The sequence below is a fragment of the Trichoplusia ni genome, chromosome 8 (assembly GCF_003590095.1).
Source record: "Trichoplusia ni isolate ovarian cell line Hi5 chromosome 8, tn1, whole genome shotgun sequence".
NCBI classification, from domain to species: domain Eukaryota; kingdom Metazoa; phylum Arthropoda; class Insecta; order Lepidoptera; family Noctuidae; genus Trichoplusia; species Trichoplusia ni.
This window is the reverse complement of record NC_039485.1, coordinates 11,539,099-11,663,713: the sequence shown is the minus strand read 5'-3', so window position 1 is coordinate 11,663,713 and position 124,615 is coordinate 11,539,099. Positions and strand designations below refer to the sequence as shown.

Genomic DNA, 124,615 nt, shown 5'->3' with positions numbered 1-124,615 from the left:
CAACAGTATCAACCTCGGACCTTCATAATTCTTGTTTTCAAATCATCAAAGAATAATTTTCAATTGAAACAACATTTCTCAAATCGTTATCAGATAGTTTTTCCACATTATATCATGAGCAGGGCGTGGCGCTTGTTCGTTTGATCGTGTCCTATTTTTAACTGCCCCACTTTCAGCACTTGGACAGGTGACCTTTATATGAGTGGAAAACCTAGGAAATTATACCGGTACCATTCTTAGCATGGGACGAATTTTATTTTTCTATTTACCTGTAGGTACTTTGAGTAGTATCTTATACAATAAATTGAAGTAAAATAAATCTTTGAAAAGGAGTATACTCAAAAGTAGTTTATACTCCTTTTTATAGGTAGCAATTTATCAATAAAATCAAACAATCAAACATCTCTATAGCATTTAACATATTCTGTACAATTTTAACTCCCCTTTGTTTAGATGTTAAAAATTAAAAACCATTCAAGTTAGACTTCAAGTTACTTTTTCTAGAATCTTTGTATTGGAGATACTAAATATGATTTTATAGGGAAACTTGAGTCCAGAAAAACGCTTTAATTAAGACTGTCCTACTGATTCCCACATTTAAATTTCTCCCAGCAAAACATCTGACAAAACACAACACCTCAAGGCATAAGGGTGAATTAAAGGAAGATCCCTTAATTGCCAAATATCGTCTCGCAAAAGGGATCCGTCTTCACTAAACCGTTAAAAGGATACTAAGTGGTTATCGGGGGTTCGATTCCCCGTTTTGTAATTCGATTCGTGCCAATTAGGAGTTTAGTTGTCGTCGGTCGGACTACGTCTTAAAGGTAAGACGGTATTTAGATGTATCGTCCATTTGGCCCTTTCATATAAAGGGTGTCTGGCCGGCTGATAGCATCAATTATATTATTAAGGGTTAGGGTTTCTTAAATTATATGAATTCGAGATGGTTAACTTAAGGGTGGAATATTAAGACTAGTCAAAACCCCTCGATTAGGAGTTGATATACTGTATGGTTAGCAAGAAGTATGAAAATTAATCGTACTGCTTTGGTGTACGGTTTAATATCGAAGTTTACACCTTTATCACCTATGCTCCAGTCATAGAAAGCTTGGTTTGATAATCTATTCATGGATCCATGACTGTAGCCCCTACATATTGTAACGTAAATTAATGTTCTTTATTCTCTATCTGTCGCAACTTTACTTTCTTTAGGTGACAGAGACAGCGTAAGAAATGAAACGGCTTGACCAACAACTGTTTTAAATTCATCTACTAATGTTCCTCATCGGTAAATTAAAATCTTATAGAGATAATTGTTTAAGTTTTCGTTCTCTGCTATTAATACAAATAACTTTTAATATTAAAAAAAAAGTAAAAATCTCTTCGCTGTACTATTAGAGCAAGAGCCCGTGAACCCCAGACCTTCGTTATTTTATAAAAGCTGAAAGTTTGTCAGCGCATACTCCCAACCCAGGTAAGAACGATGGACCATTATGAAGTTTGGGTTATAGTGGCTTAGGCAGGTAAACGGTACTAAAGGTCTGAAAATACCGATCTAAATTCGTCAAATAATAAAGTGCGATTTTTTGATATTATCTTCAGAATATTATAAAAAAACCCCCTTTTTCATTGCCAGACACTTCACATCGTGGCAACCCCTTGCCAGACACCCTTAATGTTCATGAAATTATAGTTTAACTTACGTTATAGTATAAAAGCTGATTTTTATATATAATACTTGGGTAATAAGTAGATGATGTTTCGTCATTAGCCAGACATTTTTTATAGTTCCAACCCCTTGCCAGACAAGCATGTAGGGTAGCTGTAGGAGCGAGCGCGAGGCAGTATGTATATGAGTGAGTGCGAGTGAGATGGCGAGTTAAGTCTACCGCGATACCTCACTGCGCAGTTGTTATTTCTACTTTTTTTTTATTTATTTATTCAGTTAACACAGGTACACGTTATACTTATGACATAGTACAGTGTCTCACAAAACAGTACACACTGTTTGTCTGCGAGATCAAAAGTATATAAACTTATAAAAAAAACTTAAATTATACGTATTATTAGATAAACTTATAAAAAAACTTAAATTATACATATTATTATATAAACTTATACTGCGCATGTATTGTTTAGTACTCAGTACATGTTTACATCAGCTAAAATAATATAATATAGTATGATACGTAGATTATATGTTTACAATTTGTTTATGTGACTTTTTAAATAAAAGTGATTTTGTATTAAAAATAAGTCATGGGTGATACATTAATTTGTGTTATTTGCAACAAAAGTAGTGGCAAAATAACATTATTTTCTGACGAGACATTTAAAAAATGTGAATTAATTTTAAAATTGCGAAAAAAACATAACCTTAAGTACAATGACATCATTTTTCCACGTGAATACACAGAGGGTGGCTATCACAGGGAATGTTACAAATCATTCACAGGGCTAATGAAAAAATATTTTACCTCAGAACCAAAAAATTCTCAAATTTTTAACAATTTAAGGTAATTGTAGCATCGAATGTCTTTCCTTAAGATGTTTTTAAAATTTACATAGATTATTAGTTAAATAAATCTGCGCCAAAAAGTTTATTTGCATGAGTCATTCTAATCACAAATCTCTTCTTAAGACATACAATGTTTGTCTGGCAAGGGGTTAGAACTATAAAAAATGTCTGGCTAATAAGGAAACATCATCTAATTATTACCCAAATATTATATATAGAAATCAGCTATTACACTTTAACGTAAGTAATGATATAATTAATATCATTCTTATAATTTATAACGAATATTTAATTAATAATAATTGAAGATAGCACATATTATTGTTTTAGTTGATGTAAGCATGTATTAAATACTAAACAATACAAACGCATCTCACTCGCACCCACTTATATACATACTGCCTCGCGCTCGCTCCTACAGCTACCCTACATGCTTGTCTGGCAAGGGGTTGGAACTATAAAAAATGTCTGGCTAATGACGAAACATCATCTACTTATTACCCAAGTATTATATATAAAAATCAGCTTTTATACTATAACGTAAGTTAAACTATAATTTCATGAACATTAAGGGTGTCTGGCAAGGGGTTGCCACGATGTGAAGTGTCTGGCAATGAAAAAGGGGGTTTTTTTATAATATTCTGAAGATAATATCAAAAAATCGCACTTTATTATTTGACGAATTTAGATCGGTATTTTCAGACCTTTAGTACCGTTTACCTGCCTAAGCCACTATAACCCAAACTTCATAATGGTCCATCGTTCTTACCTGGGTTGGGAGTATGCGCTGACAAACTTTCAGCTTTTATAAAATAACGAAGGTCTGGGGTTCACGGGCTCTTAGACCATATATACTATATACCATAAAATATATTTAAAAATGAAATAGCAAAATCTCTTCACGAAGATTTCAAAAAGGAATCAACAACCTATGTTCTTTCGTTGGTTTTTCAACGAAAACTCCTTAGGTAAGAACTAAAAATAATTTCATAATATTCAGAGAGCAGTGCATAGGTTTCTTCTTCAGCGAAAATAAGTTCGTTTTGTGTTTTTGAAGAGTATACACATCTTAAACAGGATCTGGGGGCCTACCACTCTCTCGTACATCGAGACTGATTCAATCGTGGGAAAGAGACAAAGTATTACAAGGCGTACAGCGCCATCTCTCTTTGACACGTGCAAAGCCTTACTTAGAAAGGTGATGATGGCTGGTATGATAATGATTCTTGGAACTACGATACCCTCCTTGTCTAGTTATGAAGCTAATTAATTAATTAATTTCACTAAGAACTTTTTCTTGTGATCTCTTTAATGATGCCGTTCTGTTAAGCATTTGCTTTTAGATTTTTAAGATATATTTAAGATATACATAAGTTTCTCATTAATATTAAAAACATGTAGATAACTAGATTCCATCGCTTTCATGCCGTCTTTGGTCATTTTAAGGGATTTTATAATAGGGAGATAGATATTTAAAAAATCAATTGCATTCACGCATTTAAGGTCCCATAGCTATGGATAATCCTACATTGGTATTATCCCTAAAATAAAGGACGAAGACAGGTATATTAAAACAGAGGTATCACGTTTATTCCCGCAAATCTAACCCGTTGGGCGGCGCGAGGCGTGGCTCTCGCGGTTATCCCGGCATCCGTATATCCGCGCACAGCTATATCCGCGCATATCCGGAGGGCGGATCAGCCGGATCAGCAACAGGTGGGGGATGAGCCGCGGATGTAACCGCCCACTCAAACCACGTGCTACTGCACTTTGGCTTTCGTGCTTACGACTGAACTTATTGTACTAGCTTTGTTGTTTACATGTTGGTTTCATTTGGGCTTGGATTAGTGGCCAGTTGGGGTTTTTTTCATCATTACATTTATATTATTGAACATTGTGTTGCACCTTGTTGCACTTAAAAGAATTAGAAAGCTTCTTTGTAACTGTGCCGTGGTACGTAATATAATAATCTTTTAGTTGGTCGAGAACGGAATTAAGTATTTTAATGGCTCATGATAGGCCAAGGACGTGTTATAATTAATTTAAAAGGTTTATTTAATACTTTTGCTCATGTGTCTAGACGAAAGCCTGAGCCCTGGATTATTCTTTAACAAAATCTAATTTCTCACCTAAAAATGAACTTAATTCGTATTACATGTTAATATTCCTCCACCGTCTAACATTTGTCTGTAAGTATGTCCACTTAATCTTGTTTGACATCACGGGCTGCGGTGTTTATGGCAATATTCGGGCGTGGAGAGCTCGTTATCGTGACTTATGGGCAACGACCATTCCTGGCGGTCATTTAATGCTACTGATACGATATTAACAGCCAATAATATCAACTGTTAGATATAAATGTGGAGAGGGATTGGGTGAAGTGTTAATGGTTAGCGAATGTGTTTTGTATCTTTATAATATTAATTGTAGTTTGTCAGGTTCGTTCGCTGTTGAAGATTCTAGAACGGGAATGTTTAGGTTAATTTTGATATTGAATTGTTTTTTGGAAGCCTAGATAATAAGCCGAAATATTTTATGTACGTTTGGTACCTATTTTTGATTGACAACAATACATTTATTCTGTATGTAGAATATCCCATCACTTTTGAGCTCGCAAGTGTCGACACTATGTATCTGATTACCCTGAGAAGAAATGTCGGAACAAACCCAGAAGTCGCTATGGCTTTTAGAGTTCAGATCATAGGACCAAAAACAATCATTTTCTAAACAACAGCAGCCTGAATTGATCAATACTTTTGCTTTATTTGAATGCTTTTGAAATCTGGTTTCTGAATTCTGATTTCAAATCTTGAATTCTAATTTCTAATAGTGTTGTTTGACGATAATATAAAAAGTAAAGATATTCAAGTTTGGAATTTATATTATTTCCAGCCAGCTACAACCCCCTTTCATACGAAATGCCACCACGACAATTTATTAAATGTATAACTACTTAAATGGTAGAACAATTGTCATTCGAAATAATTCCAAAAGATAAAGCGAATAAAACCTGCATGGCAATTGTTTTCGCTGACTTTTAATAATCCAATTATGCAGTGCGATGCTTCGTATTAATTAATGCGTTAACTTTTTATGAATAATGGGCTTTGTGAAGGAGTATTTTTGAGGTTAAAAGTCGAAAGTGTTTCAGGAGTAATAGTGTTTTTCGAATGTGAAGTGATTTTGTTTATACGGTCTAGGGTTTAATGCTCTTACGGGTAGATGGTAAACTAGAATGGATTTTGGTTTGTATGAATTTAATCTGAATTAGTAGTAATAAAGCATGTTTTTTTTAAATCAAGATCATTTTTTTTTATTTTTATATAATACATTTAATAAATGTTTGAAATTGTCTCGTTACCCTTTTCAGCGAGAATAAAGTTACCTAACATGCCGTCTAATAACTCTTTCGAAACAATAACACAGTCATCAAGCAACTTTAAACAGCCCATAAATAAAAAAGGGGTTTTCCTTCAGAACAATTAAAATAAATCTAGAAATGTTTTAATATTGCTAAGTTGTGAGCCAAATAATCACCGGGACGCAATTTATTGTAGCATTTTAGTATTTAATGCGTAAAATTGACGAAAGCAGTCGTTTTCGATGCGAAAACTTTGGTCGAAAGTCATTATTGTCGAATCAATCAGACCGTAATGGCGCTCTCAATACGCTAGGGATGGGAAACGGTAGCTTGTGTCGCTCTACTTATTTATGGTAATCACTAGTGTTGTGAGGGTTGTTTAAGCCTCGCTCGGTCAATTTATTTTTAGGATTGATGGTTATTGCTGATTGTTTGTAGGTGTGATGTTGTTGTTACTTGAAAGTATCGTTAATGTTTAAAAAATCATTTCTAAGTTGTTGAGTGGAATTATATCAAAAAAATACTCTATTATTTTTCAAATTTTATAGGTAGAGTGTAGAGAAAAGATTAGCATAAAGAAAAGGAATATAAATAAAAACTAATCTAACGTCGCTTAAAATTTTCAAACACATCTTCGTCCATAGTACATAGTCTTGAAAAAAAAAACAACTTTCAAAGTTATAACTTCGTCATTTCCAGCAAAATTAATATGAGCACACACGTATCCATATTTGTCGGCGTTCGTCCGTTAAGTCCCAAATTAATAGTCTAAACTTGTATGTATCCGCACGCGCGCCACCGTCTTACTCACAACTTGGGCTTACATAAACGAGGCGAGAAACACCCCGCGAGTTGCCATACATTGCGTAGTCAGACAGATATAGTATTGTTTGAAGTAATACATCGCCAGCAATGTATTACAAATCGAACGATATTTCTTGCGTCGTCTAAATTCCTTTAGTCTCCAATTAATTTATTGCGCTAACTTTACTTTCCATTCTTTGCCTTACCACTTATACATCTGCGGCGTGGGTTAGCGTGTTGCCAGCTTATTGTGATTTATTTGCAGTTTTGCGGTAATTTTAATGCTTTATGGGGAAATTTAATTAAGATGTTGTTTTTAATTTTGTTAAAGCTTGTAGATTATAATGTCAAATGTAAATCTTTAATTAAAATATTTTTTATGATCTAATGACATTATTATTTTGTGTTTGTATTTAATGATGATGCCTGAATCAAATGACGTACGAAAATTAAAATTGCAGAATTTATACACGAAAACATGTTGGGTTCCTAAATCGTAGCTCATCCAGCAGCCAGTTAATAACCTACATACACACTACACAGATTTATTTATCCCCACACAATTGATTAACAATTAATTACCCTAAATCATGACATTGATAATTATCTGGCAACCCGACCGATACGTCGCGCCTACGCTACGATAACCGCGCGCACGAGATTTATTTCGCGAACTTGTTAAAACTTCATAATTTTGCCCGGTATTATCGGCATACAGTATGTGCCTTTATCAGATGCCTCTTGTGTTGTTCTTTTGTAACTTTTGTTAATTATAGGCGCGGGATTTTGTTACAGGCGCTGTTTACTTACGTATTATAAAGGCTGTTAGGTAATAGCTATGACGACTAAATTTTCTGCTGCGATGCACGCGGTCTTTATAGTCCAGTGAAATTATAAGCCAACGGGAAAGTTGAGAATAACACATACTTTTTGGTTGTTTTATTTTATTGTAAGTGCGTTTCTTTTGTTAATTATGTAATATATTGCCATATTATTATGTCATAAACGTGAGTTATTTTTTTTAAGAATAAAAATGCTTTCATAAGTTTTACATTTACTTAAGCCTTCGAACACGACAATGGTCACCTATTATCCCCCAAGCAGAGACTCTTCTTAGTCTTAGCATTCACACAACTCTCTTTAACAGTGACGCTACACACAAAATAAATGAATTTCAAAAATAATCTATAACATTAATAGCCGTCATAACTCACAGCGCTAATGATAAACAGAGCCCTATTAATTGTGAACACGACGTAAATAAATTCGGCCTACACAGTATTGAGCTAACTACGTTAACAAAATCTAAGTGTATACTGTATTCGTGTAACAATTCTAATTAGCCCCTCCTTATTTATGATTCATAAGCCGAAGTACAATAAATTCTGGTGAATCTTTCCGTCCCACATGTGTAAGTAAGCCAGGCTTTAGCGAATGTTGAATGTAAGGTTCTCGCCTAATAAGAGGCGGGATGTAAGGAATCGCACTGATTACTATATTATTTATTACGCTACGTGCCGCCCGTGTAAACGCTTCCTAATACTCCTATCTACGCGAGCGTCTTACAACCTTGTCGAAGTACCAAGTACCACAGTCTCTTTGAGCGTTGCATGCGAATGTTGGTAGCGTTTATTGCGAGAAGGTTGCAACTCGGTGGGAGGTATAAGACCATCTATCAAATGGGGTAACGATTAAGTGAGTTGCAGCGAGCGGCACCTATGAGATTTTTAATTATTGCCTGTATTAAATCGTGATTAATGTGAACCATGCTTTATGGCCACGGTTTTAAGAGGTTTATGACAATTACTTAGAAATGTAGCTGTTTACAAGATTGCGTTGCAATTCCGAGGAATTTGTGTTTGGTATGAACTCATATTTTGGGTTTAGGAAGCAAATAATTTTAGTATTTATTGATATAGTATGTAGTTTGGTTAACACTTTCTAAGGACTGGTTTTGTTCTTAAAACTGCCAAAAACATCAAGTTGTTTAATAATATAGTGCTACCAATCAAAAACCTCATAATAAATAAATTAATACCCCAACCAGTCTATCAATTCAAAAACAAAAAGTAAATAGAACCGAAAACTTCATTCACACCTTTCAAGCATCAAAAAAGATCAGATTATCATCACACCTTCATTACATTACGGCGACGTGTTATTTTCATGCGAGGAGAACCAGCAAAAATGATCACATCGCATAACCCAGGTAATATGAATTTATCAAGTGCATGTTGACAAAGCGCGTTGAATAATGACTATCATATTTCGCCGTATCTCCTCTTTCTTGATTGCCAAAGGGGATAAAGAATAGAAAATTTACCCTGCATGCCATAGCTTACGTATTCGGGAAACCGCTTCGCGATATTGAGATAATTTTAATGAATATTTATAAGTTTATAACGGTGAGATAGATTCGCAGTGTGGTTATATGCGTGGCTCTTCAATACTTGGTTTAGAAGTTTTAAATATATCTTGCACAACTTATTTTGAGATCAATTCTATCTAGAGAAGAAGCTGGTTTTCTTAAAAGAACTCAAACAATATTTTTTTAAATTTTAAAATAAAAGGAATGAAAAAAAAAATGGGCAATTTTGCACTTTGAGTGATGATGAAATCGTTATACCAAAACCTAAAATATAGAGCAATCAATTTAATTAAAAACACCACTGATTCGACTCAAGAAAAAGCTAAACCCAAATCACTAGAAAACGCGCGAATTTTAAAACAACCCCCCCCCCCCCACAAGTGAAACAATCACGCTACGCAACTCAAGACGACTCCATACATCAACCTAACAGTAATCTACGACGCTCCGAATTATTATTTATAAGGTAATTACAAAAACACTCTCACGGTATCTCACCCACCGCTAATGTTATTTATGTGGGGATAAACGTCTTGGTATGACTATAAGGCATTTTTGCATATCGCGCCCCCCTACCACGGTAAATTGAATGATAACCGCGAGATTGATATTTTTAAATCAGAGGCATTAGACAATGTTGCATGGCATTGTTATGGAAAACAAGAAAACTTCAAATGTGCAGTGACACTTTTTTTACGTGACACGAGAAAAAATGTGGGTCATGTCACGTGACTTTGGCTTGTCACTTCAGGCTCTTTAGCCAAGTCACTTTGTTGAGTATATTAAAACGTGGGAAAAAATAAAGTCTCAAAGTATATTTTTTTAAACAAGAAAATCAGCGCTTTTTTAAAAGGATACGTCACATGCACAAAGACGACCAGACAAGTATTCCTGGATCATACAAATGCTGTCCTACGACCTCAACCACTCGAAAAGATTGATTGAATAGTGCTATGACACTACAGAAACTTAATTATTGTGTGATTTTCATGATTTTCCATAAACAATGAAAACAAAATACGAAATGCTCGAACATGCACGAGATTTCTTAAGAACTTTTTCATCAATATTTCAGTGTATGACACCTTAGGCGCCGGAGCCCAGAACTTTATTATCGGTTTCCTAACCGATGTATCCCAAACTTATTTTGCATGTTAGCTGAGATACGGGGTGCACTCGCGAAAGAAACTTATGAATTATGGCGCACCCCGCATGTGTGTGTGACATCCACATGCATGTGTGTAAGATGATTATCTGGTAATTGAATGGTAATTTATCACAAGTTTTGTCTGAGTAATTATGTAAATCATGCAAGACATTTTTAAATTTTGATTGAAAATGAATTTTTATAAGCATGAAACTAGGAAAACCGAAGATTTTTTGGACTATTCGGTAGATTTAAGATTATTTTTATCTTTCTGGGTCTAACAATTGGGCTGGAAACCATCGCACATTATACTATATCTGATTTTCAGTAAAAATATCAGAGAAAAACATACCTGTGACTCCTGTGAACTCTTGCATATCCAGACAAGAGTTAAAAGAACGAATAATTTGCCATCAATCCTCATAATATCAATACCAGGTATATGAATACTAAGTAGATATTATAGTTACCCGAATACCCGTTATAACTCCTGCTATCGCAACAGCAGTTTGACACTAAACGTCTCTTAGGGAGTATCCAGTTCTTAAAGAAAATCATATTCATAGAGACTATAAATTCACTGGCAACACTCGCACACCTCTTTAACCATATCTGTATTATTTTAATATACATAAACCGAGGAGTATATCCGTCTCTTTCATGCATAGTTATGTTGGTATAGTTTTATCTCGCTCTGTTTTCGGAGGATATCTTAATAAGATTCATGAAAGGCCGCCATATTTTATATCTGAGTCTGTCCTCTATCTTCTTATATTATCCGGTGGAAGAGAGGTTTTGAAATATGTGCCTGCTTGGGAATTTCCAATCTTTCAATTACAGCTTTGTGGAAGTTCGGGTGTTTTGGAACTTAAGAGATAAAGGCTTTGTGCAGTTTAAGTTGACGTTTTAATTACATGTTTCTTTTGATAGTTGGGTGTTTTAGTTGAGGTAGCATTGTGTATGAAGACGTTTGTGAATTAATTGTTTAGTATGAAATGTTTTAACGGATTTATACTGAATGGTAAATCGTACAAATATTTATTTCGTTATTGGTCATAACTTGGAAAATATTTGTAGACATCAGTCACAGCAGTGGTTGATTGACTAACCTAGAGTTCAAAAAAAAGTTTTGACAACATCAAACTAGTCTTGTTTAACCGTGAAATACCTACATGGAGGTTTTGTCAATATTTAAATTAAAAAAAAAAACAATTGGTCCATTTACAAAAATTCCAAAAAAAAAAACTTACTTTGTCTCACCCCTTTCAACGATCGTAGAAACAAATTTCATACAAAAAAACTTCACGAAATAATACGTAAGCAATATACAAGTAGTTTATGTAGCTTAAAAGTTTTTGTGAGGGGGTTGCGGCGAGCGGGGCGAGGAAAGGGAGCTGCGTGTAACACCAAGATATTAAATAAAGTTAAAGCCATAAATATTTCTTCAGCTAACTCTGTTACAAGGTAAAAAGCATCGTAATGGCGGATGGATTTAATAAATAGAAGCTTACATTAATAATTTTGTATTCACTACGTCAAGGCGTATGTGTGCTTCGTTATGTGTTCTGGTTGATGTGTCGGTTAGTTTGAGTCAAAAAAGTTTGCGTTTGCTTTCTTATATAAAGTTTGCAGCTTTCGTTTATGGATAACTGTCGTAGTGTGGGTTTTATTTAGATGTTCAATGACAATTTTGGAAATGATTATGTTGGTCAAACTGTGAATTTTAATTAATAGCTTTGAACTCGTGTTGAAAAACTTATCCGTTACTTATCCTTGCGTGTAAAAATGTGCGTATTTTGTTTAAGATATCTTTTCTTATTTCCTAATAGGTACCTGCTGGTCATAAGAAAGACAGTTAAGTTAATTTCTAAAATTAATTACGACCTGAATTAAAAAGAAGAATATTTGCTTGCAATTTTGTTATTCACAGATAAATTGAGCTCGGAGAGTGCAGAAGAGAGCATGAACCTCGAGACCAGAAGAAATCACACTGCTTATAAATTACTTGTGCTCATTATTTCGTCTACGGTAAACACAAAAAAAATAAACAGACTTATAAACAAAAACAAGAACACCCTTTACATACATTTTTACGGTAGCTCAAAACACTAGGCTTGGCATGCAAACTTTTTTCATAGACACAAACGTAAGCTTATTTCTTGGGTACGGCAATATAATACCTTTGCTCGTAAATCTTAACTTTAAGTGAAGCTGCGAGGGGGATTAAAGATCAGTAATCTTAGGTTCGGATGAGTTATGGGCACAACGATCCTCTTTATTGTGACTTTAAGAAACTAAGAGGAGATTTTGTTAAACGTTCGAAATTAATTTAGATAATGATTAATGGGAGAGTCCCTTGGGGTGTGTATTTGCATAATTGAACGGTTGCTAGTTGCGTTAGTTTTGTAACGAGGTTGTTGTATTGTCGTTTGGTTGTGCTTTGTTTTATTTGTTGATAAATGAATGTTACTTATGTATGGTCAAACTGGTTTTCGTTTAATGGAGCTTTAAATTTTTGTAGTTTAGTTTAGTGTTTTTATAAAATGGCAAGATACTTTTAGAAAAAACTAAATCAAAATGAAAAAATAAATAAACGGTAATAGAAGTTTTACTTGTGTCGCCGGGGATTCCGCAAACATTCATTCAAATTCTCTGATTATACAAATGCTTGTGCTACGCGGGGATCGAACTACGCGCAATGGGTTAGGCATGGTGACCTCTACAAATCAAGTTATCCGTATAATCATACTTGAAATTATTCCAAACTAACTATAAATTACTGACAATATATAGAAACATAGAATCAGCAATCATGAATTGAATAATTTCCATCATAATCTTCAGCGAACCACAAAATCAGGCATCCCTTTATCAGGGCCAATCAGCGTAAAGACAAACGGGGCTTATTCATAAATCTCGCAGCGTATTATTCGCGGGAAGGTGAAACAACAAACATTACGGACATAAATCTGCAACGTATCTCGGTTGCGAGTTATAACTGTGCAACACGGGGCGGAAGGATAGCGAGCGAATCGTGCAACTTGGCAGATCAAATGAAGCTGAATTCGTAAACTGATTCTCGCGTTGTACAGTGGAATATCCTACTAATATGATAAAGGCGAAAATTTGGATGTTTTTATTGATTGCTATGAATGTTTGTACACGCAAAAACCACTGGACTTATTTAGTCGAAACTGGGTCATAACAGCTTTTATCCCGATTTTATGCTTCGGTGGGGTCATTTTCGATTTGACACAATGGCCAGGAGTCGCAATTTCTTGTAATATCAATTGCAAATATTATCCACCTCGAGGCACGAGGACTATCTGATATATTGAACAGAACTAACAATCATTACAATAATAAAGTCATTTAAAAAAACAAACATAAATCATTTTATTTGAGCTAAACAAATATAATTTTATCTTACGAAGCAATAGAAATTAATCTTAAACATCTTCATCAACTCATGAAGTTGTTGACATAATTTGGATTTCATCCCATTATGTTCAACGAAATGATGTTCAATTCGTGTTTGATTGGTCGTCATAACACAAAACAATCAAATTCAAAATATTAGGATAAAACAAAACACCATCATCACATATCAAAGATATTCAAAAACTCGCCACACTTTTGAACCGTATTCCCCCACTGTTATCTTCAAACGTCGCGCCGTAAGACAATAGTAACGCAATAATAAAAATGTTGAATAGCCCCCGTAATGATATTGTTACTGCCCATAATGCATTGTACCGCGATAACGGATAAACTGTACCCTGTAGACGAATATACGAAAAGCAACGTGAATTATTACTGAACGGGAGTTTATGTAACTCTTACTGTGGGATGGAGGTGTTATAAATAGGGCAATTGGATTTACAAAGTTTATTTAATTGTTTTTATACGCACAAACAGTAACAAAATATGTAACATAAAAAAGTACAAGAAATTATTTATTTAACTTTGTGTAATAAGCAAAGCTGCCTGCCTAGTGCTCAGAATACACAATAATACATGTACATTCTTAAACACATGTATTTCCAATACTATAAGCGATAAATATAGTTAGAAACATGGCAAATGATCATGCTCATCACTTAAATACTTTTGCGTGGGAATCGAACACACGACTTCGCCCTTGAACAACAGGCCAGTCATGGAGTAGAGGTATTAGTAAGAAGTTATCTGGCAGATAGGTCAACCTTCCATTGGTACCTGAATTAGGAAACTTAAGTTCTTAAATGACGCATATGCATGGTGCCACGCTTGTATAAGAAAAACAGCATAAAGGGTTCCCTCCCACTGAACACGTTACACGTGGAAACCTGTTCTACCTATATTTATGATTCCCCACCAGCCCACATTTTCCTTTTCAATTTGCCGCAATATCCGAACAACCGAAACAATATAAAAAGCGCACAACAAACTTTTAACCATGCCAGCTTATTTACGGCAACATCAAGATTTTCTTTCAAATTTCCACGAAGTAAACACGTATATTTTCTCGGTTTATTATCCGAGTCGACCTCCTTACTTATCTTCGCAAGTATATTGTTAAAAACATGATGACTTAGGAACTGAAAGTCCCATTAAGTAGCGTCTCTATTCATGTGGTAACACGGGCGCGGAAGGGGGTGTCAGCGGGGCGGAGGCGGTGCGGGGGTTTGGAATAAATACAAATAAAGAAGTGAGTTGTTTAAAAAGCGGGTATTCCGCGCGAGATAAGGGTGCGTTTCCGTCGTCTCCCCCGGCGGCCGCTCTCTGGAATTATTTCAGCGGTTCGACGAAACCCGATGTCGTGTCGCTGTCGCATTCAACACTCTATCTTTAAAAATGTTTAGGGTTGTGCCCTTGGTGTCAACTGTCGATTGTTTTGTTAGGAATCTTGTAACTGATTACGGAATGAAAGTAGTTTGTTGCGTATTCATTTTTGCAAAAATCATACCCTTCAAAGAAAAAGCTGATTTTTTACATCGAAACAGATGTATAAGTTGCTAGGCAAAGACCACCAAATCTTCGACGATTCTCTATCCTGGGTCATATGGAACCAGCCCACGCGGTAAGGGAGATCGTCCTGCCACCGGCACTATTAATATATCTACATATATTGTGGACCAAAGCATACAACATGTGTAATAAAACCTCCGCACTTTAAAGTCCACGTTTCTTACTCTTAATCACTCCACAATTCGTACCTCCTTAAAAAACAACCAGAAAATATATCGACAATTTCAAATCATTGACAACTCATTTAATTTGTGACTCACCATCTCTACTGACAGATCTGGAAAGAGCCACCGTGTCAGATGGCCGCGCTGTTTCTTAATTTCCTCTCGCCAAGATAAGATTGGCTTTTAGCTTTTTATTGAATTTTCTATGTTAGACGTAGCACTTTACAACTTGCTCTTATTTGTAGATAATAAAGAAGCTGATATAAATTTAATTACGACGTTGAACGATACTTTGTTTTATAGTAATTGGTTTGTTCCAAAGGAGATGTTTTAAGTTATGTTCTAGAGATAATTAATGTTGTTTTTTTTAATTGTTTGGCGTTTGTTTTCAGGGGTTTAATATGTTAATGATTTAATTTTGGATGTCCGTTTTTTTCAGCAGAAATCTAGGGATGATAAATATCACTTTAATATTAAATAAAAAGACCCTTCGAATTACAGTATTTAAACTGTAATATGATTTGGCAAACCTCAGCTGAGAATAACCTTAAGTTTAATTAAATAAAATTGGGTAGTATTAAATAGCAACAAAAAATGTCGTCGAAAATACTTTTCGATACATTATTTTACAAAACACTTAAAAGAATATCCCAAAAACATAACAAATACAATTCGTTTGATCTCACTCAAGACAAGAAGATGATTCCATTCCATTTTACGCTCCCATATAAAGATACTGCATACATTTCGTGCAAGTCTTATCTGGCGCATAAACCGCGCATTAGCCGACGCTGCACATTTCCGTTTTACGCATCTGTGTATTTTATTCTTTCTTCAATGTTATAAAAGTGAATTTTGAAGGGAGATAACGGTGTTTGTAATGATGCTGTAATGTTAAATTGTTGATGACTGTTTGTTTGTCTGTAAGTTTGGAGATTTAAGGAATATATTGACTGATACGCATCACTTATTTCTAAGCCATACTTCAAGGTTTAAATGAAATCGTTGAATTGTTTTAAATTATTGATTGTTTGTAGAAACATTCAATCTTTGAAAAACGAAGTAAATCACAGTGAAAGGTTTACGTAGATTATCGAAAACTAGGCACTACCTATCGTGAATCGTTAAATCCGATGAAAAAAACCGGTCAGGTCCGAGTCGAACTTGCGAAACTGAGGGTTTTGTACAAATTGGGTAAAGAAGTTAATTTGTGTGTTGGTATCCAGAAATTTATTCGTCACCAATTTATTCATAACCGTCCCAAACGTTGCTTGTCCTAGGTTTTATTTTCATTTTTTTTTTGACGACCAAAGCACATCATGTGTGATAATTTCAAATGTCTTCCTATTACGGTGACTATAATCGGACAGACGAGACGGATAGTAAGCGGGACCTTAGTAATAGGGATGGAAAACCAAATTAATTTTATAATTACCTTAAATCACAGATTTCTTTGCTCAGTCAGCAGCATATAAAAGAAAGGTAAGTTTAGTAGCAAAACAATCATAATACCTACTTAATTTAACTTTTCTTCCCCTCACCAAACAGTATCTAAAATCTTAAAAAACAAAGAATGGCTCCATAATGGAGTGCAGCGGAAACATCACTCCGTTAAGTTTAAACAATAAGGTATATAATTATGAAAAACTCTCAAAAATATTATCTGTGCAATAGTCTGCGCGTCGGAAGACAGATTCTTGAATAAAATACAGTAATCATGAAAACAAAAGGTTTTATATTTTTCTCGTATTTGTTCATTATCTGTATTGATGTAAGGTTTGTTATTAGAACAAGATTATATAATAAATAATCTGATTTTGGTTTCTGATCGGCCGTCAGTAGACGTCTTTTCCGTAATATGCATTTATTTATAGATGTATGTATAACTTCGTAGTTTCAAAAAAGCAAGCGGTGTTTGTATACGCGTTTTTACAGTATACATAGTTATGTCAAAAGAAAAGATCTAAAATTAAACAAATAATTTTCTTAAAGATAATATTGCCGTCATGATTTGATATTAAAAAAATCGTCGCGATATTAAAAAAGAATTACTATTACTTTAGAATGAACAATTAATGTTAATTCAAATATATACACACTGAAACAACAAACCTTAAAAAAATCTATTGTGTCACCATAGCGGTTGCCTCAACCTTTAAGATCTTCATTCTTTTAAACAATCACTTCATATTACCGTCAACGTACTTAAGAGAGCTGTATTTTTTAATGTAATTTCCCGATTCTCCCGCTACATAGAAGGGGCGCCACTGTCTTCGTTTTTATTGTAGTAGTTACGGTTTTCTCAAACGGTTGATTAGGTCGGCCGTTTCACGCTTAGCCATCCCTCAGGGATGTAATTAAACAATTTTGATGAGTGCTCGTTAAAAATTAACTTGTTTTGTCTCTGCTAGGGAGCGGAATCGAGATAGGTGTTGTTTTAAGGAAACAGATATATCTTCTATAATTGTTATGGCTTAATAATTAAAACATGAACATGTTCTACTGAGCTTACTGTTATAAAAGATGTAGTCAAATGAAGTATGTCATCAAACGGAGGAGAATTTTAAAATGCGCGAAAGGCTTGGATATAACGTTCAATACAATACAATTTGAAATAAACAATTTAATGCAAAGCTGGTGAAGATTAGTGCTTTCAATAAAATTGATCTCTAAGACCGTAACTTTACTCTTAGGTGTCATCTCTGTCTCTCCTACAACCGGAGTACCAGACGCTTACACATTTGCCACCGACCACGAACCCCGGACCTATCTTATGCTTACAAAAACCACAGAGGGGTAACATTGATCCCTCGATTTCATCCATTGTGATGGTGTTAGGGCTTGCCATGGTAAACAGTTAAACTAGACGCAGACGTAGCGTGGGATCTTTTCACCTGAGGACGCGGTAAACGTTGCGCGGGCGAAATTAACTGTATGTTCCGAGAGTGGGTGATACCACCAGTAAACACCCTAGCCTTTGTCCAAAAATACGTTAGAGATGGCTGAAAGCCGGCAAGCGCGGCTATTTATTCGTATTTTGCAAGGAGCAACTATTAATTGATTTACCCAATTACCCGGGTCTTTAAAAATTAAATAATACATTGGCAATAAAATCACGATAGCAATTGAAAACGGTACTCCTTTGTTGAATATTTTTTCTACAGCGATATTGGATTCGGACTTAGTACTTATTATTCGGTTCTAGGTGAATAACAATGCATCAAATATCTTTCAAAATATTATTAACAGCCAAGGACTTTTATATTAAAACAATATGACAGCTCTAAATATTAATATTTGTCTGACAATTGCTGTCACTTTCTGTGTAAGGTAACATGTCTACCAATCACTTCACAATTGCGTTAAAATAACATTATCTAAAAAAAACATAAGTGTATTAACAGCTCTATATGAATCACAGGTGTTGCGCTGCATAAGTGCGATTTAGCTAGATGTCAGGGCGGGCGGCGTTACTCATGCGTTAATTTTGGGCGACAAATTAATTCGAGCACAGATTTGTACAGAATAAAATGTTGCCAACATGTTGGGAGTATAGGTGAGTATGTGTGTGTGTTGTCTGTGTATGGAAATGTATGAACGTCAATTTTATTATTATACAGATTGTTGTAATTGTCTACAACATTCTTTGTATTTATTTTAAGTTTTGATGGTTGGACTTTATTAATCTTTAATTGCCTACGTTTTAGTAGTTTAAAAGATTAGAAAAACCTTAAGTTAATTTGAAATTTGACTAATAGTTTAGTTTTTACGTGCTACGTAATTAATACAAGTAAAGTTAAAAAGAAGGTTTGTTTTACACGTGTTCAATTTTAAAACACACGTGACCATAATGGTCAATTTTCTTGATTTTTTTTCTTATCATTCTTTAATTACTATTGAAATCGATCACTAGTACATTTCTGAATATCGGATGTAATATAGGTGGATTTAATAGGTAAACTCTCTCCACTTGTCATTACATTAAAGTTTGTTGATAAGAGTTGGGTCATAGTAATTATCGCTGACATACCGTATTACACACATTATAGTATATAACAGATTAGCGGACACATAAAATTAACGAAGCGTAGATCGTCTACGACGTAGGCGGCGTAGCTGCGTAGGTGGCGTTTTCCAAGTTTATTCCGAATTAAGTTTTCTTTTACTTTTGAAAGATTTGCTACGAGAGTGAATACTATAAAATGTAATCTCAGTTAAATATGGTATAGTCTTGCTTTTGTCATACGATTTTAATTAAACTGGCTAAGACAAGATGAAGAACAAGATGCACTAAGTCTGAGTGAAGCCATTTAAAATATTTAAATAATCTCTTGACTAGAAATTAAGTCAAAACAGAAACATATTTTGATTCACCCAAACAGAAAAATCTCGATTAAAAATCATGAAATATTTAAACGTGCCTAACAAAGCGACTGTCAACCTGATTACACCTCAATCTAACTCAACAGCGAATGAATTGGGATGAATATCCACCCCAATGAATAAAAAATAAGCCACGGCTCATCACAAAAAGAGAGGGAGTAAAAAAATAATATTATCCTGTGGAAATGAATTAAGCAACTCACAGATACTGCGGTTCAGGATATCTACTGGAGCGGATTGTGGGATAGGGTGGAAGTGGCTTCTGTTACATAAATGAAGGATAGGTTATTGGACTTGGTGATTTCTTTGCCAATTGACACATTTTTTAAGTGTTATTATGTGATTTAGATATCTCATTAAAGGATAAGGTGGAATAGTTGTATGTATTGTAGAGTTGAACGATACTTTAGAAAATATTTTTTTGCGGTTAGCCCTTTAATAGCTGGTCAATGGTAGAGACTGCCAAAGAATTGTTGTCTAGCAGGTATCGAATTGATATATTTGCTCTACGCGACTCTTCAAAATACTTTACAATTTGATCTGAGTTTAAAATAAATTAAAACAAAAAACTTAAAATAATAACCATTTCAAAAATTGGGTCTTAATTCGTTCCATATACATATGTTGACGTTGTACATTCAGCAAAAGACCTCCACAGGCTAAAATATTGAATAATGTAGTATTGTAAAAAAATCACAATCATAAATTAAACCAATAACAAGGAAGCCACCTCCTTACAACAGAACGTTTGTCTCCGATCCTTGGGGTAAGTAGGGAATAAAATTAACCGAGGATGATCGCTAATGAAAATAAATTGGTGGCGGGAGATTTGAGATTACACCGACCGCGGCGCGGTAGCCTCCACGAAAAAAATAAGACGCGTACCGACTACGGCGACCTTTACCTTATTTGCTTTAGAAGATTATTGAGGACCTTTAGGTATATCATCAATCATGTTTGCTTAAGAATGGTAGGCAGAGGAGGTATTTAATTAGTGGGATACTGATAAGTACGGAGTTCGCATCGCATATGAGACTAGGTTTTTCGATTGATGTTCAGTATTGAATCAGTCGGTACGTTTAGAGTGGCTATCTATGTCATAATAAGTTCCACCGAGTTTTGATAGCAACGCTCAATTGTAACAGCTGTTATTTGTACTTCTTTCAGTCGTTACGGATAGTTAGAAGCTAGAAAGCCCAAGTAAATGGGTTAAAGGTTAGATAGGAAGTAGCTTCTTGTAAAACACTGGTACTTAGCTGCATGCAGTTAGACTAAAAGCCGACCCCAAAATACTTGGTAAAAGGCTGATTAAACAACTGTTTCTAAAGCATCTCAAGATAATATAAAAAGATAGGTAACTAATATCGCAAAATGTTACTTATACGAAATACAATCAATCGAAGGGGCGGGCGTCACGAAGACAAACAACACGAGTCAGCTAAGAAGAATTCACTTCACCTTCTTTATACTTATAACATAGAATTAAACTTAACCAGTCATATAAAAATCTCAGCTATTCAATATGAGTTACAATACCACTATAGCGAAATCTGTACTTACATATATACTATAGAGCGGTTACCACGAAAATGGCAGCACATCCTGGCTCAGTTCATCTTAAGACGACATAAGATCAACTCTGAGTTACTGCGCCGTCAAACGGGATAGTTATTAAAGAAATTGCCATTACTTCTTTCATTAAAGTAAGAAGATTAACTAAATATATTGTCGTGTTTACGTTGAAGTAATTAAGCTGGATCGTGTTTTGTTTTAAACGGCAGTGATCAGTGTTCTTTTTTTTAAGGTGGTTTAAAAATATTGGCTTTGATTACCTAATCTATTATTTTTTGAGGTTTGGATTATTTTGGTTATAATTAATTTTGTTAATAATGCTTTAAATTATTTTATTGCCTATTAAATATATTATAGTTAACATACACGTTTTGATTCGTGTGTATAAGTCATAGCATTGCAATCACGTATTTTGTACTAAGTTCCATATAAGATTTATATGATTTTCTTGATAGTTGCTTTTAATTTAGTTTATTACTATATTATATCTGTATTTTTGCACAATTTCATTAACAGAGGCATAACGTGCTTTAAAGGAGGCTAGAATCTCAACCAAACTTAGACTTAAAACAGTATAATGCAAATAAACTACTTCAACTTAAAAACAAAACACTATACAAGACCAAAAACCTCTCCATCACGTATCCTTACCTCAATCCAACATAATATCTTAAGATTGTTCACAAAAAATGTCACATCAATTAATAAGTCGGAGTAAGCCGGGGCTTAGCCTCTGCTTGTTATATCATAACTAAGCCAGGGGGTCGCTGCCCAGACAGCCTGTTTAACTTTACCGAGATTGGATGCTGTGTTTACAATATGTCCAGGACTTTGTATTTGTTTTGACTGGTTTAGGTTGTTTTTTAATCGGGGATAAAGTAGCTTTTTTGTATTCCTCTTTGTCTGAGTAAAACGTAGGAGCCGAAGATAGATCTCGATGGCGCGGGCGTGTATTTGGGGAGGCCTATGTCCAGCGATAAACGGATATGGGCTGATTATGATGATAATTAATAAAACGTTGGTGTTTCAGTAGTTCAGCAGTAGTCAATAGCTAGTCTTGTCTAAATTAATTAAATGTTTAAGTGCCAGTCAGACTAGCAGTCGACGTCGCCCTTTTAAACGGGGCTGGTTCTATTATTATTTGTTTGCGTTACTTAAAAATAGCAGAATAATTATCAAAAGCAGTGGTCATTTTTTTGTTGCAAGTCTTGAAATTGAATTTTTATTTTGTCCCGCAAACATACATGCGGCACGTCACTTTTTCGTAAAAATTTCGTTACGTCACAAGTAAGCTAAGCACTTTTCTTCCGTCTGAAAACATCGATCATTCTTGACAAAATTAAAACTATAACTGTAAGAAATAAATAACAGAATACATGGTCTATTTGTTATTAATCCCAACGTGTGAAAGTGGAGTACAGACTGGCATATTACAAAGTATAAAGTTGCTCTAGTAAATGTTTCTAGTACGATGGGCTTACGAGTTTTACTGTCTTGCAGCGAGATGTCGGCTGGTATGCACTGGCCTTAAGAACAAAGCTTTATATAGACAGGAAAGAAGTTGTAATTATGTTTTAATTCTTCTTGGTAAAGTGACTTGACGTAACTATGGCAAATGTTGTGTATTTCCTACAGCCTATAGCCTAATAATAAAAATAGAATATATTATGGTTCATGAGATATACTATTTTTAATTTAAATGACGTAACGGTTACTTTTTTTCATGAATGATTTATGCAGCGTAACCGCATGTTACTCATTGTTCTATACAACCGAATAAATCAATCTGTGAAATGTATGTAACCATATTCATAGGGAGAAAATTGAAATTTATTGCTTATGATGAGGTACCGCTGTTTGTGAAAGCGTCACTTCATTTCACGATCGCCGCAAATTTAAACTACATGACGATACAGCTTGATAAGAGACAGACAGACATTACAGACAAATTTAGTAATATAAATGTTTCAGTTTTCACCCATAAGAAACGCAACCCTAAAAGGCCCACCAAAAAACAAATCTTTCAAGGCCATCTTACTACACATCTTCAGCCTCTATCATGCCAAGTAGACAAGTACTAACTGCATAATAAATAGCCTTATTAAAACGAGCGTCATAATCCATGGTTAACTAACATAAATGCGCGGCTCCGCTCGCCGCCGACGGCAGTTTGTTTAGATTAAAACTTAATGCTCAACTGTTATTAACATGACAACAAACGATTTTTTTTTACTGTTTAGAAAAGTGTAGGAGGAAAGTAGGTTAGTGTTTGCTTGGTGGGTTTGTTTGACGAAAGGTTTTGAATTGAGAAAATCGTATAATACTTACACTGGTTTTTTCTTGTAAGTTTCGCCCTAGGAAGTAGATTTAGCAATATATTTTTTTTATTCTCAAATATTTATTTGAGTATATATTTATTTGAGTTTCCTTACAGAGTACCTATGTACTTCACCCTGGTAATTGCAATGTTCATTTATTACTTGTAAATGAAAATAAAACTTGTGTGAAACGTAAAACTACTGTTAAGTGACGTCACGAAAATTATCTGATGAAAAAATTAGTCAAATATACAATTTTGTAACTAGAAACATATTTTTGTTTCACTAAATGCAGTTTTGATCTAGCTGTGTCCTAAAGGACAATCTTAAATTCCGCTCAAATTGATTATGTCTTTGAAACGCTGGAACTGTTAAAATAGAAGTCGTTTATTCATTACGAAAGTCATAAATAGCTTATTTTGGACCTCAATTAAAAACCAATATGAGGTTTCAGTAAAAATATTAAAGCTGACTTTTCAGTACAAAGCTTGACAGGCTTGGATTAATATTAAACTTTATATCAGCCATCAGCGCATATTGATCAAATGAACTTAATTTCTGGTATTGAAAGTCGAGGATCATTTCATATTTTTTCAATGTATTCATTATATGAGTGAATATCAAGCCGATTGTTCGATGAGGTACCTACGTAGTAGTTTTCTTTTAATCAGCATCACACTCTTACCTTATCCGTACTTCCATATCTACGTGTACATACATTACCACATATCTACATAATATAGTTACTAAAATAATATCATAGTCAGACAAATATCACTATAACTTTGAGCCCATACTGATTCGTCAAAAAAATTTACTAACGCCTGACTGAATTGCTATAGCAAATATTCTAAACGTCAAAATAAATTATTTGTTTTATACAGTCATCATTAAAAAGTAACAATAAATGAGTGCTCAAGTAAACACTGATCATTTAAGACTACTTTACAAACTCGAAAATTTTCTTAATGAGTTCTTAATAATTAAGATGGCACTCAAAAGCGAATACACTAAGAATGGATAAGAATGTTGGAGGAGTGTGCACGATCAAAGAATGATTCCGCGAACGACCCTTAAATCTCTCTAATTGGTATAATCCGTTTCACCCTATGTTCGAACGTTCTAGCCCACTCTTGCACTCAAGACGTTCATATCAACGCGAGAAGTAAGCTTTATTTTCTCAAGTATTTTATCGACGCAAATAAAATGTATATACTTCATAGGTACTGACGTAGTTCTCGAAGTAGTTTGCTATTTTGAAGCGCCTGGTAGAAAAATCATAGCAACTGAACACGTGTATAAGTTTTATACCTTGTATTTACGTAGGACTTTAAGTATTTATACATTTTGCTTTATATTATTTGATTATTATAGCACCTATAAGATTAAAGTCTTTGTCAGATACGCTACCTTATTAACTGAATTTTCCCAGAATTGGATAAAAACAAGCCAACACTTACTATCGTCACCAGAATACTATTATAAGTCATATCAGTTTATATATCCTAATTATCTATGCTTATGGTTTTCCCCGCGTACTTTCCATTATTACTAGAAAAAATAGCTATTGAATTAGCTATTTTTTATTACGGCATAAGTGTAACATTTTTTAAATACTTGCAAAGCTAAGGCCGAATAACATAGGTACCTACATATCCATCCAGTTTTTATTGTAAGTACTAATTTGACGTACTCCATACACAGTTTTATGTAAATTGATTTAACGTTTTGCCTTTGACAGCGTACAAAAAAACAGAAACAGTTTTCCCGCATTTATTATTTACTTACCTATAAATTTGGAAATGGATATAACTGGAAGCTTTATCTTTTTCTCCAGTTTTTCACACGATTTGCGAACGAAAATCACAATGAAACTCCTTTCAAAATTTAGGGCCGACGAAGCTTTAATAAGAGCAAATACTTACCATCCACTAAACTAAGAAACTTGCTCGTACAGAGTCAAAAGTTTGGAACTAGCTCCAACTTGCCGTTGAATCTCAATTGTACTTAGTGTAGACCTAATGTTGTGTTAAACCTCCAAAACGGCTACAGGAGCGAATCGAAGTGTTGACAAAGACGTCTGCTGATAGTCGCGATTACACCAAGACTTGTAAGTTTGACAGATGATTTGGGTCCCGCCGAGACGACCGCTTCCGACCAAGCCAGATAACTATTGACACATGTTCCTAGCACAATGGTTTAGCGAACTATGCGATTGGCTGTCCGATACCGGCCCGACACCGATCGGAAAATCACGACTTTTTAAATAACTGATATCCTCATTGTTTTATTTTCAACGTTCACATTTGTTTTGTTACCACAAAACGACCTGCTATCGTTCATCGTATGCCTATTTATGTTATCTAAATGAGGTTTTTATAAATGATTGCATTAAACCTTTGTTTAACTGAGTAAAAAAGTTGTTATGCGAGTATATTTTTATGTGGTCTGCGGCTAATTTTGTAGGTAAGGTTAAAAGTAATTATGATTATGAATGTGTACAGATTGACTTAATAGTTTTTAATAATGCACGCGACTATTGAATGTTAACTAATAATTCAGTATTGTAAGTATGTACAGTTTTACATTAGCACGAGAGATCGGAATTCGATTAAAATTAACATTCTAAGCTGGATGTTTCGTAAAACATGAGTATTGTTTCACTGGCGTGGTTAAGGTTATATTTATGAGTGCAGGGAGATAAATAAAAGAAACATCATCATTTCATATTATATTCAATTAAATTTCGTTTATATAATTGAATCGAATAAACATTTAGCCAATATTTTCGTTACCTAAGCAGTAATGCTTCAATTATTCGTGTGAGCCTAGTGACGTAGGTAGTTTTTAATAAAACTTATTTTTAACATTAATAAAATATTTACAATATTTGGAAATTTCATCACAGCTTCACGAAAACAAGCATAACATTGGAATAACAAAACAAACTATTGTATTACATCTATAATGTGTCTAAAACTATAAAACAAGAGTGCGACGATACAGCCTCAATCGATAAATGCGTAAATACTGTAACACAAACTGTTTGGTTGAAACCGATTTACTGGACAATGAGGAAATATGAAACAATTATAATACCCCGTACATAAACTATAGAAATACACCGCCCAATAGCCCCGACATCAGCACCGCTTTGATTAGTACCACGAACAGTACAATCACTTGCAAAACAATACGCACAGCCGCCCAGCGAGAGCGCGTTGCCCAGTAAAACGGGAGATTGACAGCAGCCATGCCAGACCACTACACGACACCAATCTTTGGGTTGAGGAAGCTTTAACATCTATAACAAAGGAGTACAAGTGTGCGTCGCCGACCGCCCCGACATCGATACAATATCAGAAATATCGATCCCCATATACTATGTGCAATATTATATCGATTACTATGACTCAATACTAATTATACAAATAATGTACATAATTAGAATAACATTGAATACCATTCTATACGTCGACCTCGCTATAATTTAAGTGGAACTTTTAATGAGAGTATCCATTAATTACATTCTAACAACTGTTTTTATACAACTACTGTAAAATTTAATAAATAAAACCGAGTTTTGAGTTTCTTATGTACACACACGCTATCTACTAGAAATATTGAGATTCCTTCACAACTGACATGTCCTTTGATAGTAATTTTGTACCTACAACTATGTACACAATAAACAATACGATGTGATCGCTTGTCAGATAACTTGATACTTGATTCTACTTTAAACTTATAATGATATCGCATTGAAATATGTCTACCTTAAGCAAAACTATGATCATTAGTAATCTAAACAGTTATTAATAAAGTCCTCTGAATAATACGAACTGTTTAAAGTTAGGATGACGCGTTTGCCGCCATTATAATACTAACATGGCACTGTACACCATTAAACGATTCGATATCAGTCTTTCGTGTTATCATGCTGCTACGACACAAACACTAACATCTGTCACTCCACTTTGCGGGATGGTTAGCTCACACCAGCTTCCTCTCGGCGATGGCGTGCGGGTGTCCGGGGTGGGCGTAGTGCCCGGGCGACGACGGCTCGTACAGAGACATCTTCAGTCTCTTGCACTTAGCTCGTCGGTTCTTGAACCAGAATTGCACGTTCTTCGACTCCAGCCGCGGAAATTTCTGCCTGTACGGCATCCTGTTCAACTCCTCCGTGTATTTCAGTATCAAGTTGTGAGAGGGGTGAGTGTTCATGGAGAACCATTGCTCAAGTACGGGCACTTCTGACACCGGGTCGATGAAAGTCCGGTTGCGTTTGCGTCGTTCATCGGAAGCTCCAGCTAGGGCCAGGTTAAGGCCGCTGGCTCCTTCCCCGGGGACCGCGCCCACGCCAGGGAAGCCGCTCATGTACTGGCTCATGTACATAATGCCGTGACCGAACATGGGGTGGTTAGGTACCATCGGGAAGGGCAGGCGGTCGAGGTGTGGCGACGAGGGCCTGTAGTGCCGTTCCTGGATGACGTCTTCATCAGATCCTTCATGGTCATCACCGATGCCGTTCTCATCTTCATTGTTGTTGTTATTGCTGTTGTTGTTGTGCGAGCTATCGCTGTTCTTAGCCGGAGAGCGCTGCGGTGAGTGAGCGTTGTCAGGTTTGCTCAGATCCCTTGGCTCTTGTTTGATGTCATGTACCTGTGACAATAAAACGAGTTTTATTAGAAATCCTATTTAACTTCTCAAATGAATATCTATTCATGGTCACGTCTTACATGATTAGCGAAAATGAAACTTTTGGTAAAACTCACCTTTATTATGTCGGGTGGTTTTGGTGACTCCTGGGGTCTTTCATCATTGTCATTGTCGTTGTTTTTCTTAGTAGTTATCAACGACAGAGGAGCATCTGGGCTTTCAGCCCTGTCATCTGGATTTAAATCTCCGCCTTCATCTTCCATATCGGAACCTCCGTTAGACAGATTATCTTCAGACATTACTGACATGGGGTATCGGCCCGGACTGCCAGATAGGATGGGGCTTTTCATTGAGTTGTGGTCTTGGGAGCCATAAGTGTCGCTGCCCGCCATCAAAGATCCATTTGTTGGGCTATGGCTTCGACTATTGAATCCGTTCACACCCAGGTGGCAGCTTAACCCGCCGATATTGCGAAGCTCAGCGCGTTTCTGCGCAGCACGCGCGTTCTTAAACCAGTAAACAACGTTATTGACATCGAGGGGCTTACGACCGCGCCTCGATTCCAAATTGTTTAATTCCCGGACATACTGTTGTATTTGTTGTCTGCTTGGGTGTTGGTTCTCAGAGAACCAGCGCTGAAGTTTCGGCAGTTCTAGCTCAGGATCAAAGCTTGTGCGCATCCTAGTTTTCTGAGTAGGATATTGACTCTGAACAGTCTGCAATGCGGGATGTAAGTGATCTGGGATTGTGTTCAGGGTTGGCGATCGGTTCTTGGGGCCCGGCGACGGGTATCGACGAGGACTGAAGGGTGGTGGTCGAGGAGATACTTGAGCGCTCCACCAAGATTCAAATTTCCGCCGCATTTCCTCAGAAGGCTCGTGAAAGTTGTGCGGCCCGGGTGTGCGGTCCTGGCCACGGCAAATCTGAGCCAGTGTTACCTACGACAAAGAAAACATATGTTAAAATGACATCCACAAAAGGTAGAACAGTAGGTAAGTAACACAACAAGTAACAGCAAACAGTTTTAGACGATTTTAAAGAGGTCAGTCTAACCAGCAACAGCTACAGAGATAATTGTTAGAATAAACACGAAGCATTGTTTCACAGAACATCGCCATTAGATTATGAAAATATTAGGTCGGCCGTTAATGCATGTGTCATGCGCGAGCGGTCGGCGCGGTTCAGACGCGCGGAGGTGTTTACACGGTGGTTAGTGAGCATCACTCCGCGCGCCGCCGAACTTCAATCATGGTCTGCTCTAAAACAATGAGCGGGAAGGGCGTCTTGACAATTAGCATCCACCCACTACGCCCTCAACTAGGCGCCGGCACAGGCCGCGATCTAAGTGCTTCCATAGCAACGTTACCGCATCAACTTGACTAAACAAAACATTCTAAACGGTTACCGCAGGCTTCGAGCCGATCCTACGCCGCTGTTTGAGCATCAAACAAACCGTGTGACTTGGAATGATTCCAATGCGATGTTTAAATTTCACAATTATTTATTCAACACGATAACATTAGTGCATGTTTGGAGAGGTATTAATCGCACAGCAAGTAGTCAATCATAAAGAACCTGTCAGATTATAGCTCCGCGCGGAGTTTACCCAGGCTGACAGTTATGCAAGTGAGATCTGCCCGTATCGCTAGATTACATAGAACAATGCCAGTGATTACGACGTCAACCGAGTTGTCAGGCTAGGCCGTCTGCTCTGCTGTTGCTAAATCAGACGTTAAATGAGCAGTAAGTATTACACATCGAGATTGTAGCAGTATATCTATAAATCATGTCAGAGGTATTAGCGCCGCGCTCGAGTGATACGTTAATCCGCTTCTTTGTTTTATATTTTTAAATAGTGAGGCCATATTTGCTTTCAGATATTGTCTGTTTCAGCTTCATGGAAGATTTACGAGAGCTGGCGCCTGCGCGTGATAACTCGCGTCACGTGTAATCCGCCTAAGTACGTAATTCGGTGTGTGATTGCGAACATTTCTTGATATACTTGTAGTTAAAAGGACAACTTTGAACACAATAGGCTTAGTGTTATCTTATATTATTTTCGTTGTGTGTACATACGCTACTTACGCATGCTTGAAGGAGTGATTAAAATGTAACCCGTCGTAAAGAACCTTGAATTTTCAAAGAGATTTCTAAATTAAGCAAGAAAGTAGTCTTAAAGAGGATTTATGGTTTAATATTGATCCAGAATCGAGGTGGCATTTGGAAAACCCCTTCGATAAAATATTCCTCGGGCGTCTAAAAGTTTGCTCGGAGTTAAAATCGAAGTAGCGCAAATTGGCGTGAGATAAATTACCATAATATCATAGAGCTGAGTTCATCTGGCGTTTAGCTACAACTTCGCTGAAGATGTTTGATTATCTTGGCCGGTCGGGAGTTCCTTTGGTTCATTTGCACCAACTTTGACATGACTTTATAACTCCAATTTGTTACCAACTAACTGTTACACCTTAAACTTTCGTTTGTAATAAATCACCTTTAAAACATTGTACTAACGAGGTAACTATACGTATCATAACTGGGCCACTACATTATGTCACTGAAACGTCAAATTGAAATACAGAATCGTGAGCTGGTTAGTTCGGAGGGCGCGCGTGGAGCGCTAACCTCGCGTTTAATAAGATTATAAAGCATTATTTTATGGTATTAATAAGATCAAAAGCGTTCGTACATCTAAAACTCCTTTTAACCCTCTTTCGGTGTGGCTCAAGTTAGCAAGACGAGGGCAACCCCCGCCCGCCGCCCTAACCCGTTCGCAACAAGGTGGATATTTAGAAAATATAATAAGGCGTTGGGAGGCGCGGATGAGACGCAGATTCAATTAAATTTATTATGTATGGAGATCTCGCGTATGAGACAGGTGCTCATCGTGTCGACAAATTGGTCTCTATTGCAAGCAAGCGCCTTAAATCTCTTTATAGCTAACGACATTGTCGAGAATTTTGTTACACAAAGTTGTGCTAAATAACAATGTGTATGCCGTTCTAGGTACTCATTTTAAAGTCTTACCTACCGAAACAAATGAAGAGCTACGCTTACCTACATAAGCTACTAACCCGAAGGACAAAAACCAAGAAAACAAAAGCTAGAGTAAACACATGAAAATATTCAAATCATGATTTGAAAATTTCTATTAACAGTGTTTTCATTGTTAAGACGAAGAGCCGCGAACATGAAAACAAATGCTTCCTTAATTCTTCCCCTGAACGATGATCCCTATTAGCAGGGTCTTAGCAGTCACCTCGCAATTATAAAGACCAAATTGTAGAACGCTCTCGTACTTAGTCGAGAGTTTGATAATCTGTCTTCGTCTTTCATCCTGATGAGTTCACTCTTGTTAATTTTGTCGATAATAATCGCGGGTGCCAATGTTAAGGAATATTTGGCACGTAAAACCTATTTGGCAGTTGAAACTGCTCAGATATAAAACCTATTTTTTGTATTATTTTTACTCATTGCGTTTGAAAACGTTGCTTGTATCTAAAACTTTAGACCATTATTGGACTACGCTGTCTTTAAATTTATATAAAGATTTTAATAAGTAAATACGTCTTAACTTCTAATAAATTTTGCTACGCTTATAACAAAGCAACTCTTAGACAATTCAACAATATCATCTAAAGCTTATACAAAATAATACTCCTATACAAGGCAAGCCACACAACGGCATTCCGAAAACAAAATCACGGATCTTAAACACTCAATCTTTAATTAAATCGTTAAAACAGACAATAAACAAATGCCTACTAGGATAAATGTTTTCGATTGAAAGCGTACCTCACAAAGCGAGCTTAAAATATAGAAAACAACGAGTTTCCACGTTAATAAGGGGTAAAGGGGGTAAAGGTTTAGTTGGGGGCATTGTGTGCCCCGGCCGGGTAACCGAGGACATAACGGCATCATTGAATGTTGGTTTAACTCAGTCTACCGTACACTTATTGTCGCCTATCAGCATGATTTTAACGCCCCAATCGGTTGATGTTATTTGATTTGACAGATGTTTCTGGAAGCTGATGTTCGCGGTGGAGAGATTATGACGGATGTGTTCGTGTTTTAATCTTGTATGACAGCAAAACAATGGAGGGATTTGTGTTCGATTTTTAAATTTAGAATAACAACTACGGATCTTAGAAGCTTTGCACTTGGATTTAAGGCTCATATCGATAGGCAATTGTTTTTTAGTTCCAAATAAACGTCAATTATGAGACTCTTACCTCATCTAAAGGGCATCCAGTCGACATCAGCAATGGTCGGCTCTGGACCAGCAGGAGTCTAAGAAGCTTGTCCTTGATGTCCTGAAGAGGAGTGGGACGTGGCCGAAGCAGCTGGATGCGCAGAGTGGCCACAGTTGTCAACTCTCCCAGTACCTCGCCGACAGTGGCCAGTGGCCCGTCGGAGATCCTCTCGAATGGCAGCGGCTTCCAGTTGTTGATGACCACCGAACCTATGACAAAAAATAAATGTGTTAAGAAATATGAGATTTTTAAATCTTACACAGAAGAAAGCAAAAAAAAAATACGGGACCACTTCTTAGGAGTATAATTGTAGAATCACGGGCTTATAATAAGGATTCCGAATATTGTGAAGTCTTAAACACTTTAGAGCAATGTGTTACACAGGTTTATTATCAAAGGGTCTAATCAGACTCAAATTCAACAGAAAATAAAATATTACCAGACCATAAAATAATTTTACCTTTGGCCGAAGCTGCCAACTCATGAGGGTATCCAAGTCTCATCATGGCAGCTGGCACCAGCTCGTGGAAGGCGGTGGCTGCCGGGATGATGACGTAGCTGTCGGTCTCCACAACAGCACGTCGTCGCCATGTACCTTCTTCGAGCGAAGACACTGCCTCCACCACGCAATGGACCGGCAGGGTTTTGCCTATGACAATACAAAATATGAGGTTAATATCGGATATATTCTCCGCTAAACTCTAGACGTGAGCTGTCTACAAATATTCAATATCAAAACCAGTCAAAGGACTTATAAAAGACATAAAATAAAATTAATACTATAAACATAATCTAACTGAACGGCCAAACTAAATCATTCAAGCAAAAAATTTAATGGAAAAATCTTTTCCGAGTCGCTCTAAAAAATCAGCTACTTAGTGCCTTGGACGTCGAAACGCTGTCGCTAAGAAGGCGTCTTAATTATTTAGCAACTTTTCAAGCGAGAAAGCAATGCTTTTGACTTGCTCGCGGACGCGGCAAAAAACCTACTGAAATGTTAAAATAATAATTAATCCTCATGGAAGGAACGGCCGCCGCCGCGCCGCCGCGCCGCCGACGGACGCGCGCCGAACGCTTTGTACTGCTTTGTTGCTTTGCTACGATATTAAATAGTTTTTGCTGCTTCAATGCGCTTTTTTATCGCCGTTTAATAGCTCTTAGGGTGTTTTAATGGAAATCTGTCTCTTCCTTTTATAAGAAGATATTTTCGTCTGCTCTTTATTGGCAGAAATATTTTTACGTTTAAGTTGAGACGGTAAATTACTTGCTGTTAAATAAAAAGGGCGCAGGCAAACACACGTAACCTATAATATTCCCGTTCAATACAATTATGGTGAACAAGCTGATTTAGAGTATCAGTTGAAAACAATAGCTATCTTTGAGCCAGCGAGCAGTTATTGAATTTACATAATACTATTCGGGTATTTGGTTCACCAAAACATAGTGGGTACATTGAAATTGTAAATTTCCCGCCGCAATAATCTTTTAATAACAGGGCGGAGGTGCGTTAAGCTGTGTTAGTCTTTGGGTTACGTACTTTCGAATAGGATTTTCAGTTTTGGTAATCGCCGAAACTAACTTTCGATAGTTTTCGGCAGAAGTTCGGTAATGCGTAGTTAAACGAGATATTATTCGTTGGGTTTAGGGGTGGTATAAAACTTAACTTTGAACATACTCATGAGTATCAAAAACAGCATTTATATGTTCAAAAAAAATCATCAAGATTTGAACCCTGCTACAATTTCGTTTCCGACACACTTTATTAAAATGAATATTTATTATAATGTAACACATTCTCGACAACCCTGCCTCAACGGAAGGTAGTTGCAGGTTAGCACCTAGCAGGTATTTAATACGATGCTTGGATTAGTTGAGGTTTAGTTGCGGGCCGTCCGCCGCCCGAGACAGTCCTTTGGTCAGTTAAACCCTTGCTTTATGAAACTATACACGTGGAATTGAATATTAATTAAATGCGATAGGTGGGATATTTAAGGTTTGTTTGTTTATTTCGTCGGATGTAGTTTTAGGGGATTAGTTGGTTTAACCACCTTTTGAGAACAGTTAATTAAACGTCTAGTATCGTAACATTCAGTAATAGCGTATAAAATTTGTAAAGTGATATAATTTGACGAAATCATTGTGACGTCACTGATGACTTGTTGGATGATACAAGGAATCGTTGCTTACGTGTTATCGCGTTCCGGTGCAAAATCAAATCGCGTTAGCGAAAAGCCCGAGTTGCGGTGACGGTGCGATATTTTTACAGACCAAGCATTTATTGTTAATACTAAGTTTTTACGTAGAGATCCCTTGTAACGATTTTCAAAAAAGATTTCTGTGCGCATTACACGGAATTAAGAAAATACTATAATTTGAGAACATTCACTGCGGTTTTTTTTCAATCACTGTTTTAAGTTAAGGTACTTTGATAAAAAGACGAATATTACGTTAACCTTGCGTCCTTATTTGGAAGGGCGACCCCGATAAATAAGCGAGTGAAAACCGTTCTTAAAAAAATCTAAAACCCATTTTCAGTACATATTCTCTACCATTCCCCGAATGCTTTATCCATTAATTCACTAATCTTCGCACATTGCACAAATCAGGGCAAAGTTAGATACAGCGTTCATTAGTTCACTACATAAAATAGCAATTAGATAGACAGAGGAACAGTTACGGCTCTGAGGGAAACTCTCGACTTTGTCACGTAAATGCAACTAGCAACTGGTTGTGCGACTGATTTACTGGGTTGTTGGATTTCCACTGGACTACTTTGATTTTTTTTAAGAGAAATTGTATTCTTTTTTAATTATTTACAAAATCATTTGTTTAAACCCAAGGAATATCAGAAAAAACAAGTCTAGATTCTGAAAGTTTTCTTTCCACGACAGTTGAACTTAGCTACTTACTGAGATAATGTTTTCCTTAATTCAAATACTAAGAAAATCTTTTTTTTAGGACAAATATTTAAATGTGAAACGTATTCCCATCCTTTTTGTCATTTTTTGCCAATTGAAAACAATTTTTCTCCTTCTAACCTACACAAACACACAACTGTTCTATAGTTCACAAAATTGTAGTTGCTTGTTATATAATAAGCTCACAGCAAAGCTTAGCCGATCCAAGACCACTTGAAAAGAGTTCTGTGTTCAGGGCGGGATGTCGGGCGGCAGTTAAGTACTGAATTAAAACTTTGTACTAACAGGAATTAGCTGACGTTCCGCAGTCTTTGCTTCAAACTCTTCGATAGTTTAAGCAGTTCACATGTCGACTTGATGCTGTTTTGTTTTTTGATGTTTTATACCGAAGAGGTTGGTTTAGCGACGAAAATTGAAAGAGGTTTTAATCGGTGATAACCTTTTTAGATACAAGATTGTTTTTTGTGTTACAGTTAAATATGTTTACGTATTGATTCATGTTTTTTTGATAAAATATTGTAGTAACTAAAATTATTTGCCATTTTGTAGCTTAGTTTGAGATGCTGGATCACTTTGATTCGTTTGATGCAAGTTAAATCAGAGGCGCGATTGACTAGAATATTCTTCCATTCAATTAACAAAAGAGTGTATCAATGTATTATTAATAAATACATGTTTACCTAAAGTACAAAATTTCAAAACATAAGTACGAGACATTACAAATAAATCTATCCCTACTTCAGCTAATCTACTAAACGACATATGACGTCACTAATGTGTAACTGTTCGCACCCGTCAGTCTGGATGTCGACACATAAACAGATATGTTCGGAATCAAATTCTGTAGCTCTCGGCTCTCTCCTCACCCCTAATTTGAAAACACAGATGTAGATTCAATGGATAAGATGAGCGTAGTATTTAGAGACTTCAAAGCGTACTTGGTTGTTAAATTTTAGTTTTTAATAATCAAATATTAAGGTCTAGTTTTGGTAAAATATATGCCTAATAATATATGATCATTAAAAATTTATGTCATCATTTAATTATGAAAAAATTTAACACGAAAAGTTTTTGTCATTAATTCAGTTATCATCCTATTAACGACGTGATTATAATGCTAATTGCTCGGAATTTTGGTGTAATCTACAAATTATTGCTATTCCGGAAAATATGTTTTAATTATCCATTTTATTAGACTAGGCTCGTTAAAATTAATCGCTATATTATTTTAACTATTCAAGCGAAACCTTTTCAAACGCAAATACAAGCAACCAATGTTTCAACTGTATATATCCAGGATTGATTTTGAAAAAGTATTTTTTTAATGAAAAAAAAAAACATCTGAATAGAAACAGACTAATTGCAAGTAATTACTTATTCAAGTAAAACTAACATGGTCTAGTCTAGTGGCTTACTATTAAACCGCTGAGCTAATATAAGGGATGTTCAAAATTTGTCATTTCAATGAGTAGTGAGTCGAATTTTGCGCCGATTCATATTCAGGGCGGCATCACGGGCAAAAACGAAATAATATAATATTAAACGATTTTCTAAAAAAAAAGTTGAAAACGAGAAGGTCTTATTATAGTATAGAAATAGGAAAAGGTATAGAATTTTACAAAAAAAAAAAATATGCTGTTTAATATACTAGCTCATCCAGCAACTCTACAAGAGTCACTTGGCATTAACAATGAACTGTGAGAGACGTGTGTACTTACCTCGGAGTTAGCATAAGTATTTCGCTAAAAGTCTCATCCAAACCCGCCCCTTAAGAACAGGGGCTTAATTGAGTCTACCCCTTAAACGGGAAACTCTGTAATGCCTTTGTTTTGAACATTTTTTTTTGTATGTTACGGTGATTTATTTTGTTCTAGAATTTATTTAATGGCGGAAGATGTCATGTTATGTGTAAAACCTTCTTTTTGGAGTCGGTTACAGCGAAGTGACAATTTTCTTTTAAACTTATGAAAATAAACCACAGATTGGCCAATGCCTTTTCTCATCTGGAGACAGATTCGGAATTGCGAATCACATTTTATTTTTCTGAATGATATAAATAGTATTTTTTCTGTGTAAAAATATCATTCAGGTTTATTTGGAACTTAATTATCATTTCCGGAAATGGGTGTGTTGAATATTTGTAGCTTTACGATGTATGAGTTATGTGGGTGTAACGTAAACAACCTACTCATAGGGCGCGAATTTATTATGAAGTACACGTGTAAAAATCGTTTATTATGTTGATACTTTTTTTTAAATACTTTGTCTAATATTTGACAGTCACGGTTAAAATACTCATATAAAAATCTTATTACCTCACTTACAAAGTCGCAGGCTAGTTAAATTGAATACAAGTACCCATACAAGTTACCATAACCTCCGAAACAGCTCGAACGATTTCTATAAAATTTGATATTTATAGAAATCGTTCATATTTAGTAGGTTTGAGAATCGACTACTATCTATTTATCATATTGAAAAAGATGGTCAACCCTATGTATTTTTTTTCATAGACGGGAGAATTTTCCTAGTCCTACCTAATTTATATGACAAAAGAAGGTATGTTAGGCCAACTAGTATAATATATTATAATATAATGAGTGTCGACTATTGGATTTGCGTGTTGATCGAAGTGCTGCCGTGAGCGATGATCTATTTAGATTGGATAAGTCAGTGCGTGCCGGATGCTGAAACCTAGCAAATACCATGTCATGCTATCAGCACTGCTTTGTCTAGCTCATTTACAACGTAATTACTTGTCGTGTTACGAGAGAGTATCATTATTTATTGTAATAATATTTCATTGGAATTATTTTTTCTATTGTAATGTTTATTTTTATTACATGTTTTTGTCTTTATATTTTCATTGTTGTCACGGGTGTTTTTGAAGCTTGTTAAACGGTTTTATGAGATCGTATAAGATCGTGGTTAAGCAAAACACTAATTATTAAGAGCTGTTAATATTATTCAATTTTTACTTTAGAAAATCGTTGGTATTCAAATCATTATCTTCCTTCCAAAAAGGAATTTATTTCAATTAGAACTTTTCCTATCACTTTTGGATCGCCGATATTGAATGACCTTCTTACATCTTATAGTATTACCAATACTGGTATAAAATAGTCAAAACAATATATAATCTGTTTAATCAGTATTATTTAGTGAGGCAGTACTCTAACCTACGTGCAAATGCTAATCCCTTTACGACGGACCCCCAAACTTTCACCTGACCACGCCAGACGGTCTGACGCTAGATACGATGCAAATACAACATCCCCGTCTAGAATAAGTAGATATAGATATAAATGTACAGTCAATGGCTAAAGTCTATGGACAATGTGAGATTTCTAAAACATATTATAAGTATTCGAATTCGGGAAACAAGTGCTGCTATATCTCTTTCAAAACTTGCTATTCGTTATAAAAGTCGATGAAGAATTATTGCTGTTTTTTTATCTGACCCTACCCCGTATTGAGTAAATATAGTATAAATACATTGGTAAAACCCATTTTTTGGAGTTTTGTATCAAAACCAGAAAATTTCACTAAACTGTCTTTCGCAAATCGTGATAGCAAGGCATTTGCAATTTTTACTACAAACTTGTACTTCTTTCCTTCTGTAACCACAAGTTAATTATAAGCTACGACTGCTTTTTGTTTTGATAATTAACTAGTTTTCATAAAGAAAACAATTAATTTTCAAGAACGCTTTGAAATATAAACGGTTTGCTTAAAAACGTGCATTTAAATGTTTTCCGCACTTTTCCACTTACCTTAGCAAAGAATATTTCAAGTATTAGAAAAGAAACAAACTGGTGTCGGTAAATAAATGCAAATTGCATGAATATCTTATGAAGGATGATTCGATGAGAAATGTACGTTTAACTTGTAATACTTTTGGCTTTTATAATGTTATTTATTTGAAGGCTAGACGACGCATTAGTATTGAAAGTGGTTACCATTAAGAAAGAAAAAAATACAACCAATATACATACGTACTTATAAGCGACAGCTAATACGTCAAAGATTTTCATATTTGTGAAATTCAAGTTTTTCGATGTTCTCGCACAAAGGAGAATAGTTCAATTCTTCCGCTTCATATCAATAAAAAAAACTAGGACCCCATAAACCAAAGCGTTCACTTCATCTCTAACATATTCCTAAAGCTGATAATAAAAACAAATGACTATCAAATTCGAATACAAGCTAACCTTAAAATTCACAACAAAAGGAACAATACAAAATTCCCTTCAACACCATAATCTAAGTCTCTAAGTATGTGATAACACAACCGCGGAATATCTATCTTCGTACGTACCCCTCTCTACGCAAGTTAAGCGGCGTATCAACTGACCGCCCTGTCTAAGGTAACACGACCTAGGTCTCAGACTGTACGGCTTACGTCTAAGCCCTGCAGCCTTTATTATGCTCTACTTTAATACTCAGATTTAACTTTACTACAAGTTCCAGTTAACTGTACTTAGGGAATTATATAGAACGATCTAGAAAAACGTTTAAGGTAAAACGTGTGTAGTATTTATTATTGTGTCAAGAGATTTAATATGAGAATAATTTAATCTTCAAGAATCTTATAAATGTTCAAAAATTTGGAGAAAAAATCATAGGCTAACTTAGGGAAGCACGGTGGATAGATAGCTGCTCTGCAGGTAAAAATACGATATTTTCTGACGAAAAATGACAGCGATTGCTTCACAAGTTCCACTCCCTGTGGTTGATAGGTCGTTTTTCTATATCTATTAATAGTTATACTGCGAGATAAAGGTTTATTATATCCCTCTTTTAAAACCAGAGCTACAATATTTCTAAAAAGACTATCAAATTGTCGACCTAAGAAACGGTCAAAAAGCGTGACACTTTATTACATCCAATTTCTTACATTATAATTGAATACATGTCTCTAACCCACCAATTGTTTACATCCAAACTTTCCACATACAAAATTTAATCCCTTATTGTAAACAGGTAGGAACATGAAGGCAATGCTTACAAGTTGACAATGACAGTAGATAACGCTACAGACAATTGTGAAGGCGTAACAACTGTCAGTTCGTTTGTTTAATTAAGAAACTTGGTTCATCCCCCTCAAAGATCAGTTTGACACCATTTTCATAATTCATTGGGCGTTAAATTAAGTGGTCTGCGTAAGTGTTAAAAGATAAAAGATAAAAGATAATTTATTTTGTGAAAACACGGGTATATGTTTACAAAAAAAAAAACAGGTATTTTTGTTACATAAGGTGGTAAAATAAAATCAGACCCATACATGTTTTGCCAGCAATTTGCGTACAAAATTTTTACAAATATTTAAAGTGAAACGTCACAATATAGGTAGTAAAAGTGTTAGGCATCATTTAAATATTCATTAAGAGTATAAAAACTTTTCGCTACAAGATATTCTTTGAATTTTAATTTAAACTTATTTAAGGGTAGGGACTTAATCAATTTTGGCACTTTGTTATAAATGATAGGCGCTAGACAAAATACGCTTTTATGCATTAGCGCAGTGTTGCATGGCACAATGCATAGTCTGTCATTATCCCTACGACTACGACTGCTTACATCAGCAAGGCGACTAAATAATTTTGGGTTACTTTTTACAAAAGTAGCAACTTCATATATATACAAGGAAGGTAAAGTTAATATTTTAAATCTATTGAAAAACTGTTTGCAACTATCAGTATTTTGAAGACCAAACATTGCCCTAATGCATCTTTTTTGAGATTTGAAAACTGTTTCTCTGTTGGCCGAGTTTCCCCAGAATATTATTCCAAATCTCAGGATGGAGTGAACTATGCCATGGTATGCTGTAATTAGAGCACCAGTGTCTACAATAGCTGACAGTTTGTACAGAGCATATGCGGAAGAGCTAACTCTTTTTGTGAGTTCCTCTGTGTGTGACTTCCAGTTTAAGTTCCTATCAATGATAATGCCTAGAAATTTCGTTGTAGTAACTGTACTGAGTGATGTGCCTTGGTAGTTGATTTCAAAATTTGGAGTAGCTATACGTTGACTAAAATACATTATTTTTGTTTTGTCTAAATTAATCTTGAGGTTATTATTATTCATCCATTCTATTAGAGATTGGATGGTAGTATTAATTTCGTTTTCGTGTGTGTTGGCTAAGACATGTCTTTACAAGAAAAAATCCTTATAATGTTTTAAGTAAGGTATTGTTCTTGTAAAGTGGATTATTTTTCGAAGGTCGATAGGTACACGTAAGTAACTTAGCGTTATTTTTTTATACTAAACTCAAAGTAGATACCAAACTCTTTACAGTTCTTAAGAATTTTGAAGATAAGTACCCATATTTTCTTTAAAATAGTGTCTGCAAATATACAAATAGATATCTTGTTAGGTAACTCGATACCAAAACATAACGTATCAACAAAACAAGTGAATTCTATAAGACCGATACGATTTAACGAAGTCCCCAGCGGGGTAATTAATTCAATCGCGTGTAAGGGTGAGTCTGAAGGAAACGTCATCATTATCTTAGCCGTTGTTGCGGCAACGCGGCGTGAATGCCGTGCCGTGTGTCTCTCGCGCCTTTGTCCCGCCCCTCGTCAATCGGTAACACATTTACCCACTTACGACTGGGTGAAAACTTGCAAAACGAACACCATTGTGAAGAACGCTACAGTCACAATGGCCCGTCGCTGCGGTGCGCTTATCGACTGGCGCGCGTCAAAGAAATCAAAAGCTCGGTTTAGACGTTCGCTATCGCTGTGTCGTTTGTCAGTTTACGCCGGCAGCCATGATTGTCTCCACGTTACAAATGGCGTTTTTGGGGGCGACATTTGTTACCGTTTTAATTGACACCGCGAAAGCATCTTCCTTGAGAAATGCGGTATCTCAATGTGTGTGAAGACACCCCGGCGTTCGAGTTTCATTTCTCATTGTTCGTCATTGCGCTGAAACATGAGTAACAAATGTACCCTACATTCATACCCTGTTATAAAGTACTCACTCTTAAATTATATTATAAGTAGCAAAGAAACGTTATACGCTACGCCACTCAAGAGATTGACTTTCTTAAAATCGCGCGCTACGAGCATGTAGCAAGTAACAACGTCTACGGCTTTACGTAACAATGTGCGTTTAAGTATTAATCTCATTTGTGTAATAAAATCTGAGCCTTAGCCGAGCCGATGGCAAGGCGTGATCCGGCCGTGAAATGCTTGCCTCCGCACGATAATCCTGTTAGGTTAAGAAGGTTTCTACATATTACGTGCTTTGCTACGCCTTAAGGATTAAAACGACGTGTACGCATAACTCGATACGTATTGTTAGGAAAGACGCCCTCCCTGTATCGATTTTCCATCAGCTATATCATAGTAATGTCCCCGCTGTGTAGTTCATAGTTTTCGTCTACGAATTTATAGGTATTCATTTAGCGGTGCGGTGCCTAGTCCAGGCGGGCTTAAGCGATTACGCCACGGCAAAGATGCAACGTAGATTTAGAGTAAAGCTTGCCATGACAAGGTGGTCATCGCAAGCCCCCAGATCTTTATGCCGGACAATGAAGACAAAGGACCTTTAAATTATTCAGTCGTTGGAAAAGCGACCTTAAAGTTTCGCCGGTAAATGCCATTTGTAAATATTTAAGTTTGCGCGTCAATTTTGCGTTAAGACGAATAGTTTGCATGAGAGAGGAATCGGAGAGCGTCTGGGAGGCTAAAGCTACCCTCCGGGCAGTAGGGGGCCGTCCATAAATAATTAATCTGCTGCGATGTGCGTCCGACGGTTAACTAAATCCTGCGGCGCTTTACGAAGCTGGCCGCCGGGGATACCTCAAGAACCAAACATTGTTTCTTGTTCCAATCCTATTGTCAGATAGACTAGATGTTACGTTTAATCCCTATATTTGGGTATACACAGGGTATTAGTGCGGACGCCTTATCCTCTACGTAGGTAAACGTTGACGATAAATTTCTGTCGTTCTGCAGCTGGACTGTTAAAAATCAGAATCTAAGGTGTATTTTAAAAGTAAAGAACAAAATCTTAAAGTTATGTTATAGCATTTATTGGACTGTTGATCGCACATTGTGATCGGTAGACTGCACGGTTGAGGTCACAACGGAAAACGCACTGAGCAAGCATTTGTGTGATCCTCGAATGCTTGTCCTAGTGTCTTTGAGGATGTGACTTGAATGTTTGTGAAACCCGACACAAGGATTAAAATCCTAACTTCCGTTTACTTAGTCGTCTTTTTAATAGCTCATCAGCAAGTACAATCTTTATATAGACACAGACACAATTACAATAATAATATGCTTAAAACAATCACTAACTTCAATGCCACCTCGTACCACGTTGTTTTTTTACGTTAAAAATAATTTGCCAACAGGTTTATTAATGACAGTAAGGTGTATATAGGTAGGTAGGCAGGGAAGCCCCACTGGTGAGCAACAAGCGTCGTCTTGCGGCGTGCGGATGGTCCACGGATTAGCCCAGCTTTGCCACAAGACATGCCTCCAATCACGTTATCATTCTACTAAGATTGTTTAACGTTCATTTGTTTTGATTTTGTCGACAGTTTGGGTTTTAATTATGTGTGTTCTTTGAATTGATATTTTAGAAACGAAGTGTACGACAAATTACTGTTCAATATTTTTGATAGTGGCTGAATTATTAAACCTTTTTGTTGTTTCATGGTAGTTTTTCAATTTTTTGTATAATTATTTCTTTCAATTATAATTCTTTCTTTACATTAAGAAAATAAATTGCTGAAGAGATTAAGAATAAGTAACGAAAAGAATTGAATTGATAAATTCAGTATTAATTAATAGGATACCTATCCAATGATTTCTTAACCTAGCCTTACACATTCAAAGCAACATATCTTAATAAATACAAAAAGAATTATCAAAAACCAACACCTAAATACCGTAAAGCGATTCGGAAGCCCCGTCGCAAACACACGCAGCTATAACTTTTAAGCTTAATTTCATTTGAATTGGGAGCAAAAAGTTAGGTTTAACTAATCAAGGCTGTTTGAAACTCACTCCGCTGTCTGCCGGCTCGCCCTGGATATTGGATTATAAACAATTTTCACTCTAACCTTACACTGCGACAACAATTAAATGGTTTCCGTAGTTAACAACAAATGATGTAAAAGGTACTTTGTTTTTAATGATTTTTTAGAGAAACTTTCGGATTAATTGTTCTTTTCAGCGTCTAATTATAAGGTAAGCTTTAACATCTTAACGTAAACCTAATATCATCAAAACTCTTTAGATCAAAAAAAAAACATAACTACAAAACATAACCTCATTAACCAAAACAAGCCCACACTAAAAACTTAATCCCCATGAACTTCCTAAAAACACACCACAAACACTATTAACGCAAACATTGTAAACACGAAAACGCAAAACATTTCAGCTAAAAGGTTAATAATACATTATCAGCATTTAAATAAATTAAACAGCTAAAACTGTATTAACGCGCTCGCTAATGCTCAATTCTCAATCAATAGCTGTGGAAATAACGCCGAAATAATCGCAATGCAGTTAATGAAAGCGTTTGAAAAGTTAAAAGCCTGTTTAGTTTTGGGCGGCCGGCGGCTAATTAACGTCGCGCGGTAATTTCGCGGCTCGCGGCTAGTGTGAACGGGACTTAGCGGCATTATCGTCTAAATTGTACTAATGTTTAGTTGGGCTCAACGGTTATTATGATTTGAGACACATATTGGTTATATTTTGTACGTTTGTGTTGTTACGGAAATTTTGGGTATTGACTTTTGTGATGCGGTAATAAATCTTTTGTCGATTGTTTCGGATCATGAAAAGTGGTCAAAATTTTTAAAGAACATTGACAGTATTAGTAGTCGGCAAACAGGATTTCGTTCATTTCTTAAATTATTTCTATCAAACAAATTCAAGCAACGGTATTTTCACAAACTAAACTGTGAACTAAGTTAAATTAAAGCGACAACTTACATTTCCGCACGTTCACTAATTTCTATGCAGCAATAGAAACATAATTATGACTAGACAATTAAAAATGTCAGTCAACGTGGGATTACTGAAATTGTATGCGCGGTAGGCTTTGAAACGAATCGTACGTATTTAGAGCCCGCAGACAGACTCGATTTAGTAATTAATTTTACCGCGCGAAGTGCACTAAATGCACTAGAAACTATAATCCTCATTAAAATGGGAAATAGTCGACTATTCACTTTGCCATCAAATATAATTTTGGCTTCTAAACGCGAAATATAATTATGTATTTTGGCAAATCCGATGTGCGCCGTCGACGCAAATGCACTAGTTTGATATCATCATCTTTTCAACAGTACATTTGTGTAATGATTTATGCAAATGCCACCCAAAAGTACATTAGGATTCGATGCCGGGCACGTAACTTCAATTCTATTCACAACAAACAAAGCAAAATTGCATCAATAATTCAATATTAGTAGAGTTTTCATTCCCATTTGGTAAGTAGCGGCCTCGCAGCGACAATCCATACAGAATATAATTTTATTCGCGGCGATCATTTTCATTTGCTTCCCGACCACTCAATTTTTCGCATAACGCACCATCCAATGAAAACACAAATTAATCTGCTCATTTTTTGCATACAATTTTATATCATTGAGCTCAAATATCAGAACTCGATGCATTTCGCGCTGCATAATCCCGTGTCAGGGCGGTAGTTATGGATTAATTTCGTCTCGATTGAATTATTTCATCATAATAAAAATGTTTTATTAATTTGTTATTATATCGACGAGCGCGCCGAGGTAATCCCTTAAAGGTCCGCTATCGCTTTGTTTACGCGTGCTTTTATGCGAGTTCAATGAAGGTGCGCCGTGAAATCCGAAATCAATATAGGAGAGTATAGAAACAAGAGTGCGGGCGAGGCCTGTGTCGACGCGATATCCAACACGGGTTCGGATTAAGCGACGTCAAATCCGGGATTAAGCGGGACCGGGATAAAACGGAAGCCGGGATCGGCTCGAGCTCGGGTCAGCGGGATTTCGCCGGGCAATAAAAGTGTCTGCAGCCGATTTAGACTGAGCCCGCTGGCAATTCGGCGCGGCTACCAATTGCTAGGTAATTTCGGCGTGCGAGCGCGATCTGTCCGCACAAAGCCGTTCTAATGCCCGCCAATGGGATTAGCCGAGTGTCGTGCGGCCTTTACAATTTATTGGATGGAATCAGACATCTGAATTAAGATATAGTTCCCAGACACGTCTTAATAAGATGGAACACAATTGAGGAATTGGGTCAGTTTATTTAGTAGCATCACTAAAACAAGGCCAAAAGCTTCGATAATGAGATATTCGTGTAACCATGAGTAGCTTCACTAATCAAAGTTTTTTCTAAACTAAATCCCACTCGTTTGCAATGGCCGTCGTTCATCTATTATAGGGGCCCCTCGGTAATCCGGATTGGAGATTCATTAGGGCGAGATTATACTCTATTGAAATCTGGCTTAAGCGGGCACGAGCGGAACGGATCGCGAACCGCGGAGAGAGCGGGAGCTGGGAGCCGGCCACCATTCATACAATGATAGGCACTCCGCGTATAACTCATATGAGTTATACAGAATTCATCTATATTGAGGCTTAATATGCCTGGGATTTCATATTGATTTTATGACTGAAAGCATGTCTGTGCACATGTTATGATACAATGTTATTATGAATATGTTGATACTGCAAATTGAACCCATTCATCACATCCTATAGGCGTTAAATGTTCAAGGTGCGATTTTATTACGTCGAAGAAGACCGTACTAGCTTTGCACGTCACCCACGGGATGCGCTGCCTTTTTTCTAGCCGTAACTAAAACCGCACGGCTCGATCGGAATAAATATTCAGTTCCTATAAAAGTGATTCACGTTTCATCTTTTTATTTATCCTAGTTAAGTCTGTCACGAGGACTTTTGTGTCTTTCGATGTGACGTCAAATAAACACAACCTTAATTCATAAAGCGTAAAGCCCAATGGATACACCGACAGGAAATTCGCAACGCACATGAAAAACGCCGTGATGAATCATAGTATTTGTGTTATTACATTACATTAATCAATTGGTATTCTTAACGTGCTAAAGGAAACCCACGTTGGCATCATAAAGGCACCTTGGAGCATTAACGTTATTGGATAAGTCGAATAAACATCAAACGAGCCCGCCTATACAGCGGTAAACAAAACCGTACATTTGTCGAATGAAAATATTGTGCGTAATTACCGCCATATTTCTTGTTATTTTCTTTGATTTTATGTAATTGCCACCTGGACTAGTCTTACTATACTCTATCTGTTTTAAGAAGATCTTTTTAACAAGATTTTAACATTAAATTCGGACAAAAAATCCAGCTGAAATTTTTAACTTTTTAATTAATTTTACCACCTGTCAAAAAGTTCTTCACAAAACGGACAGAGTATACCTCTATATGTAAGGCTGTGTAAAGAGGTGTGTAGATCTGATGGTACGCGATGCGTTAAAAGCCGTGTCGAACAGTCTCAAACAAGTTGGAGCAAGCTTGTCTATATCGAGTGTCAGTACCGGTGTACCGTGCCTTGTCCAGTGTGCAGCGGCCCTTAGACAAGACGTCTTTATTATTAGATGCGTATGTACCTTTATATTTGTAAGTTTATAGCAGTAACATTTCATTAGGATAATTTTATTCTGGGTGTATTGAAACCTATGAGGTGAATTCGTTTGATAATTACTGGGCAGCATTGCCAACTATTTGTAAAATAATTGGAGATACGTATTCAAGTTTCGAATTGCGAATGTAACTCATCAATATGTATAATTGTATGTTTGTATTATACATATATCATATAAATTAATTTAAAAGTGATTTTATTTTTATCTTTACGTTATCATTTTGTATAAAACCCAGAATTACGATACAAGTATTTTAATACTCGAAAGTTTTCAAAAGCTTTTTGAGAAAGCGTTTTGTTTTCGTTCGATTCAAAATATTTGCAACGTTTTCATCACTCTATAATTTTGATATCCGCAATAAAGAAACAATTGAATAATTGTTTCTTTAAAATCTTCTAATATTTTATTTAATCTTGAATTTATTATATTTTATCATTTACCTTATCATTGTTTATATGAATCTCATTATTTTGTGTCACATGTTTAGTTTGTTTAAGTTTTTTTTTCTTCTGCAACTTTTATGGCTGTTTCGTCATCCTCTTTTACTTATAGGTCAAGATTAAGTCAACGAGTTTAACGATAACAAGTAGTTAATCTCATTAATTTTAAACTTATAATTATTTTGTTTCATTATTTGCTTGAATACAAAGATGAGTCAAATGCCGCCTACCGTAATACCTCTTTTTGAATGTGCAATTAAAAACAAAAAAACACATTGCTGACCGTTATACCCATAAACATTGTTCACGTCAATTCAACATCTAATACAGGCCAAACAGTATTATGAGTACAATAATAAAAGCAACATTATTATATCTTATAAATGTAACAAACATACAAAACTTAATCGCAACGGGCTATCTCTTTTTGTATTCCACACGGGATTATTCGAGGGCCAGCTTTATCCGAGAATAAAATATAAATACATATAATAAAATATTTATATCCTACGTAACGAGCGGACAAACAAAGCTTTGCTTTTCGATAATATTATGGACGTTGTCATTAACTTTGTTGGGTGAAACGGATAAAATGTGTTGGTTTTTTTAGAGTTCCGTACACGAATGGTAACAACGGAACCCTATTTTGGATGATGCGCTGCCGTCCGTCTATCTGTTTCTTCGTCCGTCACCAGGCTGTATCGCATGAACTTTACAGATAATATATTTCTGCTTCTAGAGATACAACAACGTTCTTACGGTTATAAATTTGTTAATTATAATTTGACAATTAATTTAGTGGTGGGTTTAAACAAATTGTGTTGTCAGCCAACCGATCTGTGGTCTATTTAGGACCCTCAGTATCACACTTGACCAGTTTTTTTTAATTGTAAGGTTAGCAACAAAATTCGATAATAATCTTGCCATTTTTGCTAAATTATAAAAAAAATGAGTTAATTAAATTATTATCTTGTAAATCTAACATTCGCGTTCGAACAATTCACAAATACCTAAATATTATTTTTCCATTCCAACCTTTAATCCGTCGTTTAATCCAGTTTTAAAAGAATTCCCCACTTAAAAGATTTAAACATAATCGTTTGTGACCCACACGGCCGTGAAGACGCCCACATGAATACTAATTGAGATAATCCTGTTGAATTAAAAAAACAGCGCCCAACTGTCTGGGGGACTGGGCAAATCCACTAAAATGCATTGTGCTTAGAAAGGAACGGTTTTTGGAGGGATTTATATGTTTTCATTGATGTTGGTTGGAGATTATTTGTGTTGTATGTGAGGTGATAGTGTCCAAGTAGAGACTGATTAACCAAGTAGAATGAAGAAACCTAAATTGTGTTATATCGGAGTGTTGGGTATCGTCGGCTGAGAAAACCCTTAAGTATACGGAATTATAAAATACTGGATACGATTTCAGTTACTTTTTACGTCATAGATACAATACATACAAAGGTATCTCACTGTAGCCCAATTGCAGTCATTGCTAAAAGTCTATTCATTTAATATTTTAAATATCAATTTTGTCAAATCGAGCAATTCAATTTTCTAATGTTTTCCTTATTTCGGAACCACAGAAAAACAAACACCAAAACTATTACATGTTATGTCAAACTCGATTTACGAAAGCTCAACAATAAAAACTGTGACGCAAGGAATGAAAGATCGGTGTAGAAACATTCGACAACACTCTCACCCCTACGGTAGGTCGCGGTTTCGTCCTACGAGGTTCATTGACTAGCAAACATCCCCTGCCATATCAATCCAAGCAATTTTCAACTTTACACCCCGGAATTTAGGACTTAAACTTAAATAACATCGGGATTCTGGTAACCTTCTACTGCAAGCTGAAGATAAGCCGACGGATTAGCTCAACGGAACGGAAAAAAAGAATAAAAAAGTATAAATATAGCCGTGATTGAGTTCAATTCTTTATAATGTGTGCTTTGACAACCGTGCTGCACATATCCTAGAGATAGAAACGTTGTGTGAAGATGGGATCAGATTAAAAAAATGTAGCTAACAATTCCAGTTGATTTTATTTTCCAGTACTCATTCCGTTGCGAATCTTAAGGACTCTGATCAAGATTATTCTACGTTTAAGAGTTAAAACTTTTGGGATAAATTTAGTTATTTTCCAAAATAAGCTAAAAGTTACCAGATAAGATAATTTCGATTCAAAATATAATACGTTTGGACAAATACACAAACACCTGTTTACAATGACTCGCGTAGGCTGTATTGTAAATAAAAAAGTGATTGTAAAAGGGACTCGGGCGAGAAAATCCTGAAAAAGGCCCGCTCGTGGCAATCCGGGATACCGGGATTTCGCGTATCCCGCTTTACCTTAATCCCGCGCCCCGGGAAAACATACAAATATGCCCAGAATTATTTGCTTTTATATGTACACGTGCCGTCTACAAATAAAAAGTTCTGATGTATTTTCAGACTAAAATAGCCCATCTGAGCTATTGTGATAGCCTAAAATATTTTTTGATAGTGAACAAACTTAGGTACAATTTCAACAGCTGTAAGCTCGAAAATGTTCAAACATAAATGCATTTAGACGGCAAGTCTCTTTTTTCTTAGTTTATTTACTGGCTCAAAATTGTCTTACCGTGCATAACGACGTTTTTGTACAAAGTTACAGGTTTGCAGAAGGAGGTTTTTGTAGTAATTTACAATACTTAGTAATTCAACAGATATTTTGCTCGATCTATTCATATCACTTTTATTTTTGTATCATGAGTAAAGTTCTGCCGAAGACTCGAACAGCGATTACCGGCTCCCAGTTAATTCCAACGTTAATTTTGCATTCTTTAAAATCCTAAATCTTCATACTTAGCGCAACTGCGTCACATATAACGTACAGGCACCACTTGGCGCGGTCCGCCGAGGATAATCCTGTCTTCTGTCCCGCTCACACCCGCAGGTGGCCCGCGCAAATCCTCGTCTCGTCCCTCTCTAATCCCTTATTTGAATCTTATCAGATCTCAGGAGATACACCGGTAGTGGTAGCCATGTGTGTGTAGTGGGTTTATCCATTAGGGTTGTCGAACTCACTATAATTTATAAACCTAATCGGATATTTTTTCCTAAAACTTTTTTAATTTATCCTTGGTAAAACTATTTATTTAAATGCTGATCACATAGTTATAAAATATTTAAAATACATCTCCTTTATATACGAAGTATCTTGTACACTGCTAAATTACTAATAAGTAATTCTTGTAGTAGAGTAATTAATATGATCAGGTCATATGTTGTAAACTTTTCCAAGTCTTTCAAAAACATTTAAGCTAAGATTTATTTAAACGAATACCACAGTATTAAACACAGGTTTACTCCAAGCTTCGTTTCTTCGAAAATACTTTATAAATTATAAGACGCGACATCCCTGAAGTAGAAGCATGCATTAAAGGTGCGTCCACACTGAATCCGCGATTAATGGGCTCTGAATGTGCGATTGAAGCCAAATTTATGTATCTGCAGCGTATCACCAGATTACCGCGACACCAGGGATATGAGCAGCTGCTTTGATCTGTCTCCTAACGATCCCAGTAATGGCTGACCAGGGATTTTCTAATATAGATATCCTGTATTAGTCTCCAGTGCTCACATTAAAGTACATAAATTATACACATTCACCTAGACATAACCTCTCAGTTAATTTTACTCGCAGACGTAAACCGGAAAAGTTGTTGCAATTTTTTAGTTCGACTTGAAAACTCATTTGTCACTGTCCGATAGCAATATTTTGCAGTCAATGTCATGAAAATAAAATATGTGTATACATAGTAGCGGCCATATTTTAAAGGAAGCTCGAGAATTAAAGGTTTATTTCTTGCGACTGTAATAAGATAATATTACTAACCCTTTGTAGGGATTAAGATTTTGTTAAGGGCGCCGTCCCTAAGCCCGCCAGACGGGGTCCCGCGATTAGGGTGAACGAGGCCTTTGCCGCTCACTTCTATGGTTTTTACGATGCTCTAAACAATGAGAGGAATTGTCTCAAAAACGTATTTAGATTTACTGACGCTAATGAAATTATTATGCTGCGGATTACGCGGCCGAAAATTGTTGGGGAATTTATAACCTCAATATTTCACAGGACCCCCCGGTATACTAAATTTCGAAATGATACCAAAATTGCATTACCAAAATCGAACGTTTTGGTTATCACAAATTTTACTCAAAAAATCCAATCTAACAGACTTTTACAACAAAACAACAGTAATGAGTAATATACCCATCTTATACCTTCACACAATGACGTGACGAGCCAACAATTTAAAAAATGAACTAACTCGAACACCGACTCCCTAGCCGGCAGCCCGCAGCTCACAGCGCGCTGTAGTACCATCGTGCATCCTCGGCTCGGTCTGTAAGCCTAATCTTGACAAATGGTCCGGATCATCCGTTACCAGAGCCTACAGCGGCCACGCTTATTTGTCCACACGACTCCGCCACGATTTTTTATCGATTGATCAGAGGCTCAGCTGATTGCCTCTCTCTGTTGTTGCCGACGGATTAATTCACACACGTAAACCTGTCTGCGTTGTGTGCGTGTACTGACGTATGTATTGCCGCTTTAAAACCAAATTATAGTGAGACACAAAAGAATAATCGTAAAGGATTTGCATTATGATGCACACATTGAAGCGTATTGTAATCACAAGCGTTGATCGTCTGATTTTTAGGATAATGACAAGCGAATTGAAACTTTATGCCGTTGGGAATTGAATATAGAATTCTGATTATCTGTCAAAAAGCTCTAGAACGATTCGACAAACTTCCACTATTTCATAAATTGCAAAATAATAAAATGAACGTCTATTTAGCAAAATAAATAAAAAGAAACATTTAATTGTAATTCGCGGACATCAAAGCCACACACATAGTAGCTAGCTGATCGTAAAACCGGTCTCTATTCGGCTGTGTGCGTTAAGCCGAGTGCATGCCTCAAATTGGGCTGAAGTACAGGAGATTATCTCAAGATGATTGATGGAGGAGGCTACCTCCCCCCGCCCTGCCTCCCGCCGCCCCCCTACCCCGCACGCACGTGATAACCAGTCCATTGCATCGATATGATTGGGTAACGTAATCCCGATGTAATTAGGGTAAAAGTCAATCATAACACTGACTTCAGCATATCGTCACATTATTTTGTATTGAGAATATGTAAAACTAAAATAACATTTTGAAATAAAACGCGCACGCGTATTTCAAATAATATTGCAGTAATCTCAATTTCCCACCGTCCATTTCCGTTAGATAATAAAAATAAAGGGATTTAACAAGTAAAATCGGGTCGGAACCGGTCTGAACTAGTGCTCAGGAGAAAATCCGAGTTCTAACAAAGACCTGAGGAGCCCCGACACGTAGAAAGCTAGCTAAGTAAAGCACATACATATAGAACTAAGTATTCTTGATCCGGATCAGGGAGATTAGGTGGCAGCGGCCGGCCACGGTCCGGGATACATCTCCTAGCGGATTACTGAAATCCGGATTTCGTTGAATAACTTGCCGGGGATTTATGACGTAATTTATATCTCTATAATGGAGTTTTCTTATAATATGTTACTTTGTAAACACTTATAGGTAAGTATCACAAACAATTTGCTCAACAAAATTGTTAGTGTTTTGTTTTTCGATTCAACCAACTGTCATGTCGTCATATTTTTTTCTGGCAATTAAATACATCTCTAGTTTAGCAAGCCAGCTTACGAATTCGAAATGCGAATTTAAAGAAAAAAAAGACGGATTTAAAATTCTAAATCTATTTGACATCGAACAATATTTAAAATTAAATTTATATTAATCCAACGAAATGTAAATAATAGTTTATGGTCTAACAGACTATAAATACCAAGGTGATGACCACTTTGAGATTATCGACAGTCTTTATATCGATCGTTTACATAATTATATAGCCACTGGTGTTTACGACTGAACACGATACATCGAATGGGAGAACGAGAATTATTTATATTATTATACTTGTATTAAAGATTTTACCTATTGACTTATCTACTTAATCTTTGAGAATAAAAGTTTTATGTTAAGAGTCACTGTTTGTTTAGACTACTTAATGTACGACCGATGTGCGTTGTGTTTTGTCAAAAGCTTGGAAACTTTCTTTAAAAGACCTAGCAGGGTCTGCTGTATAATTAAAGATTGCCAGTTCACAATAATGATTGACAGTCATAATGATGTATAAAATGTGAGAAAAATAAAAGTATCGTTTTAATACTTTGTTAAATGCATGATAATTTATATTCGAGAATATTCAATGCCTAGGTAGGCGTAAATTGATTTTAGCAATTTTCTCCCGGCACTTTATGATCGAATCAACACCTAGAGAACGACCGTAATAGTTGACGTTAGACGGTAATAGTTGTGGGAAAGAGACGGTGCTCTACAATTTGTAGTGCTGTCTCGCTTCCACACCTACATTGCGATACACAAGATTTGATGGTATTCCCACAAGTCATATACGCATATTTGAAATGACAGTAATCATAGGCTAGACAGTAAAGTTGGACATTATATTGACAAATACGAATAAAGTAGATAGGTAATGCTTTTTTTCTAATATTGTAAAAAGTTTTTAAGTTCATGGAGGTAAGTTATAAAGTAGCGTCTAGAGCAATTCAAATTATCGGATAAGATTTTTTTTTCTATTTTTAAATATCGAATAGTTTTAAAAAATTAAGAACCGATCCATCCTATTTTATTCGGTATACAGGTGTAAAAAAATATTACTAGTTTTATTTTTAAAATTAAGTTAACAGACATATACGGAGTGTTCAAAAAATGGCATCACATTTCACGTTCATACTTAGCAAAACAATATATGCGTAGGGTGCATATACCCACGTATACTACGTATACCGTGTATGCGAGGATCAGGCCTTAGCCGGATTACGCGACCGCCGGATCTGGATGTACGATGTACCCCGAGGTCGACAATATTATGGATTTTGAATATGGAATATGTACGTAAGGAATCTTTTGAATTTATCGTTTTGCGGTCTTGGTGTGTTGAGCCGTGCTAAGAGTTAATCAAGTCGCTTTCGAAAGAGGTTTTAATACGAAAATAGGTTGCAATCAAATTGTTTTAGAATATAAATATATAAGTCCTTCAATATTTTTTATTGCTGTTGTACTATCTCGTCTTCGATGACAGAGTAATCACTGATTTTATCAACATTATCGCTTTTCATTTCATTCAAGATTTTACGAACCTGTTTCACTTCATTCAGAGATATAATATTATAAACCTTTTAAAGAAATAAATAAACAAATTTAAATCCGAAATTGATCATATTTATCATAATAATCCAAAAAACACAATCTTAAGACACACCTGTGCAAATGACGTAGATTAAACAATAAATTTCACATGATCATCTTCCTTAACATTATTTACCATTTTTATCTTTTAATCGTCTATAAGCTTAAAACCTTTCATACCAAGATTAATTATAATAAGTTACTTTAAAACTAATACAAAATTTCAACTTTACACAGATTTTAAGAATTAAAATATTAAATTCTGCAACTGAATGCTTCTATACGGATCTACAATGACACACGAAAAAAAAAACAGAACGTAAGTCGAACGCTAAATCGATAACACGTACACACACTGGCGCAGTCGGATCGCGCTGATCCGGATCATCCGGGCCGGATCAGCGTGTCGCCCGGAGATAAAGCCGCTACCCGTGTGTACCGGCCCTAATAATACGTGTCACATCGACTGCGTCATAAGTAGCCAGTTTTAATATTTTTGTTTTTGTAATATTACTTTTTTTTTTGTATTTTGCATGATTTAAAATTGGAATCTTTAGTGAGGTGGAGTTTACTAGGATCGATTATAAGCCGATTTAGGAACGGCGAATTTTTTTTTTTTTGTATTTGAAACTTTGTGGTTTAATTTTAGTATTTTAGTGTTATTTATTGATTTCTGAGTCCTAAGAAAATAAATACAAATGTTCCCATTACTTTGGTTATTTGTTTCCTATACGCAGGGACGGACACCTTGATAATTGAGTAAATCTGACTGTTTAAGCTTTTATTTCAGACTGTATCTGTGGATACTCGTAGGCACAACCTTATACCTTACCTGCCTCGATACATTTACCATGTATTTTTATGATTCCTTTGTGTTTCATTGAATCACGTAAACCTTTGAGGTTCATATCAAACTGGTGTGGTTTTCTACTACACAAATAGAATAGTTATCGATAAGAATACTCAACCGCATAGTTACGTAACAAAAATACCTAACCTCAACCTTATTGCGTCGAAATAAGGATGTTTTAAAATATCAAACGTCAATCAATGCGTTGACGACTGTATAGATTCATTTAGTCCGAGTAATCGGTACACCGTATTATGCGAGGCCTAATAAATACTAATAATTAATAACATAACGCATTGAGGGTTGAATTCAAATGAAATATTCTCCTAAATGTTTTAATTCGTCTATTGAATTACAAATTACACTATATTTTACTGCTTTGATCGAATTTTCGGAATTGGTATTGAAAGTTTACACAATATATCTATACCGATATTGGTCTAATAGATATTGCAATTGCATGACCTATTTTGTATATTTGTGGTTTATTTCAAAAGATTTCTATAAACGTCACAGGCCTCGAACAACCTCAAACCATAGACGACGTCACTGCTACTGCCACGCTGAAGCACGTCGTGGCAGTTTTGTTTTTAACAGTGAATATTCGAAATGGCGTCCTGCGTGACACTGCGTACGACGTGACGCCGCGTATGAGAACAGCGTGACACTACAACCTTTAAAGGAGGCCTTAAAACAAGTGAATATCTTTTATATGGAGGGAAATGTCAACGAGCTTTTGCCAACTGGCTTTTCTATAGCCGTATAGTGCGTGGGCTTAATACCCGTTTGGAACAAATTGCCTACAGATATTTGTTACGTATTAATGACATTTAAAGGTAGAGTTATCGACTACTTAAACTAGAGGTTTGTTTGACCCTATTTATAATTGAGGATTTTTTTAATTAGGTAGGTACATAAAAGTTAAAATGTTATGTACCAAATTTATCATCAGAATTTTGATTAGTGATTAATATAATCATTGTAATCCTGATTCCTGATAAATTTAGAAGATTTTAAATTATAATGTTTTTGAAACAATTTTTTTACTTGAAAAAATGCTAAGTATATAGATTTTCATAACGCTAATAATTCTCAAGTACTTTATCTACAAACTACAGTTAATTAATCAACATCGGAAACCAATGTCAAATATAATCAAATCAAATTTAATTAATAGAAAACCCGAAATTAATCTCATCAAAAAACATTCTATCAATAAAAATAAATATTGAAACAAGATAACATCTAAGATATGCGGCTAAATACCATATCCAAATATTATTATTTAATAGTCGATATTCCGCGATAAACTTAGTCTTAATAGAGAATTAACATACAAATTTTACTAACATACCGTTGATTTGCGCCATAAAACCATGCTATGGTACACGACGTAGGTTATGTCTTTCATATAAAATAAAAGATTATAATAAAAAAATATAAATCGGCTTATCTATATAAAACTAGCTTATTCGTGCATTGTAGAGTCAGCAGCTTCGTATTAGTGATTTTAATTTTTCTTTTAGGTGTATTTTGAGTTTTTTTTTTGTTTGCTTTAGATTCCATTGTTTTTTGTTTAAACGTGAAGAAAAGTAATTTTGCTTGATCGAAGAAAATTTTAACTTAAATCTAACAAAACAGAAAAGGATTTTTCAAAAATTTATTCTGTAAATCACAGTAACAAAGCTATTTAAAAATAAAATCAGACTTTCAATAAAACAACACCCTATATCAACAAGCCAAACATCAAATCTAATTTAACAATAATTAAATTATTCACCCAACACAATTGAATCGTCTGACGCTACACAGGTACGATTTGACAAAAAGATATATCTTCAACGTCGGCCGTAATCCGTCGGGCATTGTGCAATAGCTAATCGGCGCGGATCGGCCCGATTCCAAATTAATAATGATTTATAACGACCGATTAGTGGCATTAGGCGTTTACTCACCGAACGATTGTCGGACTCAATCACCTCTACTAACCGTGCTTAAATCTAAGATACGTATTAGAACTGGGTGGGTAAGAGTTTTGAAATACTTTTTTTTTGACGAATGAGGTTTTTGTTTTGCGTCAGATATGCCTAAAATTGGCCGTTTCGAAAGCTGGTTTGAAAGAGACAAACATTCAATCGATTGAAACTTTTTTGGGAGGATTATATTGCAGTGTACTGTGTGTAGCACTTGTACATGACACCAAATAACAAGCAAAGTGAAAGACAAATGAGTCTTATAGTCTCAGGAGTCCTTTACGTACCCTTGATACAACTTATAAGTTCTTTAGTATTTTTGCGCAACAAGTTTTACTCTTTCGTAAAGCTTGAAGTAATTTCTTTTGTTTTTTCAGCTCGCAGTAATGATAATACTAGGTATTTGTATAATTTATATATTTTCAGGAAGGACAAACTTAAATAAAGTTGAAAAAAATTCAAAGTAGCAGTAGGTAGAGCTAATACCGCAATTTATGAACTCAACACTTAAATACCACAAATATTTTTCAAATATGTACATATTTGAATGTATTCACAATAAATCTTAGGTGTAATTCTAATACTGTATATTACGTGTTAATTTATCTTATTACCCCACGCATACATAGAAATATTTAAGCATTGAACACACTGACAAACTACCTATACGTGATATATGTTCGTGTGTACACGGGTTTATTCTTTGAGCGCCTGCATACTGGATGTCCCGGATTAGTTTTAAGGGGTAAAAGAATTAGAAAGAGACGGAGCGAAAAATCTTTACGTAAGACAAGGAGGGGAGATAGGAGATTTAGAGATTATGATTTATAAAGAGTATAGAATGAATGGAGAATTATTACGTAGGGTTTGAACGTCGGGTATTAGTCTAGTGTATGCGAAGCTGATAAAGCCGCGTCGGTTTGGGTTTCATGCGCAATCCCGCGCTAAACTGGTCGTGAAATTAGCTGCACGGATTTAGGGGCGGTATTCATTAGCCGACGTGGGGCCATTCAAGATTTAATACACAACTTTTGTTATTATTCTCCAAGATTGTAGTATTCGTTGTAATCGCGAAATACGATCGGTCTATTGTTGCTCTACAATAAGTTAAAATACTAGTTAGTGATCAAGATCGATTTTTATGTTTTTATTTTTAGTATTTTAGTATTTTATGTCGGAAGTGAAACGTTAGTCAGTTGTCGTCTTTATGTCTCGGTAAATAAGTGTTATGCAGTTGAAGTAATAGTTATTTTTCTTCGATTTTTCAAAATGTTTCGATAGAAAATTTCAAGGACATTGATTAGACAATATTATATTTAACGATATTCGATATCCGGGATAAAGGTGAGAATAGAATCTTTCTAAGCAATGATTTCTTACTCCTCGTCTCATTTTGGATTTAAGGTAATTTTAAGATTTAAGATTTTGCCAATCTCCAAACAAAATCAGTTTGTATTAGACACCGTCAATTGTAAAAGTGAGATAGCGCTCTACACTGCACGTATCTCCGTCTTTCTTCCGCAACACTACTTTAAGAAACCGATAGGCCAATATTTGATAGGCCGTTAGATAGCACAGAATACAGAACTATCACACCAAACTATTCAATAAACATTAACAAATTTTATTATCGCATAAAAATATTGAAATCTTTGACTTATTATACGGACGTTTGATTTAACGACCGTGAGATGTTGGTGAATCAGTTATGGCATCAGATTAACTAGACACTCACAGATGAACCTCTTACAAAGGGGCCCAAGTATAGCGCGTGACTACGAATAATACTCTCGTACTTGTTTTGGAAGATGTCCTAAGCTTTCTCTTAGAAATTGATTAGAGGGATCAGGGATTTGTGAGCTACCGTTGTTAAAATTGTAACAAATGACGATATGATGTTGATGAATTGAGGAAGTCGAATGTTAGAATAATATTAAAAGGGTATTTTATATTTTTAACAATGGTGATGTAAAGATATTGTGTAATATGTGCGGCGCACGTGGCCAGACATGTTTTAAAGGAGGAAAGAAGGCCTTTGCCTAGAAAAGCGATTTAAAAAATAAACTTTGTCAGATATAGAATACTAGCTAAGTAGCGAGATACAGTGATATGAGGGGACGATTATCCATACAAAAAAGGTTAAGATAGTAGAATGTAGATCGAATAAGCTCTTGATTAGATGAAAAATAATGACAAGTACTTTTGCATTCAAGTCATGCAGTAGTTTATAGATAGGAATCTTTTGTAGTTATCTATAGAAATAAGCCAATAGACTAACTGCTAGCGTTATCTGCAGTGAACGTGATTAGTGCTATTGCAGCACATTTCACTTTTTTAGCTTACGGATTCAGATTTTTAATAGCAAATAATGTAAAAGAAAGCACGTTATGTTATCAAAAAACGAATGTAGACGCCCAAGGCGACAAGACACTAAATTAAACGAAATAAAAAAGAGATTTAAAATAAATTAAGTTTTCGTAAAAAGTGCCTGTATTTAAACGATTTGAAAATGGTGTACTCACCAGTAATACCTTTGTTCAGGAGATTGTTGAAGGCCTCCTTCTTGGGGGACAGGTGCGGAGTGTGAGGGGTGTGCTGGATCCTCTCATGATGTACTGGTGCCGAGGGGGGGCGCGGCACAGCTCGCTCCTCGGGCGACCGCCGCGGAGGCGTCTTACTTCGCCTCAACTCCGCCGACAAATTCTAAAAAAAAAGAGAAAAATAATTTAATCATCTGATTTCAGATAGTCACGGAATACGTACGCGTTCCTTTTTTAAATGTTTACCCAGAACATGAGTTTCCGTTTTTAGTTTTTTTCTTTTTCCCTCGCTCACTCGTTTGCATGTTTTGTGCCAGTTTCATACATAATCGCTCATTTATATCAATGCATTTATCAATGAAATTATACACGTAAGTAGAGTACCGTTAATGAAAGAAATTATGCTTTATCGAATTCGTAACGAATTTAATAAAAAAATATGTTCTCAATAATTAAATTAATCTAGAATAATCAAAAATATTTTTGATATCGTATCTTTTGTATCTAAGATAAACTATCTTAGTCATTGATTTGACTATCGTTTTTCATGTTAATCGTTGGTTAATCTCGATTATTTTTTTATTATCCTGTGATTATCCCGTAAAAACCCCAACTTACATTTTAAATCGATTTAACACTATTTGTACGAATACGTCACAATCCCTAGGTATACAAACATGTCTATCATATTTAGAAATTAATCTTTTATAGTAGACTTTTGTCTGGGGTTTGGTCCTAATCTTGAGTATGGAGGTCAACTAACTGATTAGGACTTTTTGATTACAACTCATTTTATCAAATTTATTTTAAATCAATCATCAGTTTCTGCTACGTTACGACTTTTTTACTTGTGCCTTAAGTAATATTCTATTGTTACATTTTATCCGGACTTCATTGCTAACACTTGATATTATCGGATTCTAAAATGAAGTACAACACGTAATTAAATGTATTGGGTCAAGATTGCCACTACCAGCTATCTTTGATTGAATGCGTAGATTATATCGTATAAGATATACATTATAATCCATTTAAATCTCCGTAATGCAAACTCTACATTACGCGTAACCTCCTTTCCAAATTAAAAACAAAACAAGTGTTCGAAAACGGAAACATAAACATTCCATATTTAAAATCATAATCTATACAATATTAATATTGAATTAGACGCTTAATTAAAATAACTGTGTCGACAATATCAATAGAGAAACATAAGCTTATCCCTGCTATGGCGTTGCGTCTAGACCTCATAGCCGCCATTAAGGTCGAAGCCGTCGAATAATAATGAATAATTCTACAATTTGCTGATCCTGGTATACTTGCATGCATTGGTGCAAGATTGTTGTGTATGCAGTGCCCATAGTCCTACGTGAGTGACATTTCAAAGAACGTCAAATGAAGGGAACCCGTTTCATATTATTGTTGAGTAACTGTATTTTTTCATGTAATTTGTACCGTATGATAGACATGCACTGATTTTAATGACAGCTCTTCATATTAGGGCTCGGACAATGGCGTTAGTATGGTCCTCACCATATTACGATTTATCGATATAATTATTCGTCGTGTCATAAAACTGTCTACAGTTTTCCGTCATGAACTTGGTAGACTGCGATTCTGAAGAATTTATTATAGTTTCAAGTTTATTAAATGCCTAAAATTTAAATGATTTTTTAAGAACTAAAATTAAAAATAGATCATATTTGACATTAGTTTCACAAACTCTTGTTCCGAGAATTTTGATTAGTGATTTCGAAGGCCTATAACTAATTATGTGTGAATTGATTAAATTTTCTTTGAAAATCCTTGTTCGTTTTCATATGAAGAAACAGAATTTGTAATATGACTACCTATTACAACTACTACTCTTTACTATACCAACGATCGGCCGTAGCTATATCTATATATTTATAGATCCCTACATTTATAGTTACAGAACTATCTTAACAAGGCCGCGAATGTTCATAACGACAGTCTTTTATTTCATTTTAAGGAAATAGAGACTTCAAATATATTTATTCATATAGGCACCTACCAGCGTCCTACCACCATTACTTAAAGTAATATTATTGGATTTGTGCAAGCGGGACAGCGCACTACGTAGAATAGAGCGACATCTCTTTCTCACAACAATAAAATTATTTTAAGAGGTGCCGGTAGCACCTACCGGCCTGCAAAGATTAGATAGCCATCTAATCTGGAAGTTCCCGTTCTAGTCTATTGTCTATGATAAGGCATCCAGTTCTTGAATTCCAAGAACAATATAAAGTGGCTTTATGAGCGTTTTAATATTTTGTAGTGTTTTAGATTTATCTAACATATCTTGTTTTATTTAATGTTTGACTCTATTTTGTAGAGACACATTTTTGAGGTCGAATTTCCTAGCACCTTTAATGTATGTATAGTTAAAACTATGATTGATAAAGAAACTAATCTCCTAATATAAATTTGCAAGGACGACTCGCAGGAATAAAGCACACATATTTATGTATTCTAATCTAAGAAAAGTCGAACCACTTAAGACGAATCGAGATACAAATTGGACACTTGGGCATTGCGTCAGTCGATACAAACCGTTCATGAGCCGCACTGATTACACTCATTGAATATTGTTACTGAACGCCGGTTTGACCACATAACGGCAAACTCACGACGAATGATAGTGTTTTAATAAGGTTAATGATGAGCAAACATGACATATCTCATCATAACATGGTAATGTGAACGAAAAAATATAGACCGAAATGAGGTCCGTTCTAATTGAAATTAACGAATCCATAGATTCACAGACTGACGAAAGCTTGGCTGATTTTTCATCTCTACTTTTTGCAAACATGATTTTAGTGAAACATTGAAAATTAATTTTGATTATTTCTTCATCATTGATAGAGAAATCGATAGACAACAAGTAATAATATAATTCGGACATAAAGTCCTACTTTGAAGTCAATAAACAAAATCAGAGCACCAATTGAATGGAAAGATCAAGAAGTAAACAACTAGCTGTATCAATGTCGAGGTACGAGCTACTTGAGATGCTCTCAATAAATTAACCCTTACCAATTCCGAACAATTTGACGTGCACAATCAAAGTGCATGTGCAAAACGCGCATGAAACGGACAAACGCAGGGGCGTGTTGACCAATAGCACGCACGTCCGTCCGTCCATAGAATCGTTGATTCGCGCCACAGATACGTCTAATATCGTATTGGAATTTGTGATGTCGTTTGACCCCTGTTAACCCAGATTACGCGCGTCGCCGCCTGATTCGTCCTCGGTGTAGCCTGATTGTGTTGTGACATAAACTGTAATGTATTATGTGTTAACTCTTGCTGCAATCACGGCTAGCACGTACCACAATTACAATGGATATGTTCGCCGAACTTTACAATTTATTTGGAACGATTTGTGTGCGTTTGTACTGGAGACTTGTTGAGCTTTGATGGCTGGTTTTCATGTACGGATATGTTTGTTGGGAATGGGTTTCTCTTTATTTGTCAGACTGGATTAGATTTTTATATCCTGCGATAAAAATGTACCTATTTCAGTATTTCTACTATGGAAATTAATAATGACAGTTCTATTATGTTTAGTTGATATCATTCGATTTGTATTTGTAACGCTTAAGTGAGTCGGTTCGCTCAATGATCGTTTCCGTTACTAAATACACGCTAAGCCATCATTATAAAGAAACTTTTATTATTTTTTGCCATAAAATCCCGCTTTAAGTAGGAAACTATGTTAAAAGAACCCGTAAAAAAAGAAAATATAAAATAAGCATAATAATATTTAAATATAGAACAACAACAACTGGTTTGCATTATAAAATAATTAAATAAACAAATATGGAACTATAGCGGGTTTAAAAGAATAAAAAGGCATTTTAAATATGGAATTACAGATGGCTGTTGGTTTTATCGTAAAAAAAAAGATATCACCCAGCCAGTACCAAAGTAATCTAAGAAATGAGTACGGTAATTAACAAACAAACTTCTTGTTGTTTTAGTAATCGATGATAATCCTGTTTAAGTTCCCACACTTACTCGTATTATGACATTATCGTATATTTGGCCTGTCAATATTTATAGTTAATGCATCAATTTGCTGCTAGTAATATATTTCATTTAGCTAAAACATAATTATCGAGAGTTCATCATTGTTTTTGTTTATGTTATGAATATACAAATGGTTTAGTGTCCATTATAATTGCATTTAGATAACGAAATGTACTGTATTGTATTGGGATAACGCTGATTAATTTGACATGGTTCATTTTATAAATACAGCTTTAACTTTTTTATAAATATTATTCAATTATTACTCCTCTTATGTTTTTTTCTATACTTATATACAGGCTAGACATCTCCTTAAAGTTAGACTTTGAGTCAGAGGAGGTCATAGGAGTAGAAACAGTTTTTTTAAGTCAACATAACACGAAAATATAGTTCCATTTACATCATCACACGGTACACAACTGTCAGTAACATAAGACAGACAGATTACAAGATCAGTAAATATGTAAATCATAATTGTAACAATTACTCCGCAAACAAAGCTCAGCAGTTGTCAGCTACTATTCTCATAGATATCCAGCAACATATATATAGCTAGGTACATATATGTTGATTTGCATGACTTTCCTTTGGAGTTTGTTAGAGATATATTTTGACAGCAATATAAAGTGACGTTATAAATGATTGTGTCTGTCCTACGTAAGGTAATGCTCTCCAATACTTGAAGATATTAGTCTTATAGCAAATTAATAGAGCTAAGAAAATATAATATTGGATGGCAGGCAAAGAGACCTGCGTTGCATTCCATTCAAAGCATTTAAAATAAATACTTAATCATTTTTTTATAATAATAATAATAATAATAATAATTTTGTTTATTTGGAAGAATATTGTTACAACAGGTGTTACATAAAATAAAGTCCATAATATTCTACTGTTTCCAGCGTCCAAATATTATTAAGTCTAGAATGAAAATAGAAAAATGTCATATCGCAAACGGGGTTTTAGTAACAATACAAAAAGTAAAAATTAAAAAGAAATAAAAAAAAAAACAGAATTGGTACATGTCATATAAGCTAAAAGGTCACAGTTTGTCATTTAAATAGTCATCTATTGAATAATAACATTTTTCATTTAATAGTTGAAAAAGTTTTGCCTTAAATATAGTAAATTTTAAAGATTTAAAATAATCAGGTAGCTTGTTGTAAATACGAATAGCCATACAAAAAACATTGGAGGAAAACAAATGCAGTCTCTGTTGAGGTATATACAATTTGTGTATTCTGCTACTTGGCCTAGAAACCATATCATTATGTTTATCAAATAGATAGGGATATTTATAAACAAAGACACAAATTTCAAATATATATAGAGCTGGGAGAGGTAAAATATTAAGTTTTTTAAAAAGTGGGACACAGCTATCTAGTTGTTGTGCTCTACATAATGTTCTGATACATCTTTTTTGGGCGCGAAATATTCTAATAGTATCTACAGAATTACCCCATATTATTATGCCATAACGGAGGACTGAGGAAACATATCCATGGTAAGCGCACATGGCTGCTTCAATTCCGGCCACGTTTAATATCTTATAGAGAACAAAAACAAATCTATCTATTTTTGTACAAAGACCGTCAATATGCGCTTTCCAATTACAGTTTTTGTCTATTATAATACCTAAAAACTTAGTGTTATCAACTTCTTCGATACTATCATTTTTATATTTTACTTGAATTTGGGAATTTTTGCTATTGTATGTTTGAAACTGGATCATTTTTGTTTTATTAATATTAATATGTAAATTATTTAATTTCAACCATTCTATAATGTTATTTAACGTATTATTAATTTCCTCTTGGTACTGTAATAGGTTTTTTTAAATATAACAAAAAAAAAATAGACCACAATACATTTTAAATTTGGAACAACGTAATCAACTATCAAAAACTCTAAACATAGTTATAATTCCACAGAGATAGCTACTAACTGATCTAATCTGAACAGAGGCAGTAAGACAGACAAACAGACGAAACACCGCGATAGTAACATTTACTGTGGCATTACTCTTGTTGTCTATAACGTAGAGCCCTGATTAATTTATGCTCGACTTATTTGTACGAGATAGCGTTTAGAAACCTCGTATATTTGTATATCACGTAAGCTTATCTTTTAATTCTTGAGCTGTCAACGTCGAAAAACAGGGACATGGTTTTTCCTGATGATTCGAATTTAACCTTCACTTGTTCGGACGTCTTTTCTTTAAATAATTTGTATACAAACATCATTTAAATAAAAAAGAGTGTATCTCTACGCTAACTCACACTTTCAGCTACGATTGCACAATATAAAATGTTGCGTAAAATTATAAAATAATCTACAAACTGTGTACAAAACAAATACTCGTACCTATTTATATGTAAAATTTCCGTATGAAAAATAGGTATAATTATGACATAAAATACATAATTGAGACGGACAATTGTCGAGATAAGAATTCTTAGAGTTGAATTATAATCGCGACACACGGATACGTGGAGTGGACAACAGGGCCCCAATTCTGCTATTTAAAATGGCCGATGAATTAATGAAAATTGGCTTAAAATGACAATTTTCTTAAGCATTTTTTTCATAAGCATTTTTCTTACACAATCATTGGGAATTCAGTGTGGGACGCTAAACTCAAGGTCAATACAATTAAGTTCCAATAATTATATTGGCAAAATGCTTAAGAGAATAGGAATAATTTCAAATTTAATTCAATCGCCATTCATTCACTTCGGCAATTGTAAAATAGTAGAATCGGGGCCCAGTTATAGATATAGTACGGTTATAGTTATAGTACGGTGAGCTTTCTGTGACCGATATTCTTTCTCTGTCGTAATTTCATTTAGAGAGTGAAAATTCGTTTTTTTTTTACTTGATAATATTGTTGTCTACTCGCAAAATACTGCAGTATTAGTAACCTATCGGGTGTAAATCTATAGACTCTATTCTTTGCCTATTGATTTATCTAAGTAATTCAATTATCGAAATTTTATCGAAAATCATTTGAAATTCTTTCCAAATTATGCTTAATCGAATTGAATACCGATTCTGAGTTAGACGTCCCCTTATTGCAACATCTATATCTTTATTTAGACTATATCTGACTCTATCTATAAGATAAGTATTCGTAATGCTCGATTTAATTATAGCTATCTACTGATTTATCCAACCTTTGATTTTTAAATTTAGATCGAAAGTATTTTTTTTTTCTAAAATGATTGTCGTCACTTATTGGCTGCATTCGTTTTATTTTTCTTTTGAATACTCCCTTTTTGACTCTCTTTCGAAGAAAAATACACATTTAGAACGTCACGTTAGCAAAGCATCTATCTTGTATGAGTAAGTGAACTTTGATCAACTGCTTCCTTAAATAAATCTACTAGTTACTCAACTATCTCGCTCGTGTGTATCGATCTAATCGGGATTTGTTTTTTCGAACGTCGCAGATTTTTATAGCGGCGAGTTATCTCGGCTTTTAATACATTTCGTCAGTAGTTGTCACTAGTGCCACGGACATGATCTGACCTCTGCCACCAGCCATAGAGGATCATCAGATACAGAACATGATTTGCAATTAAACTACGAAATTAGACGCTTACGTTCGTGATTTAGAATATTGTGTAATATCAATATCATGCGAGCGTGTTTTGTTTTTCATGTTCAGTTTATTCACTTGTTTTGTGTGATAAAAAGAAGTTTGTTGAGATAGTTCCGTAGCCATTGATAAAATAGTGTTTTGTGTTAAATATGATTAACCTGTAACACAATCGCAGATCATATGTTCGATAAATTACTTCACATCTTCGGACTCTGATTCCTAATTTGAAAACAACTTAATGTCAAATACAAGTAACGTACAAGTATGACACTCTTCAGTTTCATATAAACCATCAAACACAAAACACTCCACTGCATCTAAAGAAATAAAAAGCCGCCAAGACGCACATTTTTACATCATCTAATCCGTAACCAAAACATACGTGGCATTCTCAGCTCATAGCGTAAAGCTGTGTTTACACTGACTACCGCCGGTACCGGGTGCCGGGTGCCGGGTTAAGCGGTCTAATCCACGTGAGGGAACCTGCCCTTATCCTGTTTGCTTAGCAATGTCGATTTAAGGCTTTGCCGGATCGCTTGTTCGCTTTCGGTCACCTTTTGGAAATGGAATGTTGGGATATGACGTCATTGGAAAGTTGGGGAAGCTTTGAAGTAATACCTAGATTGGATATGAGTTTGAAAGGCAATTTTCTATTTTAAATAAATAGTTATATGGTTCTTGTGATTTAAAAGGAGGCCTTTGCTTAACAGTAGGTTTTAAAGGGCTGATTTTCGTCCTAATTTTATTTTGGCGCGTGGCGACATTTACTTTACATAAAATAACTTTCGCACGTGTTAACAAATTTAATAAAAAAAATCTTTAAAATCAAATCAATCTATTCAAACAATCTTTCAAATAACAAATGAACTATATTAACGCATTTCTCTTTAAGTCTCCTCAAAACATGTGTTACCTAGAACCGAAATCACAGATTATCGCTATTTATCTATGGATATCAACGAACCGAAGTATATTTTCAGATTTATATGATAACGCTTATCCGGCGATAGTAAGAAAAAGACTGTATTATAAGATTGCTTTCTGATACACGTGTTTGTCGAAATACTGGAAAATAAGAACATTTTCCTTAATACTTTGACAGAATTTATTGTTATTCAAGTGTCTTATGAGATTCTTTGAGAGTCATGAACATAATCCCATTATACTCGGATTTAAATGTTATAAACAGTACAGAAATTTCATTTGCTTTCAGTTTATCTTGAGACGTGATTAACATGTTGTTTATGGTACAGTTAATCCGACGAACATTGAATTTTAAAATCAAAAGCAATTTTTAGTGTAGATCAACAATGGGATTAGGTAAAAATGCAATAATTAACATATCAACGATTTTTTATAAAAAAACAGTCGGGTATATCAAGGTAATGCTTTTTTATTGCCTTTTGTAAGTCGAGTATACTCAATAACTGAAATGGTGGTAAATGAAACAATTTTCAACTGCCATATAAGTACGTATATGAATGGTCAATAAAATAGCACCATATGTTCACACAGTAAAAATAGTACAAGAGTTAAAAAAGCAACTTCATTGAACCTTGCAGGTGGAGTGATAATTTTCACACCTATGACGTCATTTACACGACTTGTCTACATATTAGGCAATGGTTATGGGAATTTCCTTTGGTTTCGAGAACTATGCCAATTACTAAGCTTGAGGTGCATTTTTTTTAAGAAACATACATTCGTACAAGACTGGGAACAGTCGTTTATCGATATATCAATTCTGGGATCGGAAGCTTAGCATTACACACACAATTTGCGTTGTCATAGTGACCTTTATTACTCCGCTATCGACATGACGATTAACAGGCACATTTTATATTAAAACCGCTTTGGAAAAAAGAAGCGATATAGTATTTATTTATTTTCTTTTAACGAATCCCGCACTAAGTAATTCAATCTTTATATCACTTTGGGTTTTACAAACAATCAAATCATACGTTACTAGACAACCAGACTCAGGATGAGCATTCGTAAATATGTGAATGCTTGTCCTACGCGGAGATTTAACCAGCGACACTTCGCGCACGGCGGGTTTGGGGTAGGATAGAGCTCTATCTCGCTTTTCCAAGAAAGAAAAAGAAGTTAAAACGTAGAGATGGGTCATTTTACTGTCTCCGAATTAAACCTTTGTCTTACAATCAATTACAATCTTATAAAATATTCAAAACTGTGTGATTCACAAATGCTGGTCCTACGCGGGGAACGAACCAGTGACACTTCGCGCACGGTGGGTTTGGGGTGTAGAGAGGTGTAGAGATTTAACAAGAAAAAAAATAAAGTTAAAAAGTAGAGGCGGGTCATTCTATTGTCTCCGAATAAAACCTTTGTACTGAGGTACAATCTTACAAAAATTGATAAGAACAAAATTATAAGCCAATTAATTGTCTAATCAATTTCCTGATTCCCACATTCTATATAATAAAGTAAATATTTAATAACGGATGTTGACTTAAGCATTGATACAGAACTTTATTAGGTAAAGTAAGATACGCGTAATTATTTACAAAGTTTATTGACTGGCCAGACTTTATGTCTTAATATGAATAATTTTGTAATGTACTTATTGTAATTAATACATTTCTGATTAAATATAATCGTAATTTAAACAAAAAGCATTCTCATACGAATTAAAACTCTACTGCACTTGAATTAAAACCTATATCCTACGAGCAAATAAAACATTGATGGAATCTGTTGGTCAAAATTCGTCTGTGATCTAATATTTCTAATCTAATTTGTTCAGTGTTGTTTCACTGTTAAGCAAAGGCCTTGCTCTTTAATTCCCACAAAAAATCATAAAAAAGATAAGATTTTTACAAATAAACCTCTGAATAAAACCTTTTTAAAGCAAGAACTAATATTTATCAATGTTTTGCTGACACGCCCAAAAAATACCCACGCAATATGATGAAATTCGCATCATATATTATATATATCATAAAATAATCAGTATAAAAAGCCCATATCTTTAAATCTGTGACGAACAAATCTCTGCCAGTACTACTTAATCTGAACCTAATCATAATGCAAATACTGAAGGATATATTTTATCTGAGAACCTACCACCACACCTACAAGTAATATTACAGCACGTGTGAGAGAGAGACGACGCTATATACTATGTATAGCGCTGTCCCGCTTCCACAATATCAAAAATGTTACTTTAAAAAGTTCCAGTGATGTCATATTACGAGTATTATCTCGTCTTCATCATAAAAACAGATTTATTACACTATTTACTTGAATAATAATCCTCCTTTGAGTTATTCAGATTATTTGTTATATTATATTATGACTGTTGTTAAGATTAAGTATTTTCATGATGTCAATGAAAAACAGTTGTATGTTTATGTGTAGGTGAGTAATTAGTTTTAAATCTAATTAGTTAGGACTGTGAAATTTATGATGACAAGTCAATATTAGGCTGATTATACTATAAATCAGTCCTAATAATGTTATGAACGCGAAAGTTCCTATGAATAGATGTTTGTTCCTCTTTCACGCAGGAACCACTGAACGGATTTAGATGAAACATTGTACATAGATAGTTTATAACCAGGATTTATTTTAATCATGAATTCATCATGCTCGATTTGTAGCAGGCGGGCCCGTAGGCCAGCTTGTTTAAACCTAAAATCATGCGATATTATTTTACCAGGTAAAAAAAATGGAGTTACACTGTGTGTTCCCATTTTTATCCAACTTGTATCGATATGTAGAGTTCTGTATTTCTTATCGATATAGATCGATATCGTATTACGAATCACGTGTATTTATTTGTCGTTTACAGTTGTCACATTATAAAATTCTGAAATATAGTGCTTGTCATGCTACCTAATATTAAAAGTCGACTGCTACCAAAAATTCAAACTACAAACAATCTTAAAGTTCAAAGCCCGATTTTGGAAGCGTTAGTTACCTTTGCGTTAATTCGTTTTAAACCTTGAAGCGACTGAATTAACACCATGCAAGGTTCATGTCTTAATGTAAGTAGTTCAAATCCAAATCCCACGATGAAATTGGTTTAGATATTTGGCAACAAATGTGAACGGTAAACTTAGAATCAGTTCGGCTGAGCAACCCATTAACAAGGCCTCGCTACAATGGCGTAATTAGTGTCATTTACACAGTTTTTGGACGGGATAAACACAGGCGGGCATATTGTCGAGCGGCCCACAAATTGGTAGCGAATGGTCTCTACGCATCGAAGTGCTAAGTTAATTTGTTCGGCTTTCGCTAAAGTGTGAGCAATCAGATCCCTCACAGAGGTTTTGTTATTGCTTCACGTTCAAACATGTGATTTGGTTCACTATCAATTTACCGTTACGCACTATTGCTATCGTACAAATTACAGTTAAGTAGACGTTCGGGATTTAGGGTTTAAATTAAAAACAAATACAAGATAATTGAAGTTCAATTGGTGCGGCTTATTGGGACGTCTAGCGAGCGATTTAGTGAGCTATACCAGTGGAGCAATGACTTACAGTCTCTAACTACATTGTCGGAATTAACTTTTTTTAATTGCATCATTTGTTGTAATAACGTTGATGATATACTAATTATAATTACGAAAATTGATAAACGACCACGTGCTTAGACTAAAATAATAGATACAATCACACAAAAAAAAATGTGATTTACAGTAATAGGTTAAAAAATTCAAAAATAATACTTTAAATAAGAGATAAAAAAATAAATCCAATGACGATGTCCGTCAAAAACAAGTACAGGCTATCGCATGACGATCTCTTTGTGAATTCCGACAAATCGCGATAAAATAAATAAATCAGTGCTTTAATCCGCGACTTACAGCGATAATGCACGTACCTCGTACCACGAGACGCTCGCGACCGCGTCACGACGCCGCCGTATCGCAGCGCGGATAATCCACACGTGCTCTATCTAAGAAACTTGTTTAAACAAATGGCACGCATAACGTTCGTACGGAAATATTCTGTGTTTGATCATACCTCGCTTATTTATTTTATCTAATAGATCTTTGGATGATATGGATATCCGGTACATAGGTACATGTAGATGTAGATGCACGGAAAAAAATACACTCGATATGCCGATAGTGTTTTTTTTTCAAGATCGTGACTTGTGCTGGGATTTTGGTTTCATGATAAGGGTTATGAAATAGGCCGTCAGTACAATTTTTGTGATATCGATTATAATATCCGCCTATAGGTGTAATGTTCTAAAAATATCAACTAGATTTCATATAAACTTAAGTATAAATTAACTCTGACGTCATGAAATTATGAAATGCGAAAAAATAATTACTTAAATTATTGCCACTCATTCCATATACTCATCCTACCAAGTCAGCAACACTCAAGCGCAATGTACACAAATATAAATGATATAACCATTGCATAGATAATGTTGTCAAAGATTTTTTATATTTAGTTTATCAAGGAAACGATATAAACCACTTGAGATATTACCACTTGAAGAATGAACCTGTCAGTAATCGACGCGACGATTGTTTGCCGCCATGATTATCGCTAATTAATACTCAAGTGAACGATTTAAATGGAATAACCCAGTTAAACCACTCGTCGACGAACAGAGACATTGTAGAGCACCGTCTATCGTGGACAATCAAGTCGATTGTTTTCAATAAGATATAGCGCGTGTGTCATACGTTATGCCGGACTGCAGTACATAATATGGCGCCGGCTATAAAAGTACTTTGGAAACGAATTCATATTAAACAAAAAAGCTATCAATGGCACCGCGGCGGTTCGCGGAGCACATTAGATATTGTTGACAAAACTTCCTCCTCCATTAATATGCATCGACAGGTAATATTGAGTACGTGCCCGTGCGCCGCGCCGCTGCCGCTGCTGTGCGCCCGCGCACATTTTCGCATGCGCGACGCATCCATGCAAAATTTTAGGCGGGATGCGTTTGCTAACATAATGAACGTCCAGTAAAAGTAGTGATACTTTCCACCATTACTTCTTTGTCTGCGACGGTCCTCGCCGACGAGTTAGACAAGGAAGGCGCGGTTAGCTCCGATGCGTTTGGAGCGCATAACGCATTCGGTAAAAGCGGGTTTTGACGACCGCCGCGCACATTCCCATGCAAGGTATGCCCGGAGGAGCTATGTCGGCAATTTAAATATTACGGCTACTCAAAAACGTGAGATGTTGGTAGCAAGAAAGCCCGTGTGGGCTCCAACTCGACGAATTTCGGATACACTGAATCCGACTGAAAAAATATAATGAGCCAGCGACATTTTTTCGTAATTAAATTGTAGCTTTTTATGAGGCTCCCTTGAACAAGCGTAATTAATAATATGCACCTTAATTTCGACAAGGAACATCTGAATGTAATATGGAGGTATAATGTCAACACAAAAATTTGGAATCGTCTCATAAAGCCTGGACATGCTGAGATTATGCGCTATAAAAATTCTTATGTTTTGTGTCAAAACGTTTGTTAAAGTTAAGTCGGGCTCCGGACGATATTGCGAACATTGTGTTCGGATGACCATTGCGGGCGGTAGCCATTCCCATGTCGGCACCGAAAAAATATTCAAATCGATTCACGCGCGCGCGCCTCCGTCCGAATTTTGCAGCGCGTTTGATGGGCCCGCGCCGATTCCGGCAAATCCGTCGCGTCGGAAGTGCGTGGCGCGCGCCGCCCTGCCGCCGCTGTCGATGTCTCGATATGCTCACATGGAGTCGTTGACCTCGATCAGGACCTTCGATAATGAACATCTGATAAACTCCTATTGGTTAGATTAAGGAGCCGAAAGATGTTTTTGTACTTTTATGTAATCTCGATTAGGTGTTGGAACGGCCAAGGAATTAAAGGTACCGATAAACGAATTAAAATCAACAGGTAAAGTCCAATTAGTGAAATGAAATAAATGTTTCATTTTATCGATAAAAAACGTTCCCACCTGTCTGTCTGGTTTCGTCCGATGTGCAAATTATCGACGTTACGTATTCCCCTCACTAATCCGAGTGATACGTATACGGTCACACAATGCACTTATTATTCGACAGTTCAGTTTCTAAGTAAAGTGCATACGGGTTGAATACCGCGTTGATATGACGTGTGCGTCTGCCCTTTCAATGACTTGAATATTATAAAAATAATTTACGTCTTGAAAATTATGTAGTCGAAGCCAAATACGATTTTATAACAGCCAAAGGTAAAGGAACAGGTACAGAAAGTTATGAATTATAATGACTGTCTGTGGCCAGTCGTCAAAATAGTATGATTAGTGGAATGATAACGGTCTGTTATACTTTATCTTTTAATGATAAGTATTATGTTGGATTATACCTAAGTTAATTTGGAATTAGAGCAGTTCCTCATAGATATGTATATGATAACTATAGATTTTTCATTACTGAATCAGTGGAATGTGAAAATATAGTTTATCTATGCGTAACGTATTTTTTTTAAACAGTTGTCACCAAATTTATTGACCAGAAAATACACATTAAAAGATACGAATACATATCCAAAGTTTATTCGAAATCTAATTTACGATTTCAATGCTATCGAATTATGAAAATATCATCCACAAAACACACCTACAAATATTTCAATACATTGCCAAGATATTCGGAACATCCCGAAACAAAAAACAAAATATTTAAACTTCAAGAGTTCTAAACTCAAAGCCATAAAGCGGTTCGCTTTATCGGTATTAACACAAACAAGACAAGATTTCAAAAAATCGAACGCGTTACTAAGATTTTAAAGCAATTAAGACATTGTAAGTGAGGTAGCTAGTACCTGAGTTTTATGGCTTAAGTTTAACTATAGAAGATCTGTCGAAAAGTATTTATTTATTTAGAAATTCTTAAAGCATTGTTTATGACATTACGTCAGGAAATAACATTGTTGCAAATGGGATCATCGGGCTAACGGTATTGTCACAAGGACGCCGTTTCTAAAGGTTCTACCTGGTTAGTTTTTTTTTCGGATTTTACACCTCAGTGTAGGCTTAAGGTAATATAATTGTAAATCAGTAGTTTAGTTGTGAATGTTTTAGGTGATTTGGAAGTGCGGCGAATGTTTCAACTTCTAGTATTTGTTTTAGAAGTTTTTTGTTAATGCGGATTATTTTAAATCCTTTTATTTTTTTCGTGGTCTACATTGATTGATGTATAAGCGCATGTCCAAAAACGTTTCTGATGTTACTAACATCCTTTAATTTATTAAAACGTTCTTTATAATCAGTGACATAATCACGCATTAAGATCATGTCTGCCTGTCGTCCACAGATTATACAGCATCCCTATCCCGGATCAAGTTATTGAATAAGACAAGCGATTGATACATTACGATGTATAACTAGCGTTGTATCTGTGCGCGCACGTTTACATCTCGCTGGAGTCTGGAAGCACATAACAGAGATTAGAGTTCGTTCACACAGGATTTTATTCCTCTGCATCGGTATCGATGCGTGCGCGCATATCGGTGCACGACTCTTACTCATTTGTTGTTGTAATTGTAAAAGGGATGGACGGACGAGATAAGTGGGTCGATGACATTTGGCTCCGGCCGATGATTACTACGATTATGCACTTTGTGCGTTGAACTTTACTACGAGCTTTGATATGAGTACAGCTTTGATTTGACGCCTATCGTTGTAACAAAGCGCCCGATAAGCTTTTGTTTGTTGGCTACTGCTCCCATATATTATGTGTCACTTCTCGTGTCACTCACTCGCTCAACACGGAATGCTCGATATTGAAAATCAATCGATATGTAATCGGAAATATACAAAAATAGAACACAGATAATTCGTTCTCGGAATAATGGAATTCAAATAAAATACTGGCTGGAAACTAAACGCGAATAAACCAAACATTGTTACAATAAATGATACGTCGCGATATTCAATTTTATTATTACAATTTAATCTTCGGAACATGTTGGTGACAGGGATCATAAACTCATAGCTCCTTATCTCAAACTATGGTACATTTCGTGTAACGAAACAACTATATTACGTTAGGAACACATACACACGAGTATAAATTCCCATGTAGAGCCGATAGGAGCCGAATCTATCTGGTCGATAGGAACCGCTATTACCGCTATCGCATCCGCCGGTCGCTACAGATAACTGGACGATTGTACAACGTCGCCCAGTAATCTATTGTTCTAACTCTAAACCGCAAATAGGGATATTTGTACGCACGGCGCGGAATGCGTTGCGTTCGGCGGAAGGCCAGACTTTTCCCAGACGGACAGCTCTTCACCATTCCTATGTCAAGCGTGCCGTCTAACAGTTACACGGTACTACAAACTTTTATATAGCTTCGACACGAATGTCTTACAGACCAGAAACAAATGATGCGTACATAATCTACCTCGACAATACTGACTTCTAGAACTACATTCGCATTCAACGTATGTAATTATTTAGGTCTACGCGAGTATATTGTTCATTATTTTAACGCGATAATGTCGTCTAAGCTATTTCTACGCAATCTTAGATCTTAATTAAATCTCGATATTACATTCTACTTTCTTAAACCTATACCTATAAGTTTAATGAAAAACCTTGACAAAATGGAGCCGGGTAATTTAAAAAGACATAAGTATAAATATCCTATAACTTTTTAATACCTTGCAGGTATGATCGACTTATAAAGTTTCCTGGTCATATTAGGTATTCTATTAGGCATGTGATAAAGTTAAATATAGTAAAACTAGCCCATAAGCTATTAACTAAACTCCTGCGCCTAACATCTTTAGCATGACATCCGTGCGATGCATAGTAATTGTAGATAACGTGTGTGGTTCAACTGTTGAGAATGCAGCGTTTTGGTTATTGTGTTACGGTACAAACTACCAGATAGTAATTAATAAAAATTGTTAGGATTTTTTTTTTATAAAAGTTGAGAGGTAAGCTATGAAAAATATTACAAACACAAAATTAAATCTATGTAATTAATCTTTAAAAGTATAACATAACCACATTCAAATGCTATATTTAATGGAATAAAAGTAAAAACTAGAGTCAACCAATGACCTTGCGCTAGATTAAATGAAAACACCAATTATTATTAATTACAAAACTTTTACAAGAAAATATAATATCATTTAGCTCTACAATATTTTAAATTTATAAAGAACACTGACTCTTTTTTTTTAAATAAATATTTAGAATGAAATTGCGGTAACAGTAGATTTTTTTTTGGCAAATCCCGCTTATTTTCTTTATCGCTGGTCACCTGTCTTTTGAGCCACAATTTTGCATATTAATAAAATAAAAAAGAGTCGTCATTTCTTTATTCATCTGTGCGTTTCACCGGCCGCTGCCTAATTATGCATGTTTGTTATGACTAACATGATCTACGTATGAGTTATGATATGAATTGGATATCTTGATTGGAATTCAAGTTTGCATATTGCAGTATTCTCGTAGCGACATAGATAGTAGACACTTGAGCGTGTCTCGCTGTTTTATCTGAGTAGGAAATGAGTGGCAATTGTCCTTTGTTTTTATTTGGTTTTAATTATTTTTATGCATGTATGTTTTTGGACACGTTTTTATTGCTGATTTTAAAGTCATTGAGGGTTTTAATGGTAACGGTTTTCCAACTTTTCAATGGTAAGGTAAAATTTACCCTAGTTGAAATTTGAATCTAATTGCAATAATATTGATACAAGTATTTTTTTTTAAATTCTTAAGTAAGCTTTTTATTTCCAACAGGTAAATAAAACTAACACACAAACATAGAAACAATCTAACCAAATGCAGGCAAATATAAATCATGACGATTGATTCTATATCGCGGACAATTGCTAAATTGGTGGTGATGAAAGATAGTCTTAAAGCCTGGGGTTACGGTGTCAATTGTGGACGTGAGATGACTTAGCCATAACCGACACACGCCCCACTAAAACGACCATTAATCAGTAGCACAGATTCTAAATATAGCCACTTATGCTATGGCAATCCTTACTCCTGATGTCAGCGCGGAATTGTGTCAGAAGGGTCGCCCGTGAAGGCCTACTAGATTTCGTGACTATTGTAGGAAAGCTTGCAAAATAAGTCTTATTAGGTAAGTGTAAGGTAACTTTTGCATTACCTTTAATTTTGACACTTAAGTGGAATTCAATTGAAAAGTTTGTTCAGTTAAACATCGATTGATGTAAAGCTTTTTATCAAAAAGTCCGTCAACAAAAACAAATGAATGATGTTGTTGTTCGCCGTGCTACAGAAAACATTATTTAAATAAATACAAGTACGATGAAGTGTGACCACATATCGGACAAAAAACTGGCTTTAATCCTACGCGTATCGTATTAATTAGATGGCACACTCATAGCATATTTGTCTCCCTGTAATACAATGTATTTGACAGTCCCATAAATCAAACATACGACATTTGAGGCGGATAATCTGTATAAATATTCAAAATACCTAATTAATGTGCATAAATAGCTAAATGTTTGGTCTTAACAATTTTTCACAATGAAAAATAACGTCGTTTTATAACAACAGAATCGAATATAATACATGGGTGTGGATATGATACGAGTATTACAATAAAACGTACAAAGAGAAAGTCTTGATCGATGATATCTTTAAGTATCTTTTGTCGAGGTGTGTCAACGTTAGAAAAAGTGACAAACTCAACGAAAACTTAATCCCCGTGCCCGTTCGCAAATAGACGTGTTATAACTTATTTAAATCGTATTTCGAATTTTAAATATTTTAGAAAACTATTTCGAAACGCATTCTTTGACCGTTTTTGTTTTTTTTTCATGCCTGACATTTTCGAATCTGAATTTGAATTTATTACATATACAAATATGACATCTTTTTAAAAGAGGTTTTAATCCAATATCTTTATCCCGCACCGAAAGAACTAATTAGTGTTTTATTCTCCGAATGTCATAATGTCAGTTAAAAAGTTGACGTCTGTACAAATAAGTATAGTGATCGTAATACAATTGGAAGACGGGGTGGAACTGTAATAGGCAATTACATAGATATCGCAGCCGATACTCGTATAATTGCGGACACCTTGTAGGCGATGGCACACAAGTTCTTTTGTTACCTAACAATGTATACGATAGTAACGTATACGCTAATTAGACATATGCGTGCTATGAAAATGTTTTGTAAGTACATTCAGATTATATGAAAGTTTATTCTGATGTTTGTTTGTAAAATCATTTTACTTGAATGAAGAATTTTGTGTCATCATAATGCTTTTAAGAAATGTTATTCTTACGTGTTAAGTTGATACTTCGGACAAACCCAAATGTAAAGAACTAGTATGGTTTGATAAAAAAGTTTTTTTTACGTTTAAACGACGCCCGTTTTTTCCCCTCATAAAATATCACTTCTTTTTGAAAGTCTGACAAAACAAAACAAAAGAAAACTAAAAATTCATACTCAAATAAAGTAGCCAAAGTCTACGCTTTAAACTAACCGCAATTATCTACTAAACCAAGAGAGAAAAGCTCACCAAATCCTCTCACTTCAAACTCTTTCAAAAATTAAAACGATTAAAAAAAAGCAACTTATAAGCAGAATAAAAAAAAACAAAGCTTAAAAAAATTCCCACGAAATTGCACCAATTCGAATGCAGAACGATTAAGTGTATCGGAACGTTCTGAAAATAAGTAGTTGCAGTGAATGTACTAATATTTAGTAGCGTTCACATTTTATTGTCCGCCGGTTGGGTAGCCGGCTGTGTCGCCCCGGATACACGGATATGTAAGCACAGGTCGGGATTAGAGTCGCACTTTTATTTTTATCTGTTTTAATGGAAATACAGATGTGTTTATTGAATTGTTTCTGAACTCTATTGCGGAAAAAGAGTTAAAAAATGTTCGTAGGGTGATGGTAGAGTTTGAATTGTCTGTTTATTTTTTGATGAATGGATGGATGATTTTTATGATCTGTGTTTTTTAACTAGCCTGAATTAAAGGAATTAAAACTACTTAACCTAAGCTTAACTAAAATAGTGCTATACCACAAGTATGGACGAATCCAGGAGCAAGCTTTTTTACTTTTGCTAACAGGTCCCGAAAACGTACAGTAGATAATTCTATAGCCGATGGGTAAAACGCAACGTTTCCAAGCAATAACAATATCACAAATCTTAACACTTGCAAATGAATGCATCGTATTACACAACATAATCGTGTAAGAACTGCGTCTTGAATGTTTCACACAAACAAATGACAATCGACAATAAATTAGAAAAAAACAACAAATACCCACACTACAAGAGAAATCAATAAAAACTATAAAAAGCTCATCGCATAATCCGTCCCATCGTAGTGCACAAGGACATCGCATAAACATGCCAGCGTTTGTGTGGGTAAGTGTACTTATAGGCTAGGCGTGTGCATGAGTGCGTGTGTGCGTGTACGCACTCCATGTGGGTAGCTTAATGATAGCAGGCTTCCGTCGGTCACACCTGAGGGATCGTAACCGACATCGGGTTATAGATACCTACATCCCTCACCCCTTAATTCTAACGCACTATGCGTGGAATTGTTAAGAGCTGTTGAAACCTTTTGCGTTATAAGTAATATTCATTTTTTTTAGCACGTTTTTGTGATCTGGTAAATGGTGATGATGAAGACAGATATCTAATTTGTTAAGTTTAGTTATATTATGTAAGTACTTATAACATTTTTTTTTATTGGAAAAAATCTTTGCGTAGGTATGTATATCAATTACAATTGTCGAAATAATTTTAAGGAAGTTCTCAAGCTCTCGAATATTGTTTTTTACTTATATTGCAGAAGTGCAAATTCCTTAACCGAGAATAATAAAATTACCTAATCTTAATTTTTGAAAACTAGTTACACATTTTTTTAATAACTATTGTATAATTTTAGCTATTCATTTAGTTACAGGCTGTATAATTTAAAAAGTAATTTAAAATTAATACCTAAATGTTTTAATATTTAAAATTGAGATTAATTTATGCGTGACACAATTAAGTTAACAAATAAATCCTAAATAAAAGAAATGTTGATAAAACTCAAATAATTTTAAAACTTACGGCAAGAAACACGCAATTTGAAAGACTTAAAAATGCACTAATTATAAATACAGCTATTAAAATTAAATGACATTGACTTTGTAGTATTTCATGACGTCATAAAGTAGCTAACATTAGCTCTCGAAAGTTTTATATACTGGGATAATACCGTAACGGTAAGACATATTGAAATCAAAGAAACAATGTTCCAGATACACTCGTATTGTTACCACAGAGCTAGGTATCTACCTACTTAAAATACTCATTACAAATGACAGTCCATGAATGCTGATGACTTGCTAAACCAGTGGCAAAATAAACGTTAATTGCTATCCTTATCTAATCTAATGATCATTAGCTTTTGAGTGGATTCATGCACTCTAGTAGTTACTTTTAATCGGTGGCACAAATACGATCTATTAACAGTAGGTACTTAATAAATATTCCTTTGAAATCTTATACAAAACAACTTAAAGTGAGGGTTATACGATAATATTATCCACTCTATATATTTCCTTGAGTGACACGTTGAACGAATTACGCACGAACACAAAGACGCTCTGCGCTAAAAGGAAAGAGTTCAATTAATCCTAATTTGCTCGCTGAGATTAAGTACGCGATAAACGGCATTCTATACAAACCCTTAACTTTACTTCCCGGCCCTCTATTCACATTTAAGCCGCTTTAAAAAGCCTTAGAGTTCGGCAAACAAGGGACTTATAATGCGTAACGGACTAAGAATTGTTCCCAAGAAATGCATCGATTTAATTTAGGGTGCAATATAGTAATTTGAGTATCGATGTAATAAATACCGATAAAATCAGCAGTAAGTATATATCGATGTATCGGTGGGGTTCGATACGATCAATGACCGGCCATCGATACATTTGCTATAACAATAGATCAGTCAACTCTACAAGCTAATTAAGTATGCCAGTGACAATGATCGGGTTGGTAGCTGGTACCCCATCGAGAAACTCAGTTTTTACCATCATTCAACAACATGCAAACTACATTGAAAATTATTTCCCTCTTAATTAGTAAATACATTTGCATAAACAAGCGGCCATCCCATACTAGGACGATCATTATTATAATTGTGTTCTTTTTTCTCGCGAAAAACTTACGCTATGTAACGGTCAGCCATGGCGATGTTAATCGCCAACGCATCCGCCGATAAATCGATAAACAAGTCGCGCGACTGTGACGAGTTTCCCAACTACTCGCAAATTATAATCGTGCCGCTACTGTTTTCACAGTAGACAACGGAGCTTTGATTGTTGTACATTCGATGAGAGTGTTTTGCGAGATCGTCGGCCGATAGGGCAGGCGGGCGGCGAATTAATTACTTAATACCGATGCGTGAGTAAATGTATGCAATTTCTAACGCAACTCCCTGTAATTACAATTTTTTTCGTTTACTCCATGATAATAATTTTTGAAAGCTTATCTATCGTCGGTGCTCATGAATCGTAACGCTATTTACACTTTCGCATGAAATAACATTAGCGGCGTCTGGGCGAGCTAGATCAGAATCGGCGGGCCTTATTAAACCACATACTTGCACACTTTAAATGTAATATCAATTGCGTGCGGTCAAAAACTTCGTTACTTTCCGTTTGTATCCGCAACTTCCTCCATCAAAACAATTATTTTGTACGAAAAAAACTTTGACGTGATGGTGTGCGTGGGAGTGTACGACAAGTGGCACACACACACGTGCACGATAACATTTTTACTGCACGCATGTCTTTGTTACTGCTGCAGATGTTATCAGAAGCGTTAAATTCATTACCCGAACTTATCTGCATAGATAGTTATACTTAATACCCCATTAACGATATTATGCATTACCATGAAGCAAAATACAGTTTATGGTGTTGTGTTATTGCCCTGTATTCTCGCAAAAATGCGACAAAAAACTGTGGAAAACGAACTTGCATACTTAGCGTGTCTGTTGTATTAATATTTATTTGCATAGACAATGGATTACTAATATAACGTGTACATAGGGTAAGGTGCGCGCGTGTGGTGTCCGTGTGTAAGTGGTGTCCGTGTGTGGGTATTTCCGTCATTTCCCTGCGCGGGAGTCGATCGCAATGATTGCTCACGCGTTTCGCATCACTCACCCCCATACGAGGGATAACTCGTTCACATACAATTTACATGCGACTTATTATGCAGTTGTTTTTTGTGTGACATAAAATCGATAATCTAAAAGCTTCGCAACCGTAACATCTTGTAAATAATACATGAGAAGATTACAGTGATAAAGATTATGCACTTAATTTGTATTATTTCAAAATTTAATAATATATAGATCGCAGTCTGTTAGTCTCACACTGTTCTTACTTACTCATTGATAGACCTTAAATGTCAATTGCTGAAATAGGTCGACTGCTACGTACAAATATTAATTCCTTATTCTCATAACCACAACGCATAGAAAGCTCTTTTGAATCTCCACAACACAACAACAGGGTTATTCTTCACAAGAAACCATACAACAATCCACGAATTTTAAAAGTAGTATTGTTTAAAACATAATTGAAGTAACATTGCGAACTGAAAAGGTTTTAATCACAAAGCCATCATTTAATCGCGTAACGAGGTCTGAACGACACTTATGCAGTCTATTCGATCAAAATTGGAACAAAACCGCGGCCGGTGCCCGTAGCGCGCAGAGGCACATGTGCTGGGCGTGTCGTCGCGCACGAATTCACCCTCCCCATTGTTTATCCCACGATTAAAACCAATTCAAATACTAACTCTCACTTGAAAATTAAACTCTAGTGGAGTCTCTACAGCCCCTTTTGTTTTAAATACAATACGTACTTACCTCAGAGCTAGTCGCAACGAAAACCACGGACATCCATAATTATGGCACAAGTATGCAGTGACGCGATTCGTGAAATCGTTATGTTAACTGCTAAATAACGATCGGATAATTATGAAGTTATAGGAATTTCCGGCGTTAACTTTGTGGAGTTATCTTCACAAAGTGTAAACTGTTAAATATTTTGTAGCTTTTTTATGTTTATTTTAAGCCTGTATTTATACGAAACTTGTTTTAATATAAACGAAATTATTACAACATGCATTTAAATTTGGAATATACAGCTGCAATTTTGAAAACTTTAATTTTAAATATCATATTTTTATATTCCTTAAATTCAGCTCCTAATATGATTAATCCTAAAGCCAATATTAACCGCAAAAGTCAAGACATGTTTTTCACACATTCGTAACGAATAACTCATAGCACTTTATACTCTAGGTGGATCTAAACAAATGTACGTAAGTTCCCATCAGCGGTAGTCACGCGTGACTTTTGCTAAGCGAGGATTAAAAAGAGGGGTGTTCAAACTCCTCGAGCTGCGCCGGCGCAGGCGACAGCTGACGCGAGGCTGACCCAATAAGGAGTTTTAACAACAATTAAACAAGCCATTGTACCCTCGTTACTCCCCTAAGCAGTCCGTTCAAAATAAATTATTTAATAGGAATTGCCTTAATTTCTTATGTTTTATCCTGATATCCATAATTTTATTCGAAAATTCGAAGTTGATGCCTTTAAGAATGTCTGTAAGTATCGTTGAACTTGAAAGCCTTAAGAACAGCTAAACTATAATTTTCATGATAAACCTGTCCCTATCAAATTTCATCGATGCCAGCAATGAAAAAAAGTCAGATTATAAACATATCGTGCAGACATTATTTACGCATACTTTATCGTCAATCAATAATTAATATCTTGAGGCTCGACGGGTGAGACGCTCCCGAATTTCGCCGAGAATGATGAGGAGATCGCGTTCGCGTAATCGAACCGGCAAAAAATAAAAAATGAAGCAAATACGAAATACTCCATTACTGGCCCCGCTACAGACGACCGTTGAGACGATTTCATGCAAATAAAATTGTAGCGAAAATAAGACGTCATTGCCGATAACACTCTCATCAAGTCCAATCTATAGAATCTAGACAAGGAAGTTTTTGTTCCGATTTGATTTTAGATGAGTATTTCTTGTAGATTATTTTGTCTAGACACGTTTTGCTGTCGGAGAGATTGACGAACCAACTGACGTATCTCACTTCATCATTGTTCAGGTTTAGCGGTAATAAAAGAGAACCGTTTCTATCACCTAATATAGATGAGGATAAAGAACCAATCTCTGCGATCATCTTGGGTGAAGAATAATAAACTTTCGGATATTTTTGGCAAGGAATGAAAAATGTAGCGATGAGTCGTCTCCAGTGCAGGTTTGTCTCGGTGCTCGCACATTGTGTATGCAAGGCGCGGCGGGCCGCGGGCCACGTCAGCTATTTGCTCGTGTCCAGAGGGCTAAACCATTCAAGGCTAAGGCGCGGGGGCCAGTTTTTGGCTGTTTCCGACTTGATCCGCCACTTGGACACCCAGCCGACGGCCCCGCAACACGACCACTCGCCATTCCTTCTCCATCAATAACGAGACAATACTTTTAATAAAGTTTCTTGTAACATTTTATGGATTGCTTAGAGCCATTATCAGAATTTGATACGATAATATTAGCAATTATATTTTCTCTCTTAAATTCCTAAATCAGAAACAGTAATTGCTGCCAATTGAACAGCGAATAAACAATTCATTCTATTAACAAGTTTTATTCATTGAAATAACAATTATTGTTTTAGAAACAATAATTGCTTTCCATGCTACTTATCTACTACATACGCTAAGTACATAAATTACACTGCCTCATTGCATTAGTAATTGAGTGATTACCGAATTAATTCTCCACCCTCACGTGTAGTGTGAGTAGTGATCTTCGGCGGAGTTTGCTCAGACCCTGAGGTGTAAGCTCTACCCGCCCATTATTAATTGCACTCCTCAGGTGCGGAGATTATCCTTATTAGGCCGCCGCAAGCCTTGGAGACAGCCATGCATTTCCACGCGCCTCTTTACGATCTAAGTTCACCACTACATATAGATAAGCACCTCGTCATACTGTGCCCCATAAAACTCGATGTCGTAACGTGCAAAAAGTATTGCTCAGAAAATGTTGGTTAAGTCACAATCTCATTTACGTTGTTAATCATGCAACATAAGTAAATAATAGGTATCAATCCATTGTAGTGAAACAACCGTATCATTTCAATTACCTACAGAAAGCGAATAATCAAATGCCATACACCTTTCATTTTTGACGGATTAAGTAACTTAAGCTTGCATTACAATTGTAAACGGTAGCATATTAGAAATTGTGTCTTTGAAATTAAAAACGTGGTTGTGGTTTTGTAGTGTCGATGTGGCTACCGCGCCGTGCCATGCGGCCACATGCGGCGGCATGCGGCGGCATGCGGCATGCAGGCCGGGCGCTCTCCCACCCGACTGTAATTGCGCGAAGCCGCGCGCGCAGATTATCAGAAGCAAGTGCGTTCGATAACGCATGCGCACGAACGCGTGTTATTAAATTTATTCCTTTTTCGCCAGAATCTGCATAATGAGGGGGGCGCAAAAAAAGTACGTAATCGCTAGAGTGAGCGTCGCCTTCCCTTGGAGAAAGGCGGGCAGCGGCTCTTTGTCTGATATGTTCGAGTATAATGAATATTTAAGGAGTAACCGGGCACCCACATTGCTATTTTATTTTTGTATTATTATGGAAACAGCAGACGATTACGAACGATTATTTCTTGTCAAAGCGTGGCATCGTTTCCGAAGCAGTCCGGGTCGTGTATTAACACGGGCTACTTATGTATTATTATTAAATACCGATATCACGATCGCTCACGTCAAAATATTTATACATTGTAGGCGTTCGTAACGATTTGCACGCACCCTTAACTTAATGCAGGGGCGGACTCACAAGTTGTCTGGTCTCTAAAAATAAACTATAAGATTTTTCTATCTAATAACGAATAAACATGTAGTCATTATCACGTACAAAACTCGTAATAATATAGAATCAACTCTTATAATAAATGAAGTGCAACAAAACTCAATAAGAAATCTATAAAATTTTATATTAAAACTCATGATAAAAAGTATGTCGAATCGAAAGCTTATTACCAAAATAATCAAAAACAACACATTGCCACTTAAGTACACGTATGTATAGCTGCGTACGCATGCGCATTTGCAAGCTCCTAATTCGACCCTGTCAAGCCTTGGGCTACCGAAATTCCACATTTATGGGTCGGTACTCGTCTTTATTCAGTTTCTTTTCACAACAGGTAGGTCGTTAGGTATTCGTAACAAAATGAATAAGTACCCCAAGAACTGTAACATGTAATTTGAGAAAAGCGCGGAACAAAAACTGGCTTTGACATCATTGGAGTCACGATTAAGATGACAATGTCTTAATATGAAATTTCTCATGAAATACGACACACACAAAGTAACTCATAATTCTCGTACGTCATTACTCGGAGCAATTTCTTAAAGATATGCCTATAATGATCTGATGTCCGTGAGAAGTTTACGTCGTAACAGGATCGAAGGAGCAACAAAAAAGTACAGCGCGTGTCGTAGTCAGCGGTCCAGCAAGTAGCCAGTAATTTATGGTTAGTTTTTGGCTGCGCCAACGCAATGCGGCCTCGCGGCTTTTCGCAGCGCCCCGCGCCCGCGCCCCCCTCACCCGGTCACAGACCTCGCGTCACTCCGTCAATCTCAACTACTTATCCGTCCGCGCCGATCCCTTATATTAATCATTTTTTTCTCTCAAAAACCGAAGCGTAATAAAGATCCTATCGAGTCAGCCCCTGCAGCTCGGCACGTAGAGTCGCGCGCTCGCTTTCGAAACGTTGCAATTGACAAACAAATATCGCAACAGCTAGCTACTTATTAAAGCATGTATTATTGACTATAAACTGGTTCATTGTGCCGCCAAAATTAATCTCGGAGCTTAGCTACGTCACAAAGGCGGCGTGCCGGCGCGTACGGTGGCTATTACAGACACCACATTATAATTACCTTTTTAAATAGTTTTTTCAGTCGCTGTCGATATTAAAACGTCAATGTAAATAACTTGTTAGCCGCAATCTCATTTCTGAGCGATTGGATATTACAATAGTGTACGTGATTTGAGAAAGGTAACGGTGTCGCTGCTTTATCCGCGAGATGGAGCCTATTACCGGCGTCGTAAACGGCGCGAGCGCAGCGCGTGCCGCCCGCGCAGGCGCAGCCTCGATCCCCAGCACACACTTAGATTATTTTATGAGCCAGCGAAAAAATATCTAATCAGTTGCGCACAACAGACAGTTGAGCATCGGCGGGTAATGTTCATTTCACGGAAATCATCGACAATGACCTTTCTCACGGTGTGACAATATGTGTGGGAGAAAAACTTATTACTTATTATTATCCTATCGAAAAAAAAAATGGAAATCTGTCAAATAGTGGCCAGGCGATGTCGTTGTAATAGGCACCAAAAAGAGAACGGTAGCTCGTGGAGGCTGTAATTAGGTTTATAGCGAAGCATTGTGTCGCTACCAACGCAAATTGAACCACGGAATATTTCACCTGACACACCGTACGTGTCTAATTGCACGGATTATTTATCTTCTAAAACCTCTCAGCAGTTTTTGTGGTTGAGTTGTGGCACGCGCCCACTTTCTATGTAGTCGGCTACAGACGTAATTGTGCTTATACCCTTTTTTATTCCGTGTTCGAAACATCTAAGTCATCATCTGGAATCAGTAACGGTCTACCTAAATGTTTTGTTATGCGTCCAATGTTGGTGTTGGTCCACGTATCGTCAAACAATATGGAGTGCCGTGTTAATTGAAGTAGATATAGTGGAAAATTAGATATGATTGTGTGAACCGCTTACCGCTATACACATGGACATAATAATTATTGATAAAAAATACAAGCATAATTTTTATTACTTCCCCTATAGTGGAAACATGGTATTATTTATAAGGTGATGTAGTTTCCTAAACTATATTTAAATAGGTGGTTTTCTCGATAGTTTTTCATTTGTAAAGCCCTCATGCGACCCGTATACATACGTATATACACCTGCCATTGCTAATGACCGTAAGTACATTTATGTAAAGGAAGGGTAATAATGTATTAACTGACTCATAATCCTGTTTTAAATAACCAATTTGTAAGTACATACCTGTCTTAGTAAATGACGACGTCACTTCATTATTTAATTACAACATTTCGCAACAATAATAATTAACCTATAATATTTAACTTAGTAAGAATCCACAAAATACCACGTGACCCTACGTTTCTTTTTTCGTAATTTGGGATAAAATAAGTATAACGATCTAAAATATTGTTGAACGCTGACCTATAACCGACACACGACAAAAGATCGACAATCCATTCATCGTTTGACATGACAAGCTTACAAAAATCATATTTTTTTCACGAAAGTAAAAACCACTAACAATAGTGCGTGTACTGCGGTGAAATTGTCTAGTTTTTAACTCGCACCGCCTTCAGCTATCGTCATTATAGTAATCACTTTCTCCCATTGATTGTTACGTGCTAGAGCAACCTTTTTGCGATATAATCTACTGTATGATCGGAATCGAATTTAAAAATCAATCATAGCACACATTATTATCAAAGTTGGCCAGTAGCGAGCCGTAATGCCGCGATAACAGCAATACGTAGCCGACGTAAGCCAGTTATCGCTTGGAACAATAATCCGCGATAATGGATTAGCTCACTCGGCGAATATTTATAAACACCGCTATCGTTTTATTCGGTAAAAGTCGTATCCGAGTTACATTTGATCGATTATAACTGACACGCTTTAATAAGTACAGCGTCGGACGTTACGTAGTCACTCGATAAAGAAACTTCCTACATTCGTTTCTTCTATTTTGATTTGTGGTTTTGCTCAACCATGTTACGCATTTTCGATCTGTTTAGATATTGCTTATTGATATATAATGCTTATTGTTTCGTAATCTATTTGGACTTACCCCGTTCGTAGTGTAGTACATCATGTTGGTTTCACTCGAGCAAATTCTGAATTAACGCGGTCACGTATTTATTAACGCGAGCTTAAATATTTGCACATATCTTTTGAACTGTTCACAAAAAGCTTTATAACTGATTATTTGGTAATTATTAATGGGATTGTGCGGATCGGAGTAGCCGAGAGCGCGTGTTATCTGAACAAAGCGAGACATAGAAATAACCTGAATAAGGTTAATGGCTGACCACAGCTAACGACGGTAACCAAATTACTAATAAATAGATCAAGATTCCTTACACTTGAAAATGGATAGTTAATTCAGTAATTGGTTTCGCGTAACGCAAACCGCAGGGAAACCTGTTCCGTTATAGGTTTTGTACTTAAATTGTTATTTAAGTAAAGTATAATCAGTAGATTGCGAGATAATGATGGAATATCGATAACAGAAATACATTACACTTATTATCCAGGGCAGTGATGCAATTTATGTAAACTGTGGCCTCCTGAAAGGATGTGTTTTTGGAAATTTGTTTTTTCGATATCCCAAAAAAAACTGTACCCAATGTGTTTGTACTCCAGTTTAAATTATCACCGGTGCTACTGATAGAGGTGAATTTGTTTTGATGGTGATTATTAAATAACATTATGGCTGCTACATAAATTGTGGTAACTTTAAATGCAAAAATAGTCTCTCTAATTTTTATCTAAAAGTATGGATTGTGTATAAATACTATATTAATTAAAAGAAAATGCAGTCTTAATTATCGTTTTTTTTTTAAATTTTGTTAGCATCGCCGAGATACGCACATTCTTCAATCTAATTTGATGTATCATTCGTACTTAAGGTTTTATAGGAATGTTACTCACATTACAAAAAAGATTTTAAAAATTAATCATTTGGAAAACAACTGGCCGGCTAACGTCAGTTTCAAAAATATTTTGATTTAAGAAAAGTCAAATAAAAACTATTTAAATTCTAAATACGAGTTCAATAAACAACAGTCACGGTTAGAAATCCGTTTATAATTTAATCATTGTGAACTTTGATTGCTAAGAACAGTATTCTAGTATATATCAGGGTGTCTTAAATTCATGTGGGGTTAAAAACTAAAACCTCCTTGGTCTGAGACTAATAGATACTGAACTCTTTTGTTATAGACGAAAAAACATATTGACCTATTCGACTTTACCTTTACGAATGGCCACAGAATCTAAAACAATCGTTCGCTTTTTGTATCACAATGACATGACAATTGATACTTGAAATATCACGCTAATTCACTATCTACTTGAAGGGAGATTCAAGTAAATTGCATTCAAATTACTTGTATTGTTGTTGATCTCTTTTTTGCCACAAAAACGATTAAGATTGTAGTTTGCTAAACAAATGAAAATCATGTTAATCGTGATATTGTTCGTTTGATTCGCATTCTTAACTTATATCTTCAAAATTTAAATCTCGATTAAGACTGATGCTTGATCGTTATTAATATTTATTAATATTGGAAATCGAAGCATGGGTACTACACAAACTATTCATATACCTACATATATTCATCCAACATAATTGCATGTGGCAAAAATTCATTCCGTTCCTCACTCAAGATGTAAATTTAAAGATCATTTCGGTAACAGTATTGTTAACTATTTTCCGTTATATAAAACAAATCAAAACGCATTTAAAAGTACAAAAAAAGTTAATTATATAAAAAAAAAGATCGTTCTCAACACCTGTTAGTTTTGACGTAAAATATTTCCAAATACTTGTAAGTTTACGGATTATTAATTGATTTCCCCGTGAACAGAAGTATCGTAATGAGTTTTAAATGAACTATGTCGGGTTGTTTCAATTTCTTCATCCAATAAATGAGTAACGATAATTTGTCAAACAACCACGGCTGATTTGAATACCAGTAATAGCGGCGATTAGAAAGATCTTAGGATGATTGTTTGTTGTAATTACTATTGGGATAATTAAATGTAATTAGAGACCTTCGGTACCGAGTACAGTGTACTAATACTATGCGTCGAGTCAAGACGTAATTACTGTTCGGCTTATCGTAAACCCTTGCTTAATATTTTGCAGTTTAATCAATTGTAATTTTCTTCAAATTAGCTAAAAAATAACTGCATAAGTGTGAAAAATGTTAAAGAAACTTATTACTGATAATTGACTTCCAATTCTATTTATTCCAATATTATTTTGATTTGATTTATTCTATTATTCCAATATTATTTTGTTGATAAAAAAAATATATTTTATGAAGTCTTTTTCTACGAAAAATGTCAATTTATTTATAGTTTTACATCCATGAAAATAAATTGCAAATACGTCACCAATTAAAAATAAAACCTTTTTTTGAATCATTACAACATCAGAAATTATTGAAAGGCACTCATTAACCGTCACATAAAACGGATTTTATCATATTAACCAGACGACATACCAATAAACTGTAAATCAATGGGCCCTTTAAAACGGAACGGATTTATCCCGGGATAAAGTTGCATCCGACATAACAAAAGTAATTCCAATCAAAAACCCCCCTTATTCCGAAGTCATAGAGTCCACAATTCATGATTGTTCTTATATAATTTAGTGCGTTATCAGCGAAATTAATAGTTTTTTCAATGTTAGTTAATACTAAGCTATGACGTTCTCGCGCCGTCGACAGCGCGTCAATTGTTATCGGGTCTCTATAAGAAATAAAAAAAGAAGGACGCGTTATATTACAGGAAGTTTGAGTTATCTACTCGTACTATAATAATATAAATAAATAACAATTTTGGATATCTTCATCAAAATAAACGAAGTTTTAAGACTCTACATTTTAGCGCTTAAAGATTTTGTAACTGTATTAGACACGTTTTAACACATTCTTTAGTTTTAATCTTCAGCTTCAAACCACGTACAAAAGTATCTTGTAATGAAACTATTGGAAATCTTTGATTCGACCCATCTTTACAATTATCAATACTTATATCAAAAATCTCTACATTATGTATCTACATTTATGTATACTGTAATTTAAATAAAAGGTTTAAATGCAGATTGATAAGATACAAAAAAAGTAACTGACTCTACATTTCCCTACCCAAAAAAAACTAGGATGCTAATTACCAGATTAATTAACGTATTTTATACCAAATATTAATTTTATAATTATTAATAAATAAATCAATGATCTATTTCTAATTATACCTATACTGATCCGTTGATATAATTCAAGTACACTTCACAGTCATTTTATTGTGCAGTATGAATAGACAAGAGTTATATTTTGACTTTGAACTATTTAGCGTTAACGGTGATTACTCTTATCTTTACCCAAGTTAAAGGGTTAGAGTCCATTGTAAGTCTTATTTAAATCTAAACTTATTAAACATACTTAGTCATTTGCGACGTTGCCGAATAAAAAAAACAATTAATTTCGTTTTAATTTTGAACATTCTTTAATATTTTGTGACGTTTTGATTGTTTCTTTTTTGGGATCGTTAAATACTTTCTTCTTGCAAAGACGTCAATTAATTTCTTGACAAAAATATGGCTGTACAATGGTATTAATACGTTGTCTTTTTAATACTATATGGTATTGAAAATCTAATTTGATATAATCATAACACATGTAGGTACTGTCTGACCTTGCTGAAAATATCTGTAGAGTACCTATTGTTTGTGGTACATCTTAATATGCAAGCATAAAGCGGTTTTATTTTTAATGCAAATGAATATTTGTTATCTAGATGAACTTGGTTTATTGTCTATGCGTCAATTAGGCATGCTAGGAACTCTGGTCCCCCTTTGTAGGGTTTGCCGTCGTGTACGCTTTTATTTTTTAAATAATAAGTTTGTAACGGCCGTTGATTTATTCGGCTTGAAAGATTGTAGAGTGATTAAAAACTCCTTAGTGAAGTACAAATATTATTAAGTAATTTATTTAAAATAAATGAAGTAAAGTGTTAAATACTTTTTCGGCAATCAATATTGTCACATATTATTAAAGCTGTAATTAAATTCATCGTAACAAGCGTTCTGTACACAAGGACACATTCTAGGAAATGCGGTGATTAAACGGTATCAACTTAACTTGTATAACTTTTTATATTCACTTGATTTATTGTCCTGAATAATTCATTGATAAAAAATATTATCATGCGAAATGTAGAGCAACCGCTCATTAACAAAAGTCTGAGCGCAACGAGAAAATAAATTACTTTTTTTTGCAAAAAGTTTCGAAAATTATAATGTCATATGTCAAAAAAAAACTAGAAAATAAAACTAACCTGCGCTAAATCAGTGGGTGCCTCCGACTTGACGGTGTTGGCCGCAGCCCACGCCTCAGCAAACGTCTCCATTGCACTCTGAAAGTCCATCTTGTTACAATTCACGACGACATCAACATGCCGAAAATTCACACAACATGTGCACGGTGCGGGACAGACGGACGTAGAGGCTGCGACACGTACGAACGGGCCGGCCGGCGGCGCGCGACTGCCGCTCGGGCCCCGCCCAGCGAACCGCCCGCGTCGAGAAAAACCGATACCACCCGAGCCTTCCCGTTTCAGCGCTTTTCTTTTTTAAGCCGCTATTTTAACGAGTTTCTTTTTTTTCCTAGCCAAGCCCGGCCCACGGTGGTGGTTGGGCGTCCTCTGGATTATTTACACTTGTAATTCACAGATTGCTTCGGTGTGACGGCAATTTGTTGTGTCGAGGGGTGTCGGCCGCTATCTCGATTAGATTACACATTATTGAGACCTACTCGTGTTATTTGTTACAGCGCATCAATTGCGCTATTGTTTTATGTTCGCAGCGGATTTGAGAGAACGGAGATACGTCAGTGAGAGATACGTAAGCGATATCTTACTATCTTAGAGGAGACTAGCGCTGTTGTACTACTGCAAATATTGAAGCCGCACGTATGAAAGATAGTGGGGAATCTTTAAGATAATTAGAAACTGAAATTATGTAAAAATAAAGTCATCAATATAATAATGTGGTAATTTGAAAAGCTATCAGTGCGGTTAATTGCAGTATCCTTGTAAAATGGCGGTCTTGCGGTGCTAGGAAGCATTTTTATTCATTATATAAATCACTGCGGCTTCCCGCCTTCCGTGGGATGTAAGAAAAAAATTGTCACGGCTTCACATAATTTTGTACGTGGCCGTTATACTGGCATTATTACCTTCCGTCGAGTTAATTTTTCTTAATTTTAAATGTTTAACGACGGGGGCTTTGGTAAAGGTTATTTGAATAAATATTTAACGTAAATGTAAAGATCATCATACGTCATTTTTAACTGACGTAGTGATTATGTAAACGATACGGTGTTCTATTTATGATTGCAACATTGACGTGTTTTTATAACCTAACTAAGAAAAAGATCTGACGTTTCAAAGCTCTATTTTTAACGACTAAATTTAAAAACAGAAAACATAAATGGAACGTGTTAATAAAACAGAAGTCAATACACCACCAACTTGTTCTTAATTGAAAATTATCCACTACTTATATTCGAAAAAACGTAAAAATCGTGTTGTTTATTCTTGGGATAAACAACCAACCAGAGATTATAATGTTTATTTTCGTTCTAAATCTCCAAAACATGGTCGTTTCAATTGTTTTAAGGATAATCTGTATATAATGGCACATAAATGGACCCGTTAGAAGTGGGCCAGAACCGCCGCTTTGTATCGACCGCTTTCTTTGTGTTGCGGATAAAACAATGATACTCTACCGTGTCTATGGTATTGTACCTATAGAGAACAGAGCATAGACTACAGAGGGTGTATTTGATGGCCGGATAAAATCTTGTATTGTTTTCGATTAGTTATTCGTTTTGTAATAACTGAACAATTTTGACAGTTATAATGATATGGTTAATGCTAGTTAACTAGCCTTAAAGACGTAGATATTATGTAAATGAGAAAATATACCTAAGCAAAGGATTTGTACATCAGTTCTTATTTTAAGACTCTTATCGTGTTGTGACGTAGGTGTAATAGTGGTAAATATTATTTAATTTTGCTCTACCATATAGTCCGCAATCATATTTTTTTTTAAGTTTTAGATTGAAAAGATTTTATTTCAAAACCTGTTTAGTATAAATGTTTAGGTTCATTTTAGGTCAACCTTGAACACAAATAAACTATTTGATCATGAAGTATTGACTCATAAGTATTGAAAATAACATGAAACTTGTCAAAGACACGACGAGACAAAGACAATAACCTGTCTGTCAACACTCGAGTGGAAGTCTTTTATCTTTTTAGCGGGTTCCAGTTAAGAACACTAATTTGTATCTATTTACCGTCAAAAAACAAAATGTTAAAGAAATTTGAACCTTAATTTGGTTGTAATAATGCTGTACGAGGATTTTCGCGAGTGATAAAGTTGTATGTCTTTAAAAAGCTAGTTATTCGGATTTGGAACGTTTTTTCAAACGTGATCTCTTCCACTTTATTTGTCCTTTCAATTATATGGGTATAACAGTGTGTATGCTACAAATAAGGACAAGTGAACAGTTTATGGTAAACAAATGACGTGAATGAATTGGATTATTCCATTTTCGAAATAGTTGTCAAAATGTGTCATCTATTTTTAAATTACCGTTTATTTAAAAAAGTAAAATAGTCATTCTTTCTTCGAATACTGTTTTTTTTTTAAACAATCGTACACAGATAACGATAGTGAGTTCTGTTTATATTATTAATTGATAAAATTGATCCTTTTATCATGGAGGTCGATTATCCAGATAATAAACTCATTATCCACGTTTAATTTCAATCAATGTTAATCCATTTTATCTTTGATAAGGTGAGATTAAGTGTATGAAATAAATCAATCATTATACATGAAAAAGTAAACATTAAAGCATAATATTCAAATTGAGACGTATATTTTATCGATTAACAAATTTTTAATAGCAACTAAATAAATATTTGATGTACCATAAGAGTTTAAATGAGCTCTACCTGTAGTATGTCTTATTATTTCAAAACGAATAAAATTTTCCCAAACATCACGGCATTGATCGACTTTGACCTTTTCGAAAAAGTACTTAATTATTTGTTCTAACAGAAAAATGACATTCACATACAGGTATACTATCTTATCTTTGTTACGCAATTTAAAGAAGCTGTGACATTTTGCTATCCGCCTAATCATTCTTATGACGGTAAATAAAATTCCTTTGCTTATAAGTAAAGAGAAAACAATATGGCGTAACACGCATTCTTTGTTTAAAAACGTAATAAAGATATATTAAACAAAATAATCATCCCGAATGCTACCGAATTATAATATATTCAACCAGTTACAAAAATTAAATTAGTTTCTAATAAATCACCTCTTTGTTTTAAAAAGAAAGAAATACGTCATTTCTTTTAAAGATGCCAAACAGTAAGTGAAACAAAAAACAAGTAGAGCACCATTTAAAAACGAACAATTGTCATGTTTCTTCTAAATCTCTTGTATCGTTTTATTTAATCCTTCTTATAATTCAGTAGAAATGAATCTCTAACTAAACATAATAAACATGAAACTATACGTGAGTGTATGCTTGTAATTCTTTAATCTCGACTATGAATCACATTATTACGTGCTAAAAACGAAATTCGCAGATGTAATGTAAGCCCTTATACAAACATGTTGAATCTTAATATGTCTAAGCAGTCTTGATTGTCAGTCATTACACATTGAATAATTTTCAAGAATTAAAAGAGAATAGATATATCGCTCTACTTTCTAATTAAAAAGAAAATTCTCTCACTACTTTTACAATTGTCGCACTTATTATACGAAAACTAATATTCTACGGTGTGTTATTATCTGCATACTTAAACTTGGTGTGAAGGTAGCTGAATCTCTGAATTAACACAATTATAAACACTTAATTGGTAACAAATATAGATAAAATGCGGGTAAAACCGTATGACGAACCTTGTATATAACTATTTAAATAACCGTCAATCATAAATTGCTAATCAAATACATATAATTTCCATCACATTATGAAGAATCACCTGCCCTAACTAATATGACAAGTTCACACACTTATAATATGCAGGTATTCTAAAAATACCTCCCTGCTTACCCCCTTACACATACAAACATTCTTATATGTAGTACCTATGTATATAAACCACGTATTAACAACATACCTGCCTAATGAACTATCGATCTAATTCCTCTAACAATCATGATCAGAATACCAAACAAGCTTCTACATAAATGTATGTGTTTGTATGTGATTTGTTTGAATGTATGTATGGCTGATAAAACGCGGAATGCCGGCTTTCACATGAACCGTGTGCTCAAGTCATTCGCGGCCGTGTCCTAACTGTTGTTAATGCTTAGCAAGCATATTTAATTTACTCTCTTAGAGGAAGAATAAAAACACAAATTGAATATAAAAGTCAAAAAAATGTAGAGTCCCAACCACCGAAAATTAAAACACAACCTGATTTTCAAACATTTTTACATATATCTATCTATCTCTACTTAACTCTTTAAATGTGATAAAGACAGCATTAGTTTTAACTCTACTTAAGACTGAGAAACATTTCACTAAAGCTATTAGTATTATCTAAAGTAACGTTATTACGAGATTCTCTACTAAGACCCATTTTCGACGAACGTTTACGGGTCACAACAGATATTCTATCTACGTATAACTACGTTCATCTTGCCACAGCCTAACAGCTAATTAAACATCGCATCTCGTCATACTGTGATGTCACAGAATATTTAGAGAGTGTTCGTTTACTCTGTGGTTACAATTTAATGTTTTATAATTAGAATGAGATTGGAACATGCGTGGGATCTCTACAAATTTTGACGTGGGATAACTCTATAATTCGATTTATAAATAAATGTTATTTTTATTGACTTCTTTGTGAGGTTATATTTGTTATTAACTGTAATAGCTATTGGCTTATAAAGTCTGTGAATTTTATGTTGGGGTTACTTAAGTATAGGGTACGTTAAGGCGTATAAAGGATACGCCTTCTTAACAAATCCTGAAGCTGCTGAAGCTCGGCTTAGGTAAAGTTTTCCGCTATATATCCTAATCCGCCTATATCCGAGATACCAATAGCGTTCGCTAGGCGTTGACATTCGCTAAAACCTCCTCCAATACGGGTGTGTCCGGGTTAGGTTTATCCGTTATCCGTGAGATTAGACCGCTCTCTGTCTGGCGGGGCGGGGTCGCGCCACGCCCACCGGTCGATGCGGCCCACCGCCGCTCGCCTCATTGTTCCGTTATCTATCCGAGACGCAGCACGCTCATCCGCCGCTCGTCACAGATAAGCGCCACTAACCGGCTGACGTCATCACCACCACCGCTACCTGCGCCACTCCGCCACTACACTACACTACCCATTCTGCTGTGACGTCACAAACTTAGTTGCGAGTCTTGCGACACCAGACAATCTATTATGCCGCGTGTCAAACACTTGTATGCTATTGTTGGTCTTGCGATGCTAGGAATAGCGGCTGTTATTGCATGCGCTGTGAACGCTAAGTTAAAAACAAGATATTCCTCGTGATGCCGTAACGAGTCATGAGTAATTTCTCAGCGGAGTGTTTACTTTAGCTGTATGTTTCGCTGTGACTTGCTCGCTATTTATATTCCTATCTTTTAACATAGAGCTAATCATTGATAGTGTAGTTCAATAATAGTGAACAAAAGAAGACATATAACGGTGTTACCTCAATAATGTCTTGAACGGCTAATAGTATTAAAATAAAACGCTGTCAAAGCAATTAAAACAATATATCAAGTCAGTAGACGTCATCAACAACATCTTACGTATATCTTTTTTTTGCTTTACCGATAAAATTAATAATCCAATCTCTGGCAGAGAGTAATCAAAACCGAAGCCTTGTAAGGTTCAGGGGTAGATAATACTGAATGACGTCAATTATTCTCTCTTGCTATCTCTAATACTATAAGATGTGGAAAAGAGATACATAGATTTTTTTTTTAAATGCTTTGCATGTTTATATTACAATTACGAAAAACAATAATTAACGTTGAAAGCAGACCACGGCTAATGAAACCTAGTCGAAACGTCAAACCATAAATGCAAGAACGCGTTAATTTTGTTCAGGGACATTTTTACCATTCGAAAATTAAACAGTATTTTAGGTTAGGAAGAACAGAAATTCACCAAATATTTAATATCCAAACTCTTCTACAGAATTGAAACACTCTACATTTTTCTATACACAGAAAGTACCGCGTAGGCGACTCATAGCTACAAGGAAGAGACATGTATAGAATGGTAATCAGAATCACAACAATAATGAATCAGTCGGATGACTGACGGCTGACTTTGAACTAATCATTGTATTGTCATGGTCGCAGACTCTTAGACTAGACTCTTCCTTATGTAACGATGAAAATTAATTTGTTGAAAGTGGAAAAATGCAGTTACCGCTAGTTCGGTGGTCTTTTTGGTTATGTGTCTGTAGAGAAGCCATAAAAAAAAATAGTCAGTATCAGGAAAATGAAGGTTCCGTACAAATTTTAAAGCAAAATTGATCAGCTATCAAATTGATGACCCTAATCATACCATTTTTGTTGTTAATCCTCAGCCTTGGTTTTTTATTGTCCGATATTTGTTTTACAGTGGAAACGGGAATACATCATCTTTTAAATAAATTTGACCTCTCTAGGCTGACGGTCTGACGCTGTAGTGCCTCAGCAATATTGTTCCATTTTTACCTTTTGTTTATAATATCACGCTAATATCAATAGGAGCAATATAGACAGGAGATGAAGCCACGGTGGCTTAATTAGTAAATAATAAAAATAAAAATTCTTCAATTTAGAATGGTCCGCAATTTTTATACTATTCCAAAAGAGCCCAGTAATAGAAAATTCAAATATTAAGAGCGCAGACAAGAACCTCGTAATGGGTTTCACGTGCTTTTACACAATACTAAGAAATCTTCAATAAAAGTTGAAGTGTGCTTCGGTGAAATATAGTAGGATGTGTAGAGTTCTAAGAATAGTATAAACAGTTAAAGAGGTACTAGAGAATCTTGTTATAGTTTCATATTTTTCATAGTTTATAACCAAAGGGTAGAAACAGAACCCTGTTATAGACACATCTGTCTGTTCCACACGTCAATAGGCGGTATCTCGTTAATCCTGATAGCTGGACAGTTGAAATTCTTGTGAAAAAAATCACAGATGATGATTGTTTATCTATTACTGCAGTTAATACAATTTTTTTTTAAATAAAAATGCTGATAGGTGAAAACTAAAATTGAGTGTACACAGAAATGTATTTGTCACACTAACGATTTATTTATCTTTAGCCTATTTTTACAAAATCCTAGTTTAACATAACCCAAGTCCTAAATATAAAATCTAAATTATTCTTGAAAAAATTATGTTTCTTTGTCAAACACGTATTTTTGGTAAAATTGTTATATTATCAATTTTATTCAAGAAACATCATTTCTTTTTGCTCACTTCATACACAAAAGAAAAAAAGAAAAATGGAGTATGAAGAGTTTCAAGATATTGCCCTAAATTATATGCAATTCAAAAATCTTAAAAATATGTTCCAACGACTGCACGCGAATCTAAAACTCTACTACAGCCAACTGTTACGTAAGCGGAACATCAGAGTTAATCTACCCGTGCTCATATTGTGAGACAGTTCCGTAGGGGGGGCAGGAGGGGGGAGGGCTCACCCCGCGTTACGAACGAAGATTATACTACATGCTGATAGAGAGCTGAGAGAGAGGATACAGAATGGTTTAAATGCTGTATTTGTTAGAATAAAGAACTGTAAATCGAGTCGAGTAGGTTGTGTTGGAATTCTGTTTCATTCCATCAAGATATGGAAAATTTAAGACCTAAACTTCTTGTTATCCCTTTTCGTGATCTGCAAATATATGAAGGATATTATAACGATACACTACACGTCTTAGAGCGGCTCTTTCAGAACTGCAACCGTCTTGAGATGACGAAAGACTCTCAGACTGATGGACCTCTTCCTTATTGCTACACTATGCTGTCATCGTCATCGTCCTAGCAATTTTCCCAGCTATGTTGGCTCCAGCTTGGTCGGATTCCAGTGTAACCGGATTCGGTTAAGTAACAGAGTTTTACAAGGAGCGACTGCTGTCTACTAAATTATTCGGTCTTCATTTTAAAAAGTGGCCCTAGAACAGTAATAGGAAAAGACTAATTAAAGTAGATATAACATATCCTAAAACGTCCTTTCATTATAAATATTGTAATGGCCCTATTACCCAACAAACGAAAATAAAGATACGTAAGAATTGTATTAGATATCCAGAGGTGGCAGATTGCATCTCAGATGGCTCTCCCAACGTTTAACGCCAAGTAATCGCATAATCATCAATAATCCTTAGGTCACACAAAAAAATATCGCAAGAAACGGATTTCAATCACGATACAATGACCAATTCTTTACAACATCCTTCAAAGTAAAATGAACTCTACATGTACAACAAAGAGTTTAAATTAGCTTGGAAGTTAAATTAGAATCTTCACCATATCTCCAAGGAAATTCCGATTCTACCTACCGAAGATAGGGTTTAAATTCCTTTGAGTGAATTGTTAGAAATATTGGAACCCGCTGCGAATCAGGGATCACTATAGAGTTAAAAAATAAACAGATTTCGGGATTATAATTAATGAAATGTCATTCGAATTTTGACTTTTACTTACCTGAGGTTTATGAGTTGGATTTCTGTTGACTTGGGTATCCACACATCTATAATCGCGATGTAAGACAGAATTTTGTGTATTAATTGTAGCTATAGCAATCCATCTATCGAAAATGTTAGTTATAGAATTATTTAATTCTAATAAGGAACTTATAGCAAAATCTGAAATAGTGTCCTAGATTATTTTAGTTGAATATAATACGAGTTGTATAAGGCATAATATTTTTAGAGAGCTTAGCGAAATGACAATGAGCCAATTTTGTAGTAATTTAAATACAAGTCTCAACAATAAATTTCGAGATAGCTAATTAGGTACTCTTTTAGTTTTGATTGTTTCAGAATCCTATTTTTCTTATTTTAACGAAACATATCCAATCCCACCTTAGAGAAGCATCGTTTCAATATCCAGTTATGTCTTTCTATAACTCATCATCATCAAATTAAATTTCTCGGCATTGTTGGTTAAGCGTTTTTCGTCTTCTTCGATGATATTTAATCTGTCTTATTTGTGGTTACTTCTGATTTTCCTCTAGATGGTCTATGTACTTCCTTGTAGGTCTTCCCTTCCTCTTCGAGCCTCTTCCTGACATTATATTATACTCCTTCTTCTTATTAGTATTAAATGAGTCGTTGCAAATAAGGTAACCTATCATCCTATCGTCATATATTCCCTCGCCTTTGCTTGATGTTATTTAATCATTCTCTAGCTTTGTTAAACCTAGGCAGTTCCTCCTCAAATATATCAAATGTCTCGTCAATTCGCTTCCATTACAATAAATCTCTTCATCCTTGAATCCTACAAGCAAAGTTAAGTTACGAAACATTCTAAATCGTAACTGGTAAAATCGGCTGTTAAACACGCGAGACCAATCGAGAGACCGATGCCCGATCCGAAATCTCTGTATAGAATGCGATGAATTTGACAAGTCACCGATTTTTTATCTCAAGAACAGATTATCTGGTCTCCTTACCCCACTCGATCAATCTTATCGAAGAAACTATGACATGTTGCTAACCGAAACACCTTAACCGCCAGAGTTCGTAACTCTTTATTTCCAACCTTGTGTCGAATAAGGTAGAGTTCATTTTTGAGATGTGAGTGTTGGATGAAGATGCTTAGTGAGGTCGGTGTCGGTGGATCATCGCCGGATTCCGGGAAATTCGGGCCGCGTGAATACCTGCATCTACAGGTAAGACTAGCAACGAAATTTTATAGACAGGACACATGCACAAATTAAATCTTAAGTATTGCTTTTATTTTATTACTCAACATAAAATAACATAAAACGTGTGAACACTAAAAACTTGTGTAGAATACGGGTCACTGACTGATAAAATATTCATATATTTTGTAAAAAACATAAAGACTGCGTCAAGAAAATTAGTACGAGCTTATTGTAGAAAAACGTAGGTATTAATTAACTTTGAAGTTAAATTCAAGTTAAAAGCTGTTTATCTAAAGAAATGAGTACAAGATTAATTTCAAACATTCAATTCAAAAACACGCACAACACAAAAAATAAGACTTAAACTTATATCGACACTTTAATCAAAAAAAAATCCAGAAAGATATTCTAAATGGAATAACTGTTTAGTATCTTGTTTTATCCTTTACCTTAGAAAATTGATTTTAACATCAGATGTTAAAAACTCGTGTGGCAAAAAAGGACAAGAAAGGTTTTTCATAAGGAATTTAAAGTGTGCCTCCTCTAAACATTTATTACTCTACTTCAATATGACTTGCTATTTGTCCACTGAGGCCTATTATTGTTGACCCGTTTCTTGCCTCTAAACAAATAATCTAGTAACGTGCGAATATAACAAAATTAATACCTTTTCGATATTTATTGGTCAAGACTTCTTGGAATAATGTCCTATTAAAACACGAATTATCTCTAAATATATAATGTTTCAACGAATCCAAAAATAATTTTGATCTTCGTAATCTAGCTTAAACCACCTATTTTGAGATGTTCTTTTAAAGGGATGTGTTGATTCTTGTAAATTTGTCAAAATAGGGCTCGTCCGGGATTTGAACCCGGGACCTCTCACACCCAAAGCGAGAATCATACCTCTAGACCAACGAGCCACTTGTCTAGTTACTTCAAGTTATGCTAAAGTTTACTTTAATTATTGATCTCTTTTATAGTTGTGAACTTATATAAGATGACGTCGCTACACTAATTAATAACACGTACTACCCTCTAAAATACGTAGAGATTGACTACATTCGCTCAAAAAGAGGCGACATGACGTCTTTTCCATTTCTCACTGACTTATAAACATTGTACCTCATAGGCCTTTCATTACTTTCAATCAGAACTAGTTATATTCTCCTATAACCTGGAAGGAAGTTATACATGAGCACCGAAGCGTATTTTAATACGCAATACCAAAACAAAGGCAAACCAAAGCGTCACAGCGAATCCAACTAAAATCACATCTGTACCGCGTATTTATCGTGAAAGCAAACCGTCCGTCTCATTTGTTTCTGTTTGCAATACATTCCTAATTCACTTTATTACGCCTCATTCGTCGTATCTCACATACGAATTGCGTTTAAACGGAACTTTATTATTTTCCAAAGCGGGAAGGGCCACAGATGGCGGGTCTCGAATAATTTCCAGATACCACGTTATGAGTATGAACCGATACACTCGCAATAAGAATGTTCTACCTACTGTGTTTTACTTACTTGGAGAAAGATGGGGGAAACGCGACACGTTTGTTTTGGGTTTTAGATGATACGACATTTGTCTTTTTTTTATATCTATACTAATATATAAAGCTGAAGAGTTTGTTTGTTTGGAAAATGTGAAAAAAACAGGGCAGGTATAAATCATAACTTATATCTTCTACCCACGGGGACGAAGTCGCGGGCAACAGCTATATTTAATATAAATTTGATGAGTAATTCGAGTTCGATCTTCGACTAGGAAATAATTTGTTTGTAACATCGGAAATTGTTCTAGGTCTAAGCTAATAATACAGCTGGGCATAGGCATCGTTCCTTATGGGAACAAGCCTTTTTCAAGCATCAATCAGTAACTAGCACACTTTGGCGATTTCAGTATATTCCAATATTCGGTGTCCAGGTTTCTTCACGATTTTGTCTTGCACCGATTTCTCCCTGGTGCCATAGAATAATTAAGAAAGAAAGTCTTTATAACGTAGAAAAAGTCACATTGTACTTTGCCTTATACAACAAAGAACCGTAATGCCACGACGACCAACGTCATCAATTTTTAAAGAGAAATAAAAAATCGTTACGTTATCGTGTCGTGACGTATAAAACAACTCGTGCATCCAAATGTTTTACACACAAATGAATTGAATAGGTACTTTACCGACGTTTATGCTGATATTTTTCTGCAATTTTATATCTATTCTATAGGATAACACTGAATCGATATAAAACACACGTAAGACAGTTCTTTAACCTTTTAAAAAGAAAAAAGAAAAATGCTTTCGAATTTTGAATTGTTGAGATTGAAGTAATGCCTTTGAGCATCTTCTGTTTTTCAGCCAGTAAAATATTAAGGGGTAATATTTTGTATGGGAATTTTAGCGTAAAGTATGACGGGTGTTGTTCTCATTCCTCTTACAAGTGGCTCGTTGGTCTAGAGGTATGATTCTCGCTTTGGGTGCGAGAGGCCCCGGGTTCGAATCCCGGACGAGCCCTGCTTTTTTTCATTATTTTTTTAACTCTATAAACTATACCTACTACATGATAACAATTATGAAACAAGGTCAAAACAAAAAGCGTTTGCAAATTACGCTGACTTATGATTCACTGTTTTAAGTGGTAGCATTAAAATTTTTGTTACGATGAAAAATACACATCTATTTGAACATCGCTAATAAATAGATATCAAAAAATCTCTCAAAGGCCGGGAGGGATAAAACCTCAGCTCACGAACGAACATTCTCGAACGCAAACAACATGGCGTCGTGGGATCTTAGTCAATTGATCAGCAAACGTCGTCAAAGGAAATAAACTGTGCTCAGGACTGCATTAAAATATAAATATCGTCGTTAGCAAATCATTAGCCGCTACATTTTTCCTCTGAAGGATCGCTCTGTTTCCTATCAATCGGAGCGGCGACGCGGACGCTTAAAATGGCGCTTTCGTTACGTAAAGATACCAGATTTTTTTCCATGATTTTTTTTTACCTGTAAAGAAGATGTTTTGAAATATAATATATCATCATATGAGTATCATTTTATGAGTTCTAGACTTGGCGTTAATTTTAAGTTAAGATTATTGTTTGCTACATTTTGAAAGAATAATTATCTGTCTTCTTGGGTTTAAAAGAATAAAATCAGACACTACCAAAACAACACAAAATGTCCACAAAAAAATTCATATTACTTAAATGTTTAGTTTTTAGTACGGCTAATTTTCTGAATAGTTTTCGGGTGTAAATAAAAACAAAATCTTACAACACAAAAAATGTTTTACTGCAAAACTCAAAGACTAAAATAATCATGCAACATTTTAGAGGCCTCCTTATAACGATCACGTCGTAGGGGTGATACATTCGCGCCCTAATACAACTTGTATCTGATCTTTACAAATATTATTCGGCTAAACACATCTACTGACATTAAAAAAAAAAGTGTAAGTGACTATTCCACAACGATTTAAATTGATGAATTGGAGTTATTGCCTGAATGTGATGAGATGGTTTAGAGTGAATCATTGTTTGCATATTTCATTACATAAAGTAGAACATATGTAGATATTTTTTTGACATTTATAAGAAAATCAAAGGTTTATTACTCAAAAAAGTTCTGCCGCCGGTCATATATACGATATTGTATATTCTATACTTTATTTATAATCCAATAAAATGCGTAAAACATTAAAAATTGACTGTAAAAGTGGACTCTTCTTAGGAGGAAAGATAAGAAGATTAACTGTCTTAATCACGCTTATTAATCCCTTAAGCACAAAATAAGCAAAACTACAAAGAAAAGAATCACAAAATTAGTCTTAAAAAAAATACGAGTTTTGGCGAGACGAGAGACAACCCTAGCACCGCTAATATTGTCATCTGCAAGTCCCTGAGCAGTAATATAGCGATTAATATCGTGATACACCGCGCAGGGACGCAGATAATTTAATAACCAATGCTGAACGCTCAATGGACCGTCGGGTACGTCTAAGTAAACTCAAATAGGTACTCGTTACATTTACCGCCATTCTATCTTTTTTATATTTACGTATCGGGTTTGAACAAAATTAAGTAGTATAAAACTGCATTAATGTCCCGTGATGGACAACAGTTATAGTAGATGGTATAAAATCTCTCTCAAGCGACTAATCAAGCTTTTAGACTCACGTTTTTATAGACAGGATCGATCGCTTCACTCCCAAACCAAAAATCAACAATGACGATTTGTCCCGCATGACATCTGTAACAATACATACTTCATATACGCATACACTAGGATGACACGATATGACGTCACACAAGTAAACCTACCCATAACTGTGTCTAAATTGCTAAAACAAAAGACAATCGAAGTGCAAATATAACCGTTGCTTACACCAAAAGAAAAGCGGCTCGTTGGTCTAGAGGTATGATTCTCGCTTTGGGTGTGAGAGGTCCCGGGTTCAAATCCCGGACGAGCCCTGTTTTGTTTCTTGCAATCTATTTACTTTTAACAGTTGTAATCTCCGGGGCAGTCCGAAAATTTATAACCTCAAGTATAAGACGCCTTCCGAAGTACGGACATTTGAATGTTTTAACATTACTTAGGGGGTACTTTGTATTGTACGAGGGAACTGGAATCATCTTAATGCCGGTAATTATACGGATTCAACGAATTACTCGGTCATAAGTAAACAAACGGAATGCCCTATTTACAATCGTAAATTTTAGAGTCAAGTCGCCGCAGAAACGAGAGACGCTTCACCTCCGTTTTCAATTAGTCTGGGATGTTGATGTTTTGTCATCTTATTGCTAATAAAATAATTGTGTTTATTATGGGCTAGTTAAAACAATTTGCTGTCAAAAGTTCAGCTAGTATTTTTACTACGCACCATGCACAAGTAATACAAATAGACTAAAAAAGAACAAGCAATAAAAATAGTTTACCAATGAAAAATGTGACTGTGGCACTCATTGCTTGAACCTCCATGCATTGTTTGTTGTTACATCGGCAAATTAGAACTATCTCGTTGTAACGGTTCATGTGCTGCAGCCTATAGACAGACAGACGAATAGACAGCGAGACCTCAGTAATATGGTCCGTTTTTATCCATCGAGCACCTAAAAATGTAATAAACACGCTTAATATATAGTACTGATAAGAGTTTATAAACTTAAACACACACATGTAGTGTCTGTTTTACTAAATACTTAGCTTAAAATTAATCTTAGCAACCTGACTTTTTATTACCATCAAAGGATCCAGTTTCTAGAAATTTCTCATCTTTAATCAGATTAAATTTATTTGAATATTCTCATCTCTAACGTTCAATTTAAGCCTATTTAGTAAACTTAATAACTAAGTCATACATTTCAATATGATAGCTAGATAGATAAATAAGACTAAGGCTGGTTATACACATGAATCTACCACAACGTTTATTTATTTACTACCCGTAACGACTGTCAAAGATGTATGTATAACAGCCGGGACCCATAATTTAACGTGCCTTCCGAAACACGGAGGAACTCGTTATGACAAAAATGGCCATTGACATGTCATGACACCCAGTGACACCCACACCCATGACTGTGTTCGATCAACTTATGCACTTGTAGCTTTGCCGAAAGCTCATTATTTGTTTATTATTATTAAATTAAATAAAATAGCCGAAGAAAATCATAATATTCACTCATAATACAGCCAGCGAATACAATTTGCAATTATAACCACGTCTTACTTACGAGTACGTCTTAAAGTAATATTAATATGGTTGAGGAAGCGTGACAGAGTTATACAACGCGTAGAGCGGTATCTTTCTTACAGGCTCGCAAAATCGACACATTATACAAATACTTATCCAATTTTTTTTAGCCACCACAAATACCCAAGTCTGGAAGGGAGACAGCGCATTACAAGTCATAGAGCGACATCTCGCTTCCACAACGGTTTTATTTGATGTGGTGACAGCACCCTATGTGTGCGTCCTGCTTAATAATAATTAATCAATAAAGATCTCGAGACAGTTCTGTATTTCCAATATAATTCAATGAAAGCGTGGCGCTCTGCAAACCGTTTTTATGAATATTTCATTACGTTTTTAGAGTTCCGTAGCCAAAGGGTATCAATAGAACCTTATAATTATGGCTACGCTGTCTATACGTCTGTTCGTCCTCCTGTGACAAGGCTGTATGAGCTGTATCTTATAATTGTGATTGGATCAGTTGAAATTATGGTGTCAGTATATCATGAAATATGAAGTCTAAGCAACGTTTTATACGACCATTAAGATAGGAGACCAATTTATTTGTACGTACTACCCTTTTGGTAATTACGGAACCCTACTGCCACGAATCAACTCACACTTCACCGTTTTTTAAGCACTAAGATTTATAGATTGTTGACAATAAAAATTGTAATTAAAAATAGCATCAATCAGGGGGCGACAGGCGGCATGCTCACAATGGTTTCGTAAGCCTCGTAATTATTGTGGCTTCCAGAATAAAAGCATTGGAAAAAACGTCGGCTATCACTTCTAATGACGACTAGGCATTGTCGCGAAATAAATGAATATAATATCATAATAAGACAATTAAAAAACGATATTCTTCTTATATACTTTAGTCGGGTGCAAAATTTAAAACGTCACCTTTAAAACAAAAACTTCCCGAATTAAGGAATTCAATCCTCGATTCGCGAGGATGACACAAATATTCAAGTCACATGCTATAAATCACCCAGACTCAGACCAAGCAAGCGTGAATACCTGTGTACCAAAAGTCATCGGTTAAGTATTTTAATGTGCATAAGTTTTGGTGAAAACTTTTATATAAATCTAAATTTTTATTAATATTGATATTGTATTTCAAGAGTCTACACGTAACAATTTCCTACAAAACCATATTAATCTGCACTAATATATTTGACTCGCATATTACATAATATTTAAGTTCTGGAATGCCGAAATCTCACAGACAGCTCAAACGAACAGATTGTATAACGCGTAATGAGAAACCTCTGATTACACATTAATTCAATTCATACGTTAGTTCGAAAATCTACCCTTTATACCAATTCGAGGTACTACGATCAATATGAAAATTATTGAGATCTACACTATTTATACTATCACTCATATACGATTACAAAACAGTAGAGAATTATCAGTTTTAGTATTTCAGGCCTTATAGACAATGACAGTATCTAAAATTGCTAACCAATAGTTCAATAGATCAATCAATCCCACCTTATTAATGTACCATCTCCAAAGACAAAGTGGTGAATAATAATCTTGTTGGTCACGTCACAATATGATAACTAATAGTCTTTAATATAAATAATATAATTATTCAAGGAGGTCGGAGTTTTAGTGAAACCTACTTTTTAGACCTCTAACCTAACTTTCTATTTCTCAATATTAGTAACTCCTATATGTACAAAACACATACATAGGTACACCGTAAACGTTTATCACAACACTAGAAAAAGTATAAATACATAAAAGATACATTCTCTTTATTGCTGACTTTATAAGAGACGAAGGCTGCAACATTGTGAGCCCCGGTTAACATGACAGACCGGAGTAATTTCTTCGCATTTAATTATAAGAAGCGACACAGACAACTTAAACATAAACAGATCAAGTGTATAGAAAGCTGTACAATTTCGTCGTATTTACAGCAGTTCTAGAGAAGGTCGTAGCATGGAAAGGTTGGCAGCGGGGGCGGTTGTGAAGACGCGAGAACTTTTCTACATTAAGAATTGTCACATTAGCAACGGGACTTTCTTATCGAATCGCGACCCCGCCCCGTCAGCTTACGATGAAGGACAGGTTAGGCCCAAAACTAGTCGGGCAATACCGATTAATACATGCAAGTTAACATATCAGTCATCTGTTGTCAACATACAAACCCAATACCACCAGAAACTAGACAATATAATACATAGCGTAAAGCTTCACCTCTCTTCGACATCTGCTAGGAACTGCTTTTCCTTTATATTCCAAGTCAGAGCTACTCCGATATTCTAAGAAAACAATCAAACCACTTAAAATAGGTCTGTGGGAAATTAATAGAAGAAAATGTTCTGTTTAAGATTTCTTTAAGTAAATAAGTGAATAACAGGATTCGTATATTTTTTAATCACAGTACTTACATTAGTTTACCCGCTGCAGTACCCACTGAATCCTCACCAGAACGGCGACGTAGCTTGCGAGCTAAATGGCTGGCTCCCTCTCGCGGCCGGCTAATGAAATAAGATCCCGGCTTCGAGCTAAGGAATGGCGGAATTAAAACTACATAAATGAGCGGCCGCCACTCCAAATGAGAAAATTTTACAGCGACCCGCGTAAATTGTATTTGTATAATGTTTTTGTGGCGATTACATTTCTTTGTCTATATTTCGTTGAGTCGATATCTCAAACAGTTAAAGTGCTGTTCAGATCAAAATAGAAAATTGTGTAAAACAAATCTCGGGTCTGAATATCGATTATAAATGCATCATGCAGTAATCGTGTAGTATTCATCGTGAAGCAAAAGAGGGCTCGTCGCGAGAATCATACCTCTAGACCAACGAGCCACACATGAATTCGTAACATACTCAAATCTAGTCAACGACACAAGACTAGTTAAACCGGAGCGTCAAGAGATACCTACTAATTTATCATTGCAAAACTGCAACATAATATTCTAGTGAGGTAATCAAACTTAGTTTTACTCACCAACCACCCGACCGGCTTGACCATATCAAAAGAGTCATGCTGAAATAGCAACAATAAAAGAATTGATCACCTTTATTTACCTATTAAATAGCGAATGACATGCCTTATTGTTTATACCAGCTTTCTAATAAGCAACCACTGATTTTGGACACATATACATTACCTAAACTCAACAATAATAAAAAAAGAAATAATTATCATTGTAACGTCTTCTCAGGAAGTTTAGATGAAAGTGAGGGCTTAAGAAGCCCTTTCAAAGTCATCTGTCAGTTGATTGATGGCACTGCGCAGATTTATTATGTTAATTCAACACCATTACGAAAACCATAATGAAGTGCCGTACTTACCGCTTTTTCTGATATGACAATTGAATGTAGATAATAAATTACTGTATGGACGTTCAGATGGGGCTTATAAAGGGCTTCTTTTAAAATTATTATCAGAGGTAGTTTAAATAGGGAAAAAATTACAGATTTTTCGTATAGTCAATCCTAGTTAAACATTCGACTTGATGAAGGACTCCGGTTGGGTCCCAAACTAGTCGGCTTATCCCGATAAATATATCATAACGTGTACTATTAATATAATATTTCATACTATCTACAACATGCACATTTTAAATGTTTGCTTTGTTCAAGTAAAACAGTCTCCTGACTGACATCCTAGCACAATGCACACAAAAATCTGCCTATTTTTAATGAAAATAAGTCTGTTTATTTCGGTGGCCCAGATTGATCATCTTAATCCAAACCAAATTTCATCAAAATTGGCTCGGTCTTTTGAGATGTCAACTACACAAACTTTCGCCTTTATAGTGTGTGATATTTGAGAATAATCAGGTGATAGATGGAATCACTTTTATAAAAAACCTTTAAAATCTGTCACCTGATTATGATAACATCCTGAACCACATATAGCTCACAACCTCACACATAGACGAGGCGTGGCAAATCATACAAATTGCAATACATTGCAAAGCCACAACATACTGACATCAAAACTTATACATCATTACCGGCAATGTATGTCACTCACAATATATCTTGCCGTGTCTAAACGAGCGTCAGTTCCAGTCGTTTAGCCAGCTCGATGTCTAACCCACAACTTGTGAACAAAGCGCCATTGGTATTGACAGGCGATACGATTGACAGACGGTATTGTGAAGTTGCCCGTGCCGGTGCCATTGTGGCGAGGATTGGCAGTGGCGACGTGCAGGTCGAGTTATCTCCTGACTTGATAGCTGATGGTAGAGCGATCAGATGTTAAGGGTGGTAGGTGGTAATGTGTTTTTATTATCGAGGGACTATTGAAGTATGTATTATCTGCAATTTAAGAAGTTCTTGAGACCGTTTTTTTAATTTTCGTATTGAAAACCTGCTTCTGTTTATTTACTAGAAAAACCAGTTAAGTTCAGTTTCCTTTTTATAGGTATATCTAAGTAACGCAATTTGAACTCGCGTCTCAGAGGGATTAACACTAGCCAAAATATGCTAAAATAAAATTGGGCACTCATTGATCAAATTTATGACCGTACCAACCATTGCTTTTATGGTTTTTTTGTATAGCTGCAACAGAAATACTGTTTATGAGATAAATCTCGGTAACAGACAAACTGACAAAGTTTAGTGACAGACGGGAAGGCAGCGGAGTCTTTCCATTTTTACACTTCGGGTACAAAACTCCTAACAAAGGATTTTGTAACCTTCTCTCGTCTCGACTAAAATTAGAATTATGCCTGTTAAGAAAAATAGTTATCATATCTGTTTCAGAATTAATGACTAAGAGTTGAAATGAAACTACTTTTACGGATTTTATCGCGGTTTAATTTTACATTTTAGTTCCCGACGTTTCGAAGCCTTTGCATGATCACATCAAGACACAGTGAGCTCATACTGCGTAGGTCGGACCACAAATAATTAATTAAAATATGAAGGTAGAACGAGCAACATCTTCTGTCAAGACGAACGCCATCTCAGTCTGCCCGTGACCATGATAAGCAAAGGTTTCGAAACGTCGGGAACTAAAATCTAAAATTAAACCGCGATAAAATCCGTAAAAGTAGTTTCATTTCAATGTCTAACATTCGCGTAAGACTAAGAGTTGTTGCTTTAATTTATCCTGTAAATTTTTTTTCTCCGGGGATCAACGAAACATCTAATATCGGCCCAAGACTCCCCAAACTATAACATAACTCCAGACTGAAGTCCATATTTAAAAAGCATAAAGTAACCGAATAAGGCACAAATGAGGTAGACAGTGGAGTTTAAACATTGTTAGACTAACAATATCAAGGCGCACGAACATACGTAGACGGCATTGTCACAACTTGGGGCATCCGCGCCGCTCAAAAACTCAATAAATAACCTTATTATCAGCACAGTGGCGTGTTATTGAATCAGCAACATCAACCCTCGCCCACCTCACAATTACTTGGTACCTTGAATGCCTCCAAATGATTTTAACCCTTGCCCGGCGGAGATAAGTTTATTTTGAGCCGGTTGAGTGCCGTTGTTCGTCATTCGTTTAAGTGCTTCTTTTGTGACGACATTCCAGTGCGCCTCTCTCAATTAACCCCGGTGGAAGCTCAAAAATTAAGTTAAATACTCCGACTTTGGTAGCGGTGTTTACTTATTGGCAATCGACGTGGTACGCAATAACTTCGTAAATTAAAACCCTGCTGGGACTAATGTGCGCCCAAAGTTCGTGCAGACGATGCCGATCGTGTTTTTTCATCTTTTCTCAACGCAGACAAAATCAATAAGCCGCCGGTGACATGAAAATCTATAGACATTGCGCATAATTATATTTTTCAAACAAAAGTTCGTCGTCAAGAAATTATCTAATATCAAACTTACCCTTTTTGTTAAAAAAGCGGAATATTTGATTAATCAAACATATCTACGCCTCAAAACAATACTACTTATAAACAAGAGAAAACTCTCATTTCAGTCACAAATCATTTTCATTTCACATAAAACCGCCACTTTACCAAACCTATAAAGCATATTCTTACACATGTAAACACAAGTTTTATCGAAGTAAATCAAAGGCGAAACCGAAACCAATTCTTATTGCTACAAGAACTACATATCGAACAATAATTTAACGGGCTTGTCAAACGCGAAAACATATATCCTGCGACATCGTCTAAGTTGTAAAACTAATGGCGACCGAGTAACTTAACGAGTACTAAGTAGGCACATATTTCATACGGGCTCAACTACCTGAGCCTAGAACAATCAAACAACCACTTGAACAAGTTACCGACACGCTTAGGTTTAACTAAATACCAAGTTTGGCTTAAGTAAGATAAGTTAGAGGCGGATACGATGTTTGTGTGTCAAGCACAGGTGCTAATGTAACGTACTTACCGACGGAGCCGTGGAGCCCTTAATTTTGTGGTTTACATATAACTATAACATGCTTTAATATCTATCCCTATTCATTAATAAATGTATATTGTTACTAGCTGAACGGATCATACGTTCAATACGTTGTATACCATATAAATAATCTGTAGTGTATTTCTGGTGTTATCAAAAATTACCGCAGGGTTAAATATGCGTTTAAAAAATTGTGATAACATGAACACTGTGATACGATAGTTTTACGAGTATATACAGGATTAAGTACTTTTTAAGAATTTTATAGTTTACTTCAGAGCCAGGTTTTCACGGTTTGTCTGAAGGTAAGTTTTGTCTTAATTACTACTTACAAAACGGACGGATAAAGTTATTGATTTACTCTTTGTTAAAGCGTGAGTTAAGTAAGATATCATTATAATGGTTTTAAAATAAAAAAAATAGTTAAATATTGTCATGATTTTTTTCGTAACGTTAACGGTAGGTAGAAATTGTATCCATACATAGTTGAATAAGGTTAACTTAGTAATTTTTTTAAGCTGAATTTGAATCATTCTTATTCCAATCCATTAAAAACATTAAAAAACGAAGTTAAATATCCTTGACGGTAGATAAAGCTAACACGACGGCAACGATTATTTTAAAAATCTTATCCGAACAGAAGCATTTGAACTGATCATAATTCATGAACATCTTAAATACTTTCTTATCACATTTGTAGATCATCACAACCTAGTCATACCCTAACTATTATGTAGACTTAACCGGCGATAAACAAAGCAATTAAAACTTCTAAGTAGGACATCTCAACAAACATTTAATTAACTAAATATCAACTAAAAGTTTTTATCAATACCATTGTAAGCCCTCCATCTGTGATTTTAATTAAGCACTTTGATTTGTTTTGAATAAAAAAGTTCGTTAATAAAGCTTTCGCACACAATTAATTTTTAGTTGGAATACAGTTGATGTGACGTTTATTGTTTTAAAGTTTATTTTTTACTAGCTGTTGCCCGCGACTTCGTTCCCGTGGGTAGAAGATATAAGTTATGATTTATACCTGCCCCGTATTTTTCACATTTTCCATTGTACCTATCTTCGCGCCTATTAGTCGCAGCGTGATGGTTTATAGCCTAAAGCCTTCCTCGACGAATGGTCTATTCAAAACAAAAATAATTTTTCAATTTGGACCAGTAGTTCCTGAGATTAGCGCGTTCAAATAAACAAACAAACTCTTCAGCTTTATATATTAGTATAGATATAGATTTAGAATGGAATTAGAGTACCAACAGTATGGAGTAGAGTACAAAATAGTTTTGTATTTTTCGTCATTTCGCTCAACACACTTTACTATACTAAGTTACGTTGATTTTGTACACGGTTTATTGTCTATAGACATTATACATAGATTTATATAGTTGTTAGCAAAACATCTTTGTTCGTAAATTATGCGATGGCACTCGACTAATCCGGGAATAAATTAATAGTACATTAAGCATCAATCCGGAATTCGCATTAATAAGTTTATACAGAGCACCGGGTGATTCCTGTTCAATTGGCCCACCCCAACCGCTCCGCAATTTATTTAAGAATGTTATGTAAATTTGAACACAAGTCTTTGATCGTCCGCATCAAAAGTCCAAGCAAAAAACTTCCAGTAGAGCGGAGAAAAAACGAGAGGAGCTTAAGAAAAATAATGATTTAATCTTACTTTTCGCTGTCTCGCATATAAAAGCGGCGGAACGGAACGGAGGGCCGCGTGGGCGGAGGGCGCGAGAATCGGTTTTAATCTTTGCTTTGTAAAGGTGATTATGAGGGATTATAGGTTTGCAAGTATGGCTGAAATTTCGCGGCTGAAGAGGCGCCCCTTCGACTCATTTATGCCATATTTTTTGGCCCCGCAGGTGGGGTTGCGGTCGCCTCTACCCCCTCGGATACTTTACAACTTTTCCTTATTCTAGAGCTCTTCAAAGGAAAGGCTTTATTACGTTTTGTTTCGTCTTCGACGATTGACGTTTGTAGTGTTTCTTTGGATGAGCTGTGGTCTCAATCAGGCCCACAATTTAGGCCGATCTGTAACAAGTTCGGAACAAGAAACAAACTTAGCAATAAACTTATAACGAACTGAATTTCTGACTCTCTAATGGGCATAGTTCACAAAAACGAAACACCGTACCTATTACAGTCCTATATTATATTTCACAGCGGTAAATACCCGCGCATATACCGTCTATTCAAACCGTTTTCATTCGTTAGATCTGCCGCCAGGCGGGACTCGTGCAGTTTTGTCATTTTTCATTACGTGACCAGATCAGGTTTGTCATCTGAAGCGACGGCGATTTCTCGCCACCTGTATAGCCTTTAGCCAATGCTCACAAAAACGCTTTAAGTCAAAATATACCTGACATCAAAAATTACACCTTATTGCATTAGGATAGGGTGGAAATACGTTTGAACGTAGTCTAAGATAAGATCTTTTGATTCTGCGAAAATAATTGAGTAAAGCTTCTCTTGTTAGATGAAGAGTGGTGCCTGTGTAAGTCTTGGACTGTTACTATGAATACGTAAACGTTGGATAAAGCCACGTCTGGATGCAGTATATGCACTAACAGGCTTTTAATGTATTATTTTTCAGTGCGCGGTATTTCATGCGAAAACTGTTAGCGTGCTACGTTGCTACGAATTGCTCAGTGAGCTCGTAGCGGTGCATCGAGCATTGTGATTCCATTATTTTCATTCTCACTGCTACATTTCTTTCAAGTTGTGTAAAGTACTTACGTGTTTCTTTTCTTCCATAAATTACTTGATAATAAGATTAAAATTCGCGAGTGATTACTGATCGAAACGTAGCATAAGTTGACGGATACTTATGTATCGGACGACTTAATTATATTGCCTGATCTTTGCGGGGTGAGGGGGGCGGGGGGCGTCTCATCTCAATCGCAAATCGGCCATCTTGCGCCCCCGAGATCGCCGCCCGCGCCCCCCGCGGCCCCCTCGTCCATTATACTTTTTAAGCTCCAATCTCGTTCATTTAAACGGTTGGCTTTAGATGGCAATCGCATTTTTCCACTGCAGGTCACGTCTCGACCCGTCTCCCGACTCGAGGGCTTAAATCAACAAAAGAAAATAATAAGATTCGTTCAAATTAAAAGTGTAATGTCGCGAAAGTGCGCGGCGCGGGCGGTGCCTAATCCCACCGCTTCTCTTCATTAGGCGGGCGCCGCTAAGGCCTCGGAAAACGCTTAAAAACGTCGCCAAGAATTTTTCTTTATTCATAACGGAGATTAAGAGAAATGCAAATGAAGCGAGGCGTCGGGGGCTACTTAGCTGTGTCAACAACGTTCACAGAACTCCACCGCGAAGGATTTTTTTCGCTTCAGCGGCCGCGGCACGTGTCGCCTTGTATTGTTGTTTGTACACGTTCTCTGGTTTTATATTTACCTTTATCATGTTAAGTTCCAATTAAATGCGAACCTAAATAATATTCTGTATAATAAATTCTCAAGAACTAATAATATTGTAATCATATCTAAGTTAGATTTCGAACTTCAAAATCCGAATACATAGAAAGTCAAAACAAACCTTAATTATCTATTCAGATTTCATCGAAACAAATGAATCAACAAATTCTAAAATGTTCATGCAAAGAGCCACGAAAAGATCACTTAATACGAAACATCTTAGTGAAACAAAAGACATCGATTATAATAGGCCGGGGTAAGTGGCTATTGTACGAAATCGAGTTATTTTCCCGATGTCGATGGCGGCGGTATCGATCGCTGGCTCATTTATTTGTTCATCCGGCCTCAACGTTTATGCTGGTCGCAACTCTTTCGCGGCCGCGGACTTAGTGCCGTAGGGGTGTACCTTAGAGATTTTAACATCGATGTTTTGTAATGATGAAATGGTTTATCGTAACTCTCAAATTTATTAAGAAACAGTCATAACTTTGAAATTCTTGGTTTATGAGGCCGAGCTTATTCTAGGCTCAATAACAAAAAAAGAATTACACCTCAGAGTTCACACACAACTACGAACATAGGTATGCTTTAATAAATTAAATTGACTCCTAATAAAACACCATTACCAATACTATTTCAATTCTGAGATATACCTACACTTTCACCTCACTACAATATTCGACAACACCACCTAAACTCGATACTCAACAATACAAACAGTACAACACTACAACCCGCTCAGCATCTCAGTGTATTTTTATTCGGAATTTATATCTCGGTTCGAATCCCACATTATTGTCTCCGAGCATTTATTTTCTGATGGGCATTAAAACAAACCCCTTTTTCTTAGAGACTATTTCATTTCAGTCCGGGTTTACTAAATTTAAGGAGAATTTAGAGGGCCGATATTACTCTCGACGGTGGGCGGAATAATTAATTTACTCTATTATAATTCCCTTTCTCATTCAGATAATACGGGATATAAAATGGAATTGTTACGTTGGTTTGTTTTAAATGTTATTGGTTATAAAAATCTTTTTTAGGTTGTTGATTGTAAAACGTATTTTGGAAAAGATATCAATTTTATATCGTTTCTAAGCGTAGAAAACCTTGTCGTTTTAAAAAGAAAATTAATTTATCAAATAAAAATAAATCCTTCAAGTGCGATTCGGACTACAACGTAGGTAAAAAACAATTTGAAAAGGGTCACACATTAAACTATCTGTACCAACCATGTTAAACCCGTAGGATTTCTCTTTTCTCGTAATAGCTTCAATAGAAATACTTATATTATACGCCTTTGATAATTTAAAGGAAATTCCTAGCGACAAACAGACAGAAATCGGAGCCATAGTATGGGCCAACATTTTTTAAATTAGAATACCGAACACGAAGGAAAAGTCAGATGTTCACAAACAGGAATACACGAGCTTTCGAAAAAAAATATACCTGACCTGTTTGAAACACGCTGTGTTATATACGTATTTATCTATACAGTTACTATCTTATATACCCAACGATATATGCTTACGTCACAGCTAAACTTAAGCTTTACTAAGTCTTGCTATAGACGAGGAACACCTGGGTTTTAGTCTCGCTTGCTTTAATAATAAATCAAACGGTCCACACTCATGCATATAGGACAACCAAATGAACTGGGTTCACATTGGACGTATAAGATTTGAGGATTTTGAATATCGTGACGTCAGTAAGCCAAATATGGAAAATAGTACATCTTTTTTCACAGCTTGTGGAAATGCGTTATTTAAAAAAAAAGGTTAATGGCTGCAAAGAGAGAGAGCTTGTGAGATGACGACAGATAGAAAGGTATGGCAGAAGAAGACATGTTGCGCCGACTCCAAATAATGATTGAGATAAGCCCAGGGGAATGATGATGATACCCGTATATTCATGTTTAGGTAATACAGGTTCAGTTCAGGTGCTAGGTTTTTATGCTCCAGTACTTAAATACAGAATTTCTAATTACACTAAAATAATTGTATAATTATAGCTACCTGCTTTGTCTTTTCTCCTCTTCTGGTAGAAAACGGGAAATAAACAACCTTAAATTATGATCTAAACCTATTTTTTTATTTTTACAGTCTCTAAGTCCTATACAGAAGGATCAACTAGGAAAATAACGACATAGACTACCTACATCTATCTAATACGAAAGCACCCTTCATAGCCAAGGGTGAACTCCTTACTTATAAGGGCGATTGCCGACAGACGGTTAAGTGGCCCCCGGTACTAGTATGTAGCGTTGAAACATAGAAAACAAGAAGAAAATGGAAGTGTCATGCACGTGTGTTACTAGTAGAAAATGACGATCAAAATTGACGTAAAAATTGTCAGATTTGACACAAACATCTAAGCTCAATACAATTTAACCCCTAGCGACGTCGTCTATGCGTGACAATTCCGAACAACTAAGCATGTTTTTCAGTACAGTATTTATTACACAATTCAGTATCACGTCTGTATCCAGCAATAGTGAACACACTTACCCTTTCAATAATATAAAATATACAAATTAGTTTATTCAGTCACGTTGTTCATAGGTTCTTATTACTACGATTTCTCACGCTTTCATTGCAATATATATGTATATTATTGCAATTCGGTGCGGCTCCTGGCAGTTCCCTCTACTGTTTTGATCCGTGGTAGAGACTTCCCCTTTTATAAGTTCACTCGCTTCTTGATTGACGGGATGTTTTCTGGCGGTCAAGGTTACGAAACGGTTTAGTTTGTATTATACGATGTAAGAAAATATTGGGATGATATTCTTTTGTTGAGATTTTCTTAGAGAAAAAAATATAGTTTATCTTTCTTCGGTCCTTTATGTTGTGTACTTAGAAGCTTTAAGATAGGATACTTGGAGTTTATTTGTTGCTTTAGCAGAAGTGCTTGAAGTGGGCAAAAATCCTGACAAATACATGTTTGAATTAAGGTACTTTTTTCTGATACACAAACAAATTCTTACTGCGCAGATTTACATCTAAACATTACATACTTACTCCTGAGCAAAATTCATACATTCAAGAGTAAACTTCATTCCATTTAATTATCAAAATATCTAGTATACAATAAATCCAAAAATAAACATCATCCCATTTCGTCCTCAAAACATGCCCTTTTTAATTCACCAAACAGTCTATCAACACGACCAATATATCTATAATATATACCCAACACATACATACCAAACTGCAGGGTTAACATCAGACAGTAATTAAACTAAAATACGTAATAATTTTTGTGTGGCTTGCTCTCACGTGAATCAAAGTGAGCGTCCAGTTTTGTTTGCACACTCGTTCATATCCCGCCGCACTGAAATCGCCTGCATATCCCCCGAGTGCCT

General features: G+C 35.4%; 1 protein-coding gene and 3 non-coding genes across 5 annotated transcripts; 2 read left to right on the top strand and 2 right to left on the bottom strand.

The window, feature by feature from the left end:
• Positions 1–26,363: 26,363 nt before the first annotated feature.
• Positions 26,364–97,350, bottom strand: LOC113496428. Of its 2 annotated transcripts, none has more exons than XM_026875633.1 (6): positions 96,124–97,350; positions 61,223–61,403; positions 33,018–33,206; positions 32,537–32,766; positions 28,421–29,242; positions 26,364–28,307 (listed from the first exon to the last, which is right to left on the bottom strand). In XM_026875633.1, exons 1-6 carry the CDS (start codon positions 96,211–96,213, stop codon positions 27,639–27,641), a joined length of 2,181 nt encoding a protein of 726 aa, XP_026731434.1. In that variant the 5' UTR covers positions 96,214–97,350; the 3' UTR covers positions 26,364–27,638. The 2 variants fall into 2 exon arrangements, with proteins under 2 accessions (XP_026731434.1, XP_026731435.1); XM_026875634.1 differs by having other exon boundaries at positions 61,232–61,403.
• Positions 97,351–106,568: 9,218 nt separating this feature from the next.
• Positions 106,569–106,640, bottom strand: Trnap-ugg. Its single transcript has one exon. It is a non-coding gene; the product is annotated as a tRNA-Pro (tRNA).
• A 1,520-nt stretch (positions 106,641–108,160) lies between these two features.
• Positions 108,161–108,232, top strand: Trnap-ugg. Its single transcript has one exon. It is a non-coding gene; the product is annotated as a tRNA-Pro (tRNA).
• Positions 108,233–110,118: 1,886 nt separating this feature from the next.
• Positions 110,119–110,190, top strand: Trnap-ugg. The gene has a single exon. It is a non-coding gene; the product is annotated as a tRNA-Pro (tRNA).
• Positions 110,191–124,615: the final 14,425 nt, after the last annotated feature.

Coding starts and splice junctions, on each gene's coding strand:
- LOC113496428 (XM_026875633.1), bottom strand. CDS start 96,213: ATGGACTTTCAGAGTGCAATGGAGACGTTTGCTGAGGCGTGGGCTGCG. Junction 61,404..96,123: donor CACCCACTGATTTAGCGCAG/GTTAGTTTTATT, acceptor CTTTTTTTTTAG/AATTTGTCGGCGGAGTTGAG. Junction 29,243..32,536: donor CTGGATGCCCTTTAGATGAG/GTAAGAGTCTCA, acceptor TCTTTGTCGTAG/GTAACACTGGCTCAGATTTG.